General features: G+C 41.0%; 5 protein-coding genes across 8 annotated transcripts; all 5 read right to left on the bottom strand.

Moving 5' to 3' along the window:
* Positions 1 to 1,901: 1,901 nt before the first annotated feature.
* Positions 1,902 to 18,240, bottom strand: LOC136016381 (actin, alpha skeletal muscle B-like). 2 transcript variants are annotated; one of them, XM_065683467.1, is made up of 9 exons: positions 17,832 to 18,240; positions 15,670 to 15,816; positions 14,069 to 14,197; positions 10,774 to 10,884; positions 7,865 to 7,949; positions 6,424 to 6,585; positions 5,746 to 5,937; positions 4,227 to 4,408; positions 1,902 to 2,853 (listed from the first exon to the last, which is right to left on the bottom strand). In XM_065683467.1, the coding sequence occupies exons 2-9, from the start codon at positions 15,796 to 15,798 to the stop codon at positions 2,710 to 2,712; spliced, it is 1,134 nt and encodes a 377-aa protein (XP_065539539.1). In that variant the 5' UTR covers positions 15,799 to 15,816; positions 17,832 to 18,240; the 3' UTR covers positions 1,902 to 2,709. The 2 variants fall into 2 exon arrangements, with proteins under 2 accessions (XP_065539539.1, XP_065539538.1); XM_065683466.1 differs by lacking the exon at positions 17,832 to 18,240 and adding an exon at positions 17,677 to 17,699.
* Positions 18,241 to 19,457: 1,217 nt separating this feature from the next.
* Positions 19,458 to 64,653, bottom strand: LOC136016382 (golgin subfamily B member 1-like). Its single transcript, XM_065683468.1, has 30 exons — positions 64,586 to 64,653; positions 60,694 to 60,751; positions 59,898 to 60,041; positions 58,687 to 58,833; positions 57,466 to 57,588; positions 56,702 to 56,869; positions 56,167 to 56,352; positions 54,591 to 54,713; positions 54,294 to 54,407; positions 52,150 to 52,471; positions 51,681 to 51,790; positions 51,218 to 51,335; positions 50,418 to 50,509; positions 49,371 to 49,521; positions 45,503 to 45,657; positions 44,175 to 44,298; positions 42,552 to 42,682; positions 41,712 to 41,759; positions 40,927 to 41,036; positions 40,484 to 40,652; positions 40,040 to 40,144; positions 28,973 to 39,772; positions 28,549 to 28,700; positions 26,939 to 27,098; positions 25,300 to 25,452; positions 23,711 to 23,878; positions 22,388 to 22,485; positions 21,909 to 22,043; positions 20,973 to 21,087; positions 19,458 to 20,166 (listed from the first exon to the last, which is right to left on the bottom strand). The coding sequence occupies exons 2-30, from the start codon at positions 60,736 to 60,738 to the stop codon at positions 20,008 to 20,010; spliced, it is 14,625 nt and encodes a 4,874-aa protein (XP_065539540.1). The 5' UTR covers positions 60,739 to 60,751; positions 64,586 to 64,653; the 3' UTR covers positions 19,458 to 20,007.
* Positions 64,654 to 72,514: 7,861 nt separating this feature from the next.
* On the bottom strand, positions 72,515 to 80,236 carry CD59 (CD59 molecule (CD59 blood group)). 3 transcript variants are annotated; one of them, XM_065684319.1, is made up of 4 exons: positions 79,271 to 80,236; positions 74,667 to 74,739; positions 73,925 to 74,026; positions 72,515 to 72,773 (listed from the first exon to the last, which is right to left on the bottom strand). In XM_065684319.1, exons 2-4 carry the CDS (start codon positions 74,728 to 74,730, stop codon positions 72,580 to 72,582), a joined length of 360 nt encoding a protein of 119 aa, XP_065540391.1. In that variant the 5' UTR covers positions 74,731 to 74,739; positions 79,271 to 80,236; the 3' UTR covers positions 72,515 to 72,579. The 3 variants fall into 3 exon arrangements, with proteins under 3 accessions (XP_065540391.1, XP_065540390.1, XP_065540389.1); XM_065684318.1 differs by lacking the exon at positions 79,271 to 80,236 and adding an exon at positions 77,087 to 77,190; XM_065684317.1 differs by lacking the exon at positions 79,271 to 80,236 and adding an exon at positions 76,443 to 76,567.
* Positions 80,237 to 80,340: 104 nt separating this feature from the next.
* Positions 80,341 to 96,889, bottom strand: FBXO3 (F-box protein 3). Its single transcript, XM_065684316.1, has 11 exons — positions 96,733 to 96,889; positions 93,398 to 93,487; positions 91,965 to 92,128; positions 90,861 to 90,975; positions 87,872 to 88,076; positions 86,763 to 86,808; positions 84,555 to 84,639; positions 83,992 to 84,114; positions 83,439 to 83,554; positions 82,855 to 83,045; positions 80,341 to 81,422 (listed from the first exon to the last, which is right to left on the bottom strand). The coding sequence occupies exons 1-11, from the start codon at positions 96,837 to 96,839 to the stop codon at positions 81,297 to 81,299; spliced, it is 1,368 nt and encodes a 455-aa protein (XP_065540388.1). The 5' UTR covers positions 96,840 to 96,889; the 3' UTR covers positions 80,341 to 81,296.
* Positions 96,890 to 110,176: 13,287 nt separating this feature from the next.
* Positions 110,177 to 117,314, bottom strand: LMO2 (LIM domain only 2). The gene is made up of 4 exons (XM_065685475.1): positions 117,058 to 117,314; positions 116,790 to 116,967; positions 113,122 to 113,337; positions 110,177 to 111,180 (listed from the first exon to the last, which is right to left on the bottom strand). The coding sequence occupies exons 1-4, from the start codon at positions 117,062 to 117,064 to the stop codon at positions 110,961 to 110,963; spliced, it is 621 nt and encodes a 206-aa protein (XP_065541547.1). The 5' UTR covers positions 117,065 to 117,314; the 3' UTR covers positions 110,177 to 110,960.
* Positions 117,315 to 121,896: the final 4,582 nt, after the last annotated feature.

Raw genomic sequence — 121,896 nt, 5'->3', positions numbered from 1 at the left:
TTGTGGTGGACCTCGTCATGTTAGGTTAACAGCTGAGCCTGATGACCTTAAAGGTGTTTTCCAACCTGAACTAGTCTATGATTCCACGTGAAATGCAGAGTTGAAAGGCAGTGTTACAGGAACAGAAGCGTCAGAAAGCATTTGCAAGATGGCACTCACATTTAAGAGCTAGATGGCAAATATTCAGAGAGTTTAATAAATTACATCCACAGAAGCAAGTGAAATGGTAACCAAAGGCTAGTCAGGAACACCAGGAAAGTGTTTGATCTTGTCTATGGGTATTCTCTACTCTCAGTTCCAGCCCCATACAGGAAAGCAGAACTCACATTGTGCCTAAGGCAATTTCCTCTCAGAGAAGCAAAGGCTTGCCAAACCACACAACCAGCTTAACAGTTTTCCTTATTTTTATCTGCATTTGCTCTTAGCACATCATTAATTCTATGTTCAAAATGCATGTGGATTTGAATGAGACTCCACATGCAGATTGTTAGGGAGGTATTCAGAGCATCGCCAGGCTCTTCCACACTGAAAAAGGAGTCAGCTGCAGGATGAGGATTCATATTCTAGCCATGGAGAGCTCATATCTCAGCCCCAGCTGTGGCAGGAGCCAGAGATGCCAAGCAAGGGCTGAAGAGGATTCTGTTGGGGAGAATGAGGGAAGGGAACCTGGGGAAGGGAGAGGAGCAGAAAAGCCCAAAGAACTCCTTCAGTTCAGAACCTTTTCCCTTTATTTTCCTCATTAACAAGCTGTAACTATATCCTGAAAGGATATATTTAAAAAAATAAACTGAAAACCTAAAGAATATCCTTAATTTTTCATACTGAAACAAGGACAAGTAGGTGTTCAAGGCCAGGTTGGATGAAGCCTTGTGTGGGATGGTTTAGTGAGAGGTGTCCCTGTCCATGGCAGGGGGGTTGGAACTGGATGATCTTGAGGTCCTTTCCAGCCCTAACTATTCTATGATTAGCAAATGGGATAGAATTTTGCTTTAATACTACAGGGGACTGCCAATGTAATTTGGTTCCAGGGATCTGAGAACCATCACACCTACAAGAGGTCAAGATTAGAACATAAGTGATGTTGCTCAGGCAGGTGATAAGGCCAGTTAACAGTGCTATTCCTGTACGTAAGGTGATTTATTAGCAGCTTAAGCAGCGAGCAAGCATACAGGTTGAGACCAAGATAATAAACTTGAAGCAGAATTCATTCAGAGGCTGAGAAATTTGCAGCGATTTACATTTGCTTGGGAGGCTGTGGATACCGGCGATTTGGGACTGACTGCTGTTCAACATGGGGAATGAAGGCAAGATCCATGTCTTTTTAATTACAAGGTAGCGCTGGCTACAACAGACCTTGGAAAAAATCCTTCCCTTACAGGTCTTTTCTTTCACCATGAAGAAATCATTTGGATAAGGAAATGGAGTTGGAACTCGCAGTAGTAAGAAGATTCTTTAAAACATCCTCCTAGATGCATTGTCAGAAGTCCATAAACCCAACTCTTATCTTCTCCCCATCTTTGGAAAGAGGATATTGTGTTTACTGGCAGCATCCTGACAGGTTTCATTTAAATCGGGAAATGCACATCAAGCTTGATATCACCTCATTGCAAAGCCAACAGCATCCAGAATCATAAGGAACACAAGTGCCTGGTATCTGAAAGAGAAAAATCTCCAGAGCTGACTCTCATTTCCATACAGAACATTATGAAAATTTATCATCCAGGAAGATTATTTCTTATAATAGACACTGAGGAACAATTCTGCTCTCATTTTGGAATTGTTTAGCTGGAAAACTCAGAGGCAGTGAAACCTTTCCCATAATAAAATTAAAACATAAACTCCTAATTATTATTTTAATAGTTAAACTAGTCACTATGAAATTAACGTAAGCCACAGCAGCCTTCCATGGACAGCTACACTTTTATTGATCCATTAAACCCAGAGTGTTTCAATAACACATTCCAAAGGTTATTATTTACTCTGTAATCATTAGCTTAGCTCAGCATAGCACATCTATAGCACAAGTAAATGAAACATCAGTTGACTGCTTAGGAAGAGAGATGAAGAAAGCAATAACACACCCAATAAATCACTTGGTACATGTATATTCAGAAGTACTGTAGCTTGTTGAAGCTCCTTACTGGTGGGGAGTGATGGTCACAGGGAGACAAAGGTCTCCTGCCAAACAACTGCAGGATACCAGGGAGACATCCATACTGTCACCCATGTGCACACTGGTACCCACATAAACCCACTGTGTCCTCAGTAAAATAAACCCCCTTAGAAGAATCCTGTGTATATAAACTGGATAAACTGCATATAAACAGCCTTCTCCAGTACCTACATCTTGCATTATGCTTGAGTTTGATGAATCGCTTAAGGACATACTTCAGACTTACCACTGATAGCAGAGACTAACACACAGCAGCAGCGTGTGTCACCTCCTGGATGGCAGCAAAACACTGACAAATGTGGGGGAAAGGGAGGTCTATACAAATGTGCAGGATGACTACTGTTATTGATCTTCGAAAACACCCACCACTGAAGTGTTAGTCTCATTTTAGCATCAAATATCAGAAATAATTTGGTAATTCATATGACACCCATACAGTGTGGTTCTTTACCATGTGGAAGAAAGCCAAACCACCCTCAGAGGTGATGTGCAGAGAAACAGCGCTACTTATCACTGACAGTACACAATGGAAGGCCTCAAAAGCACTTGCGGTGGACAATAGAGGGACCAGCTTCCTCATATTCATCTTTGCTGATCCACATTTGCTGAAAAGTGGACAGGGATGCCAGTATTGAACCCCCAATCCACACAGAGTATTTCCGTTCGGGTGGTGCAATCATCTACAAGAGAAGTGCAATCTGTTGTAAACAGTGACAAGCAGATAACACAGTAAACATCTCTCTGGGTGAAATAAGTGGGTGAGAGTCTTTTCGTCAGGGAAGCACAACTCGATGGAGCACAACAGGGAAGTAAACCACCTAAGAGGCAGAAAGGCTGCCATATTTTGTCTTCCACCTCAAATTGGTAAAGACACTATAATGTTACTACGAGCAGACAAATACAGCAGCCCATGAGATCTCTGCAGATAGCCCATAAAACAGCTACCAAAACTTATAAACATATGTGAAAGCTTTGAAATATTAACCTAATTTAACTGCAATTAAAGACCACTGAAGAACACAAGAGAATGGCCTGAGCATTTCTTTTGTTTTTAAGGATAAAGGAATTCTTCAATGTAAAGGAAAAAAAACCTACACAAAACATTGAGACATGGCATTGTGCATCTAGCTGAGCACTGCCTATAGAGCCAAAAGACCCCCTGCTAATTTGTTTCTCCCCTGAGCCACTAAACTTCTAAAACACACTGGATGCATCCCTGCTTCTGCATCCTCCTGTTTCCATTCCTGCCACTCCCTGTCGTGCCCTTTCAACATGCTGGCTGCTGCCTGCTAAAAAGGGTCTCCTTCCCTGCCCATGGCAGGGGGTTGGAACTGGGTGATTTTAAGGTCCTTTCTAACCCAAACCATTCTGTGATTCTATGACTCTATTTCATCATACAGCATCTTGAGTCCAAGCTGAGAAGGTCCTTTCAAGCAGCTAACAAACTGCAGACTTTGCATGCTGCTTGGATTTTGGATTCATTCTTCCACCTTTATCACTAATGACTTGCACTGATCGCTAAGCCTCAAAGCTTGTAATATTCCCAGTATCTTCTCACACTGTTCATGCCTCCTTTAGTGTCTACAACTCCATCTTCTCTAGGTTCATCCCTACCTCTCTTACTGTTCTATGGAGTCTTTCAAGTAGCCCTTTTCTCCCTCTTAGCTCTGTTTCACTGGGAACCCCATGGGACTCTAAAGGTTGAACTTGATGATCTTAAAGGTCTTTTCCGAACTATTTGCTTCTATGAGTCTATGACTCTTTCTCCTCTTTAGGAAAAAAGAGTTCTGTGTTGTTTCACATTGTCTCAAAGTGACCACATCAACTCCCATGACTTTATTCCAGTACGTCGCAAATCCCTCTTTGAATTCTGCTTTGGCTGGTAGGAAGAAAAGAGGCATTAAGTCAGCAGGCTGCCTGAGGCTCTCTTAACATCAGGACTTGGGATGCAAGACCCATGGCAAGAACATTCTCTTAGGGACATTTTGGTTTGTTTTTAAGATCTAACTTTCCACCAAAATCTTGGTTTTTAAGTGCAGGTGTTCAAAATTACCTTGATCTTCATGGTGCTTGGAGCCAAAGCTGTAACCTCTTTCTGCATCCGATCACCAATCCCAGGGTACATCGTGGTTCCTCCAGAGAGGACGTTATTAGCATAGAGATCCTTACGGATGTCGATATCACACTTCATAATACTGTTGTAAGTGGTTTCATGGATACCCGCAGATTCCATCCCTGCGTGGAAAGAAGTTTTAACACGTTATTTCTCTTCGTCCCCTTGTTTCTTACTGTTAAAATGAGAGGAAGGCTCACTAGCCCAAGCTGTCTCCCTTTAGAAAGCTCCAGTTATACAATGCTTAGGAGAGGAAGGACAAAGACAAGACATCCTCCTCACCTTTGTAATCTCAGCATAGTAATTATACAAGCAAAATACACTTGAGGGGAAGGAAGATCCCCATTCTGATTTCATACCGGCTTTGCTACTTCCTCAAGGAAAAAAAAATGATTTAACATTTAAGAACACATTTAAAATAAGGCGTTACTGCCATAGTTTGCCATTTTTATAATGATTTCTGATGCTGTTAGCTGGCAATAGAAGCCCACTTGGCATCTCAGTGAGCTACCTTGCTTTTGACGTGTAGTTGAATTCGAATGCCAGTACAGCAAAGCTAACTTCTGGTACTGCTTTCTCCTAAAGAAAGGAACAGACCAGATACAGTGCTGGGAAAGCAGCTGGAAGAATCAGACCTTTTAACTCGGTTCACACACACATTTTGGCCAAGATCTGTGCTCCAGGAAATCCTCATTTCCATTGCTACGCTTCTGATTGTGACCATTGTTGAAGCCTAACTCATCTCTGATACACTTCTCACAGCCAAATCCCTCCATCTGCTAAAGAGAATTTCTCCTGCTGATGCTCAAATACAGAACTTGGAGCTACACTAATGCTTGAATAGCTCCCTTTCTACACACAAACATAGCTTCACCATTCAGTGTGATGGAAATCATGCCAAAATGCCTGCAGCTATTTCGCACAGTCCTTGAGAGAGGAATTGAAGTGGGAAGTGGGAAATTTGTGAGGGCAGCATGAGTTCCTACAGAACTCCCATGAGTTCCCATGTAAGGTGTCAGTCATCCACTGGAGAGAATGGGAATTTTAACACTAAAGATATAACTACTGGAGAATGATGTATGATCTGATTTTCTATAATTCAATTACAGATTCGTATAACACTAAAAGGAAGCAGTACCTAGATTAAAACCCCCGTAACCGCACTGTGCAGTTATGTACCAGCCAGTCAAGATAAAAAGCATGACCTGACAGTGCTCTAAAACATCATCTTAGAAACTCCACTGCATTTATAGGAGATTGAAACAATTCAATTCAGGTATTTCTAAGCAGCAGTGTCCACAGCTTCTAAAGAACTGATTAAGTCAACAGAAGCTGCATGTTTCTAAGGACATCTCAGAATGAACACCTCAGTTCCTACAGCTAAAGGTTATCTGTACTTCCTAAGAAATCCTTCTTTTCGTTCTCTGTCAAGTCCCTAGAAAGAGCAGTCCTGTCCCACCTATGAAGGATGGCTGGAAGAGAGTTTCTGGGCATCGAAACCGTTCATTCCCAATGGTGATGACTTGTCCATCAGGAAGCTCATAGCTCTTTTCAAGAGAGGAGGAGGAAGCTGCAGTCGCCATTTCATTCTCAAAATCCAGTGCCACATAACAAAGCTTCTCCTTGACGTCTCTCACAATCTCCCGTTCCGCTGCAGACAGGTAACAAGGTTTTAATCAGCCTACAGTGTGATAGATAGGATACGGATTTACTCATGCACATTTCCCTGAGTTCATGATGGTCACAAAGTTAATTGGATTCTCACCTCTCTGTTGTCTCAACAACATCACTTTCCCTTTGCATCACTCGTCAGCGAATAAAAGATGTATTGTGCTACAGAATGCTGTAAAGATTAATATTTACATGTTTATGTCACAAAACCTCAAGGTTTATCCATTACCAGCTACTGACTTTGTTCCTTTGTTTGTGGAAGAGATATGATCAAACACAACAACCAATTATATTTGTCACTGACATAGGATTTCCTAATGAGGTGGCTTCCTCATCCTTGATGCTCAACACACACGCTGAAAGCCAAAGTCATTTTGAAGCATTCTGCCTGGCACACACTTCCTTCATACAAAGACATCTAATAGAACAAACGTAAGCAAAGGGCATCCAAAGCATAGCTCATTACCAGTGGTGACAAAGGAGTAGCCTCTCTCAGTGAGAATCTTCATGAGATAGTCAGTGAGGTCTCTGCCTGCCAGATCGAGCCTCATGATGGCATGAGGCAAGGCATAGCCCTCATAGATAGGCACGTTGTGTGTGACACCGTCCCCAGAATCCAGAACTATTCCTAGGAAGTGAAAGTAAAGGAGAAGCTGGTTATTTTCCACTGATACAGGGTCTCCTCATAGAATCATGGAACCATAGAATGGTTTGGGTTGGAAGTGACCTTAAGCTCTTGCACTTCCAACCCCCCTGCCATGGGCAGGGACATACTCCATATTCTAAACTGAAACACGCAACAACAAAGATGTTCACATGATGATTGCTTCTGTCATTTCTACAACTAAAGAGCTGCTCGCATGAGACAAAGTCATTAGCACAAACTAAGCAGCTTGGGGAAAAAAAGACACGTAACATTCAGCAAATTGATTGTATTGTTCCTGCTGAACAGACACCAGCAATAATGATCTTACACGTATGCAGAGGCTTTCATTTCAGACCACCCTCAGCACTTTACAGACATGAAATAATGTACAAACTGTAAATAACAACCTCTCTATAAGACTAAAAATTGGAATCTGCCACTAAAATAAACCACCCCATTAGGGAAAATGCACCAACGGTTTATCTGTGCACAGCCCATGTTATTCTTGGCTGGGAAATGAAGTCCATGTTTTCCACTCACAAGGAATAAGGCATTTCTGATCCCAAACATGCATACAAATAGTCAAATTTGAAGCAGAAAACCAGTATTTATGACAATCAGAACTCCTGTAATATACAAAATCATATTGTGGCATCAGGCTACAAAGACAGATGGTAGTTTAATTGTTTTCAAAGTATATGAAGACTCAAGGGTTACTAAGAATTTATTGTCTTAATGCTTGATCAGACTCTAAATGGCAATAAGAAAACACCTCCATGCTAATTCAAATGGTCGCTTAACAGCAGACATCGTTATATGACAGAAATTCAACATTTAAATAAAGTATTCTCATCTGGCTACTGAAGGGTTGTTTTTTTCTCCTGTTGGGAATGCAGCTTAACAATGGAGGTAGGTCTAAAGAAAGAAGGAACCATGGGATTGGAACCATCTAGTTAAGATACAGCCTCGTCTCCATGCTGCGCAATTAAGGGCAGTATCAAACTGGATCAAACTGTTCTTACAGTTCAGCTGTAGCCAGTTGAGCTTTTGAAGCAGAAATCCATAAATCTATACCCTTACCTGTCACAAAGTTGAAAACAACAAAGAGGCACTTGCACAGCATGGTGGGAAGTATTCGGTCTCCACAGGGCTATCAGTGCTTCTTAAAACACAGCTGGTGCATCATAATCAACACATATCCACAGGATAGACATCCACAAGAGAGGGACAGGAGGAAAATACAACTCCCACAACGACTCACCAGTTGTTCTTCCAGATGCATACAGAGACAGCACCGCCTGAATTGCTACGTACATGGCTGGCACATTGAACGTCTCAAACATGATCTGGAAGGAAGAATATTAAAACCTTTAGGATCTGCACTTAAGAGTATCTGAAGAGACAGTAAATCTACTATTTTTTGAATGAATACTGCCTGTTACTACTCTGAGTCCCCTCCTGCGAACAGCACACTATGTTTCCTTGAAGATTTCATTAAAAGAACTGAAGATGACACCTTGGGATAACCCTGATGGCAGGACTGCAACAATGCAGCAACCTAAGGTTGATATATAATTTATACACACGTATTAAGAAACACGTGGAAGGCACAGTTGGAAGAAGCCTTGAGGAATAATCCTTCTATTCCCATCTTAAGGAAGAATTTGCCATTCTGACACAGCTTTGGTTCTGTCTCAGAAGTTCCTCAGCTGGAGCATCTACAGATTCCTCTGGCAAACAAATCACAGACTGGTTTCTGTTAGAAGGGACCTTCAGATCATCCAGTTCCAACCCCCTGCCATGGGCAGGGACCCCTTCCACCGGAGCAGCTTGCTCCAAGCCCCTGTGTCCAGCCTGACCTTGAACGCTGCCAGGGATGGGGCAGCCACAGCTTCTCTGGGCACCCTGTGCCAGCGCCTCAGCACCCTCACAGGGAAGAGCTTCTGCCTAAGAGCTCATCTCAATCTCCCCTCTGTCAGTTTAAAGCCATTATTCCTTGTCCTATCACTACAATACAATTTAGCAACACACTATACTTACTACTAGCAGGATTTTCCTGGTGTAGAACCTAACTTGGTGTAGTTTGAACCCATTAAGTCTCATTCTGCCCCCTCAGCAAACACAACAATTTCTTTTCTCTATATGGTGTCCTTAGGCATATTCTCTTGTCTCATCCCCCACCTCCTGTACTCTAACAAGCTTCAGTTCTTTCCATCTCCTGTGTCAGATAAACTGCAATTTTATCCGAGCAGATGGAATAACATTTGTTTCCAGTTGGAATTCCACTGGGGCTTTGCTAAAGGAACCCATTAAGGGCACACACTGAACTAACACACTCTGGACAACGCCAGGCACTGTATCCTTTCTTAAACCAATGCCATCTATCCAGGGCAGTGCTACCCCACCACTAGTGCTGCTGCTGTGAGTATAGAATCATTTAGGTTAGAAAGGACCTTTGGGATCAAGTCCAACTATAAACCTAACACTGCCAAGTCCACCACTAATCCATATCCATAAGCACCATGTCTACATGTCTTTAATATCTCCAGGAATGGTGACTCCACCATCACCATTGTACCCGTCAGAGCCACTGACACCAGGTGGTTAAGCTTTGGATTTCATAACCTAATCCCTTTGCCAAGGAAATCTACTTTTAATGACAAGTATGCTTTCAATTAAACAATACACGAATTACTGGTATTTCATAGCTAATGTAATTAATTTAATGCAATCAAGAATAAACAATAAGCCTTTAAACAATCTTGAAAACAGGATTTATCATTGCAGTATAATGACAGAAAAATAGTCCTAGACACGGCTATTCTATGAACCACACTTTCTGGTTGCTATAAACTAGGCTTTTCTTATGGTCTATTGTTTATTATCTCCCAGTTGTATTATCTCCCAGTGCTGCCAAGCTCACTACTTAACCAGTTTATTTACACTGTTGCTAAATTGATGCATAATCTTCCTAAGATATATATGCCAAAAGCTGGCACAAAGAGAAGTGCAGAGCCACATCTGATTTTCCCAGGTGATTTTATACCTATATCTGTATTTAAATCACATTTACTTCTAGTTACTTCTGAATTTATAATGTGGATACTTCATCAGAAGGCTGCTTGAAAACACAGAAACTTCAGAGGCTGACTTTGGGTTCTGATCCGAGTTTGCTAAATCAGACTGAATATGCCACAGACAGAAATGTTTTGCAAAGCATATTTAAGCTTGAATGCTTCAGACAACTCATTTTCCCAAGCCAGCACAAACATTCCAGGTTTTGAATGCTTCCCCCTGAACCTGAAAGGGTGCTCCAGTGGGGAGCTTCACAAAACCACCTGCATGATGGACTTCAAACCTCTTTATTCAAATCTTCCCCCAAAAAGCACATTTCTGATACAACAACTAGCATCCTGTGTGATGCAGAAGTGTTGGTAAAGTGACAGTCTTCAGGGTAGAAAGCAGGAGCTGGTACAGAATGAGCTGAGGAGTTGAGCTACTAAAGGTTGAGCACTCCTTGTGGCCTGAGGTAGGCACATGAAAGGTGTCATTGATCCAAACCTCACAGAGAAGTGTGATTCAGGGGGTGCACAACCTGTGTTACAGCACTTGCAAACCTCACTTTTAAATACACCAATGACTCATCAGTCCTTCAAAACAAATTACATGACTCCTGGGTTATCTCACGCTGAAACTCAGCATCAGAAGCCACCTTTGCCTCCAGCTTCCCCACTTTCAGAACTGAACACACAGTCTGGTGAACAAAAAGAATTACTTCAAGTTTTAAGAGGTAAGTTGCTTATATATCACTGCCACACACAAGTACAAACCATTTTAGGGCCATCTGGAAACCTGATATTGTGTGAGCAGCAAACTCTTGCTTCTCATCATGGCTTAAGTCTGTGTGCTAACCCACACTAGCCCTAACGGATTATCTCCCATAAGAAGCTGAACACCCAGGACTATTTCTATCTTTCTGTGCTGCCATGCAGCAATGGTCTGTGGCGCTGCATGTTGTGAATGCCCCATCCCTGGCAGTGTTTGGACAGGGCCTTGAGCAACCTGGTCTAGTGGAAGGTGTCCCTCTCCGTGGTAGGCGGTTGGAACTGAATGATCTTAAGACCCTTTCCAACCCAAACCATGCTGGGATTCTCTGATTCAAATGATTACCTGCGTCATTTTTTCACGGTTGGCCTTTGGATTCAAGGGGGCCTCGGTCAGCAGGACAGGGTGCTCCTCTGGTGCAACCCGGAGTTCATTGTAGAAAGAATGATGCCAAATCTACAATGGAAAATCACTTTAGAAAAGTGTTCTGACAATCATTTCTTACGTCCACAGGAACTACCCAGAAAGGTTTTCAAATAGAGGCTGAGTAATTCTTGAGGTTTTTTCCACAGACATATTAAAATTGCATATTAAGAGCAAATCTGCCAAATTCAACTGGTTTAGAACCAAGCCCACTTGGTTTCTACAGTATGTAACAGAATATAACCTACACAATGGAGCCCTTCCAGTTAGATTCCCTAAACAGAGCACAGCTCATCCCCTCGGAGCAGGAGCAGCGGTTAGTTCCCACCTGCACTGCTCTGATACAGAAGCTGAGCCGGGCTCTGAACTGTCAGACCTGGAAAGGCTTCTCCACTTCAAGCTGCTTGGAGACTGATCCAGCTGCAAGCTTTTACCAAAATGGTCTTTAGAAATCTAATTCTTTTCAAAGCAAAAGGCCCCTTTGCCACAGATACTTCATCCTGTAAAACCTGAATCAAGCTCTCACTCACTGTGGAGTAGCTAAATCTCCTAGTCACAGTCTGTAAAGCACTATAGTATGCTTTGCATGTTCGAAGGTGCTACCTGTATCAAATGATGCTGGCTCTCATTGTCTGAGGACTATGATTGTGGGGAACGGAAGGGATTTTTTTCTTGATGCTAGCTCAGAGTGTTTAGTAACAGGATGAAATATTTATCTTCTCATTTAATTCTTTCTTAACCCTTATTTCTTTTTTTCCCTCTTTTTAGCTCAGCTTTGCCTGACCCAATAAGCTTATTTCTGAGCAAAAACCATCACCATCAGGATAGTTTATGGATACATTTATTAGATTAATATTCTAGAAACAAGCATTATTATGCTTCAAAATGAACTTGAGTGGAAAAATATCTCTAAATTTGAAGAACCTATAAAACCAACAGCTGTCCAGAGCTGGAATTACTTATTAAGAAAATCATCAGTCCTCTGCTTCAGCTGTGAGGAACAGCCTGGACTCATAAAGCAGGGCCCTGCCTAAACCTCAGGCAGTTTGCAGGCTCTTCCTCAAAACCAGGCACAATTAGGCACTGTACAGCCCATTAGATTTGACCTAATAACCATAACATTAATGGATAATGATATTCCATAGGGAACAAAACCAGTTAGGTGTTGGATTTTATAAGTTATGAGAATTAAATGCAAGCAGCAAGCACAGCAGCAAAGAGAAATCACTGAGGAAGAATTATTCCAACATTTATATTAAACATTTACAGTCACCAGAGCCACAAAATGCTCCATCCCAACGTTTTTCCTCCCATACGTTGTCAGCTCAGCTGCTGTGAACAAATGAACAGTGATGTACAATGCCCTGTATTATTATCCAGTGGAAAACAGAGCGGTCCCAATTTGAATATTGTGAATTGAAGCACAGAAGAATGCTTCATTTCATCGCCTGCATGGTCTCCTCCTCCATTCACACGGATGTCGGCGCGTCCTGCAGCATCCTCGCTCTGGATTTCTCTTTCACACACACACTCAACCCAATCCTTTGGTGACCCCCCTTTTTGTAACACAGGATGATTGGACACTGCGTTATTATGCTTTTGTCCAATTTTTGGCACGCTACCCAGTAATTCTCTTGTTCCTACATCATTCTGCTTTTAGTAGGGACCCACTTTCATACGTAATTCCTTCATCCATTTAAGTGACAAAGAGAATTCACACTACAAGAACCCACATAGTATCTGAGCACTATTTGAATTACAGCACTGCCTGAAGCCTCCAGCCCATTACACCCTAAAACCAATCAACCTAGCCACGAGTCTGCACTACAGTAAAGCACATGCCACCTTTTTTACCTTCTCCAATTCCTTTTCATAACTAGATTTTAGTGTGCTCTAGCACCCAGCATTACCCAGGGACAGAACACATACACGTGTGTTATCTACAGGACAATTTCCAAATACAGAGACCACTTACTAACGGAAGAACAAAAATTGGTGACCTCCAATTTATGGTTTTAGGGACTTTTTTTCCTGCAGGGAAATGTAATTTCTTCCTAAATGCAGACAGCAGAAAAATTATCAGGAAGAACAAGATAACTGGATGTATGAGGTAGACTTCAGAAAGGAGCAAGGTGTCCTCTCAGCAAGCAGAGCAATAATGAAATCCAAATACTGTGCTTCCATCTAGAGGAGTACATGGGCAATTTATTTCCAAGTATGAACTGAGGAACTCCCATTGCTCCTGTATGGACTTTGGTCTGTTCATCTGGAACACTCTGCACTTACCTGTTTGGGTTCATGGATATGACACAATAATTTACTTTATATATATGTATTATAATTGTATACATCACATCAGGTGTGAGTACAAAACACCACCAGCCCCACGTCTTCCTTTCAGTGGCATTTTCTATGGGAAAACATTACTAGAAGCATTTGCTTGTGGAGTTTCCTTCTTATACCATTTCACCTGGAGACAAGTGACTGAACTGCAATCCTGTCGCTAAGGAAAAGGTACAGGATTTCCACATACAGACTCAGATGCTTCCTGATGAAGCCAGGATATATGGGGTACTAGGGATATTCGGCAGAGTGAGTGCCCTTCAGACCCCTGCTCTCCAGCTTCCCCATGAGCACACCTCATTGTCTGGTCAGGGACATCCTTTAGTGAGCATTTTACTAAAAGGTCTTTGCTCTGGCTGGCAACCTGTCAACTGACAGTGAGAATGTCACATACAATACAAGATGTGGGCATCACCCAATCATCTTTTCATGTAGACAAGCACTGGGGAGAGAAAATCACCCCTTCACCTCCCAGGTTTTGTTCCCAACATCAGTAATGTATCTTTAATATTTCTCTGATTCACCTCTGTTGAATCACAACCTGGTTTTGTTTTACTTTCACTGCATTCTAACACTGTCAAATGTTCTGCCTCAGTAAGTACTTTAAGACTGAAAAGAGTATGTATAAAGCATAAAATACTTTTAGAACATACTTCAACTCTGATGAACAATAAGCATTTACTCTAAATGAAAAGTAACTCTAGAAGTACCAAGACCTCATCAAATCCTGTACTAGCATACTGTATCCCTTTACCTATGCTGTGATGAGAAATTCTGCAAGGATTTTCCCTTTGGTTTGCAAGAAGGTTGATAGCAAATGGTTTGTCTTGGATAAGATGATGCCTCCATCATTACATTAAAAATCAACACCCACCTTTTCCATGTCATCCCAGTTAGTGATGATTCCATGCTCGATGGGGTATTTCAGTGTCAGGATCCCTCTCTTACTTTGTGCTTCATCCCCTACATAGCTGTCTTTTTGACCCATTCCAACCATAACACCCTGCAAAGTATAACATTCTAACATTAGTGCAGTACCTCACACACCTTAGAGACAGAATCATTTTAGATTACAACTTCATGTGAAATACTGTACCTGCTGCTGCTGTTCCAGTACGTACCCCCAAAACATGCAAGGAACTAAAATGTGAATTGATCAGTAACCATCTATTCTGTGCTAACTCCCTCTACAAACCCAGCAGGAAGAGCAAGGCAGCTTCAAAACCCTAAGAAGGCACCTCACACTTGGTGCAGCTAATGCCCATTCAGGTGCATGGCAGCCATCACCACACTCACGGTTCTCCGCAAGTGATGGGCTCTGTCACTGTGCAAAGGAATAAAGAGAAGGAATTGTAGGGGGAAAAGATATAATCTTCCTAGACTTACTTTATATATTAGGCTGCATTTTCTGCTTAAGGCAGTTCCATTATTGCCTTTAAACAGTGAGATTGCCCCTTGCTGGAAGTTAAATGGCTTTGAAAATGATGTTTTGGGAAAAAAACTCTAATTTATATAAAACAGAGGCAGATTTTCTAAAAGAGAACTCACTAAATAATAGTTTTACAATGTTTATCATGTTTGCATTAGGAAGCCTATTGTGACTGCCCCAAATAATATAAATACATATGAGGTAATACATTACTTATCAGCTAGCATACAAAGAATTAATTTTGACTATTTATCCACGATTACAGCTGCTGAGCAGCTTCACCGTGTACAGTTACATGCCAAAAGACAATGAACAAGGAGAGGTTAAAGAATGGATGTTTTCAACAACTGATATTCAACTGCAGTGATTCATACATGAGTTCAAAATGAACTTCAAAATGCTTAGTATTTTACACCTGTCAAACCAGGCTTTTTTAGCTCAGCAAAAGTCCACAGAGAACCTCAGGAAGGGTTTCTATAGCCCAGAAAATTAAAATCTGACTCAGATATGAATAAAATGAACAAGAATTTGCATTTTCTATTCATAAAGGATCTATTACAAAAGCAGCTAAGCAGAAAGAAGGTCAAGAAAAGCCACATTATTCTTTCTAGTCTTGTTTGAGTTGATCAAGTGATGTGCTAGAGACCTTTTTTCAAAGTTTATTGGGCCATACTTACCAAAATAAGGAAAGGAACTTAACACTATTCTGCTTATCTTTTTTCTTTGTATTGATACAGCAAGTATTAATTCATTTAACAAGTTGGGCTTTTTTTTCCCTATACGACACCTTCATACCATTAAGACACTCATGCTCCTCTTTAGCCAACACCTTATGGCTGAAGAACCCCTTTTCCAAAGGATAAAGTAATTTAATCTCACAGTGATAAATACGTGCAGCTCAATCCTCCAGTTCTTAACATGCTAAACTCCTACAAGGGCCGATAGGAATAAGTCTGATGCTTTCTCACTGCCACGTTTAAAGTCCCCCAAAGCCCTCAAACCAACCCCCCAGACCAGACGGCACTTTCGCTTTGGTACCAACTGACCTGATGTCGAGGTCTTCCAACGATGGATGGAAATACAGCTCTGGGGGCATCATCTCCTGCAAACCCAGCTTTGCAAAGCCCAGAACCATTATCACATACAAGTGCAGTAGTTTCATCGTCATCGCACATAGTGTCTCACAATTTTGGCTGCAAGACAGTGATTTGGAGGGATGGGAGGGAAGCAAATGGAAGGGAATAGGACAGAAGCAACTCTATAATTTAGACAGCAAACTGCTATAACAGGAATAGTCTGGGAAGAGAATAAGCCTAAACAGCAAAGGCTACACTAAAGCCCTAATCTTGCAAAGCATGTTAAGTGTCCACACAAAGTTCAGCTTCAACAGACAAATTAATCATGACATTCAGGTTTTGTTTCCAAAAGGGAAAGCTCTCCTTGAGCCTCAAGGGGTCCTGTGATACTCTTTTAATTGGCCTCACGACCACGGGGTAAGTTCACTTAGAGGACACCCATTCACCTCTACTTGGACTTAAGCATCTCTTCCAAGGCTGTATTATCTTCTGGAAATGTAATTTGTTAAAAATCAATTGATGATATGGACCTACCAGTTCTAATGTTAGTAGTTAGATGGTAAATTAGAATCACCAAACATTTATTACTTCCAAGACCACAGTGGCATGTTTCAATTTGCCTTTTTCTTTGAGGGTCATCATCAGTCTTAACCCACCAACTAAAAATAACCCCCACTCAAAGTTTCAGGGAATCATTTGCTGTGTGTTTTTAAATGGCACCTTCTCTGTGATGTGAAGTGCTCACTACAGGACCTATTCCATATTTGTAAGTGGTAAATACCTTATCGAAGTGGTTATTCTAGGAAACAGGACAAGAGGCAGCCCAAGAACAACTCAACTTCAGCAGTTGGCCAACACATTAGACGAAGTCCCGAACTCACTGGAATTCATGGCAAAACTCCCACTGAGGGAGGGCCTGAATCTCGCCAGGACTTCTGCTTCAGATCCCTTGGTTATTTTAAGGACTGTATCATTGCCTCTTTAGGCAGTTGAGTAGAGGGAAGCTGTTTGATCTTGCTTCTCTGGCAATTTTACTCAGTAAGGAAACATACTTCAGAAAGGAATGACAAACAGTACTTGTTCAACAAAGCTCTTGTCTTTAACAGTGCAAAAAATGTATTAAGCGTCATTTTTGCTGTTAATGCAAAAAGGTGTTTGACTTCTGATGGCATTATAGTTTCACCTAAGCCCTGGGTGCACAGGCATGCCAGAAGTGGTGGCGGAGCAGCCATCAACATTAGCATCTGCCCTGCAACCAAATTAGTGCTTCCTGGTGTCCAATCCTTTCCTATATGCTTTACAAAGCGAGACTGTGACAGGACTGATCCCAACACTTGCAGGTGGAATGGAAGTGTAGTTTGAAAACATGACACTATTTTAAAGAAGAAAAGTAATTCTAATTCTTGTTGATGTGCCTGTGACTGGAAGATTCTTTTTCACATAAGGAAGCACAGTAATTTCATCACTTTAACTTGTTAACAGCTTTAATATAGGACTGTTTAACCATTAATTCTAGCAACCAGTATTTTTGAACATTGATTCCCATTGCCACGAATTGTTACTTTGTTCTAAAACCCACAGGAAAAGGCTTTTAAAATTGCACTAAAACAATCATTTACCAGCAGTATCCAGCATTTCAGAACTGCACGGAGGCTCTGACTCCATCAGTGTAAACCAGACAGAAAATCAGTTCTTAACTATGTCAGAAATTACATCAGATGTGATACTAGAATTTAAGAGTAGAGAATTTTAAAGCAGAGCAGGGCTACAAGGCTCTGAGAGCTTAGTGCTGCTCCTTGGCTGGATAGGACCAAGATGTTTAATCCTCTATGGTAAGAAACAGTATTCCCAGGATAACAGCAAACACTGAAATGTTCTTCCAGGTCTCAAAGAGACCACACTCTACCGATCCTTCCAGCTACAAGGAATGTCTGTACGCTTCCCTGCAACCATGCTGTCAAATCCAAATTACCTTACCCCAGAAGACACTTTGGAATTCCTTCAAAACTTGAGGCAAACAGCATCCAAGCCCAGGAAGAAATGTGTAAATCCTGAAAAGATCCCAGACTAAGTGAAGCAAAGTATTAAAATCCTAAGGTGTAAGATGAGAAAACTCGCAGGGCAATACTTACCCAGGAAATGGTGATGATTTGTAAAAGCCTCCTCATAAATGAATGATCTCACCTTTCATTACATTTATATTAGCTTCTGGAATGGAGTTCATAGAGTATCTACACGTGTCAAGCCATTTTTGGAAACTTTTATCCTCAGTTTGTACTTATCACAGTGACAGCACAAAGGCCTGGATAAATTAGGGCAGAATTTCTAACATCTCTGGATCCTTTCCAACTCCCCCTAACTTGCTCTGCCTCATGACAGAGGGTTGTTTTCTCCCCTGAAGACAAAAATCCCTCACAGTGGATGAGTAAGACTAAGAGGATCTGTAGGTCCACTGTTGTCACTGGGAAACATTCTGCTTTGATATAACACAATTAGCTAAGAATAGCTCACTATCATTCTGTTAACACTCATCTTCAAGCTGGAAAGGGAGAAGTCTTCACATGTACAGTACTTTTACGTTTCAACCGTACCTGGTGTTTGTTTGTGTGGCGCAAAGACCGAAATAGCTGACTTATCTCAGGACTTGGGTGACACTATGGCTGAAAACAGGGACTGAATCAGCAATCAGCCATTCAAAAGAGAGTAGCCATTACCACTCTACAATAAAAAGGACATCAGTTATATTGGAACAGATTGGATTTACATAGAAATTCAGAACTTTGCTAGACTAATATTAAAGAACCATCAAAAGAATAAGATTCACAGGATTTACCTGCAGTGGTAACTATGCCTGGCAGTATCTCCTAAGACACCTGACAAAAACAAGGATGCAGGACATTAGATAGAATCTGGCAAATGTTAACTCTGCAAACATAGATCCCTTTTTCTTACCTGCCACGCGACTGCTCAGACCTCACACACAAGACTCCTTGGACCTTATGCAGATAATTCACTTCACTAGCATTCCTAATGTGCCCATTAGTAAAACTAATGGAATCCTTCCACTTCCATACTCATTAGGTTTTCTCTTCCCACAAGGTTTTCAGGATTTTAGTCTACCGAACTGGAGACCAAACGGCTACTCTCCTTTTGTGAGTCTACTCCCTTAGACGCAGCTTGTTTTGATTTGATCTCCATTTTATACAGATGAGAGCAGAAGCACCAGGGAACAATACTACAAGGGTTAAAAACAACCTTCCAGCTTCCAGCAGCCACAGTCTTCACAAATAAGCTATTTTTTTGAATGAGATAAATAGTTGTGCAGTTTCAGAGAACACTGTAACAAAACTTGGATGTATTAACAGGCAAGACATAACACTATTAGCTGTCTACAGCAACTGAACGTAAATCCTGCTTCTTACAGCCTCCTGGTTGAAAATATACCCTTTATTCATTTGTACCTTGAAGCCTAAACATGTAAAATATGTCAGGCTGAATTTCATGTGTTGAGCAGCTAGGTAATTCTGCCCTAAAGACAGGCAGTAACCAAACCCGCCAAGTTCGAGTGAATTTAAACAAACAAAAAAACACAAGAAAAAATACGGAAACTGAACCATTAACCAACAGTAAAGGAATATAAGAAGTTGAAGACATTTCTTCATGTCATCTCAAATCTGAATCTTTAATCATTCGCTTACGTCCTTATCACACACATATCTGCACACCTTGCCATAGCCATTACAAACTGTACAGCCACAGAACCTTCTTCATTCTTTTATTTTCAGCCAGAAAATAAAACCCCAAACCAAACAACACCCAAACAAAAAGTTTAAATCAAAAATCCAGTAGTTCTTCCTTTATTGCACTCTATAAAACTCCTTGTTATAATCAAGAAGCCGGTGAACAGTACTTGCTGAATATTCCTTTAAAATTTATAGTTTAACTCTTAAAATAAAATTTATATAGAAAAGATATCATTTACAACCCATTCAGTAGTAATCAATCATTATGTACTCACAAACAATATTAAATAACTTGTATGCAGCAGTTTCTTTATAGGGCAGAGGGAAATCTTTTCTCCTTAGCAAATATAATATTCCACTGGTAAAGAGTGATTCAAGTCAACTTTGGAGCAACTGTGATAGACACACATTTCTGTTTAGAAGCTCAAGATTCATGTAGTGTAACAAGAATATATACAGCTGTGTCCAGTGCATAGCTTAACAGCAGCATGTGAAAAGTCTATAATCTTGAATTGGCACACCATTACCTACAGGGAAGTAAGTTACCCAAGAAAATGCAGTGTATTCAGAGAACACCTGTGAGGCACAGTAAAATAACAAGATGTAGTGTAACCAGGTATGTGAGGAATAAATAGCGGGACTTTGCTCTTGAGGTCAGCAGCTTAGAACAGTAAAGACTTCGCCCTCGAAGCCATCTTCGGATGGAAAGGGCTCCTCCTTTCATCTGGTTAGGAAACAAAAAGCATTCAGTAAGTATTCATGAATACAAATGAAAGGAAGCTCCACTGCAACTTGCATTTCTGAGCCACTCTAAACCTTTTGCCTCTGGTGCAACAATGGGTACCACAGCACAGGCTGTAAGCAGAAATGATTTATAGGCCAAAGAAAACAGCATTAATAAAAGGGGAGAGGAATGGATAGAAGGTATTTGTGTATTACGTAATTACATATACACACTAGAGATGAAAATGCATAATTATATGGATACACATTTTATTTAATGGCCACATGTGCATATAAATATGGTTATTCACGTTTTAATTTGGACAGATGTAATATATTCTATGGCATGGATTTGCCTGTATTTGACTCACCATCCACAACTCAAACAGAAAGAAATTTAAGACATTTTTACAGTAAGATGTAGTTTCAGTAGTAGTTTCCTACTCAGAATGGATGCCTCTATGGCCCATCCATCCCCATGATACTAACAGGATAAAAGAGTACTTCACATCTTTTCAGAGACAAGGCAGATTAGGCAAGCAGCTGCTTCATGCCTGTGTTTATGTGTAGAGGACAAGCCAAAATCAGTGGCTTCCAATCACTCAGAAGGGAAATCTGCACTCCCAAGAATGAATGAGAGTTGAAACAAAGGTATAGTGGAGGAAACACAGAAAAAAAAAAGGGGTAGCATGAGGCAGATCATAAGGTGTGCTGTCTTCAATCTAGCCTGCAAATACCAGCATACAATATGCACACCTCTGTTAAGTAGCTTATAACACAGGGGTTTAAAAGCTTTCATTCACTTACCTTTCTCACAACAACATGTTCACTGGGATTGATGATTAAGGCTTCCCTTTCCTCCTCTGCTTCCATCTGAACAGTGTATTCACTAGGTACAGACCTGTAACTGCTTACTTCAAATCTAAAAATAAAGGGAGACAGTGGAGTACTGAATTACCTCCTCTTTTAAAGTACTGAATTCACATCAGAAACATTGTTTTGTATACATACATTACCAGGGGAAGGTCCCCACAAAAAGCAGGAAGACTTAGTTTATGTTGCCAGGTCTTTTCCAGTCTCTATTTACAATCTACTTTCAAGGTGGTTTACTTATTCAGAAGAACCCCCATCACCACTAGCTGATTGAAGAGTGATTTTCAGATGATGGCAGCGATGGACACTTTAAGTAGCCAGGTGGATAACGGTATTTCGACTCTAAACTGTGGTTGTGCTAAAGCTGTTATATTTGAGGCTTTTTTCTAACTGGAAGAAAATAAACACCCCTGACTACTGAGTCCAACAGCTGAGGCCATAGAGTTAAACCTAGCTTTTTAACACAGTCTCCATTGCTTCATGTAGACTCACAAACAGGCTCTATTGGTTGTTTGTTCTATTTGTTCTGTTACTTGCTCAGAAATCTAACGCCTATAGGAAAACCTACCACTAATCTCATTAAAAACAAAAGGCAAACAAAAAATCTGACCCTTCTTTTTTCAGTTTTGAAGTAGGCTTTACATTTACTCCTGACATAGCGTAAATGAAAACCTCATCACGCATTCATCCAAGGGGAAGCAGAGGCTTTGCCTCTCAGAACATGCAAGTTATTTCACACCCACATAAGGCTTTAATGCAGCAATCTAACTGTCACACACTCAAAAGTGTAAGAAAAGAAGTAATTACATTTTACAGACACTCTTCTTTCGGAACGAAAAACCCCATGTTTTACAACCAGGAGTTCTTTACCTGTTACTTCGCTCCTCAGAGAGCCCAAGAGCTTCTTCTGCAGCTTCTCTCCTCCTCTTCTCTTCTGACAGTGTTTCTGTCAGCTGCGTGAGTGCCTGCTGCACTGAATCATACTGTTGCTCAGTCTCTGCAAGCCTGTGACAAAAAGAAACGTGAGATCAGCATGTGATGTACTTAAAGAATTACTTTCTTGTTCTTTTTTTATTAAGGAATGCTCTTTTTTTTGATAAAGACTTAATTATCTTTAAATTAGATATTGAAATAGTCACCAATAAGTGTGTATCTTTACAACACCAAACCACAAATACCAGCAGATTATAACAATTCAAAAGTACAACTATGATTAATTTAATCCACTGTAACTCCACTTCTTTCCCTTTTCCTCCAAAATGTCTTAGAGGGATAGAAAAGCATTACTTTTGCACTCACAACACAGCTGTCAGGAAAACAATATTGCTAATACATGTCTCAGTCCTGACCTTTTTCTGAGTTCATTTAGCTCCATATTGTCTACTTCAACAATAACTGCAGATCTTTCCTGTGGCGCTCCAGGGGGAACTTCTGCTCTGGTTTCATCCTAGGAAATATTAAAGGGGAAAAAAAAAAAAAAAGCCAGTCACCATTTTTCTAGCTGCTAAGAATCTTTGTTTCAATTAAAGAAGCCATAAGCGCCATGAAGCTGTGGAACAAACCCCTCTTTGTGCCATTTAATCTCTTCATTTCTGGAGCTGCAATCTTCCAAATCTGTTTTCTAACTGAAAGCTGATGAAGAATAATGTCTGTGTGTGCTGCAGGACTTGAAGGATACATGTATGCTGCATAACAAAGCAAGCTCTGAAGTGAAAGAAATGCATCTACACATCCAGATAATAATACAGCATTGACTGCGGTTTCATAAGTAATGCAGCTATTCATTTCCAGATTTTCCTCTGACCATCTCCAGATGCTTAGAGGCTCCTCTGCTCTGAAGACAGGCTGAAAGAACTGGGCTTGTTCAGCCTGGAGAAAAGGTGGCTCTGGGGAGACCCTTAGAACAGCTTCTAGTGCCTAAAGGGGCCAACAAGAAAGGTGGAGAGGGGCTTTTTACAAGGGCATGTAGTGACAGGACACAACAGAGAATGGCTTTAAGCTGAAAGAAGGTAAATCTAGATTAGACATTAGGAAGAAGCTCTTCCCTGTGAGGGTGCTGAGGCACTGGCACAGGTTTTCCCAGAGAAGCTGTGGCTGCCCCATTCCTGACAGGGTTCCAGGCTAGGCTGGATGGGGTTTGGAGCAACCTGCTCTAGTGGAAGGTGTCCCTGCAAGTGGCAGGGGGTTGGAGCTGGATGAGCTTTAAGGTCCCTTTCAATCCAAACCACTCTGTGATCTATTTTTCATTTAACAGTTGTTCTTCAGGTTTATTTCTCTTTATGGAAGAGTAAAGGTTATTTTATATATGTATCTATATCATATTTTAGAGTATTATATTGATTGTTACTGAATAACCAAGGCAGTAGACCAATTGAAAAAAGATGGTACTTCAAAACAAAATGAAACAAAAGCTATGTATAAACAGCTTCCTTAAATGAAAACTCAAATAAAACCAGCTTTACAACAATAAAGACGATGTATCTCTAGCACATCATGGTCTTTACAGTCCCTTCCAAGCCAAACTATTCCATGATTCTATGATCACAGACTAACAAAAGTACTGAATTGGTACAACAGAAAGTATTTACTTCATTTTTTAGCATGAAAACAAGAAAAGCATAAGCATAGGAGGAAAAAGAACCAACTAAAACCACTTCCATATATTTGGTTACCTGAACAGTGCCTTGGAAAGATGTCACTTGCATTGTTTGATACTCCCTCTCCAGTCTTAAGTAACGATTTTGCAGGTCAGTGTAACGAAGCTGGTTATCTCTCAGGGTTTGTGAAAGAGTCTTCAGCTGGGCAGACAAGACAGCATTCTCTTCTGTTGACTGCACAACCTGAAAGAAATGAACATTTAAATAGAGAAAATTTAGCAATGATTTCCTCCTAGAAATTACAACAGATTTGAGACCTGCTGATGGACACAACTGTGTACTAGTTTCAAAACTGCATTGACTTCCAGTATCTGAAGGGGGCATACAAGGATGCTGGAGAGGGACTCTTCATCAGGAACTGTAGTGATAAGAGAAGGGGTAATGGGTTCAACTGAACCAGGGGAATTTCAGCCTAGATATAAGGAAAATGTTCCTTACTGTGAGGGTGGTTGAGGCACTGGAACAGATTGCCCAAAGAAGTGGTAAATGCTCCATCTCTGGCAGTGGTTCAAGGCCAGGCTGGACAGAGTCTTGGGTGACATGGTCTAGTGTGAGGTGTCCCTGCCCATGGCAGGGGGGTTGGAACCGGATGATCTTAAGATCCTTTCCAACCCTAACTATTCTGTCATTCTATGATTCTATGACTTTTCAGTAAAATTTACCTCATTACTTTATGGACAGTGGATATAATAAAACCTGAGTATTGATTTCCCCTGTCACCAATACACCCAAAACAAAAACTCGGGATTTTAAACCCTTCCTCCATGTGTTTGCTATGCTACCACCACCTGGCAAAACACAGCATATGTAGTTGCTACTTGAGGATAACACATAAAGCCGTATAAGGCTGATTGCATAAACGCATTCACCAGGCAGTCCAGGAATGCTCAGCAGGGAGTTTTCATCTGTTTTCAAAAACCAGACCATAATATGGGTATCATTATCCAACCACTCATCTTCACTTGTAAGAGCTTGAGATTTCCATACTGTTTCAAAGTTTGGTTAAAATGGTTATTAGGTTTATAAAATGTTTGAGTGAAGGACTGCAACCAGACACAATGACAGATGAAAGGTAAACCTACTTCACTTGGAACACCAGGCTACACAAAGACAGAAACATTAAGGGAATTTCTAAGAACACTTACGAACAAAATGGGACACAAACACATTATGTGCACATGGACACACACACACACTGACTGTCTTAACACCCACAAAAGTGTTCACCAAGAATTTCTAAGGAAAAATTTGGTCTGAGATAGCAAACCTCTTGTTCCAACAAAGACAGACATCTGCTTGTCTATAATGAAAAATCCTCTACTTTGAGCAGAAGTTCAGCATTGCCACATCAATGTCTTCAGAATACAGATTCAAATAAACCTTTCTCAGTCAAAGAACAAGTCAGGAAAGCCTGACAGAAAGACAATACTGACGTTTAGTTTGCAATTTCTAGTCTGAGCCAACAGGGTTGTTTTTGAAGAATCTAAGTTTTAAAGATTAACTTTCAACCATACAGGACACCGTCAGTTTAGCAATGTTTCTATGTTGACACCAGCTAAAATTCATATGAGGTATTCAGGATCACAACTGTTGTTCTAAGTCACCTTTGAATTCATCTGCTGGAAATGCAGATCCTTCTGGTGTATCTCCTGAAGGCAGTGCTGCAGTTCATTCTGGAGCTGATTCTTTTCAGCTAAGATACGTTTGGCTTCCTCCAGCGTATCTGCACTTCCAGCAAGGGAGACGGTTTCTAAAACCTTAAAAAGCATCAGCACATTCAGGCGAAATGGTACAGGAGTTCTCTAAATAATATAAAACTCCAACACTAAATATATAGACTACATAATAATTTCCCATTCACAAGATCATTTCCCTCTCACAATACCACATTTGCAAGAGACTTTATATATATTAAACCCCCCCCACGTTCACCTTTATATAAAACCCTTAGTTTTCAACCTAAATACTTCAACTTATAGAAGAAAAAAAATTTAAATTACCTTGAAATGGAAGCCCAACTTAATTTTTAAATTTGCAAACTGTGTGAAGCACACAAAAAAAAGGTGTGTGTGTGTGTGTGGAACAGAAAGAGACAGATGAATATAAAACACCTTTCAAACTAGTAATATATGGTATTCATGACTCATAGAAGAACAGCTATTTTGTAAATATGAATTTAAAGCCGAAAATCCTTTCTGAAAAGAAAAATAACTTTATCACCGATTCACAGCTTTGGACTTCTTAATCTCTGGCAATTCAATTTATTGATATTACTCTCCAATAAGGGAGGGATGTGTGCAATCTCTAATGCTTTATGAGATCTGTTTTCCTATGCAATCATGAAATAAAGACTTCTACCACCGAGGATGTTCCATAACCCAACATTACTGTTCAATAGCTTTTATTAGAATCATAGAATAGTTAGGGTTGGAAAGGCCCTTAAGATCATCTAGTTCCAACCCCCCTGCCATGGGCAGGGACACCTCACACTAGACCATGTCACCCAAGGCTCTGTCCAACCTGGCCTTGAACACCGCTAGGGATGGAGCATTCACAACTTCATTATTTTAATCACAGAAAATGAGCAGCATCTGAGATACAAACTCAACCAACTCAAATATTTTTAATAAAATAAAAAGGAATATGGTTTACTTCCTTCACTTACGTGTCTCTATCAGCACTCAGTCTGCTGCTGAACCATTTTGTGGGGTTTTTCCCCAACTTCTTCCTATTATATTCTGGATTCAACTCATCTGAGATAGTAACTTACAACGTTACTTAAGTAATCTACTACCAACTCAGCAACAAGTAAATAAAATTACCTTAAAATGTAACCACAGCAAAGTTACTCCTTTTCAACTATGAAACCATTACTGGTTTATGACCTTCACATTTTGCTTCACAACCACCCCATTTCTTTATGAAGGTGCTTTCCATTTTTTTTAACCATTAAAATACACCACATCAGTAAGTTCCCTCTCTTATTTTATCAATGCATGAGAAACTCATTATTTTTCTTTGTTTAAAAGAAGCTGACCAATGTATCAGACTCCATTAAAAACTGGTTTTAATAATTGCAACTCATTTGCTTGGAGTAGTTCCAACTTACTGATTTCAGCCCAGGCAACACTGACATACATTCCATAATTCACTATCAGGCTCTTCTGGGAAGCGGGCTGCAAACTTGATACAATAAATTGATGGAAGTAGATTTGTGCCTCCTGCTACATTTCATTTGTTTACCTGGACTGGATAATTGCTGCCAGCAGAGATTGATTTCTTCACAATCATGTCTTGTTGTAGCTTCTGTAGTTGTGCAATCTGTTGGTCCTTCTCAGCAACTGTGATTTGACATTGATTTCGCAGAGCCTGAGACTCTGAGAGGAGAAGGTTTTTTTCCATTCTGAACATAAAATATTAGACAAAATATTAGATTATTAATTATGATATACATAAAAAACTCAAGGAAAATGATAAAGCTGTACTTACTGTTATTTCTGAAATAAGTAATAGTATTTTCAAACAGTTATATGCAAATATGGAGCAATATATGAACATTCTCAATACATACTTCAATTTAAAGAGATCTGCTGAAAAAAAAGGTTTGAAAATAAAGACTGGAAAGTGATAACATCACATTTTCTTTGTTGGCTTGGAGACAAGAAAAGTTAATTGGCTGCAAAGACACTAATATCTGTTAATGCAATAAATACTTCAGCTAGTTAAAGAATAAGGTTTTTCAACAAAGCAGCTCCAGGTCACAGTTGTGCAGGGCGCTGCTCAAGGCAGCCAGCCGCCCTCATTGCAAGCACACAAGTTTGAAAAGGAATACCCCTCAGCTCAGAACACTGAAACAAACAAGCATACCACGTCTCCAGAATCTGCTGTCATACACGGGCAATGTCTCAAAAGGCATAAAAGCAATTTAAATCCTTTTGTATTCAATTTAAGACAAGCTTCGGAAAAAAAAAGGAAACGGACTACTAATGCCGTTCACTGGTTAAGTCTACATGCTTAGAATGCAGTTTGAATATTTCATGCTAACTTGCTCACATTTGTGAAGGTAAATCTGGGGCTGGCCTTTTGATCTACAGCTCCACCCCTAAAATGTTCTAGCATAAACCAGGTATTATCTACACAGACTTTAATTAGAGATCTAGAAATTACACTACCATTGCAGTAAGGCACTAGGATGCTGCCTACTGGCCTCAAATTCAAAGTATCTTCACTGAACTGATCACAGCATGTTAAAAGCTTGAACAAGGACAAGAGTCTAAACCTCCACTGCGTGCCACTTAAAAATACCTACTGCCTTCTCTGAAGCAGCCCTTATGTGTCATTCACTGAATTAAGGCCAAGCTGTCACATTATTTGTCACAGATGATGCAAGTGCTGAATCTACAAAAATAATGCTCAAATGTGAAATTACTTTCATTCTCAGTATGTTGTTGGGACACATACGCAACACCTCAGACATCTTTTAAAACAGAGAAATTTGGGGGAGGAAATATCCAGCCATGCCAATTGTTACTTTGAGAAGAGAATATGGTACCAAGCATTGAAATAAATTCATAAACTATAGTTCCATGTCACCAACAGAAGAAAAACCATTCAGTTAAGACTGTTTGAAACTTGACATAAACCAGGAGACTATTACATAAAGATACAAGGATAACCACCAACAAACAACCCTGCAGAAATCGAATTTGGAGATTTCACACATTACAGAAATATTTTTATCCTACTTCCTGCTGAACTATACATAATTTGGGGTTTGTATCAGTTTTATGTCAGGTTCTGAAGTCCCTGAAGAATTCTAAACAAGAGCCACATATACTATTTAACGTTTATACCTTAATCCAGCAAGCTCATTCTGGTATGATGCAATCTCTCGCTCAGTTTCTGCTTGGAAGGCTTTTGTCTGATGCAATGCCTTCTCCAAATCATCAACCTTGGTCTTCAGTTTTGATATTTCAACAGCTGCAAGGCTGGCTCCTTCTTTAGCCTATGTTTAATGAACATGATTAGTGAACTGGAACAAAAACTGTCTGGTTGAAGTTTTAGTAGTGCTAGAATTCCAATTACAGAATGATGTTTTTTCACAATTTGCTCCTGTTTAACAGCATAATTACCTAAACTCCCAAAATTGTAAGCATGCCTTTCTAATCCCACAATGTTTTCCTAGCACTCACATAATGTACAAAGCTAAACTTCAGAAACCATGATGTCTCTAAGCATTCTCTGCATAATGAAATACATTACAAAATGAAAACTTACCAACGTTCCCCTATTGTTCTGAGGCATATCCAAATTACTTTTAAGAGAATTTAGCTCACTGATGCTGTTGCAACCAATGGGAAATGAAGCTGTGCCCTGTTTTGTTTCAGAAGTTACCTTCTGATTGCCGAGTTCCTGCAGCAATTTGTCTCGGTCATCCTGAAGACTGGCCATAGCCTTGGAAAACGCTTCAATCTGGTGAACATAACTGCCACACTCAGCTGAGAGCCTGCTAACCTCCATCTCTCGACTGACTAACGTCCTACAGAGCTTTTCAATTTCAGCAGCAATCTGATCAAGTGTAACCTTATCTGCAGCATCAAAAACAGCCCGATTCAGAAGAGAATTTTCTTTGAGCATAGTGACAAAATGTAATTTAAAGCCATCCAATTCAGCTTCAAGTTCATCTCCTTTCTTTTTTTCAGTCTGGAGATCAGATGTGTATTTGCTTTGAAGTACCTTTAAGTCTTCTATTATCCTATCTCTATCATTTTGCAGAGCACTCATTGCTTTCCCAAAGGCCTCGTTTTGGGACCTCAGCTCACTATTTTGAGACTGAACTTCTAGCATCATCTTTGTTGGAAAAGCATCAGGTTCATCTCCGCATTCAAGTGTCGAAAGAGTCTTACTGTATTCCTTATCTGCACCCTTAGTATTTCTGCCTCTTGATTTGTGGAGTTCTTGAAGATTTTCTCCATACTGCCCATCTGATACACATTCTTGATTCTGAACACTATCACTAGTTACCAGCTTCTCTCCAGATTTGGAAACAAGCTTCTCTTTATTTAGTGATGCAATTAAAGATTCTAAATCATTTACTTTAGACACCAATTTCTTATTTTCATGTTCCAAAGATACAGCAGCATCCTTCTGCAGTTCACTGGAAAGCTGCATTTCTTTTATTTGTTTTTGAAGATCATATTTTTCTTGTTCAAGGCTTTTAATACAATCCAATTTCTGCTTAAGCAAGTCTTTCAGCTGATGGTCTTTCAGAGATAAAACTTGGTTAAGATCTTCCCTATACTTTATCAGCTGTGCACTTAGCATTGCATTTTCAGAATGAAGATCATCGATCTGATTAAGAAGCACCCTCAATTCTTCTTTCAAAGCATTATTCTCACTTGCATTGCCAACTATAAGGCTGTCCCTCTGATTCAAGACATCTTGGTGAAGATGTTCCAGCTCTTTGTATTTAGTAAATAGATCATCCCGATCATTCTGAAGAGATGACATTGATTTTTTCAAGGCATCTATTTCACTGGCAATTGCAGCCTTATCTTGACCTGCTTTGTTTGCTTTCACCTGGAGACTTCTCAATTCATTTTCCATTCTCTGACAGGACTCCTCAGATTGTTGCCTCTCCAGCTGCAAAGACTTTAACTGAAGTTCATACTCTTGGAGTTGTTTTCTGTGTTGATCCTGTACCTGACTAAGATAGTCAGAGATTTCATCACCTTTTGAAGAAATAAGTAAGGAAATTTCCTTGTCTTTATTATTTAGCATGACCTTCATTTGCTCAGAAATGGTAATCTGCTTTTGCAATTCAGCATTAAGTTTTTCCTTCTCAGCTAGAAGCTGTTGCAATTCTTGTTCCTGTCTGGTAAAATTACTTTCCAGAGCTTTTATCTCTCTTCCTGCACTTTTACTATTCTCTATAAGATGATTAAGAGAATTATTTTCTTTAAGGAGTGCTTGCAAAGCTGCTTCTTTGGACTGAAGAACACTCTCCAGTTCTTGCTGCCTGTTCAGAAACGCTGTATTTTCTTCCTTTATTCTGCAGAGCTCTTCATGGCGCTGTCTATCAACAGATTTCTGCCTCAAATACAGTTCATCCTTTGCTTCCTCTACCACAGAATATTTGATATTCAGTTCTTGAATCTGAGTGATCTTCTCTTTCAATTCATCTTGTAAGGATATTATTCTTTTATTACTGTCCTCTACCTGTTTCTCTTTCTTTTGGATGATCTCTTTGAACTGCATTTCCCAGGTTTTCATTTCAGTGATCACCCTGTCCCGGTCATCCTGAAGAGAGGACATACACTTTGTAAAAGCAGCTAATCGTGCCAAAGCTGCATTCAGATCTGCTTGAAGTTTCTTGTTTTCAGAGTCCTTCATGCTAATTTCCTCTTGCAAACCATGAATCTCACTAAGTGCCCTATCTTTTTCTCTCTCAAGGGCACCGTGTCTTTCCTCTAGATTCAAAAAGTCTCTTTTGTGAACCAATTTTAATTGCTGAAGATTAAATTCCAATTGTCTCTCATATTCCCTCTTTTGAATCTGTAGTTCATCATCTTTTTTCTTAAGTTCTTTTCTCCAGTTTAGACTCTCGTCTGTGAGCCTGTTCACTTCATTCTTTGACTGATCCAATAAGTTCACCTGAGAGGAAAGCTTTCCCTCAAGATGCTGTATTTCTTCATTGGACTTTGCAAGCTTTTCTGACATATTGCTTAAGTCCTTTTCGAATTTTTCACTTTTTGCCTGTGACAGTTTCACAGATCTTTCCAAATCCAGGATCAGCTCCTGGAACTTTATAGAATCCTTTTGCAAATGGTTGATCTCCTGCTGTTTCTCCTTTAAGAGCTCTTGCAATTCTTTCGTTTTGTTTTTACTTCCATTATTATCCCTCTGAGCACTTTTCACCTTCTCCTCAAATATTTTCACAAGATGTAACTGCTGTTCTTCTTTTTCTCTGATCACATTACACTTCTCTGCCTTTAATTCTTCCAGCTGCTGTAGCAGCAAGTTATTCTGTACTTGTGCCAATTTCATTCTGTCAGTAAGATGATCAACTTTTTTGACATGATTAAGCAATTCTGTCTCCAGAAATTCTCTTTCATTCTTTACTTTGGAAGAACTTTCTTGTACATTTTCTAATTCTTCCTGTAGGAGACATTTGTCATCCTCTAAAATCTTCACTTTTTCATTCAGGCTAACAATTTCTTGTGTAAGCCTTTGACATTCCATGTCCAGCTTTGTTAGACAGTGATCTTTGTGATCCAAAGATCTTTCCGTTTCTTTGGCTTTTTCTGAAATTACATTTCTTTCTTGCTCTAAGACAAACACGTCTTGTTCTTTTTCAGAGAGTTTATCCTGTAACTCATTAATGTCCTTTAATAATGATTCGTTCTCCAATAGCGCCTCACTGATTTTAGATTGCATATCATTCTGGTGCACTTCCATTTGAACTTGGAGCTCTCCCAAAGCTGCTTTAGTTACAGTGATATTGTTCTGAAGGATATAATTTTCATTCTGGATTTTCTCTAAAGCCTGCTTTAAGTTTTCGGAAGTTTGTTTCAGCTGCTCATTTTCCTCCATTAGCTGATGATTCTGTTTGGTGAGCTCATGAAGACGATCTTGGTGCTCTTGCATCCTTGCCTCTTGCTCACGTATCTGCCTTTCTGCTTTACTTTGTAACTCGTCAACTTCCATTTTCTTGGATTCTCCAAGTTGTTTCAGCTGATTCTTAATAACCTCATTTTCGTCAATGAGTTTTTGTAAATGCTTCTCAAGAGCTTCCTTCTCAGATTCTCCTTCCCTCAGTCTTTGAATAGCCTCTTGCTTCTCTTTTCTACTGAGATCAATAACTTGCCTCATATCTGCTATTTTACTACTGATATTCTCATACGCCTGAAGAAGTGATTCATACTCCTGCTTTAATTCACTATGTTTAGCCTTCCAGCCTGTTAATTCAACTGTCTGAGAATCTTTTAAGGTATTCAGTTGGAAAGAAAAGGCCTCTTTTTCCTGAACTATAGTCTCCATGGTGGATTTAAGACTTTCACAAGCTGCAGTGAGGTTTTCATTTTCAGTCAGCAATCTGGCATTTTCAGAAGCAAGGCGCTCCTCTTCAGACAATGAAGAAACAGTACTTGAACTCTGTTTTTCTCTACCAAGCTCTAACAAGTGTTCAAGCATCCCTGCTTTGTTCACCAGTTCTTCTCTTTCCAACATCAGCTTATCAAGCTGGTCTTTTAGACATTTATTTTCTCTCAGGGCTTCTTTACGTGATATTAAAGCTGCCTGTAATTTTCTCTGAAGGAGCTCTCTGGTCTTCTCTTCTGGTACAGTTCTTTGCTCTTGTGGTTTAGAGTCATTTCCATTTGCAGTTTTTGCCAGTGGCTCTTCAATCACCTGCATCTGTTTTCGGATTTGACTTTCTGCTGCTTCTCTCACTTCAGTTTTGCCAGAGCAAGCAGTCTCTGATAGCTGGAAATAGGAGCCTTTACCCTGCAGCTTTCCTTGCTCAGTATCATCAGCTTCCTTCAGCTCTTTGGATGGCACCACAGGTCTGCTCATCTCAGCCTTCTCACGTAGCATGCACAGCTCTGTCAGAAGTTTTTTGTTTTCCTCACTGAAATGTTTTACCTCCTTTTTCATATTAATTAGTTCCAAATCAGACTTTTCTAAACAACTGAGTAGTTTTTCTTTTTCACTCTTCACTTCTTCAAGTGCTGTTTTGTAACGGAGGGTTTCTTCTTGGCCCTCCTGTATAGTTTTGTTTAACAATTCCTTTTCCAGATCAAGTTTATCTTTTAAATCCGTAAGCGAACAACGCAATGCTGCTATTTCCTCATTCTTTTCTCCAACCTCCTTCTTAGCTTCACTTCTCAATTTCTGCAGTTTCTTCTGGCTCATCTTGTAATCCTCTTCACTTTTTTTAATCAGTGCTTCCTTCTCATTATTCACACGTTCAAGCTCTGTCTTAATGTCTACAGCTTCAGCCTCATATGCTTTCAGCTTCTTTTGCAGATGCTTTATGTCCTCCAACAAGCTGCCCTCACATTGCTCCTGCTTCCTTGAAGAGTGCAAGTTGACAGTTTCTTCCCTTGGATCACCAAATTCAATGGGTATTTTTCTCAACTCTTTCCTTAACATTTCTGTTTCCTCCTGAAGTTTTGCATAATTATTTCGCAGTTCTATTAACTCGGTGTCTTTATTTACCACCAAAGTGATGTCTTCTGACTCTTTAAAGGATGCAACCTGAATGCTGCTTGGTTTGTCGGATTCTTCTCCCATCACTGCCTCAGATGAAGCCAGCTCTTTCACTATGGGGTACTCTAACTGGTTCAAGTCAAGTTCTTTACATTTTGTTTGAAGAACTTCCCAGAGTGCTTTATGTTCTAGTTTCAGTTGCTCAAGTTGGGCTTTTTGTTCATCAAAATCTGCTGCAAGTTTAATGTGCTCTTCCCTTTCTTTCTGAAATTTCTTCCTATCTTCTTCCCTGACCAGAAGCTCCCTCTGTAAGGCCTCTTTTTCTTTTTTTAATTCATTCATTACATTAACGTCAATGTTGGCATCCAGGCATTTCTTTCTGTCCCCTGCACTTAAACCAGTCTCTTCTGCACTGGAATCTTTCAAGAATTCTTCCTTCTTAACTTCAGACTTCACCTTTTCAAGAGCTAAGAGCAGCTGAGAACGTTCCTCTTCATACACGCTTGTTTTTTCATCAAGCATAGACTGCATATGAGCAAGCACGCGGTCCTTCTCCTCTAAAGACTTTAGGTTCTGCTCACATGTATTTTGTTTGTCAGCAATGACATCATTTAGTTCTGCAATCTTGTCCTGAAGTTCCTTTAAATAAGAAGCTTTAGAAGACAAAACTTCCGTCAAATCACTTATTTGGGCATCTTTTTCTAAAAGTTGTTGCTTCAAAGTTCTAAGATGAGACTCAAATTCTTTATTTTGTACTTCAACTACTTTCAGCTTCTCTGTTAACTCATTAACTTCCTTCAACAGCTTCTCTGCTTTTTTTTGCTCTTTTTCGATTTCTTCCTGACCACTCTTTTCTAGTTTTCCAACTTTTTGCATTAGATCTCTTCTTATTATCAATGCTGCTTGAAGTTTCTTTTTCAGATTCTCTTTTTCCTTGCCCATTTTCTCAAGATTAAATTGCATCTGCTCTTTTTCAAGCATTAAATCTTTAAGCACAGCTTCTTGACTGTTTAACATAACTTGACTATGTTCCAGTTCTTTCTTACAGTCCTCAAGTTCCTGCAATGCTTGGGTTAGCTCTCCTACAGAACTATTATGGACTGCTTCAAGGTCTTGCAGTTTGGTATTTAACATATTTCTTTCTTCAGAAAAATTCAGCATTTCATTAGACAATGACTCCATGATCTGGGTAACAGAACAGTCCTTTTCTTTCAGTTGCTGGCTTAGGCCAGAAACTAAATCCTTCTGCTGATTTACCTGGGAAGTTAAGTTTTCAATGAGTTGATCTTTTTCTCCCATTTCTTCAAGGAGACTGGCTACTTTTTTACCTTCAATGTGCAGTTTTTCTTGACTGGTTTTTACTATTTCTTCTGATTTATTTATCTTGTCTTGAAGAAATTCAACCTCCTTATTTACTTCTGCAAAAGATTCTTTGCTTTCTTGCAGGAGAGATTGTTGTTTACATAATGCTTCCTTCATTGTGACCATTTCTTTTGATAGACATTCAATTTCAGACTCATATTTGCCCTTCATCTTCTCAATATCATTCTGAAGCAACCCCTTCTGCTTCTCAAGTGACTGTATACTTTTCAATTTCTCTTTCATGGCATCTATCTCTTTCTGTTTTTCTAAAAGCACCAGTTGCAACTGTTCTCCTTCTGTTTCTTTGCTCAAAATAGTGGTTATCAGAGTGGAGAATTTTTCCAACTGAGTTTTACTATCAGTTAGCTGCAGTTCAGAATCCGAAGCCTGTGCTGCCTTTTCTTTACATAAAAGCCTACTACTAAGTAACGGAGATAAGCTTTGAGTTAATTCCTTGTTTATAAGATCCAGCTCTTGCTGCAAAGACTGGATTTTGCTATCCTTTGTTTCCATTTCACTTTCTAAAGTGCTCAATTGCTCAGCAAGATTATTGTTTTGTAAAGTTGCCCTATCAAGTTCAGTCACCCATCTGCTTTCTGACTCAAGTAGACTTTGTTCTAGAGTTTCAAACTTAAGTTCTAGTTTAGAAAGTTCTTCACCCTTCACACTGACCTGCATCTGTAACTTCTCTTTTTCAGTCTTCATCTGCAGTTTGACAGCATCTATCTGCATTCTTGAATAATTCTCACTGGTTTCTAGTTTTTCATTGATTTCTCGGAGCTCTTCCAATTTCTTCTGCAAACCATTTTGAGAGGCAGTAAGTTGTGTGTTTTCGGCCATCAGTTTATTCACATCTTCTTGTAACAGATTTTTCTCTTTCTCTAAAGCCTCTACCTGACACTGCAGACCAGATATAAGAACTGCATTGTCATGGCAGTCCTGGGATGATTTGGAATTTAGATTGTCCAACTCTAACTTCAAACGCGCTATGTTATCTGCCTGTTCAGTGCACTTCACATGCAGAGACTCCAGAGACAATTCTTTCTGCTGTAGTTGTTCTCCCCATGTACTTACTTGGTCTAGTGCTTTTTGGTGTTCATTTTTAAGAGAGTCAAGTTCAGCAGTCAAAGAATCAATTTTCTTCTGATTAATACAAAGTTTTTCACTCTTTTCCTGAATTTCCTCAGTCAGGCTTTTCATGGCTGTATCACTTTTCTCTAGTTTTAATCTGAGAACCTCAATCTCATTAGAAAGAACATTAATGTTGCTATCTGCCAACTGTATACTGGCATCTTTCTCCTTTAAAGAATTAAGCAGTCCAGCAACAACTTCATCTTTCTGGCCAAGAGCTGCATTCAACTCAGTTCTTAGTTCATTCTGTGCTTCAATTTTCTCCTGAAGAGATAAAAAGGCATTTTCTTTCTCATGGATTAGTTCTTTAGATTTTTGTAGTTCTTGTGTTAGTTCATGTACCTGATTTTGGAGCTCAGAAATTGTAACTCTCTTCTCGTCATCTTCCTTTGCTTTCTCCTTCAGAGTTTTGAGGAGATTGTCATTTTCCTTAAGAGATGATTCTTTTTCTGATAATGATTGGTCCCTCTCAATCACTAAATTCTTCTGATGTTGTATTTCTCTTTGTAAAGTCACTTTTGCTTCCTCCAGCTCTACCACCTGTTTCTTTAAAACCTCACATTCATTCTCTTTCCCTTGAAGCTGTGTCTTTAAATTCTCACTGAATAATGAAATATTACTGATGGCTAATTCTTTTTCTGAAACAAGCACTTTCAATTGTTCTGCTTCAGAGGCTATAAGCTTTAACTGCTTCTCCTGCAAAACAGAAGATTCCTGTACTTCAGAAAGCTGGGCTTTTAAACTGATGTATTCATCTAACTTTTGTTTTAAACATTCATCCTTCTGTATAATTGAATCATTCAAGTGGGATGATTTTTCTGTTGCATCTCTAAGCTGACACTGCAGGTCAGAAATAACCTCCATATTCTCAGACAGTTGAACCCTAAGTACATCAGACTCCTCAGATTTATCTTTTAATAATTTTAATTCTTGGCCTTGCCTCTTAAATTCATTTTCTTTTTCCTGCACTGTTTGTCTAAGCTGGTTGGTTTCAGAACCTAGGGCTTGTATTTGGTTTTGCAGATCGGAAATGATTTGCATGTACTGCCCTTCTCCTGCCTGTTTACTATCTTTCATTTGCTGAATCAAAGCCTCCTTTTCAGAAAGGAGAGCTTCTTTTTCTTCAGAGACAATTTTTAAGTTTTCTTTTTCAATCAACAGGCCATCAATTTGGTCCTTCAGCTCTAAAATATTATGACTTTGTTGGGATAAGTGTGAAGTTAAAGCAGCTACTTCATCTGACTTTTTCATGAACATAACATTAACCGTTTCAATGTCTACTTTCAACTTGTCATTTTCTAGAGCTGCTGTTTGTGCTTGTTGCCTTGCTGAAGTAATTTCAGACTGTTGTTGTACCAACTGTGACTGAAGAAATTCACACTCATGTGACTTTGTGCTCAGTAAGCTTGCAAAGTTCTCCTTTTCATGCCTAAGCTGATCTACTTCTTTGCTTAAGAGCTGTAGCTGATTGTTTAATGTTGTACTTTCTTCCATGTTTTCAGAAACTTGCTTGTGCAACTTTTCAAGTTCTGAACCCTGATTTTTCACAGTCAGGTCTCTTTCCTCTACCAAATGTGATAACTTTGTTTTTACATCCTTAAGATTTTTAATTTCATCCTGCAACTCTACAATACACAGCTTACTCTCTTCCATTTCCTTACATAATGAATCATTTTGAAGGGTTTTCTCTTTTAGAGACCTGTTTGCTGTTTCAAAATCCAAAGTTAGGCTTTGAATTTGTTCCTGCAGTAGTAAATTCTTTTCCTTACTATGGCTGAGCTCTTGGATCAGGCTACTGCATTCAGACAATTTATTATTTAATATTTCTTCTGTTTTTATTTCTTTGTCTCTAGCATCCTTCAGCTGAATGAGAAGTGATTGCATTTGCTCCTGTAACTGTTGTGTCTGTTCCTTGCTTTCAAACAACTGATCAGTTAGCATATTACATTCCTTTGTTTTCTCCTGCAGCTGCTCTGCAACTGAATTTTCTTTTTGCTGGGCAAGCACTGAAAGTTGTTCAATCTCTTTTGCCAGAGTGTTTTTATCACAGTTTAGTAGTGAAAGAGATTTTTCGTACTCAGCGGTGCTAACAGACAACTTATTTTCTATTTCTGCCACAGACTGGATTTTCTTTAACAATTCACACTCTTTTACATCCAGGAGTTTGGACAAATCCTCCTTTTCACTGATCAGCTGTTCCTTCTCTTTTTCTACCATATCGATACTTTTTTTCAGGTATTCATTTGCTTTTATTTGCCCTGCCAGTTTTTCCTCTTTCTCTTCAAGATCTGCCTGCAATTGCTTATTAGCTGAAGTTTTCTCCTGTGCCTCCATTTCCAGTTTGTTCATCTGTTTATGTATCTCATTTAATTGGTTATTAAGTTCTTTGCAGCATGTCTCTTTGGCTTTCAGATCTCCAGTTAATTTAAGTTTAGTCTCTTCATTTTGCTGCTCCATAACCCCAAGCTTCTTCTCTAATGAAATAATGAACTCTTGTTTCTCTTGTAGCTCTTTTTGAATTGCTTCCTGATGTTCAGTATGTTCTACAAGCTTCTTAGACAACTCAGTCAATTCTTCATCTTTTTTAGCATTTTCCAACACCAGTTTGCCGTATGAATCTTTAATTGATTTTAACTCATTTTCAAGTGTCTGTGCTTTACTCTCTTTCTCTTTAAGCAAATTGTTCCATTTTTCCTTCAGAGTATTGCTTTCCTCAAGCTGAGATTTCAAATGCTCAGTTTCTTTTCTTTGTTTATTCTCAGTTTCCTGTAGCTTTTCAGATGATTTACTAATCTGCTCTTTCAGCAAAGTAATTTGTGACTCACACTCCGCTAGTTTGTTATGGTATGCGACACTGTTGGCCTTGATTTCGGAACGGAGATCCTTAATTGTAAGGCTGTTCTCACTGCTTTGTCTTATTAATTCCTCATTTTCTTTGGTTTTAGCTTCCTTCTCAACTCTGATTCTTTCGAGCTCTAGTCTCATTATATTACTCTGCTCAGAAAGGGCAGATATCTGCAGGCTTGCATCTCTTACATCAGCTGTTTGTACTTCTTTCAGTAAATGAGTTTCCCTTTCAGCCTTTGATAAAGCTTCTTCCATGCCTCGGATTTCTTCCTCTTTGCATTGCACCTGATGCTTCAGGATGATAACCTGTTCAGAATACTCTGTCATATTCAAAGACAGCATAGACATCTCCCTGTCTTTTTCTGCGAGTGCTTCTTTAAGATTATCAATTTCTCTTTCACATTTCTGGAGATCTTGAATAAGTTGAGATCTTTCCTCTAAGTGGCTTGTGTTCAATTTGTCAAGCTCTTCATTGGTCTGGTCCAGATCCAGCTGCATCGATTCTACCACGCCATCTTGTTTCAAAGTCTAAACATCAAGAGAATAATGTTACAAGAATATTTCAAACTTATGGGAGGGAGAATGGAAGTTACACTCCACATGTGGAATGAGCATTTAAAGTAATCAATCTGTACCTTACTGTATACTCACAAGATAACCATGTTATTCTTTAGGCTGTTTAAGCATACAGAAAGCTTAGTGTATGAAATTTTAAGCAGTTAATGCTGTTACTTTACTGACATTTAAATAGGCTGTGTCAAAAGAACATAACATCTCTTCATGTTAATGAGTTACCTTTTCCTTCAGTGTGGCAACTTTTTCTGTTAGGTCACTGATGATTGTTTTCTGCTCAGTGTTCTCCACTTCATACACACTGCATTTCTTTAAGGCTTCATTCAGCTTAGTGTTAAAAATAAAAGGCAACATGATAGAAATATATAGAACTATATTAAAATAGTGATGTTAGTGTTATAATATTCAGTTTACACAACAGTGAGGTTTATATATTGAAATTAATAAATGAGGGTAACTTACCACCCCAATAAAACATACTTTCATGCAAAGCTCTGTGTTTGGTCTAAGAAATCCTTACACCCAACTTAAAGCAAAGCGATTACATGGACAAAACTGCAAAGAAACTTAGATAGGGAAAACTGCAATATTGCTGCTGGGACACAAGTAGAAAGTTATGCCTAATGCTCGCCAGTTCTAATAATACTATTTAACAATAAAACTTACTTTTTGCTCAGTATGCACAAACTTTTCACCAAGCTCTTTGTTCAAAAGATCCTTTTCTTGAAGCAATTTCCTCAAAGTTTCAATTTGTTCCAGTTTTTCTGTTGTGCTCAACAATTTCAGTTCTTTTTCTCCAAGGGTATTTTCAAGGAAGCTATTCCTGTCGCTTAAGCTAAAAAGAAAATACATACTTAGACATTTTCAAAACCAAGCTGCCTTTAAGCTTTCTAGAATTATTAGCCCCAAACTATTTTCCTAAAAGAATAGTCATTTTTTACATTTTCCACATAAACTTCCAAGTACAAATATAACATTACTGTAATCAGAAGCAGGATTCATGTAACTTTTTCACAGGTGTTTTAAAAGAGCGTACTTCTCATTCCAAGTTTAAGCTTAAAGCAAAGGAAGCTAATCCTGTACAGAGTTGTAAAGATCCTTTATTTTACCCTTTGAGCTGCTCATTCAAGCCAGAGATCAGAAGCTGATGCTTTTCCATATCTTGTTTTTGTTGGTTGCGTATTTGGGTGAGTTGAGTTTGCAAACGTTCATTTTCATTCTGCAACAAAAAATTGAAGAGCATTATCATATACAAACACTCAGAACAGCATGAAATAACTGGAGTCATGTAAATCTGACTCTTCAGGAGATTTACAGCCTTCACAGGGTAAGAGACCATTATTCCAGCACATTAGCAGATATCAGTGCAAAATACAACACTCCTATCAAAAGTTCAGATGTGATATTAGTCAAATAGATGCAACCCACCTTGCAGAAACACCTCCTTTAGTAGGAACTCTAGGATGATTGCTGTATACCCAAAACAACACACACACTCAAGACTGTGTTAAGGCAGCTTACTTATCTTACTGCTTTGAATAAACCACTTGCTTCATTGGTTTGAAGATAGTACCAAACTTGCAATATTTTTTTGCCTATTTTTTCAGGTTGAAGAAATGTAAAATATGAGGAATTACTGAGAAAAGAAAGAGGAAGCAAGCTTCATTCACACAGCTTTTGTTTTTAAACACAATACAAATCTCCTACTCTAACCAGATCCACAACACCAATTCAAAAAGAAAACCACAAACCAAAAAAATCTTACAACAGCAACCAAACAACCCAAACCCAAAAGCACAACACATATCCAGAATCAACAGCAAATAGGACAAACAGGGCAAACTTGTCACCACTAATGAAAATAAGCTAGCCTTCTGGAGGAGGCAGAACACACCTGTACCGCCCTCAATAGCTGCCCTTCTTCATCTACACCAAAGGTTACCTGTATTGAAAGGCTTTGTTATAAGATTCTCAAGGAATAATTAATATAAGGTTGTCTTTCATCTAAGTATCATTAATATGCAATTTAACAGATGAAGATCTATGATAATCTGTAAACTTTATCTGCACTAAGTGACACAACTGATTCCCTACAGCAGGCCTGAAAGAGTTTTATTCAAACACAGAAACTTGTCAGTCAGGCAATATTAAAAATAACTTTTCAGATGAATATTTACTGTACCGTTCCTTTTAGTGCACTCATTGAGTAATTTTACAATATAAATATATATCGATTTGATATCTGGGGTTTAGATTGTATATCAAAATATTGAAATATTATTTTTCTATATTTAAACAGTTTATTTTCTATAAATGCGTGTGTATATATAAATAATAATGCACACATACATTTACAGGAAAGAAATTTGAGGGATGTAAGAAGAGGAAGACTTATGCCAGTAGTAACAAAATCCAATTCTGGACCTTCTGACAAAGGCCCTACATAGGATAAGGAAAATCATGTCACCTTTTACTCTGTTTTGCCAAATAATAATGCTTACTTCCAAATAATTCTTTCCATATGCTGAACAGAAGTGAAAGGCTTCAACTTCAGCGCTTAATACAATAGATGTACACTCTCTGGCAACATAATCATCAAATATAAAGTAGGCTTTAGACATTTTTGCTAGCTGCAAATGGATGGTTTTGTCTAACTGCAGATTAAGACTAAGACTATACAGAGAAGAAAATGATTGTCTTATATCATCAGGTTTTACATACTATAATAGCTCACCTGAAGAGCCTCCATTCTCCCCTGAAGCTGCAATCTATCTTCCAAATCTTGACAACGCTCTTCTAGAAAAAGAATTTGCTCCTGCAGTTGATTTCTTTCCAATTCCAACTCTTCAACCACACTCCGTAAACCTACTCAAGTCAAAGAAGAAGTTATCTCAGGAAAGGTCTACTAAAATTCCTGAAGTCTAGAAATGGTTTCAGCTTCTTAGTTACAATTCTCAGTGGTTTGGGTACAATCGGGTCTCAACCACTTCCAGTGGAAATGCCTGAGGTCTTCTGTTTGCAAAAATGAGATGCCAAAATTACCCTTAACTGATGAAAAAATAAAATAAACTTGCATAGCTTAAAAACTCAGAACCTGGCAGAAATATTCATAGAATCATAAAACAGTTAGGGTTGGAAAGGACCTCAAGATCATCCAGTTCCAACCCCCCTGCCATGGACAGGGACACCTCACACTAAACCATGGCACCCAAGGCCCTGTCCAGCCTGGATTTGAACACCACCAGGGATGGAGCATTCACAACTTCCTTGGCCACCCCATTCCAGTGCCTCACCACCCTCACAGTAAAGAACTTCTTCCTTATAACCAATCTAAACTTCCCCTGTTTAAGTTTGAACCTGTTACCCCTTGTCCTATCACTACAGTCCCTGATGAAGAGTCCCTCCCCAGCATCCTTATAAGCCCCCTTCAGATACTAGGGGGCTGCTATGAGGTCTCCACGCAGCCTTCTCTTCTGCAGGCTGAACAGCCCCAACTTTCTCAGCCTGTCTTCATACGGGAGGTGCTCCAGTCCCCTAATTATCCTCATGGCCTCCTCTGGACTTGTTCCAACAGCTCCATGTCCTTTTTATGTTGAGGACACCAGAACTGCACACAATGCTCCAGGTGAGGTCTCATGAGAGCAGAGTAGAGGGGCAGGATCACCTCCTTCGCCCTGCTGGTCACGCTCCTTTTGATGCAGCCCAGGATACGATTGGCATTCTGGGCTTTGATCACACACTGAAGCCGGCTCATGTTCATTTTCTCATCAACCAACATTATCTAAACAATACTGCAGCTCAATCAATTATGTGGTTCCTGTTCCTTTAATCTCAAGTTAATCATGTAATTACAGATCAAATCTTAAGCAATTATTGATAATCAAACTGGTCTGTATCAAGTGAGTCTATTCCACTTTAATAAGACATATTTGCAGCCTTTATCATCGATACAGTAACATTAGCATTCAAAAAAATATGAATTTGACTTTTAAATTAAAAGCATACAGCAATGGAACACAATTCTGCTTTGCAACACAACTGTGATATGCATTGGAAACACATTCACAGGACAAGACTCATAACTTAAAAAATGTATGATCTTGCCACAGAGGGTATTTCATAGGCACCAAGCTCAACCAATTCCAGTGTGTGGTTGTGTATTCTAATTCTGAACCAAAACTAGGCAGTTCATCCAGCACGCACATGCTTTAAAATGAAAAAGAAAAGGAAAGCCAAAAAAATTCCACAAAGATTAGAATACACCACAAATGGGTTGTTAGTTGAATTTGAAAACAAAAATAGACACAAAATACAGATGCTGTGCATGCTTTAATAAACTGTCTAGTCTCTGTCACACCTGCATTAGGTGAAGTGTACTCTGGCCACCAACCTCCCATGTTTTCTCCTTCAGCTGAATCAGTGCTATCCAAGGTGGCGTTCAATTCTTGAAAGCATTGTTTTCCATCAAAGTTGTATTCTTCCTATGCATGAAACATGAGAATGAAGTTTGAATTAAAGAAGAAAGGAAGCATGGGTAAAACACACATTACAGAATCACAGAATCGTTTGGGTTGGAAAGGACCTTAAGATCATTCATCTTCAACCCCCCTGCCATGTGCAGGAACACCTCACACTAGACCATGTCACCCAAGGCTCTGTCCAGCCTGGCTTTGAACACTGCCAGGTATGAAGCATTTACCACTTCTTTGGGCAATCTGGGCCAGTGCCTCATAACCCTCACAGTAAAGCACATCTTCCTCATATATATAACCTGAACTTCCCCTGTTTCAATTTAAACCTATTACCCCTTGTCCTATCACTAAAGTCCCTGATGAAGAGTCCCTCTCTGGCATCCAGCATATTTAATAACAGAATAATAACATATTCTGTTATTAAAAGCATAGTTTCAATTAAAAGTCCTAAAACTCAGCATGTGAATAAGATGCTTAAAAGCACATGGGATTGCTGTGGACACTGGAGTAACCTGCCCAGCTTCCAGGTTTTATTTCCGGAAAAGCCAAGTCTTCCACAGGTTTTTGTAGTATTTGCCAGGCCTTTGAAGACACCCTCAGGCATCTGAAAGGCCAATGAATAACTATGTCTGCATACCTTTATTAGTCCCCTGATTTCTAATTAATAGGTTGTCTGAATCTCAGAGTAAAGTACTGGAGTTAACTAAACATTAAATTATACTTCCAATGGTATGTTAATGTGATAATGACATCAAGTATTCCTTACAAGAACTATCATCTTTTTGTGCAACTTACATCACCAAGTACCCAGAATTACACCTGAATGAACTGACACTACTCAACAGTTATTCAGTAAAGCTCCACCAACAGAGAGGTTCATAAAGACTGTATCTAAACCAAAGATAGCCTTAACATATTAATCATGCACATAGCTTCAAGCATTGGAGTGAATTACTCCAGAGGGAACCTCATTAGTTTTCAGTGTAAAATTAAGTAGACTCATGGAATGGAGATGTGCGATGCATTGGAATTTCTTACCTTCTTGCTACGTCTGGCTACAATCATTAAATTACCAATGTTTTCAGTTCCATAAATAATCAAAGTCCCTAAGTTCTTAAGTCCTTAGTGTTTTAAGCGTAAAACACCACACAAATAATAGTACTTTCCATATTTTTATTAACATACAGGAAAAATAAACTCTCTTTTAACCCACCTGAAGCTTCCTGCTGGTTTGATTGCTTTTTCTTCTTGCCTGCTGCAGCCTGCCCATTCCTTGAACTGTGGTCAGTTCCTCCTCCAGCTCCTGTTCCCCTGAGACTATGGCTGGATCAGAGCAGCCAGGAAAGAACCAGTCATCCTCAATCAGTTTTGTGCCACAGGAATGCAATTACATTTATATCAGACACTACTACATGAAAAGAGAGGCCAGGGACAGGCTGAAGTCCCTATGAATGAGTGACAGGAACAAGATTAAAGAAACAATTCACTGCATTTACCTTGTGTTTTCTCTAAAACATTACTACATAGAACATAAAACTAAAGTTTGCGTATCTTACTAAGAAGAAGCAAACTGAAGTCTAACCTTACTTGTTTGTCAGCTCTAAATGAAGATTTTATACAGAAGACTAAAAAGGGTGAGGTTATACTGATACTAGAAAAAAATGACAACTAATTCAAATGCTATATTACATCTCATTTCAATTTACCAGGTTAAAATATACCTCATTTGTATGAGAAAGGCATCAGCTGAAACAGCTGTGTTGTTCACAATCTGAACAATGAGTTTTATGGAAATGATGTGTTCCTTTCAACTTTGATTTTAGTATAAGCCACAAAGCCAGACCATCTGAGGAAGTCACAAGCATGTGTTACCCTGCAAACTGGCATCAAACCATCTTATCACAGATTAGTAATACCATTCTTTTTAAGACAAATACAGAAACACTTGTAAATAAACACACTGCATAAATTCAGAATATGAAAGCTTAGGTATGCATCCTGTCCATTGTTAGAAATAACTTTTTCATTTCAAGTACATTCCCATCTGTTTTGTGATATGACAAAACATGTTTGGGGTAACAGACTTGGAAATAGATGTTTCATGCAAAGCAGACAAAACAGAACAGCCAGCAAACAGAAGTGAAAGCAAAGGTGGCTCCATACTTTAATTAAAAGTTAGGTTATTTAGACAGTTACACATTTAGCTTTCAATTTAACCACATCAAGCCACAGTTGTCCTCACAGCATGCAAAATTCCGAGAACTTATGTTGAAGCATCTGTGAGGCTAATACCTGAAATGAGGTGGTTGAGCCCCACTGGGAACACTCAGCTTCCAACTGAGTTGTCCAAGGAGTACTTGGACATATACCATAATGTCGTTAACATGCAGTTCAGTAACACTTCCTAGATTAAAGTTCTTCCTGTAATATTGCTAAATTCCATACTTCACATGTTGTCAGAAGAGATTAGAGGAAAAAAGTTAAACAGAGAAAGAAAATTAATGACCCTTTTAAAGCAGGTCTGCTAAATGGGGGTTTAATTCTCGTTTTAGTTACGCTTTGGCTTCTGGCAATGCCACTTTAGCAGCATTCATGTTACACACCTTTGTTTATCTTCCAGTATAGATTTTACGAGTTTAATTCTTATACATGTTTCTTCAAAGGTGTAAAAATAAGTGCCAAATGTTGATCACAAGCCTCACACCTCTGTTTACAAGAGCTGTCACTGAAATCAGTGATGCAAATCAAGAAGCAGGGAAAGAACTTAATCTTTCCTTTGGAGGGGAAAAGAAATAAAAATAAATTGAATTTCTTGGACACTGAATTTGATGTGGTCTGGGTTTAAGCATAATCAGAATGTATAACACATTGACCTTCAGGAACACAAAAATATTTAGGCTTTCAAGTATTTGATAAGGAAAAAAAGTATTAAATTACCATTATCACGTGAAAAATCAAAGTAGAGAAACCAGAGCTTTACAATTACTTAGAACACCTAAGCAAGCCTTAAAACACTTTCAGTTAAATTTAGCATTAATTTATCAACAATTAGTAAGCAAACACATTTTCTACTGTTTTACAACAGCTCAGGGAGCTTTTCAACTGCAATTTTATGTAGCGCAAAATATGAAAAGCTTCCCAGAACACCTTTCTACGCACATTTAAATTAACTAATGTTGTGTCTCTAGTTCCTATTCACACTAAATATCACAATCTTTAGCGGTCTGCAGAAGAAATAAGCCTGGGTCTGTGAGTGTAATCAGTACTGTCATCGTCTATGCTTTTGCAGCTCCCCACACATTCAACCCGAAAGAGACAATGACCACATACGGCAAATTGTCACAGACTATGATGGAATGAACAGTGGGGTTGTATATTGCTTAAAGGTTAGACTTGCTGATCTTAAAGGTCTTTTCCAACCTTGTTGATTCTATGATTTTAAAATATTGATGCCAAATATGAATGCATGCAAAGTTCAGCAATTTATGGGATGGAATATAACTGTGGTTTTGGGTTTTTGTTAACTACTACCGAATTTCAAGTCCTACTTAGAGTATATAAATGAATTCGCTTCTTACTTAGTCACAACCACTTGTAGAAAGTCAAGAAATTTTTCTCTAGATAAGGTTACAACATAAATATGGAGTCAGCTGTTACTACAAAGGAAAACGAAGATGATTTGGTTAATATAAATGACAAAACAGGTATTGCAAGGCAGGAAAAAAATCAAGTTAAACCCAGCATTTGTTACATGTATTGCTAAAACCCACATACCATCAATGGCAAATCTTATAAGGTACTGTTGGCAATTTCCTCCAAAGAAGCCAAACCAGGAGAAATCAGCAACAGTATATTACAAGTTGCCATTGCTGCAGGAACCTGCATGCACAAAACTGATGGGAAACTGTTCTCACTGGCTGACCAAATCGCAGTGCAGGGTAGGAGTGGAGGGGGAAGGGACGCTGAGGGCTCATCAGGTGTAACGGCAGGAAAAAAGAAACAGAAAGGTCATGCTTATCCCAGGGGAAAGAAAACCATAAAATCAAACATGGACTGACACAGATGAAGTTCTACAACTGGTATCAAAATTGTATGTGGAGCTGCAGTTACTCCAGGTGAGGTAACAGGTTGTTCTAACAAAAGGAGTATTATTCTCTTTCCATTTCAAAGCATTACACATATAAATCCCTCAAAAGGAAGAGATGTGAACCTTAAAGTGTTTCCGTGCTTCCATGCTGAACTTCCAAATTGCTCATGTAAATGAACAATGATACAATCACAAATTAACTAAGTGGATTAATTATGATGGTAGGTTGTGTGCATTCAAATTTTCCATTAATTCCTACACAGTTAACTAAGAGTACAAAAATTACATTATAGTACTAGTTGGCATGGAAAAAGCAGTAAAAACTATCTGAAATTTAACCAGACTTTGGTAAGTTTTAATAGAAGCTGCTTTACTTTCTCATCATTGTTTTATTAATAATTTAGAAAACTATAAAACCTTAGATTACTTATTTTCTGTAGGCAATTTAATATCTTTAGCTCCAAACAACTATCAGTTAATGTTATTTAGGTGACCTATACAAGCGATACTAACAGATTACTAGATACTCTAAGAAAGGTTTCTCATTAATTATATCTAAAGGGAAACTCCATCTCAGGTACATTTTACTAAAGCACCACCTCTACTCATCAAATTCAAGCCAAGCCTATACGGTTCCCCACACCTTAATGGGTTGCTCTAAGCAGGCAGCTTCAATATTTCAGGGGTGAACTTTTTATCACTGACCATTTGTATGCAGACAATAAGCTTCCACAGTAAGTTCAAGCAGTCTTACAAAGCAGCAACTCAGATGGCAAACAGAATGGGCACATCTACTTACAAGAATGATACAAAAAAGATGAATGTATGAAAACCATAGATCCGAGGAAACAGGAAAAAGGAGAAATTGCAAATTTAAGCAATTTCAGTCACTATACAAGTCCTATGACTATAGAACTAAGGTGTGGTGGTTTTCAGTCTGAACTACAGCACACACAAAAAGACTGTAAACTGTACTGTATATAAAACAATTCACCTTCTCTCTCCTCCTCAATCTGAGCCATTCTCAAGGCCATAGCAGATTTCTCTTCCCTGACTTGATCACGCGACTCCTCCGACTCTTGTACATTTTCTTGCCATTCCAAGAGCTGACTCTGCAGCTCATCCACACTACCTGATTCACTGGCCTAAACAACAGAAATTGAGCATGAAAATATATTTACCAAATCCCACTGCAAGCGTAAATAACATTGAAGTTGGCAAACCATTCACAGAGAAAACAATCCATTACAATTCACCACTTTGCATAAAGATCTATGACAGCAATGACAATTGCTATTGTAGGTTATGTAAAAAGCAAGCCTCAGCAATCTGTAAAATATCACATTTTTAAACAAAAATGGCTTTTTTAATCAAATTATTTTTATGGCACATTATCATCTTAGCAATATTTCAAAATAAAGCAATATCCAATTGTCTTTATGAGGGATAACAAATATCGATTAACTTTTTTCCCCTGTGAACAGAATAGATATGTTCCTGCCTTTCCATCAAAATAAGAACTATGTTAAGATTTTTCTGTAAAATTTGGAAAAACACAATTCTTTTTTAAGCGAAATATAAAAACTGTTTCAAACTGGCCCTCTGCTAGGGCTGTACAAACCTACCATAATTAATGTGCACTGTCAATCCATCTAAAGCCCTTAAGCAGTATTTCCTGAGTCTTCTCACTTTCTTCTCCAAGCCTATACATTCATCAACAGGCTACAGCTATTATTTCCTTCTGAAAGCTATTCATATGGTATACAAAACAATGGTTTGATGATATGTGTTACATGTAACTAAATAAACTGCTTAGAAAAAATGCAATTTAAGGTACATGGCAAAGTAAGTAGAAATCATTCATTTTAAGCAATTCAGAACCTGTCACCTTGTTGTCCAACTGAACAGCTACTGACATAGTCAGTTCCATACATCACTAAATTAGTTTTCAGCTCCAAAATCCAGCTCACACACTTCTCAGTGTCTAATTAGCAGTGTTCGAGTGAATCATTACTTCATAGAAATCAATTTTAAAGTTAACCTGTGAAGCTGCCCTCTTTGTAACTTGGTCAAGATCAGCTTGCAGCTTCCTCTGCTGCTCTTCATAGACTTCCAGCTTAGTCAGCAATTCCTCTACAAAAACACATCAGAAATTTGGTTCATTAGCACACAAAAATAATAGATCAATAAAAAATGAAAGATTCAAAATGAAAATTCAGATGATAATTTGTTTGAATTAGATGACCTCTTGGGCTGCATTATGCATCTAGCCATGATATTGTCTTCTTGATTATTAAATATTGATGAGTGCTTTAAAGCTAAGCTGTTAGCAATTTAGATTGGTGATCTGAAAATTCAACCACTTTCCATTTACAGAAAGGACATCAGAGAAAACGCAAGGTGAAACAAAAAAAAATCTCTCTGCGCTCTACTTTAAACCGAGGTTTTAAGCAAAAATTCTCTCTCAAATCCTTACAAAAGAAAATTCTTAATTCACTTGTAACTCACTGCTCTCAGAAGTTTACTGTACATACTCTCATAAATTTTCCAACTGTGTCTGGCCTCATTTTTCCTCCTAAGACGCTTCTGCCACTTTTTGGAAAAGTTTACATCTATTCTGCCTAAGCCTAAATGTAACAAGAATTATGCACATGCAGATTTAGAGAAGGAAAAGCTGAGCTGTAACTCTGACTTAAAACACTCTATGCTTTTGTTCAAAGTTGCATAAAGTTACTTCAGAATCTGTTTCAAAAAAAAAATGTGCTCTGAAAATGAAAATGAGAAAGTTCATTTATCTTTGTCTCTTTACTTTTAATCATCTGCAAAAGATTCTTTTTTTACCATTTTGAGTTCTGATTTCATGTAACGACTGCAGCTTTGTCTGGAGTTCTTCATTTTCCATTTCTAATTCTGAGATACGATTGTTTAAGGCAGACACATCATTATTCTTTGATGAAAACTAAAGGAAAAAAAAGTTATGAGTTTTCAAATGCATCAAACACCAAAATCACAGCAAAATCAACTAGAATAGCTGTTTCCAACATTTGAAATAAACCAGCTAATTTCTAATAAATCTACTTCTGAATGCTGGTTTGACCACCAGTTTATACTAATTTTTGTTGAAACTTCACCCTGTATCAACATTTTAAGTCAATGTAATTTTCATACACTAATTTACATATACAGATACTTCAAATAAATTATTTTAATACTCTATTTACCCCATATTTTACTTTTTCAGTCAAATCTCCAAGCACAGTAGTTTAAAACAGCCATGGAGTATTAACCATAATGTTACACATACGTTTTTTAGTTCATCCTCCAGTTGTTTGATTTTTGATTTAGACCAAGCCTTCATTTTCAGAAACTTTGCTTCAGATTTGCTGGCCTCTTCTGTTTTCAATTTCACTTGTGCTAAGAAACAAGATGGAAAAGAATTATTTAAACCATAAGAAGGTTATTAATACAAAGACCTACGTATAATTTCTTTAGCAACTGGAAGTTATACACTTATATGATACAATTACATTTACAGAAAAACATAACAATAAAAAATGCAGTGAGAAATGTATAGTTCATGTGATTATCTCAGTGTTCCTACAACCCTCAAGATTATAGTATTTGACCAGAGATACCTCTTAATTAGTGTGGCAATATCTCTTCCATTAAATTTAATGTAGCTCTACTTGCAAGTGGCATAAAATTGGCAAACAGTATGTAACAGTTGGGTGCAAAGGACCATTTCATGTGCAATAACTGCTCAAATAGGATACCTTCTAAGTCTTTCATCTTCTCTTTGGTTATAGACTCCAGATCGCCAACTTCTTTTGACTTCGTTTGTCCACTACCACTTAACTCCTCCACTTGTTTCTTAAGCTGAAACAGGGCCTGATCCTTCTCTTGCAGCTCAGATTCATGTTTCTCTTGAATTTCATGCAGTTCAGCATTATATTTCTCCTTAACTTTTGTCATTTCAAGCTCATGTTTCTCCATCATGTCCTTTAACTGGGCTCTCATTACGTGTTTCTCAGCATCCAGTTTAGACTGAAGGTTTTCTTTCTCAGACAGAAGATGTTTCAGGTTTTCATTAATCTCCTGGAAAAAAAAGAAGAAAAACAAAAAACACTTTTATAACATGAATATATTTAGTACCACTGTCAAATATCGTATCTGTATTGCTACAATACAGATATAATCATACATACATAGACAATAATAAGAAATCAGGGCTACTGCTGGTAATCTGGCTTTACTACGAAAGTTCTACTACTCAGCTCTGACTTACCAAGACTGAAGTGGGGACTTCAGCAAAATGGCAGCACTGAGAGCAAACTACATGCAATCACTCCAACAGATGAAAATGGAATAAAAAAGAAGTTTTGTTTCTATGGAATATTTAAAAAAAACCCCAAACAAACCCCGAAGCAGACCTGTAACAGTGAACTCAAAGATTAAGAACGCTCACTATAGGGTGACCCTGGTATTGTCAGCTACATCCATTAAAGTTGGCAAGCTGATCTAGTTCTCCTTTACAATATTTTGTTGCTAAATAGTTTTCTGTTAATGCTTATTCTACTTTTAGTGCCTTTAGATCAGTTATTTTAACACATCAAGAGGTAGAAAAGATCAGTGTAGCAGAGCAGTCCACTCACATTACTCCTGCTGTTCAAAAATCTACCTTCATGATACATAAACCTAGGATTATAAACTGTCCAAGTAGAGAAGCTGTGCAGAACAGCAGAGCAAACATTTCCAAAATACGGTTAAAACTGCTTGGGAAGTTGAAAATTCGGTGGAAATAGCTAAAATGTTGGACCTGGCACCCCAGGCAGGCTGTAACGTGCCTGTTCCAGCAAAGAGTCTCTAGATATCTATCTCGGTGACCGCAAAGTCCTTTTTCTACACTGTTGAACTGGAGCAGCTGCACTCAAAGGCTATAATCAGGGGTCATGCTAGATGCTAAAACACGAAGAATTTTGATTAAGTGTTACTTTTGCAATTAGCAGAAATACAGCAAAAGGAAAGACAAACAAGTAGCAAAACACTCTTTGGGAGGGGGAAAATTAAACCTCACTTTTGGGGCTGCTGCAGTCTCTAGAGAACCTGAAAGCTTTTGACAGTAAAAGTCTTCCCTACATGGCAAGCTCCAAAAATTAATCAAGACAAACTTGGGTGAGAGTTTACAGTTTCATATTTTAGGGGTTTTACTTCCCCTTTACACTGATTTTCTAACTGGAATACATATCTGCTTGCACAGCTATGGTTGTTATTAGCACATGACAAGGCCTCCAAAGAGCTGCCTAAATATTTTATGCAAAACTATCTTTTGTGCACAACCAAACAGCTTTTTGAACTTGTAATTGAACTGATCAGTTTAGTTTTGCACTTATGCTATTGAGACCCCACTTGGAGTACTGTGTATAGTTCCAGTGTCCCCGGCATAAGGGCATGGAACTGTTGAAGCAAGTTCAGGGAAGGCCATGAGCATGATAAGTGGGGTGGAGCACCTCCCATACAGAGACAGGCTGAGAAAGTTGGAGCTGTTCAGCCTGGAGAAGAGAAGGCTCTGGGGAGACCTCACAGCAGCTTCCAATATCTGAAAGGGGCTACAAGGATGCCAAAGAGGGACTCATCATCAGGGGCTGGAGTGTTAGGACAAGAAGGAATGGGTTCAAACTTATGTTAGATATAAGGGAGAAATGCTCAACTGCAAGAGTGGTGAGGCACTGGCTCAAGCTGCCAAAGGAAGTTGTGAATGCTCCATCCCTGGCAGTGCTCGAGGCCAGGTAAGACAGGGCTTGGAGAAACCTGGTCTAGTGGAAGGTGTCCCTGCCTGTGGCAGGGGGTTTGGGATTAGATTAGTTTACAGTCCTTCCCAACCCAAACCATTCTGTGATTTTATGATTCTATTTCTTACTTTCAATTCCTGGTCCTTGGCATCCAATTCTTTCTGCAAGACATCTATCACCTGTGTCCTTCCCAGCATGACTTCTTCCTTTTCATGGAGCTTCTGTTTCAAGGCCTTCAGTAGCTAGCAAAACAAAATAAAATCAAACAATCAACGAAGGAGTTAAAACTTTCAAAGGAAAAAGACTTACCTTTATTTTCCAAAGCAGACATCAGAAATGTGCTGCAGAGATTAGCAATTACGTGATTTCAAATTGCCATGTATAACTAAATCAAAGCAAGCTATTGAGTTTCCAAAGCAACATACCTGTTCTAGGTCAGCACTTGCGTCACATTTAGCAGCCAATTTAAAGAGCTCCTGCTCGTGCTTTTCTCTCTGTGCCTGCAGTTCCTTTTCCTTTTCCTGGATAATATTTTGACACACACGTACCTAAAAACACAGAGAAAATAAATATGGAAACAGTCTATAAAGGGATAGTAAAAGTACGCTGAACTGTCTAACTAAAGGTACAGCAAGATAATGCATTCTAAGTCTGAATTTTGCTTCTAGTTAACTGCAAATATACTGATCTGTCAGTGATTACTGATGTCAGTGGTGCATGCAGATAAACCTCCAGCTTACAGAAAACTTGTCTCAATTCCACAATAATATGCTTCAAATGAGAAGCATGGTACCATTCATTTTTGTTTAATATCATGGATCTCCACCTTTCTTTTTTGGATGCCACTGTCCTCAGACTTCTAATTTCTAAAAGATTACAATGATGATGTTTATTTCTAGCAAGTTACTATTGACTAAGGCAAAACAGCAGTTTTGAAACCTCACTGTCTCCTTTTCAAAACCTGTATTCTACTTCCAACATGTCTTTGTCTATCTTAAAACTTTTATGAGAACTGTATATAACTTTTGGAATCTCACTAATGACATTTTGAGTAAGTTCACGTAAAGTCTTAACCAGATTTATATCTGCGCTCGTGAAATGGCTTTTACCGTGTCAGCTGTTTGTCTTTTTCTCTCTTTCCTGTATTAAAACTTATTTCCTGTGCGCTGCTGAGCAGGTGTGGTCATGTTCAGCATCAGAAATAGGTTCTTTGTTATAGATAAATAAACTCAGACATCAAATGATGTGGAGCATACTGAGGTGAGTAGTTTCATATGTGGTAGAACTCAGATACTAAGGGGTCACATATATCACATTAAAATCCAAGATTTGGCTTCCAAGAGAGCTGGAAGAGCTGGTAACACAAAGGTATGGATAACATGCTCCCTAGTTCCACCTTTTAAGTATTATTTAATAAGTCACTGTTTGTCTTGCCCTATCAATCAGCTGCTAACTTCCAGAGAAAGTTTCCCATTAAGTATACCAGACTTCTTCAGCTCTTTCTCCATCATGAGGAAAACAATTTTTTTTCCCATGATCTCATACCAAGAGGTGTGCCAGACAGCTCCCAGCACCAAGTGAAAGCCATCTGTCAAACAGCCTTTAGTGCCAGGAATGGCTGCAATAATCCAAAACCACTACCAGCCACTGCATGCGTGCATTTTTGCACCTTGAGATATGAGAAAGAGATGCTTGGAGGTTGTTCTACTGGAATTCTGCACAACCCATTTCACTCTGGTACACACAAGGTTCCTCCATGTCCAAACACCACCCACATGCTTAATTTCCTTTCTTGCACAAAACTTTCAAGTTGAATTATCATCAGCACAAACTATCTGCTGCTCATTATTCTCATTTCATCTGAACACCATATCGATCTTCACTCAAAAATCATCCAAAATTAAAAATGGCATTTCTTAACTACTGAGCTAGAAACATTACAGCCAAGATACTACTTCTTCCACCAAAGAATGTAAATATTTTTACAGTGCATTTACTTACATTTTTCATATACGTGGCTTCTTTTCCCTGGAAACACTCTCTTTCTTTGCTCTGCATATTTTTAAGACTCTCAATCTGTTCCTGGAACAGGCTACATTTTTCTTCACTGTCTCCAACCTTCTTGGTAAGGTTCTGAACTAGAATCTGCATGCTTTGTAGTGATGACTCTTTAATAGCCAGCTGATTCTTCAGAATGCAAATCAAAAAACCGTTAGAAGAATGGACCCAGAAAAAAGATAAAGAAGCTAGAAGACAGTTAAAGCAACATTAAACTTAAAATCAAGTTTAGTTTTACTTTGAAAGACCTTTGTCAGCAGATTCCACAGTTGATATTAATATGTATAAATGGTACTGACAGAAGTAGTAAATAAATATATATATTAACATAAATGAAAATAATCAGTAAAGAATTTTTATTCACATGAATAACTGTACAGGATGTGTGCTTCGGAGAAGAATCCACTGCGTAACACATCAGAATTCATTGATTCCTTGAAACATCTACGGAGATCTAATATTTGAGCTGCTAATATACCTTAAATTCTTCACTGAGAAAGAGAATTTCATTGGTAACACCACTTGATCCACAAGCTGTCTGTAAATCAATGATATAAGCATCTCTGTCAGCTAACTTCTTTTCCTTCTCTGCCAGCATGGCATCCATTTCAGCCCCACGACAGCGCTGTGCCTCCAGCTCAAGACTCTGAAAATGAAAACGAGAACAGTTTGCACTATTTCCTTATCGCCTCTATTAGGGTACTGAAAAAATTATAATCAAATTTAGAACCTGGTTCAATTTTAAGGGGAATCTTTAATTATTGGACCATTTCTCTGAAATTCTGCAGCATTCACATTCCTGCCACTTTCCACAGCAAACAGCCATATGTCCACAAAACACATCACTGCAGAGAACAGCTACAAACCTTTACATGAAATCATCCCTTGCCTACATTTCTTCTTGTTATAACTTACTATTGCAACAAGAACTGAAGCAAAACAGCATAAATATAACATTAACCCACAATGTTTGCATTTGTGTTACCTATTCTATTTATTTTCATATGATTATAAAAGCATGCTTGAGGAGTCACTGATAACTGAAGATGCAGTGACAGAATTCTCACTGCCTTTGCTCAGGCAGGTTGCAGTGAATAAACATCTCTGTCTACTCAACAGAAAACTCAAAGTTATCTGTTTAGTAACTTAACACAGAATTAAATATTTAAACAAATATATTGAAACATAATCCTATAGCACAGATGTGAAAAGCCACACACTTGGCATCACCTAAAACACCACCTTTTTTTGTAGCTCCTCATTTTTCTGTGTGATCTGGGATTCTAGTTCTTCAATTCTCCTTCTCAATACTAATATCTTCCCTCGATTTGCTGCTGCATTTTCCGGGTCACCATCTTTTGACACCTGCAAAAACAGGGAGGTTTGTATTCCGTAAGTACGTAACACCTGACTTCTCTACCTCTACCTATTCAGAAAATACTGGTGAGAAAAAGTGTACTTTACTCATGGCTTGTGTTTCAGTTCTCCTACATATTACATATTCCATGTAGAAGTGATGTATCAGGAATGAAATTTGTATCAAACTTGTAAAAATCTTTGTATTTCAATTATCAATGATAGTTATTGCTGCAAAGTGGCCTGGGACATGCAAAAATGGCTTTTATTTCCTCTAGCAATCATAATCCGTATAACCTGCTAAGTGTAGTCCATATAACTCAGAGGGGAAAGAGGATTATTTGGGGGAATAAAGTGTAAATTAAACTGTTCCTAGGCACAGTGCTTCTAATCAGTTTCAGTAGGTATAACTACTGGGTTACAGAAAATATTTGCCATTACAAAAGAAATCAAGTACAGTTGCTAAGAGCATGCTTTATTAGCAAAGTAACAAATAACTACCTCCAGCGTCTCTTTTGAGTACACTTGAAGACTTCAAACTGATCTGTTTCTGTTCCCTTTCAACACACCTTTAAAAGAACAAACCCCCTAGAAATATTAAAGCCTCACTGAAGTTATTTTAGAGGCTGTATGTAGTTAAAACATGCCATGTTAAAGAAATACAAGTCTACTCACACAACTGCACTACTACAAAACACTGGTCATTTAAATGAGACCTTCCAACAAACATTTTGCTACCAAGGACACTTTTGTATTTCCATTTTTATCTTGGACATTACAGGAACAAGATACATTTTGTTTTCATTTCTTCCCACAAACTTATCTTCCTGATTCACATGAGTTAAGATTTTGAGCTGCCGCCAAGATGAAGGTTATTTTACTAAAACAATTTGAAAGGAATGTACAGTTTTCTAAATTTTTGAGGAAAGATATAAGAAGAATGAAATAGAAATACACAGATGGACTGATAGCACCCACAAAGTCAACCCTGATCCTAACCTGACTCAGCTCAAAATCTGAACTTGGGTTCCACATGTGAGTCCAGCACACAAAACTGTCTGCAGCCTTACCTAAACTATGTCTGCTTTAAAACATAAGGACACTTACCTTCTTTTGTTCTGCTTTAGCCTCAGAGCCTCCTGATACTGCTAACTGTTTCTTAAGTTCTTCCAACTGTGAAGTTAACGATGCAACCTTGGCTTTGTTTTGCAGTTTTAACTTGGAAAGTTTGGCATCAGCAGATTCCTTCTCCTCCTACAAATACCAAAGTCATGAAGGACTAAATTAGTTACATGAACAACTGCATCCTTCAACTCTTTCATTAAGAGAGAGACCTAAAGTCTAAAAACTCTTTCCCCTGAAGAGACACATTCTAATGTCACATGCAACAGGTCTGCATACATGAAACAAACCTTCCTTTCACTATTAAAACTTTCTGCACACGTTTATTATTATTGTGTGGGATCCAGATCATTATGATGTTAGAAAACTTCCTATTTTTTTGACAGCAATACAAATTCAGGGCTTGATTTTTTAACAAGAACAATTAATTCATAATATTATAAAAGCATATTTGATTTTGTTTAAAGAGTAAACTTAATTTACAATGAGTTTTAGAAAACTATATTTTAACACTTGCCTGTTTGTGTCCACAGAAGATATTTTTTATAAGTGTAAAACTAAGTCTCCTGCAGGAACAGACCCACCTTAAGACTGTTTAAAGAACAACAGAGTAAAGAATAACAAACCTTCAAATGCCTTCAGGATATTAAATATGAACTCTTTCTAGTTTCATCCTTCCTAATGCCAATCAAAAGCAGAGGGTAATACATAATAGCATGAACAGTAAGATATATGACAAAAAGATACATATTGTGGAAGAAGAAATAAAAAAATAACTACATAAATCCAGTTTTAGGTAAGTTGGCATCTCACTAAATGCCCAGTAATGATTTAGATGGTGGGTTTCCCCATACTTAGCTAAAATGACCATACACCCCTAGCTCTTGGAAAGTCAGCCTGTCCCTTGCAATGATTAAGTCCATCTGTTCATGTAAGGAACACACATTGTAATATAATACTCAAATCCAGTTACAATTTTGAAACAGAAGGCACACTGGCAAAAAGCAGTGATGTTCAGGAACCATAGCAGCTAACTGTGACTAATTTGTCACAGTTGTGTTCCTAGAGTTGTGCTCTTGTGTTCCTAGAGTTGTCATAACTGACTAAAAGCTTGCCTCTATGAAAACAGCTCATGATAAACAGGAACAAAGGGGTTTTGTAAACAGTCTTTTTTGGCAAGAATACATGCAGGGTACCTTTAACTGAAGATCTTTATTTCGAAGCTCAGCATCCTTCTCCCTGACAAGCTCCTTTAGCTGTGTTACCAGCTGTTTAGTACTTGTCAGCTGGTCAGTCAAATCCGTCACTGACATGCTTCCTGCATCTTGTGAGCCTGCAGCCTGCAGACATCAAGTACAGTTTGAGCAAACAAAATGGTGCAGACAACACTGGTCCTGCAAAAAAGTCTGCAGTTGGTGTTGCTTTGGGGGTTTTTAAACATTTAGTAAACGTTATTAGAGTGCAAGAGTAAAAGTTACATGTACTATATGAACCTACACCAAATTTAGCAAGTTTGATAGATGTAAGGTTATAAATCTTAGAAACTGGTTTAGGAATATTACTTTGAAATACAGCAAAACCATCAAAGCTTCCCAGGTATTTAAAACTGGATTTCCTTACTGGATTTGCACTGTAACAACCAGTAGTGTTGCTGAATCTGTCAGCAATAAAATATTGATATTAGATATGCTATACCCAAAAAAATACCCTTGGGATAAAGCTTATGTAATCCCTACAGATATTTTCTTAAAGCAAGATAAGCACAAAGAGGAATAGAGCAGCTGTGTTACACACACGAGATTAAATATCGCGTAAACAGCAAGCAAGAACCCAACCTGACTTTTAGAGCCCTAAAACTGAGTCACAGTAAAACTAGTTAAGCAACTTACTTGTGAAAGAGCAAATACACGCCATTAGTATATCAACAAGTAAAGATTCTCTATGTCAGACATTCTTAAGAAAGTATTATTTTAATAGTAATTTGATACTTACTACTGTTTTGGAAGGAGAATCATCTCCACTACCCCATTTCCACATAGTTTCACGATGGCTATGAAAACATAAACAAAATAATACCACAGTAAGTATCAGTGACTCTCAGACAACTACAATTAACTTGTATTTCTCTCTACATATTTCACTGTGAAATGCTTGAAACTGATTTGTTTGCTTAATTCTGACCACCTCGGACCTCCATCACATTATTAGTTGACGAGAAATGCTGAAATCATGTATAAAACAACTGCTAGTCAGTAAAATGTCAATACTATCAAAAAGAATCCAAAGAAGTCTTTAAAGAGCAAATGCCATAAAGTATTTTCAGCATAGTTGCTTTTTCCACATATAAATAGAAGACACAAACTACATACGGCTTGCTAATATTTAACCTGACCTTACACACTGCCTGCCACTGCAATATAACAGGGGTTTATCAATGCATATTTCTATAAAATCATACATAAAGACTAAAAGCATTGAAAACCAAAGTGCTTTAATTGCTGTGTGACTGCTGCATATCTGAAACCCCTGATGTCACTGATCAGGTATAAAATGCCTCCACCCTAATCCCTAAGTGTTCCTTGCTTCTTTTGCTCCCAATCAAGCACCATAAACATCTAAATGGCACCCAAGTACCAGACATATGTCTACATAATTGCAGTTTCTGACTATGGAAAGTTGCAGCTCCCTGATAAACACAAGTATGGGCTGTGTTTATTAATCCTAAAGATCAAGTAGGTACAAGGCAGCTCAAAGGTTTAGACCTTCACTGAGTAAAAGTGACAAATTTAGTTGAGAAAGACAGGAAAAGTCTATAGAACACCCCATGCAGTAAATTCACATTGTGACTTGGAGGTATAATTTTAAGAACAGACTGAGGTATCTTGCTTGGTTTCTGGATAATATTCCAAATAGCAGGATGAAGACGTTCTGTCATTTTCACTCTCAACTAGCAATATCCAGAGGTAAACACCATCTCCTTTCTAATCTGTATTACAGACTTTTGAAATATGCATACACAGACCAGTCATGGATTTGGGAAGCAGTTTATAATAAACATTAACACATAGCTACAAACATTAACACATACCTTATCTTAAAGTACTGAATTTGGAAAGCAGTTTATAAAACACACTAGCACATAGCTTATCTTATAAATTACACAGAATGATTGCAGAGGCTGCCTTTAAGGCTGTTTATCATTTCAAAGCTAAAAGACTGCAATCTATGGCCTTCATTATTCACAAGGCCAACCTGGATTCTGCTAAGAATCTTGTCTAACATTAAAATCAACAAACAAGCCACAGGGGGAATTACAGATCTTGTACGTAAAAACATCCCCTCATAACTACTCCAAAGCTGTAACATCTAATCTGTTCTTAGTGAAAACCTCATTTCCAGATACATAAGAGTTACCCAGGTACAAAGAGGACAAAATGACTCACTAGATGTAAAGTGCTGGTGCATTTGTATTTCATTTATAACTATTTTAGCTGCTTTCCAGCTCTGATGCAATCACTTCTGCTCATTTCTTGGGCTACCTGAATACCTGAGCTGCTACTTTCTGATATATGTACAGTCTGAACACAGGACCAGTCAACTTGATCCCTTCTCTTTGCAGTACATCTAAACACAATTCAGTTAAGTTTTCCATCCCCATTTCCCTTCCTTGGGCAGCCTGTGTCCCAGACATAGCACTATCAGGCATCAAGCATAGGAAAAGCAGGAAGTCCAAATTATTTTTGGCTACCCTCTCTTAAGTTTTCACAGTGACAGATAATTTGTATTTCCCCTCCAAGTCCAAACTGCTCACTCTCACTTCCAAGGCCTGACGTTGCTTATCACTGCTAGCACATCATCCTGCTCTCCATCCTGCATATTCAACTGTGTTGACAACCATTCTTTGCCATCCACTGCACACTCACTTCTGCTAACATCTTCATCGAAGAACAACAGGCAGGATGGTTGAGTCTTTCACAAAATCCAAGAGATACAAGAGGCCCACTTAGTTTTATGAAATAAGTTTCTTCTGATTCTCCAAGTAAAAGTGAGGTTTTGGTTCTTATCACAACAGGTTTAACAAACAGAAAAGTCCTCCTGGCAACTTTGCCTTCATACTTGTCCATTCTGTTGTCCCAGTAGTAGCTGCAGCCAAATGCGGCTAAAAAAAGCTAACCATGCATTATTCATCTGGGTAGTTTCCAGCCTCCTTACTCCCCTGAGTCAGATATCACAGGACCCAGCACAAGGGGCACTGAGAAGCACATAACAGCAGAGAGGGCAGATTTCAGCAACAGCAGTGAAGAATCACACAGCTGGAGGGTGACCAATGTACATGGTAAAATAACAAACTGTGTTCTTACAAATACAAACTGAGATGACTACCCAGGCAGAGAAACAGTCTGCTGGTGCCACAGAACTCCTCATGTTCCTCTAGCTTTACTGACATCCATTCCAAAATCATTATGATATAAAAAATGGCTTCAAAGAGCACACATCCGAGTTCTCACTATGAAGCTCTTAAGGAACTTTTCTTTTTCCTTTGCAGAAACACAGATTATGAAACAAAAAACTAAGGCAGAACCCCACCCCTTACTACCAAGGAAGGCAGTAGTGCTCCCCTTTTCTCCTCTCTTCCACAGTACTAGAGCAGAAAAACAGAGAATTGCAGGAGTGTGTAAAAACTTCGGTGCTTTATTATTTTAACTCCGTTTCCTACAACAATTTTGTGCTTTAAACACATTGACAGAAAAGCATTTGAATATTATTTTTTTCTTGTACATTTTATTTTATCCTTATTTGATGGCTTGCCAAGATGTTGGTTCTTTTCCTCAATAAGCTAAAGCTGTTTTCAAATGGGCTATGCCACCTACACCAACACATGACATACAACAAAGCACAAACACTGACTGAAGCCACGTTAATCACAGAACTACAGAATGGTTTGAGTTGGAAGGGGCCTTAGAGCTCATCCTGTTCCAACCCCTGCCACAGGCACAGACACCTTCCACTAGATCAGGTTGTTTCAAACCCCTGTGTCCAGCCTGGCCTTGAACACTGCCAGGGATGGGGCAGCCACAGCTTCTCTGGGCACCTTGGGCCAGCGCCTCAGCACCCTCACAGGGAAGAACTTCCTCCTTATATCTAATCTAAATCTCCCCTGTTCCAGTTTGAACCCACCACCCCTTGAGCTATCACTGCAGTCCCTGATGAGTCCCTCTCTGGCATCCTTGTAGACACCCTTCAGACACTGGAAGGCTGCTACGAGGTTTCCATGCACTCTGTAAAGTTAACATGCAATGTATTTGTACAGCTATTATGTTTATCACAAAAATCCTTTCTTAGTAACACTGACCACATTTTCCTCTTAAAATAACATGCAAGAGAAGTAACAGAAGTATTTTGTAACAGGGCACCACTGGAGAATTAAAGGATCAGTGCAGAGGCCCCAGTGAAGCACAGGCGCATGTACACATTAGCTATTTCCACCACAGCAGCCGGATGCAGCTGCTCCTGCAGTACGGTGCTACCAGCAGCCTGGGACGCGAGGTGCACAAACACCCCCAGACCCTTCCTTCTCTGTGGCGAAAGCCCCCAGGACAGCAAGCCCCACCGGGGGGAAGGGGGGGACGGACGGACCACCTTTCCGTCCACTTCAGACGAGGGCAGACGGCAGGGACAGCCCCACATTGAGACAGGGCTGGCCGGGAGTCTCCCTCCTCGGACATGGCTGGCAAAGCCAGCGGCCCAAGGGGCCACGGCCGCCCCCCGGAAGGCGGGGACGCGCCCGTACAGGTGCGGCACCATTCGCCGAGACCCAGCAGAGCCTGCAGGCGGCGGAAAGGGAAGGAAACCCAACGGAGCGGACCCCAGCGGCCCCACTCACCTGCGGGGGAGCGGCGGGGCCGCCGGGCCCTGCGACCTGCAGCCGGGCACCACCACCGCCGCCGCTTCCTCAGCACGGCCCCCTCAGCCTCCGCCACGCCCCGGCGGGAGACCTCGCACGGCGGCGCCAGCGCCCCCTGGCGGCGAGGAGGACCGGCCGGCAGCAGTCTCACTCCCCCGGTCCTCTCCCGGCTCCCTTCCCGATCGCCTTCCCGGTTTCCCCCCCGGCTTCCCCGGTCCGGCTACAGCTCCGGGCCCGGCCCCTCAGAGGTGCTGAAGACCTCTCAGCAAAAGCCTGTGGGTGTTTTAAAGTACAATGGACCACAAACTGCTCAAAATGTCATCTTGGCAAGTGAAGTAAACCAGAAAAAAAGTGTTCCCTGAGGTAAAAAATCATCCCTGAGACAAAAAAATGAGAAATAAAGGTGATTATTCAGTGGAAGCAAACAGAGGAATCGAGGAAAGGCTGGATGAGCCCATATGGATTAAGAATTCCAAAGGAGGAGAAGGGTGACGCTGCAGAAAGGACCAGAACGCATTCCGTGTGTGCGGGGATATGATCGCAACAGACTTACGTCTCAGCAAGGAAGTGAAACATGAGCGAAAAGCAAAGCCCTTTGATACATTTCCTATAGAGAGAAGGGATTTTATTCAGTGGAGGTCTTCAAGGACACTCATGGTCACCCAGGTGCCCACAACGTGACAACTGGCCTGTGACAATGGAGAGAAGCCAGGCAGGAACACAGAAATGCAAGGGTAATGTGTATAATGTTGATGTGTATAAGGTGTCCCCACCAAACTGGGGCACCCCAAATGTGGTTCTACACAGGGTCCTTCTACCCCTCAACTGTTCAAGTACAACAGGATGCTGGCATTATCTTGGTTGTTCAAGGGTGACTTTTATCCTTTGTGGACAGCTTTAAGCTTCCAAGAAGCAAAGTCCTTCTTCCCAGGGCCAGGCTGTCCTTTAGTTTGTTATACTTACACATGAACAATGCCAAAGTCTCCAGTAAAATTCCACTACCTCATTACATTGCAGTGTATACTGTGAACTAATATATAGATTGACAGAGTTAAAACACTTTCATGCTACCCAGGCTGGCTGCTGTGTAGTTAGGGAGGGGAATTTTCATAACAATAGTTATACTGATCTCCCTTTCAGGGAGAGAAATGGATTGAAAATCCTTTTTCTAGACAGAAAAAAGAAACCACCTTCAGCTTTCTATCAGGTAGAATGTACTTGTAAGTAGAAATCAAGCAGCACATTGTGTCTGACAGCAGCAGCTTTTGTATTTTGCCTTCTGTAATAGCTTAGATAGTCCTTATTCTGCGTGCAAACTGCAGCTTTCTAGCAGCATCTGGCACTGTCTGGTTTCTCGTGAGTCCCAGCTACAGCCCCAGCATTTACCAGACACATATCAGTTCATCCTATAGTACATGGAACAGAAAATAAGTCTTAATTTACAGGAGACTGCAACATTAAAATGACTGGGAACAGGAAGGAAGCAGCCCATCAGACTTTAAAACTGATTAGATTTCAAGATGCAGTTATTGTTTTAATCACTTTAATCTTGTCCTGGTGCAATGCTGCAGACTTATCTCCATTCATTTCAGATGTGAGCTAAATGATTGTACTGTATGGTGTGTGTTCTCATCTGTGCCTTCACCATTTCGGAACATGACAGATGATGATGATGGGTGCCTGAAGTCCTCTGGAAGACATTAGCATCTCTGGAAATAAGAGTCTGAAATGAACTACAGCACTGCAAGCTTGAATGCGTCACAGAGCACTCATGAGAATAAAGGTTTCTTTGGGACTCATGCAAATGGTGCACCCTCAAGACACTGTTGGGCAAGATAGTGAGTCAAAAATACTGTGCATTTTAATGAAACCCAAAGGAAACTTAAGCCAATATCCTCATTACTACACTCCCTGATTAGTGCTCCTCAAGCATCCAGCAGAACACAAGGTAGACAGTCACGTTTGATTATTTCTTGCTTCAGTCAATTTAAGTTTGCAGAGGTCTCCAAATACCAGAGTGCATCTGACCACAACCTCCGTCTACTCAGCCTGTAACCTCCATGATTTTAGTCCCATCCTGCAGTATACCCATAGCTTGTTTTGTCTTCCTCCAAACCTGCAGTTTGGAGGTCTAGCACCTCTGCATAGCTGTCAGAAAGGAGAAAATGAAATGAATGCGCTTCACTCTCATCCTCAGCCAGCAAACTGGTGGCTGCTTTAAATTATATGAAGCATCAAACCAGCCCTGTATAGTGAGGAATGGTGAAGTTATTATTCCTGAACAGCAGTGGCATGCCATGAATAACTCGGCTGACTCAGAACGGTGCTGGGATCTGAATTCCAAGAGCTTCCAAACCAGTGCAAGATTCCTAATCACTTAAATAGAACCAACACTGGATCGTGTGTAGAAATATTCATATGCAGGATGGAGGGTTCAGATGCAATAGTCCGTAAGTCTGTCTATATCCAGGTAGTTTTTCCTCCTCCTTCATTTCTGAGCAGAGATTTTTTCTGCAGTGTATCTGCAGTACTGAAATTCTGGTAACAGCTGTTATAGCACAGCTGTCCTCATCCACAGCCAAATAAATACCCAGGTCTTTGAGGTAAAACCAAGAGCAGCAGAAGCAAAAGGTAGATGCAAAAAGACATCAATACAGAAGGCTTACATGTAAAAGATTGGTCTCTGAGTAGAGCCTGCCCTGTGGTCTCTGCAGGAGGCAAGGATTACAGAATTTTTAGCTCTCCTGTATGGGGACGTGCATATAGAGTTGCCTGAGGAAACATGCTGTGTTTAGGTCTCTGTTGCTTCATGTTTACACCTGTATCATCATCTTAACTGACTCTGCAGAATTAGTTTCACCTTTCAGAAAGCTTTCTTTTCTGAAACATTGCTCCAAACATTTTTCTTCATTCATTCCACTAAAGTGAAAGAAATCAAAAACATGTTTCAGCTTTCCCTTTCTTAGGCTCCAAGACAGTTCTTTCTAGGCTGTAAGTTGTCATACGACAATAAGAGATGCAGCATATAAACCCATAGAGATAATGTCATCTGAAGGTCTTTATTTTATGCCAACGTATAAATTATTCTTGGAAAGATGGGAGTGGGAATGACAACCTGCTTCTTCCAGATATACTACAGCCAATTAGATGCTTTCTTCTCCCTCTCTTAAATGCAGAATGTCCTGTTAGTGCAACACTGACATTGTTTTATCAGGCCAGTAAGCAGTGTACTAGTGTCTGCCCAAACAGATGTGGGTCTCTTACAGATAACACTGGCTTGGATGTTTAGGCCCAGACTGCAGTCTAACTTTCCTGCTATGAAGCCAACCCTAGATCCAAGCCCCTTGGAGACACGTAGAGATCCAGACACATTAAACTCTCTTCCAGCTGGAGGAACATTGTTGTTATTAAATGCATTTAATATTTAGGCAACAGCAGTATCCAGATGCCCCAGTTAGTGCAATAGTGAGTTACTTAACATGCAGTTCTCTGTTGGGACTACTTTATTTTGTTAGCAATTCCTCCTTCTTTTGACAAAATAAAAGCTTCTTGCTGGTCAGCCTCCTCATTCCTCTCACTCCAACAAGCAGTGGGAGGAAATTGCTTGCTCTTCTTATCTGTTTTTTCCCATGCATCTGCTTCTTTTCACAATTTCCTGCATCCTGAAATAGCAGAGCCATCCCACCTTAGTTTGATGAGTGAGAAGGTCTTGAGACAGGATAAAGCAAAATCCCTACCAACCAGGTATATCAGCCCTATGTTCCCACCAGTACCACAAGGCTTCCAAGCTCTCCACACCCAAGTTCAAGTCAAAGGACAACCTTGACAGCTACCTGGCAGCTCCCCTGCAGTCACCACCACGCAGAAGCAGAAAGCAGGATGAGAAACTGAAGGAGGAATTAATGGCAAAGACAGATCACAAGAACAAATTTCTGCACATGCTGCTTGCTACTGCAGCTTACATTTGCTGGCTCCATCTTGTTCCTATAGGGAAAAATAACTCCTTTGTTAAATTGCGCGCACACACACACACACTCCTATCCCCAAAAAAAGTGATTCGTGGTTACCAGAGCAATGAATATTGAGAAGCAGATGCAGGGAAGAATAGTCATAGAATCATAAGATCCTTTCCAACACAAACCATTCTAAGATCACGTAGATCCAAGATGATGCCTCACACTTTTAAACCATGTTGCCTAAGTCTCTGTCCAACCTGGCCTTGAATACTGCCAGGGATGGAGCACTTACCGCTTCTTTGGGCAGCATGTTCCAGTGCCTGAGCACCCTCACAGTAAAGAACTTCTTTCTTATATCTAACCTGAACTTCCGCTGTTTAAGCTTAAACCCATTACCCTTTGTCCTATCACTACAGTTCCTGATAAAGAGTCCCTGATGGAGAGTCTTTGCTAATTAGATGGACATTAGTATATAAATTACATGTGTTGGCAAAAAAAGCATGCTCAAAGGTACAGAGCTAAGGATGAGGTTTTAGTCATGCCACTAATTCAAACCAGAGCACATCATTTACATAATTACAAAACAAACTAAAAGCCAAACCCACACAATAGTGGCAAGTTACCCAGCACTCACTGCAGAGAGACAGACACACTTGCATAGCAGTAGTCCACCTTGAAGATATTTCACATTATCCTGTAGCTTGCAGGTCACAGTTAAACCACACAAAATCCCTGGCATGTCTCAGCGAGGATGACCTAAACCTAGGAGTCCCTGAGGTTCAAGCCCCATTTTGTGACACCCACTCCGAAGACTGGGAATGACCCAGGCGGTGGTACATCCTAGGGGCTGACTGGTACATCCTAGGGGCTGACATAGGAAAGCTGCTTTGCAGAAGAGTATCCCGGTGAACATCAAATTAAACATGAGCCTGAAATGTGCCCTTGCTGCAGGGAAGGCAAACAGTATCCTGGGCTGCAGGAAGTAAAGTATTGCCAGTGGGTCGGGGAAAGTGATCCTTCTCCTGAGCTCAGCACTTTGGGATATTCAAAAGCCACCTGGACATGGTCCTGGATAATTGGCTTTAGATCCCCTCCCTGAGAACAGGGATTTGGACCAGATACCTCCAGAGGTCCCTTCCAGCCTCAGCATTCTGAGATTTCCCACCAGTCCTTCAATTTCTTGCAATTAATTGTCACAACCAAAAAAGAGGGAAATTCCAGACCATCCAAAACCAGTGCCATAATTAGGTATAAATAAGAGGCAAGACATTATCATACACATTAGCCCCACTGTTATATAGAGTGAAAAATCACTGATGTCAGGACAGGGACAGATAAGTGAACAATCACAACACTGGACCAAGGCTACACACACAAATGACCAGTTACTTCTACAGGAAAATTTCTAACAACCTAATGAGGGTTGTTTGTAGCTCAGAGCAAAGCTGGAGCTGTCTTTAAAGCATTTGCAAACCTAAAGCAAAGCCACTATTCGCACTGATGTGATACTAATATGTAGACTTGAGCCCTGGTACCCTGTGCTACAGTGTCTTACTGTCACTAAATGGAACTGTGTTTGATCTAAGGTCTTGATGGCTCTGGTTCCCCATCTCTGAAGTCTAGCCATCAAATCTGGATGTAACACAGCAGCCCTGGGAGAAGTGCCAATGTTCAAGCAGCAGTCACTGTTCAACAGCTTTTTTTGCAGGACAGAGCTCACCAGGCAGCCATGCAGGCTCAGGAGACACAAATATACAGCAAACCATGAATCCCTGCATCACCATTCAGCTTGTAAATGGCATGAGATGTGTTTCAGCCTACATAATTAATCTGCCTTTCCCAGGAGAGGGACACAAGGGATATTTTTCTATTTGAAATCTAGTCATTTTTCTTTAGAAATTTTTGCTATCATAGAAGAATTCTTTTCCTTTGTGACATGCATTCTCCCCAGGAGAATTAAACAACATTCCTACTAATCTTTGCAAAAGAAGTGGCCTTCTACAGTGCAAACCACAAGGATTCGTTGCTCAAGCTGCTTCTAGAAGAGAAAGGAAGGAGAAATAGGATAGATTAGACAAGTGTTCAAGGCTATCAAAAAACAAATACCAAAACTATTCAAGCTATTATCAGAGGCAAAATAGAGCTTCTTTTTGCCCTTCTTAAAAAGAAAAAAGAATATTTTACATATGCAATTAAACAGGTTTAAAAGCGCCGACCATCAGAAGAGAGACATTGACTACATAATACAGCAAAAATGGTGCAACTGAGATGGTTTAAACATAAGGAATTTATCAGCTTGTCTAACACAAGATACCTTCTCTGCTACAAACCTCCCCCCAACTCTATATTGAGTCAGTGCTTTAATACCACTTTTTCACCTCAAATGAGCAAGAGGTAGTAACAAATGGTGGTGCCTTAGTGGAAAAAGCCACTGTGCAGAACTTACTGTTTTCTAAGGGTCTGCTTTTGTTAACCAGATGTAACTAAAAAGATGAAAGAACAAAAAGAGTGGGAAATCAGGGACTATTTTCTTCTTTCTGCCTTATATCCAGCCTGCATCTCTCCTCTTTCAGTTTAAAACCATGACCCCTTTTCCCATCATGCAGCTTCTAAAGCAAATAACCACTACCAAAACTGAGCACAGCTGTACTTAGCTGTAAATGCTAACAAATAACCACGCTCTCCACTTTTTTCACATTTTTATTAATCAAAGACAGGATGACTTATGTATTTTGAGTGATCAGAGATAGCCAAGAATACTTTCATAGCTAACAGAAGCTTAACCAAAAGATACATTGCAGAATACATTGTGGATTTGGAGTAACACCCTTGTTATGATGAACTGGTGTTGCAGGCACCCTGCACAGTACAAGCAGGGGTCCTCAGGAAGAGAATATCTCACTGGGAATGAACCACAACTCCTGCAGGGACATGCCAAGAGCTCCAGAAGACAAAAAGGAGAACCTGGCATTGTACCTGACTGAGAGGGTCCCTAAATACCAGAGGAGTATCAAAGCTCTGTCTCTACCTCTAAGGCAGAGCAACGTACAGAGTATTTCAGCTCCAGACCCCTTACACATACAAACTGAGCGGGTTTTATTCATGCTATATAAATACATGTCGAGTTTGCATTGGCATTTATAGTGTTGCATAAAGGTCAAAATAGTTCTGCAAGGTTTTGCTTACTACTCTTAGGTGGGAGCTTGAAGGCTTATGTGTGGGGAAAATAAACTAGATCTGCCACTTCAGTTCCTTAGCATCTTATAAATCATTTTCAGTGTACCAATAAGCATGCAAAGCACACGCTTACTTAAAATCTTAGACATGGATAAAATATAAGGGGGGAAAAAATACTCAAAAAGAAGCTGGCACATGTTGTCTGCACGCTTGCCGAAATAGAAAAAGAGTGTTTCTCACTTACAGCATTATTTTGGTTTTGGTTTAAGAAATGTAGATGCTTTCTCCCAAAATAAACAGTGCTCACAAGGTCGTATCATTGGCTTGTAAAAACATTACAGTGACAGGAACAAAGAGCCTACATCACTTGAAACTAAATATTCCCATCCTCATCATGAAGACTGAAGCAAGTTTATAGTTAATGATCCAACACTTCTTGTGCTGAGGGCAAATCCACTGCAATAATTACAATTTATGGGATGGTAAGAAATAATAGTTTTTCAGCATTAAACTTAAGAGTATTCCTTCCCTCTCACACCACCTGCTGAAGTTTACCAGGGTTCTCCACAAGATAACACTACTTCATAAGCAAGTTATTTCCCCCATGAATAGGGCAGGCCAAAATACCTGAATTCCTTGTAACTGGTAACAAGCTAAATCTCCTTCCCATGAATAACGACAATGATTTAACAGATAGAACCTTAGGAAAGAGCATTTAAAATTAAAAGGGAATGTTTCTGCCCACTGTTAGGAACTGCAAATGTGAGAAGTACAATTCAGAAAAGAGTTAGTGATTTAGTGTAATTTCAGCTTGAAAGTACAGCATAGAAATAAGGTTTGTTACAGGAGCATCCAGAACATGGTCAGTACAGAGGCAATACTGAAGGCTGCTTTGTTAAGCCCAGGAATTGCACTTTCATTGCACAAGTCGTGTTGGCAGCAAAAGAAATCAAAATTATCCAACTGGAAGAATTCAGCAATATCATTCATACTGCACTGGGATGCCTTCCAGCAGGAGGAGGTTCTCAATTTACCTACAAAAGAAATTAAACACATTAAAAGAATATTGAAAGCAATACTGGGTTTGGGACAGAGAATCACTGCCTACAACCCCATGGTTCTGCCTTTCATATAGCTTTTAGCCATAGGTTAAGAAAGATTTCTACCTCAAGCTAACCGGTGCTTCCAATTCAGCCCAAATGACCAGCTGGGTGATACAGGGGGGAGTTTGAGTGATGCCTGCTCTGAAGCTCCTGACAGAGATGGACAGTGCATCATCATCTAGCTCAGCTTGCACTGCTCTTGCATTGTCCTACAGCATGGCCATTCTCCCTCCACAAAGCTCAGTAACTCAAGTTAGTTTTTGTTCTGAAAACAAATCCCTTCGGATCTGAGCAGTGCCATTTCCAGAAGCAATATGTGAAGAGAGAGCTTGAAGAGCAGAAGAGTCCTCCCCCTTTCTCACTCATTTCCCTGGACACCACAAATCAAGCAGCTCATCTTCCATCTCCCCCAGCTTGACACCTCAAGTACACAACTCGTGACTCCAACAACGGACAGGCTGAGTGCTAGAAAAAAGATGGAGCTCATGGGAAACAGCAAAAAGAGAAAATCCCTTAAGGTGCAAGCAGCACGGAGCAGCATCCTAGTCCAGCCACATTAGAAGCTTCCTTCCTCAATGCCAAATCATGAGCTTTGCCAGGGACCATCCAGTGGAATGGAGCAGTCCCATCCCATACGGGATCCCATTGTCTAAAGCCAGCCCAGCATCTTTCTAGAGCAGAGGAAACCAGCTGGGGAAGCAAGAGGTTATTGCACTTGACTTGGTACTTCCATTTTTCCAATGAAACTCCTGTCAGTGGCATTAAAAGAGCTACTGAACTGTTATTTAACAAGAACATTAACTCTATGCCCTGAATATCCTTGACCATCTTCCCCATGGTTTGTTTTGTAGTTTTGTTTTAATTCTGGATATAAAGCTATCCTTGTCTATGCCTGTCCAAGTATAAATCAGCTAAACCCATCATATTATTTATCAGTTGCTTGGATATAAGCATGACCTTCAAAAACATTCCCAACCTTCTTTTGACCAAGGCTAAGAAATGCATGCTAAGGCCAGATTAGAAGCATAGAGGCAATGAAAACTGATATAACCATGCTTATTTTAGGGCTGCAGGATACATACCGAATTTCATCTGCAAGCAAGTATCTTCAGTTGCTAAGCAAGTACTATTGGTCTTGCACAAGGAAGGGCTGTTCTCGCAGTGGTAACACCTTAAGGCATAACCTAAGGAGACAAAGGTTTATCTTTACTGAATAATGAAGGACTGAGACTGCAGCAGCATTAAAAAGGGAAAAAAGAATAATCACTCTCTGCATCTGTCACAAAACGTATGCCTGGTTGTTAAACCCAAGGCTTAAGCTAAAATTCACCAGCTTTCGTCAGTGTACAAATGAGACTGGCAGTTCTGAAAGGAAGATTTTGAAGCCTGCACTTACATCATCTTTAAACTCACTTACCTTCATGTTCCTGCAGAACAATGTATTTGCTTCTTCTATCTAGTCTTACATCCTGCGTTTTCCAAAAGGACAGACAAGAGACACTTCCAGCAGCTTTATTCTATCCCTTTTTTATGCCACCTCATTTCTCTCCTGCCATACACCACATTTCCAACTCACACAACAGGAATTGACCCTTCCAGCTGCAAAACAATGGTCTGCTGCCATATTAAGCAGCGTCATATTCAGCACCTGATTCTCTCTTCTGACCAAAGACACCCAGCAACAGAAACCAAGCCCTACTTTGATGGCTACTGTCATTCCCCAAAGCGGAATTAAATGATCCAGTCTGCCCTGTTTATTTTTGCCATGATTTCCTCAGCCCCTGTGACAACATTACATCAGGAAAGTAGCTCCCTTGTACTCACCAGAGCTACAAAAAGCAATCAGGACAATGCAGGCGGTCACCAGGATGCAGTTCATCTTCGTCATGATTCTTCCCTAATATGAAGGCATAAATAACAGGCATAAAGGCATGGAACAGGCATGGAATAAACAAATATGTAACAATAGAATACGTTACACATTCCATTCAAAAGCCACATGAAACTAGCAAAATACACGGTGAGGAACTGAGGATTAAAGACTTGATTCAGTGGGGAACTGGCCAGGAAAACAAGTGAAAGACAGAAAAGTAACTGCACTTTCTAAGAGAGGGTTTTTATTCTGAGGACAGTATTTTTGTCTCAAGAGCTGAGATTTGAGCCCTGACAGGCTGCAGATGGGTCTCCTTCTCCCTTTGATTACATCATTCAACAGGTCTTTTTATTTCTAAGAGCTACAAATGCACTTAATAACATAAAAGACCATTTAGGTCTCAAATGCTTTTTCCTTTCACAGCAATTCCCATAACCCTGGAGCCAGGCTGGCCTCCTTTCTTCTCTCTCATGGGGTTGCAGGGGATTTGTCTGTACTAAGGGGTGTTTTGCCTCTCCTCTCCCCAAATTTCTCCCTCTCACCGAGGGACCAACACATGCAATAACCCACCAAGTAACTGCAGCCATAGCTCGAGTCCTCCACAATTACTGTCATCGTACTACTAAAATATCTCTGCTGTTGCAAAGAACAGGCTATTCAGACCATGTATAGAGCAGACACAGGAGGCTGGGAGGGCAAGGACCATACTTGTGCTAAAAGGACATGTTTTGATGTTTGTCTTCAAAGCCCTAGTGGGTTTGGAAGTCCAAAAGGATTAAAGACATGCAGGTAACATGTTTCACTTGTAAAACTGCAGTGATATGGCCACATCACTGCTTTGACCCTGTTAGTACCACTTGAAGCTATTTCTACATGCAGTTAGAGTCTGGCATGGCAAACCATAACCATGCTGGCATGGAGCTTTTTCCTCCCAGAAGACTGACTGTGGGCTTAAAAAACAAGGGTTTCATAGTAAAACGATACTGAAATCCTCAACCTTAAGTAGTTAATTCTGTTACCGGCCAAAAAAACAACCCCAAAACAGCAACCCACCCGACAAACAAAACCACTGACGTTTTCCTGTCTGTATGACCTACTGTTGAGCAGGAAAACCAAGAAAAACAAAACCATAATGTGCAGGATGAGATGATTTTTCTGGGGTAAACAACTCTATGAGAAGCCTTTTCCAGACCAGAGGCTCATCCCACAGTGACGTGAATCTGCAGGAGGGCCGTTAGTCTGGTGGTTAAAGCAAGAGCCATCCTGGACTGCAACCAGCATCATGCTGGGAACCTCTCCATCTTTCAGGAGCCCTCAGGCACCCTGTGGTGTCAGCAGATTAAATTGGGTTTGTCTTTTAGCCAAACCAAATCATGACCAGAAAAAACAGAAGGCAGATTAATAAAAAACATCGCAGCCAACACAAGAGCTTTGCCAGGAGTAATTCAACCTATCCATTTCCTGTGGAAATGAGTAATTTTTTTCTTTTAATTCAGAGATGAGACAATGAAATTTGGGCTCTAAAAAAGTGCATATATAGCTAGAGAAACAGTAATTCACAACACAGCTTAAAAGAAACAACACAGAAAACAATTCCTAAACTGAATGTTCTAAATTGCTGGTTTGACTCGAGCATCTGACCAGTCTCTGTAGCAAGAAATAACAACTGCAACAGCGAGGAGGGCTTATTGCCTTGCTTGTGAAGCAGAATTTCTCTGCAGTCCCACCTGGGAGGCAGCAGCCGTTCCAGACCAGGCTGCTGCTTTCATCAGCACCTCCAAGCAGGCAAGGGAAGGACGACCCGGACCAGGAGCCTCGGTCCCGGGGTAGCTCCTGGGGATGCCACCGCTTCTCTTGCCGCTGTACCCCGCAGCCAGCAAGCGCCCCACAAATGCAGCCCGGCTTCCTCACGGCTCTTTTAGAGCCACCTCCCACCACTACCCCAGCCCCGGGGTCCCCCGCAGCGGTCGCGGTCCCGGTCCACGGCCGGAGCCCCGCCGCAGCCCGCCCCTCTTAGCGCACTGCGGTGCTACCGCCGTGACTCAGACCCGAGGGCAGTCCCCTGTATGAAAACCACCACCACCACACCGGTTAATAGGTACAAACGCAGATTTCCACCCAAAACATGCCCCCACCCCTCCCAATTCCAAGGAGAAACTCTACTTCCCTCCCCCCCCCAGCTCATCCCCACTGAGGACTTGTCCTTCTGCTCTCTCGTCTCCCCCGACCCCCGGCCACCGTTTCCCCTTGGTAGGCTCCCGTCGAGATAGGGGCTGGCCCCCAGTCTCCCCGCGCCCCGACAAGGCGAAGGGCACTGGGCTTCCTCCGCTCCTCCGGGACCCGGCCCGGTGCGGAGCCAGCCCATCCTCACCTGCTGCGGGCCAGCACCGCTCTGCTCGCCGGGCACGGGATGCGGGGCGGTCTGCAGCACCCGGCTGGGCCAGCCCCGGGGCGGAGCTGCGGCCTCGGCCCTGCCTGGCGCCGCGGGAGGTGCGGGAGGAGCGGCGCTGCGGGGCTGGAGTCCCCGTTCAGCAAAGTTGGCGGCAGGCAGGCGCACGCCGCAGGGCTGCGGGCAACGGTGCGCGGCATCGGCACCGCTGGTTCTCGTAGAACCGTAGCATCAACCAGGCTGGAAAAGACCTTCAAGGTTACCAAATCCAACCGTTCCCCAGCACTGCCGAGGCCACCCCTAACCCACGGCACTGAGGCCTCGTCTCCACGGTGTGTGAGCACTTGCAGGGCCGGTGCCTGCAGCCCTGCCCTGGGCAGCCTGTTCCAATGCCTGAGCACCCTCTGGGGCAGGAATTGTTCCTCAGCTCCATCTAAACCTGCCCTGGTGCAGCTTGAGGCCGGTTCCTCTTGTCCCATCCCTTGTTCCTTGGGAGCAGAGCCCAGCCCCTCCTGGCTCCATCCTCCTGTCAGGCAGTTGCAGGGAGCGATCAGGTCCCCCCTGAGCCTTCTCCAGACTAAAACCCCAAGGTCCCTCAGCCGTTCCCCATCACACTTGCGCTCACACAAGAGGCACCACAGGGCCTGCCTGCTGGCTCAGAGGTAGGCATAGCTGTTCCTACACTTGATTTCTATGCCAGGGGCTAAACCTGCACCTTGCACCCACTGCACTTCCCTCTGCACACAAACCCCAGAACCACAACAGCCAGTGGGTCCCTGCTCCTGAGGTGGACAGGGCAATGGAGTAGGATAGTGGGACTGATGGGAATCACTCATTACCCTCAACCACTTTTCTTCCCAGTGCAAGATGCGGCCATGGCCATCTCACATCCCCAGATGTGGTTAGATAAGTGAGTTAATAGACAGGGCTAAAGAAAATGATGATGAGTCTTAGAACAAACCAAAGCGAAACATCGGGAATGGAAAGTGGCAGTTTCCTCCGGAGGTCGCTGAATACTTCTAAAACATTCCCAACCTGGAAAATCATTGAAGGAGGGCAACAGAAATGTGACGGAGAACAGCAAAAGTGATTAAGAGATTATAACCAGCACTATTTTGAAAAAGACATTGAGCACAGGCTTGAGTGCAAGATCAAATACCTGTAACTATCAGTTGTACTTAAAGAAGTGTTCTGGGTTTATTTTTGTTACTGCCAGTCCATTCATTAAACCTAAACTAAACCCTAAAACACTGGGGTCTTAAACCACCTTTCCTTGGTGTGTCAAATCACACCCCCTTGGTGTGTCCCAACTGAGTTATCAGTCAGCTCAGTCTCTGATCTTATGTATATCCTTACGGTTTTACCTCTGTTTAAGCCATAAATAAAAGCGAAGGGATGGCAGATGCTTTGGGCTGTTATATGCAACTTATTGAGAATCCACTCAATTAAGACCTGATATTAAAAACACCCATTCATTTATTAGCTCAGTTCGGAAACTTTGTATTGAAGAACTGGGAATGGGGAACTTCAGCCACAGCTGAGCATTCACCTGCTTTCCCTTCCCAAAATCTGGGGTCAGTTCCTCCCAGGCAGGACACATTTATCTCTATCATCACAGATATATGGTATTTCCACCTTACATTCCTTGCATAGATGATGAGAAATTCCTTGAAACAATGACAGGAAAAAAATCCAGCACTGGAATAACTTGCACAGCAACTTTGGGGTTGGTTTTATTTACCACGAGCTCGCACACCACTTGTTTTTCCTCTCGTGTGATGCAGTCACAGCAAGGAAACGGTAGCCAAAAGCTCTTCCCATTAAAGCATCCAGCCAGCAAAAGCCCACAAACCCACTGTTTTCCATGTACAGAAAGAGAACTGGATTAGGTATGAACTTGCGTTGGCTGTGCTAGGGTTTTAACCATATTTTGAGTTCACAGATGTTCAACAAGGCTCATTGTAGCTTGAAACGTCAATTCTTAACCAAGCATCAGTATCACAGTATCAGAGTCAGAAGCCAACAGAACTTCAGGCTGAACCTGAATTTGGCAGCTGAAGGGAATGACATGGATACATCACAGTCTGTGCATACACATATGGCGCAAATCACAGCAAGTGTTCAACGTGTTGGGTACACTGTGGTGGCAATTCACAGCACACCTACCTGCTGCCTGTCTGCTGGGTCAGTGAAGTGCTCTTCTTCCAACACAGGATCTCAAGTCATTTCTCTCCTGCTTTCCCAGTGAAGATTTCCACAGTGCTGGCAGATATAACCGATTCCTTGTTTTCTTCTTGTTTTCTTATCCACTTTTCTTTCATACCAAGCTGGCTTGAGCTTTGGTTTTGGGTGGGATGAGGAGAACCACCAGCCCTACTTTGAACGCACATAATGAAGAGTTCCAAGGCTTGCAGCAGCACTGCAGCTGGTAGCTTTAGGCAATAAGCCATGTGCTAGAACAGCTGCCTGGAGCAACGGAACCACCTTTTTCCTGTTAGAAACACGTTTGGTACGGTAACATTTCATTCCCCTTACACGGTTACCTTCTCATTTGAGACATGCATAGTTGGAAGGAGTCCTGTGACAAGCTGTGCTTGGACCCAGGGCCTTGCACCCACACATCACAGTGCATGCTGAGAGAAAACATTGTCCTGTGTCTTGGCTTCTTCCACAGTAAGCAGTAATTATGGTTCCTCTTTAACATCCCAAGGGAGAACCACTCCCAGAGAAAACTACCAAGAGTCGGGAGTGTTTCTGTAGAGCCTCAGAACTTTCAGCTGATACTACTGAACTAGAACAGATCCTGGTTCAGTACCAAGCAAGCCTCCAACCATGAGAATTATCCGTTCTTAAACACACCCAACAGCACTGGAATGAAGTCTGGTTCCAACTAAATTCTTCTTTCACTGATCCTTTAAACAGATGATGAAAACTCTGAAGAAAAAGCATTATAGCACAAACACATTTTCCCCTCACAGTTAACACTTGTACCACTGCGGAAGATCCAAATGCTGCGTGACACTTAAGATGAGTACATGGAGAATCTAATACCATGACTTGCAAAAACCCCAGGCTTTCTGTATGAGCAGTAACTAGTCAATAATGGAAACATTCACTTGGAACCACAATAAACTGGTTTTCCTCACAGGAGTTACTAATTCTGGATGTCGAGAGGAAGAACTGGCTGGTCACACAATTATTGCTCAAGTCTTGGCAAGAAGAGTCCCATGTAGCACTTCAGAGCAAAGGAGGCAATTAAGTTGTTTATTAATGACAATGAAACAAAATAAAAGGGATAAAGCAAACAGATACTTCTTTAAATAGAAAGTTTCTAATCATCTAGTGTTCCATCAGGTTCCCCTTTTCTTCCTCTTTTCTCATTTTTATTTAGGCGTAGTTATAAAACTCCACAGAGGATTGAGGGAAACATGATAATTCAACATAAATTTGACACCTATGACAAAGTCTGAACAGCAAATATTTTATAAAGAAAAACCTCAAAACATATTTACAAATTCATACTTGTAGTTCACTGAGAAATTCCTTGGGTACCCAGTGGCAGCTTATGCACATACACTACATTCCAAAAAGGCATTATCCAGTCAGAGTCACTCGGCATAAAATGAAGTTGAAAGACAGATTGTCTAAAAATAAGGCCAGTTTCATTCCTCATTTATGTACCTGATGACCAGAATTTTCTGGTACTTCTATGCTAATAAACAAAGAGTGGAACAGCACCTGATCTCAAGAGCAAACTGCAAGTTTTATCCTTAGCAGGAGTTATTAAGAGTAGAAACTCATGTTTTTTGCCATCTTGTCTATTGCTAATTTTAAATGCTTGTATAAAACCAAACCCCCACACCTGTATTTGCAATATGATCATAAATAGGCAACAGTTTAAAAACTTAAGATATGATTACCTCAGATTATCAAGCTATTTTGTACCCTGGGAAAAAAGTGAACAAAGCCCAAACACCTTCTCTGCCTGTCCCTCCCTCCCCATCTTCCCCCTTCCAAACCAGTAGAAGAAATCAAGTTAAACTCTGATGATTAGAACTGGCACCAACATTCATGCTAGTTATCCTGATGTGCAACAGGAAGTCCATTTACAACAGTCAGAAATATTCTTACGCACTAGCCCCAAAGAGTTCAGCTTCTGAAACTAGTTTATTTTGTTCTGTTAAAGAGCCTATCAGGTGTGACGTGGGCAGCGTCCACCAGGAGCAGGAATGTCCAACACCCTGCGGCGATCTTCGTATTCATCAGTGTCTGTGGAATCTTCATCTTCATCCACTGCATATTCATTGTGATTTGTTTCCTACAACAAAACACATCCAGATTTAATTAACATCTTCTCCAGCTAGTCCTAAGGAAGCACTAGCAACTGTTTAGAAAACTCTTGTCTCCGTTATGGTGTCTATTAGAAGTATACATTGTGATCTACATCCTAATCCAGCTCCTAACAATGTTTAATTTGTAATAGAGATAACTCTGCCCAACTTCCTGACCAGTAACTCATGAAATAATGAAGGTTGTTGGCTATTTACTATGTACAATTATGTAAAGCCACAATTCAGTACCAGTTTTCTTGGCAGCTTATATTGTCTTTTCTTAAAAGCAGTTTAAAAAGAAAGGGTCATTACTTGTAGAGCAGAAGAGAAAAGCAGTTATTTACAGCTCACTGAATGGAAGGAGGTTACAACTCCCATAAACAGAAGCATGAATTAAGAGATGCCATTATCTCTGCCCATGCAGGAGGTTGGAACTAGGTGACCTTTCAAGTCTCTTCCAACCTAAACCAGTCTGTGATTCTATGATCTTCTGTTAGAATCACGACATCTGCTGGCACTTACTCTTAAAGCTACTGGTAATGAGTGTCTCAAATCCCTACAAAAATATGAGGAAGTGTATAAGTAGATGCCTACTCCTGAGGAAAGACAGTGCTTGCAGAAAACTTCCAAGTTCTACCTGAATTAGCCTTAATGCACCATAGCAAAGGGAGAAATTATATAGTTAACCTGCAATCTCCACACTGAAATTACATTATAATTAACAGCAAGTTAAACATCTTACTGATTCGAGAAGTCATTAAGTGACTTTATGAAATGCACTTTCAGTGACAGCTAATGAGCATCATAGAGGCTGCTATAATTTTTAGGTTGTCATTAACTGAAACTCTTCTTGCTGAAGAAAGTAGATACATTCTTATGGCTAAAAGAGGCAAAAGCGGTCATACCAAAGTAGAATATTCAAAAGAACTGTGAAATCTAAACAGCTAATGCACTGCCATGTTTCTAAATACAAATTAAGAACTTTGAAATACACTCTGAACACATATACATCCACACACCCCTATATATTTCTGGGCAACTTGAGAGGCTGTTGTGCTCAGACACAGGACAACAGAACAGTCCCATTCTACCTCTGCCAGGAACCCACAAGGCCCCTCATCTCACTGATACAACCAGGTTTGACCTTCACACCAGACAGAGGTGAGGGCTCAGGGAGGAAAACCCAGAGCCACGTAAAGCATCCTATGAAAACTAGGGCTGAGGGTCCTGAATTCAACTGGTAGCATTCCATGTCAAAAGCAACGAGGCTATGTGGCTTTACCAATGTACAAACTGCCTACAGAGATTACTACAGTTGCTAGGCTTAACTGGCACATGTTTTGGAGTTATCAGTATAAATACTGTTCAGTACTGTAATTTTTGTACTAGAAGTGTTTTCACAACTGCACCTCCACTTACCATTCGTGCTGTAGACACCTTGAACATTGGACACACCATATGGAATCTAGGAATTGTGACATTGAAGAATTTGTCCTTGTAGTAGAGGCAGTGAAAGGTGTAATAGCCCTCCATGTATCCAGATGTTGTGGAAAACGTAGTACAGCTGGTATATTCATAGACTTTCCCTGGGCTGATAATGGGAAACTCCCCTGTTGGTAAAATAATAGATCGTGACAGTAAGGACTGAAGTAGAACTTGCACTCCACAACATATTCAGGCAGATCATTTTATATTCCAGTGGATGCATAAATGATTCTCAGCCATTACTGATAATTAACCACCCTTCAGACAGTTTAACATCAGGATGTTCAGATATCCCTTGCAAAACAACTTTAAAGACAAAATGGATACTCCTCTCTCTTTCAAGCAACAAGCTGATTTTGATATAAACCATGCAACTACCACTCTCTGTGTCACCATAATGAGTAACCAGTAATGTAAATTCCCTAATATGTAAATACAGAGTGTATCTAATGTACACTAAGTACACTAAATACAAAACCTCTCTCTCTATTGGGTTAGTAAAGCAATCTATTACTTACCAACTACTCCAGGACCCTGAACTTCATCTACATCACCTTTGGCATTTGTTATTTTCCAGTATCGACTGTCCAGCTGACAAGCCTTTTCAGGAAGAGCATCTTTGGACATTTCAATTCTAGAAGCCAAAATGCATAGTTAATGGTTAGATAACTACTTCTGTACAGTTTAAGAAAGGCTTTAGTGTCCTTGGATCTAAGACTGGGCAAACAAAACCCCACTAAGGTAAAGTATACTAAATCAGTAGTGAAGATCCATCTCCATGCCTCTGCTGCGCTATCTGCTGTTATTTACCCGTTTCTAAATCACAAGAGCTACTTGTAACCTCTTTCCCCCATCCATCACTGTACTTTACCAATTACCAACTTGACTGGTACTCTGCATACCTGACCAGGTAATGATTTAGTATGTTCTTATTAGAAAGTGCAGCATGCTGTGCACACCTTGTTCATTTTAGAACAGTTTTGAATGCTCTGCATAAATTAGCAACAACCAATGCTTTGAGCATTGCATAAGTCCTTGTGTTATAAGAGTTAATTCAGTTGTTATTTTTACCTGATTCTGTAAGTGAAGAAATAATGTGGTGGATGTACAGAACTGAGTTCAGGTAGAAAAGATGTGGACACAGAAACAGTAATATCTTCAGTTGTAGCAACGCATTCTTTATCATGCACATACCTACAGAAAGGAAAATGTTAATGCTGCAAATTGCTCTGTACATTCAGTGCAGAAAACTAAACATGTAAAGTGATTAAGTAATGTAACAAGAGCACTATGGGGCTGAGTAATTCTTAACTCTCCATTTGGCAGTTAAATAGAAGACATGTGTATGCAGTGTCTTCATGATGTGTACCTCCCCATAACCTAAATTCATACAGCTGTGGATCTCTTTGTACCTCCATTAATGCTTGTATTAAGCTATGTGTATGATTTCCTCTGAAGTCAATGAAAATACACTTGTTTAATAAGGATGTGTCATCATGCTGTTTAAAAAACTCCCAAAACTAGAAACTCCTACAGCTTTTGCACCAGCTACTCATAACTACTTCAAAAAAGGTCAGCATTCTAAAAGAAGCACCAAAGCCTTGCACAGAGATTGTAAATCCCAGTCACGATACCTGAAAATCTGGTCTCTGATGATAGGATAACCTCCAGTTACAACTTTGTTTACATAGGATGTAAACCATTCCAAGTAAGATGTACCTAGATGCCAAAGAAGAAGAATATTCATGAGGACAGGCAAATTCACCTCTAAGCAGATTACAATAAATACTTCAAGGAAAAAGTTTACAGCTTTGATTGTTGTTATAATAAACTCTTGGTTTAGATGACTCAGTATTCCAGACCATCTACCAACAAAGACCATTTGGAGAAACCAACCAAGAACTAAAAGTTAAGGCTGCATACTCCAGACATGACACAGCAAACAAAGAATCTCTTAGCTGAGTATGTAACATTATAATCATGGTCTTCAAATGCCGATGAGTCTCACCAGCTCCTTTCCTGCTCATGACTGTTCTGCTATGACTGGGAAAAAGGAGAAGTATAGAGGCCTATACTACTTGTGTAGCAATTTCCAGCTACTCTACTTGCAGAGGAATGCAAGCCTGCTGGTGGATTTATGGACTTGGGTTTGATAACCAAGTTTCCATATGAATAGTTTCCGAGAAACACGCTAGCAAGTTGCAGTATTTCCTTCTCCTTAAAAACAGGGATAAGTCACAGACATCCTCCACACTCCTGTGACAAACCCAGAAGACTAAAACTGCGTGTTATTCTGAAGAAGCTGGGATTTTCATACACTTGCAGCCACTGTCTGAGAACAGCCTTTCATACACCTACAGCTATTCTTTAGGAACAGCTTGATTTCCAAGTAGACAGTCAAACTGTCACATTTAACTCTCGAGTTGGATTTAAGCTGAAGTACTAAGAAATCATTATTCTCACCTTCACTGATGTGTTATCAAGTGCTACCACTCCTGTTAGATTAAGTGTACTTACCACTTCTTCCTTTGAGCAAGAGCTATGTGTACTGTCCTTTGATCTTTTGGAAGTCCAGGTTTATTATCCCACTTTCTACCACTAATCCACAAAATGCAAACCTTGTATAAATGAATCTCTGAATGGAGGAAGTGGACGAATTTACCCTATCACCTTCAAAATGACAAGATAAATGCTGTATATGAAAATTCCCCTCAACCTTGCAGTAAGTCAAGATTGGAATACATTTAAATATGATATTTGATCACCTCACCACTGACTCAATTCCATAAAAGCAGCAGCCTTGAGCTGCAATACCAATATATCATCCTCGGGTGGAGTGAAGCAAGCATCCAAACTCCTGAGCTTTTGCTATGTATTCCTTATGATGGTTCTACAGCACACAATGCATCCTGCAGTAGGTCCTTTGTAAAGCAGGTAAGAACGTTGACTACATCACACTGAAATCAGCTCATACAGTATATCACTACTTAGAAAGGTTTCTTAAAGTTAGCTCGGTTAAGCATTTTATTACCTTCATCCCAAACCAGCACTGCCTAATGTGGTTGCTCACTGTACTATTAGTACGTATATCCTAAGAAATGCCAGGCTCAATTTTAAGTAGGGTACCATTTATTACACATCTGTCTTCCCACTGAGTGAAAGGAATTAAATTTAGACATAGCCACAATTACCAGATTTCAGTAGACTACCAAACAGAAAGAATCAAACCACTGGTGCAGTCAGTGCACATGTCAGACAGATGATCACAACAGATGATTACATAACCAAACAACAATCATGCAGTTTTCCCCTTCCCTCCTTTTGGGGTTTAGACTAGATGACCTTTGAAGGCCCCTTCCAACCCAAACTATTCTATGATTCCTTTATCCTTTGAACAAAGCAATCAGGCTAAAACATCCAGAAAGGCTTTCTTCTGGGTTAATATTTAAATAGATTTCATTAAGGGACACGATGTTTTCAACTCCTAACATGGCTGCAAAAGGTACTGGTCAAAAAACCCAATCTTTTGTCCACACGAGTGTTGCTTTTAACAGCTGCTTATATCACTCCCATGATGGCTAACTTAAAGGTTCGGCTCCCCTTGTAAGACAGGTTAGTGCACTGAATGATTTGTATACAAGGCACACACAGGAACAAGCTTCATTAAAGAGAGCTTGCCTATCAATTCAAGTAGGCACTGATGATTTTAAGCAGCTTAGAGTCTTGCAAGTAGCACAGAAAATTTAGCACTTGCCTTCTTCAAGTCGTACTGACAGGCATTTTCTAAACAGCTAAATAGCACAGTTAAAACATTTTGCACAGTATATTATTTAAAGGCTTACCTGTAATGAACATATCAATAGCAGATGGGTTGCGAGCCATTTGGTCCTAAAAGAGCAAGAAGTGTACGGATATATTAGAAAGAATGCATTAGACTTCTAAAGTTAAAATTCAACACCTGAATATAACATAGGAAACACTTTCCCTATATTCACTAAACAAAATCTGTTTACTACATCATTCTAAGTTTGAATATGTGACTAGGAGTATAAAACACACACGCTTGTCCCCATGAACTCTCATGTGATCACTGAATATACAGCCTGAACATTCCATGAAAGGTCATGCATACAGAATCAGATTCAGTGCATCATTCACGAAATAAGGCCCCCCAAAATACTGCCTTAGAACAGAAGCACAGAACAGCTAAGGTTGGAAGAGACCTCTTGGGATGACCAGTCTAATCCATCTGCTTGAGGCAGAATTAGCTACAGCATGTTGCCCAGGATCATTCCCCATCCCTGGAAGCGTTCAAGGCCAGGTTGGATGGGGCTTCAAGCAATGCAATCTACTGGAAAAGGGGGAGGGAGTCATCAGGGCATAAGGTAATGAGGGCTAAAATCTTGTTACGTTTAATATCCTTAAGCTTCACTAACAACAATATGCGTATCTTAAAATGCTACAGCTAGAATTATGAAGAATACTCAATTATATTCTATAAAGGAGCTGTTCAAAAGCAATTTGTTCTCTCACTAGAGTAAGTTTTCCTTAGAAACCAGGGTTATCATTTACTGTAGGAAGTTTACATCTAAAATATCTAGGGGAGGAGATACATACAGATGCTGATCTTCCTTAAGGAAGAAAAACTTCCATTACAGAAACAGGGACAAAAGTATATACCTGCCATAATTTGAACAAATTAAATTAGTACCTTCCAATAAGGACAAATGTATAGAAATTGTTATAGATATTAACAACCTCATGTAAATTTATTTCACTTATGGGCTTTGATGAAAACCAGATGGCAACTCGAGGGCAAGTACCACACTAATATGATCTTTCACTATTCACTTTTTGCAATGCAAAATACTTCAGGTATCTGGCAACATGCATAGGGACAGCAGCAGTCATTAGCAAAGTACATTCATGAGTATAAACGTATGCTCCTTACAGGACATTGATAGAAGATCTCGTATTTATTTCGGCCCTCTACACTCTCCAGGGCCATGTATTGACTCAGGCCAGTGTGAATGCAGAAAGTAAGAGGAAGACACTGCTTCAGGCCTAGCCTCTGCTGAAAACCTCCAGCTGCTGTGTCGATATCCAGCAAGTCTTCAGAGCGGTAGTGGTTTGACAGTGCCATGCTTCCCATCAAACTGAACAGACAGCAACAAAAAAGGAACGATAAAGAGAAGATACCACTTACAAGGCAAAAACAGCTTTAAAGCTTTTCTAAGTATTGATTCTATGCATATGAGACTTAGATGAACTCCAAGTCTAACACCCAGGTGCTGAACTAGGTTATTAGTTCACAGCATCAACTTCTGCAAAGGGAGGCTTGATGGCTCCAAGATAAACACTTCCTTGTATATATTTTAAGCTGTGTTGGTGATTCCCATCACCACTGCAACTGCTTCGAAGAAGCTGTTCACAGCTGATGCAGCTTCCTATAGTAGCAGAATATATCCTATCTGTATCTTAAGTTTCGTGCAAGTTCATTTCAATACTATCAAAGCATCCATGACTTTTCAACCCACTACAGTAACAGTCATTGATCAAAACTAATGAGCAAGGTTCTCTATGGTGTGGACAAAAGGCTGAGGAGTAAACTAGCTAAACAACCATTGAGTCAAAGAGATTATAATCTCAGTACAAAAACTAAAGGCATAGAGACACAAGTAAACAGACATACAAGGAGAGAACGAGACAATATTCATCAGCAGGACATGGCAAGACCATCAAATGTCTAATTTTTTTCAGCTCTAGCTTTTTGCAATTATCACAGCAACAAATGGGATTTGTTATCTGTTTAGTTTTGACAATAAGGAAGGGACATTGAAGACAGTGAAAGAAACCTCTCACACGCAAGAGAAGCAGTATTAATCTGAAATACGGGACAGAATAGGAACAAGGTAAGTACTGGAAACTAAATTTAACCTTGATATGAATGTTGGGCTAGATGACAGCCAGGGTGAAAATAAACAAGCAATCTACATTCAACGTAATAAAGGGGCAGACAATGTCAGAACGGTAAAAAAGGGGTAACATGATCAAATTAATCAACTAAAAGAGCACACACTACAGCAGCATGCTTAGCAGTAAGAGGAGTACACAAACCTGTCATATACACCTCCCCACCCATACTCCCTACTAATTTGTCTTTCACTGATGTCCTCAGATGTAAACTCCTGCAGATGCTAAAGCTCTTACTGGTGTTATGAAAGCAGTGACTCAGGTGCAAGCTGCCACACGTCAGTGTGATACAAGCTGATCCCGTCCTGGGCAACAGGTTCCATTCCTCTTTTCCCTTACATAGTCTTGCTGGAATTAGCGTGTTGTGCAGTTTAAAGAGTGATGCTAACACGCAAACACAGAAAGCTGAAGCATCCAACAATGACAACTAGTCACAAATCTTCTAGGCACATCATCACACTAGAGGCTTTGTGGGAGTGAAAGAGTAGGAGGAAGATCAGGAAGCACACAAGCTGTATCTGAAGTCTATAGAACTAGGGCACCTATCTCCTCTCTAAAAAAAGATTCTCCTGGAAAAGAAAGGGAACTGGAAGTCATCCTTACGGGTGCATAAAAATGTTCCACATATTCCTTCTGCACATTTGAATCATAGAATAATTTGGGTTGGAAAGTTCCTTAAGATCACCTAGCTCCAACCCCCTTGCCATGGGCAGGGACACCTTACACTAGACCATATCATCCAAGACTCAGTCCAATCTGGCTTCGAACACCGCCAGGGATGAAGCATATACCACTTGTCTGGGCAACCCATTCCAGTGCCTCACCACCCTCACAGTAAAGAACTTCTTCCTTATATCTAACCTGAACTTCCCCCCCTTCAGGTGAAACCCATCACCCCTTGTCCTATCACTGCAGTCCCTAATGAAGAGTCCCTCTCCAGCATCCTTGTAGACCCCCTTCAGATACTGGAAGGCTGCTATGAGGTCTCCACGCAGCCTTCTCTTCTCCAGGCTGAACAGCCCAAACTTTCTCAGCCTATCTTCATACGGGAGGTGCTCCAGTCCCCTGATCATCCTCGTGGCCTCCTCTGGACTTGTTCCAACAGTTTCATGTCCTTCTTATGTTGAGGACACCAGAAATGCACACAGTGCTCCAACGGGGCTCTTCATGAGAGCAGAACAGAGGGCAGGGTCACCTCCTTCAACCTGCTGGTCACATACAACACTGGAATTGGAGAAAGCTGCACTTTCTTTACTTGTGAAGGTTTTGGTAAAGTAACATGAATGCATTGGCCCCTACAGACACTGCAATGATTTGCTGTAGCTTTCAATCTTTAGCTAACACTAGCAGCATTTATCAGGTGCTGACCTGCTAACTCTGCCTATAGCTGCAAGATAGGAAACTATGTTTGGTTATTTACCTTCTAAACATAAGAGGAGTTTTTTAATTGCTGAAACCTCATCAAATTGTATCACATCTTCTACTGAGAAGACTTCATTTGCAGAACTGACATTTTGCTACTACTATGAAATGATTACCTGGTTTGAAAGCCATTCCCTAATCATTTTAATGAAACAAGTTATTAAATAGTGATTCCCAAACAGATCAAGAGGCCAATATACGCATGTAATGCAACACAAAACTTTAGGAGAGCAACTTGCAGTAGTACCATTGAAAGTCCAACAGCTGGAAGTTCTAGTTATTACCAGAAAAGAAACTAAAGCAGGGCTCTCACTAGGAAAAAGGACTGAAGTGCAAGAGTAATTTCAGCAAAACCACACTGTGTTTTCAATTCCTCCCGAGACTAGAAGATAGCCAGTTCTAGAAGTGTCACTTCAAGCCATCACTCAGTTACATTTAAATGCTTCAGTTATCCTGTTCAGAAGACATTCTATCTTGTTAATAAAGGAACTACCCAAGAAATAGAAAAGGAATTAGTAACTTGGTATGTAGCTTTTGCTCCTTACCCAGGAACAACGAGCTTCTGTCCATTATGAATACGAAATGAACACCGATAGTCATCAGGGAGTTTGCAACCTATTTGTGCTTCCACAGCATCCAGATCTTCCTCCCGCACACTCTCTGTGTACAAAACGAGACAGTAAGTGGCAGTTTTGGAGGGGAAATCAAGAACTGCTGCTCCTACTTCTCAAATGTAATGCTGCTCCACTACTCTGTCCCCAGTGCCCAGTGTGCTCCTCCTGACACAGCTGGTATTGGAGGTTGTGTTAAGACCTCTCCTTCAAAATCTTATTTCACATCATTTCAGTAGGGCTGCTGGGCTAAAAATAAGGCAAAAACTTGCTACATTCTAGACATAACAGCATGTTTTCAACTTCCAAAGAGAATGTTAAGTAGCCCCAGCAACCTTAACAGTATGGAAGGTATTTTATGTTATCACAAAAGGAATATTTATTTCCAAGTATTTTGCCATTTATGAGTCAGAGAAAACGAAGTAACAGAACTACAAAAGCAAGATAAAGTCAGATCAACTTTGGGATGCAGGTGTCTACCAGCATGGTCTCAAGCATCTTCCACTGATTAAATTCATGCTAGTGGCCAGAATCACTAAAAATCAAGTACTTCCAATACCAAACATGGAATTTTTAAATGCTCTGATCAAACAAACATGGACTCAAGTCAGTATTTAGTGACTTTATTATGAGCTAGGTGGCACAGAATGAACACTACATACGTTTGAAAGGAAGATGATTACTTAATACAGCACCAATCTCTATCTGATGAAATCTCCACAGGTCTGACTTAAGTAGAAAGTTATTTTCAAAGTGATACGAACCTTTTCCCCCCTCGTATTGTCAGTGAAACACACACATAGGATGAAAGCAGTATCATAGAATCATAGAATGGTTTGGGTTGGAAAGGACCTTAAGATCATCCAGTTCCAACCCCCTTGTCATGGGCAGGGACACCTCACACTAGACCATGTCGCCCAAGGCTCTGTCCAACCTGGCCTTGAACACTGCCAGGGATGGAGCATTTACTACTTCTTTGAGCAACCTGTGCCAGTATGAAAGTTAACAACAGGCAACCTACTAGGTATTACACTGTACCTTTCAAAGAACCAATCATCCGAGGACATCTCTGTCCCAAGTATTTTTCCAGGTCATCCCAGGCTTTTTTCAATGTAGCATAGTATTGGATGTATCTTCCCAGGTCAGAGTAGGTACTGATGAAGATGGCTTTCCAGCTCTGATTTCGTTGGCTTTTTTCCTCTCTAAGTGGATATGAAGAAAAGAAGCTAAAAAAAAAAGTCTAAAAAAGCTTAACTTCTATACCCAAGAAGTTATTTGGCAGCAGCAGTATGCATAATATTAAGCTAGGAACACTTTGAGCCACATGAAGCTACACAAACTCATTTAATTTTGGCATCTATTCAACAGCAACTTGGAACAGAACTAGGAAACATTCAGGGTACTTAGTACCAGGGGAAAAACAGTATTCCTTTAAATAGAGTGCTGCCTATTATTAAATCTTAGAACTGGTGACTGGCGAATTCACATCACATTTCACACACACAAAGACAAGGCTTGAAAAAAAAACCCCACATGTTTTTGATCTACTGCATTAGTCACAAACTCCTTTATTCACCCAATAAAGAAGGATTAAGGAGCAAACCAGAGAGTTAAATGAGAACTCTGGGCATTGATGTGGAAAGTCAATTTCTTAAGGAATTACTGAATATTCAGTTCTCCCCACAGGTACAACAGAAGGCTACAGGAGGACAGGCTGCCAAAAATGTGCTAAAATCTGACAAAGGATGCTTGACTCCAAACTGTAGCAGCCACATGTGGAGCACTGTGTCCAGTTCTATGCTTCCTATTACATGAAAGATACGGACGTACTGGAAAGAGTCCAGTGCAGGGTCTCAAACACGATTATTGGACTGAGAGAACTCTTCTGCATAGAGAAAGTTCAGGGGGATCTTATCAATGTGTACAATTACCTAATGGGAAGGAGTAAAGGCAGAGGCAGACTCTTTTCAGCAGTGCCCATTGATAAGACACTGGACACAGTCCTGGACAATCTGTTCTAGGTGACCCTGAATGAGCAGGGGAGTTGGACTAGAGGACCAGAAAGGTCTCTTCCAACCTCATCTGTTCTGTGATTCCAGTAATGACATAAGAATGCAGTTGTACCCCTTAACATAGCCATCCAGATGTACCCCTCATAATTACAGCACTCGGACTTTTTTTCATAGAATATCTGGTGTCTGATAAGGTTAAGTTGCCCTCTTAATGCCGAGGCTGAAGGAGAAGCTGCACTTCTTCTCTATCCATCCATAAAGCTTTTTAACACTTGTACTTTCATGAAGCTTTTTTAGGAGATGAATATTTCTGATACCTCTAACCTTTCATCAGTTTGGTAAGAAGCTGGTGAATACCAATGCAGTCTTAAGAGTTACTAGAAGTAATGTGAACCAAAACAGCACAGTAAAATAAGCTTAATTTTAATAGAAAAAAAGGCTTAAAACAACCACACTTACTCTGAAATAAGCCAATATTTCTTGCAGTGTCTTTTCCACAACGGATCATGGCTTGATAGCTGATTTAATCTTCGACTTAGACAGCAGCAACTATAAATATAAAATAATTTAAATTTATTACAAAAAAATAGCAAAATAAACAGGGATAAATAGTGACCAGTGTATTACGCACTGCATTCTCTTTAAATGAATGCAGAGGTCAAAAGTTAGTTAGCTGTCCTTTCTAGAGTTGTGCTCACAATGGTTAAAAGTCTCCATTACAGCTGTACAAGTTGTGAACTACTTCACTCCATGCTTTGAGAACTGCCAGCAATTAAGCAATTCTGTAAAGCAGGTCACCCAGCAGGGCTGTGCCATCGTAAACATTGTCTGAAGGATTCCAGTGTGCCTCCACTCCCCTGGCAGCAGGATTCCAGTAGCACAGCATAGTCATGATTTAAATTCCAACTGTATGGTGGGCTGCATCAAAAGGAGTGTGAGCAGCCGGTCAAAGGAGGTGATCCTGCCCTCTACTCCGCTCTCATGAGACCCCATTTGCAGCACTGCGTGCAGTTCTGGTGTCCTCAATGTAAGAACGACATGGAGCTGTTGGAGCAAGTCCAGAGGCCATGAGCATGATCAGGGGACTGGAGCACCTCCTGTATGCAGACAAGGCTGAGAACACTGAGGCCGTGGAGCTCAGAGAACAGAAGCTGCGTGGAGACCTCAGAGCAGCTTCCAGTGTATGAAGGGGGCTACAAGGATGCTGGAGAGGGACTCTTCATTAGGGACTGTAGCAATAGGACAAGGGGAAATGGGCTCAAACTAAAACAGGGGAAGTTCAGGTTAGATATAAGGAAGAAGTTCTTTACTGTGAGGGTGGTGAGGCACTGGAATCGGTTGCCCAGAGAAGTGGTAAATGCTCCATCCCTGGCAGTGTTCTAGGCCAGGCTGGACCGAGCCTTGAGTGACATGGTTTAGTGTGAGGTATCCCTGGGGTTAGAACTGGATAATCTTAATGCCCTTTCCAACCCTAACCATTCTGTGATTCTACGATTCTATGATCCTGGCTCGAGGCAAGGAGATAGCAAAAGCTAACCTATATTCCTGATTCCTAAATTGCTCTTTAAAAGCAGCGAGGGAGGTGCCACCAAATACAGTCTGTTCCCATATTTACTTTTACAAAGCCTTTCCGAAATGTACAACTTGCATCCATAGCAAGACATTTCAACCTATTTATACGAGTAAAAATGGGCAGCACAGCATCAGCAACATGCAGAGCAGTAATACAAGGAATGACTGGGTTATTCAAAGATTCATAGAATTTAAACGAGATTGCCTCATTCAGTCTAACCTGAACACCAGCCAATAAACCTTTTCACTTCTATGTTTGAGCTGAATTATCAGTTATGCTTTAAAGAAACAACCCAAAGATACGACCAATTTAGCTGTGGCAACATCACTTCCTCTGGTAGTTTGTTCTAAGAGTTAAGTGTATTTGAATGGCTTTGATTAACATCTAAGTACCCCAATGAGGTTACCAAACTTAAGCTTCCAGTTACTGCTTTCTGGGGTCTTGTTGGTGTGATTCAGAAACTAGTAAGTAAGACAGACCAACAATGCAAATGGACACAGTTATGTACCGAAGTAAAGATGCTTCTCATGCTTGTCTTTGGTAAGTAAAATCAGCCAAAGTCCAGGGCTGGTCAAAATCTCTTGCACCAAAACTAAGGAATTACTCATATTTAGCTGTTCAATCCTGCCCCCGCGCCCCCCAATATAAGGAAGTGGTAAATGCTCCATCCCTGGCAGTGTTCAAGGCCAAGTTGGACATAGCCTTGGGTGACATGGTTTAGTGTGAGGTGTCCCTGCCCATGGCAAGGGGGTTGGAACTTCATGATCTTAAGGTTCTTTCCAACCCAAACCATTCTGTGATTCTATGAAGTCTATTACACTGGTGATTATTGATGCTTCTGGTAGGAAAGAAGTCACCTACTGCATCACAGGAACGTGTGTCTTCAAACATGACACAGATGCAATTAAAGCCATTCTCAATAATTACATAAATATTTGGTCACTCATCAGCTTTTCTACTATTTAGGGCCACCACCAGCCTAACCAACCTATATAACACCATGGAACTGGTAATGTTTGTGATGGTCCGAGCATATATGTGTCACTAAAACAAATGTAAGCAACCTAGATATGTCCTCAACTAACATAAGCAGTCAGTTCTGCAAAACTGCCAGTACTGACCTTGCAAATAAGAAGCCTACACAATATGTTATTGTCCTTGCACAGCAGAATCCATCTTACTTTGTTAAATACATAACACAAACAGGTAGTGTCTTCATTACACCACTAGGAACTACTACCAAATCATCTGTGCTGGACTTGTAACAGTTGTTCTAGCTTTGCTTATACTTAAAATGTGTTTTTTGCTGTTATAACAGAACTCTTCCACGTATCTCTAGGTTTGTTGACTAGTATTTACAGGGGAAAGAAAAACCCCAAACAAAACTCATTTTGTTAATATTCGATTTCATTCATGCCTATTCCCCCTTCTCTGATTAAGTGTTGTGATTGTACAGCACTGGTGAGGTTTCGGCTGAAAACACACACTCATCTTCACGCTATGACTCAACTCTTGAGACATCCAGCAAAGCGTCCGAGAGCAACCTGCAACTTTCATTCATGGTTTATTTCTGCCTGAAAAGTCACCTTTTGTCCTTCCATTTGGTTTTTGCTCAAATAACTGAAGATATCTACCGGCACCGACTGCCCTTTGTTTGCCCAAGGGTACGCAACAGTTACGTGAGAATTACTGATGTCCAAATTCAGTTACGGGTTCACCTCTGAACTGCGTTACAGCTGCAAACAAAACCAACGTACAACAGGGCAGAGAAAAACCCGGAACGCTGCCTTCTGCCACGAAAGCCCCCAAGAAGGCCGGTGCTCTGCACGGCAGCGGCGCTCTGGGATCAGCCCCGCACACGGCAGCTCTCCAGGACAAGGCAACCCCCACACAAGGAGCGCCCGGAGCCACTTCGCCCGCGCCCCCCCGCCCCGACCCTTGCGACCCGCACACCCAGAAGTTGCGAGGCCCCGGGCCACCGGCAGCCCTCACCCCGCCTCCCACCGCCTCCCCCGCCAGCTCTTCCCGCTGACCCCGCCGCAGGAGCCGGCCTCGGCTCCCCCGGCAAAGACAGACCGGGCCCTCCCGCCTGCCCCCTCAACTCCGCCGTGAGCGGAGCCCCGCTCCCCGCCCCGGCGCTGCCTCCACACCCCCGCCGAGGCCTCGCTCCCCAACCCGCCGGGCAGCGCGGATCCGGCGGAGCCCCGGACCCGGCCCGTACCTCATCAGATCCCGGTAATCGAGGAAGCTGAGGATGAGCAGCAGCGGGTCGGTCGGGAGCAGCTCCAGATTCAGCGCTGACGGCTCCATGTCCAGAGGCGCCGCCATCTTGCGAGACGTCCCACGGCTGCGCCACTCCGTTGGCGGCTGTGGGGGAGCCGGGAGGAGGAGGGGGCGGGAGTCCCGCAGCGCCCCCTGCTGGAGGCGCTCCCCTGCGCCCCCCCCCCGGCTCCTCCTGCGGGCGGCCGCCTCTCCCCGCGGTGTCGCGGCTCACCTCAGCCCTCGCGTTGGGGTCGGGTGCTGGGGTAGGCACCGTTCCGCACGTTAACCCCGCGGAAGTCCCCTGAGTCAGCGGCGGAGCCGGGGCAGAAGTCATACCCAACCCCGCTGTGCCATCTCGGTGGTTAAACGTGTCTCACAACGACGCTTACCTCAGGTGGAGGCCCTGAGGTGGAAGCCCCATGCCGCGAGAGGGGCTCCGTGCCTTGGGGAGTGCAGGCCACCGGGCCTTGATCCTCTGCTCTGGAACCCCACAGGCTTGGCTGGTGTATGGCCATCTGTGAGCCCTGGGCAGATGTCCCCCTTAGCTTAAAGCATTCCAGATGGCGTGGTTTGGCAACAGGCTGGAGCCCATCTTGTCAACTGTTCAGGGAGTCTGGGACTTGGGTGTCAAGCTATGCTTTGGTTTTAAAAACTATTGAGAGATCAAGCTTCTTAATATGCTTTATGCATAACTTGAAGCCTGAATTACCTTGAACGATTAAAACACTTCTGGAATTTTTGAAATAAGATAATTCAGTGGGTGAAAAGGAAGTGAAATAATCAAGGTTTAAGAGCAAAGTAGAAAGTAACAGAAGGAAATAGAGCAAGAATGAAAGGCGTCTTCATGAGTTTGCTGAGGAAGCAGAAAATGCATACAAATCTACAAAGTTACCAGATTTGATAATTTGATAATTTGACAATGAACATTTTCCAGTCAAAAAAGGGGTGATGTGTAACGCTGCCATTCAAAAGGGCAAAAGTGCTCTTAAATCTTTAACTACACCTGCACAAGATGGCCAACGAGCATAAACGCCTCCAAATCTTCACACCACCGAGGTAATAATGGGATTAAAGAGTGGGAAATCATCACGGACATTTTGTGCCAAGAGTGGGGAATCCTTATGGACAGTGTGTGCCAAGAGCGGGGAATCATCATGGGCAGTGTGTGCCAGGCTATGGAAAAAGAGCTGAATGCTTCTGAAGACCTGCAACAGTGCATGGAAAGATGAGAAATGAGGTAAAATCTTTCACTGTGAGACCGTGGGTTTGGCAGGGACTATCAGTGGCAGTAACTGGTGTGCACATGTGTTCAAGGTGAGCATGTACTGGCAAGGCATTAAGTTACTATGGTTTGTAAAGTGCTGCTGGTGCTCTGAAGTACAGCAGTTGCATGCTCATTCTTACCTCCTGGCCTTCCAAAATCAGTGTATTAGCTGAAACTGGGAAGTAGGTTCACATTTCCTCCAACACTAACATGTCAGTGAGTGGATGAGGATGGCTCTTTGTTGCTCTGTTGGAACTTAACAGCCAGTCTATACAGCAGTCAGTGATTGCACTGCATGGAAATGTACACAGTGTGATTGCGCTGTGGGGAAATGTATGCTTGGGAGCCTAGGCAGTGGTGAGGATGGAAATGGAGTTGGCCTATAATTCTGTAGGAGTTAGTAGTAAAAATTACTTAGCTACGCTGGTTAGCTAGCTCCTCAGGGCTGCATTGAAGAGCTGTCATTGTACTTCCCTGATGTATAGCCTAACAATTGCAAAGAATACGTAGTGAAAGGGACCTGTCAGTTCCTGAAGCTGAACAAAAAATGCACAAAAACCAAACAAAAAAGCCCCCCAAAACCTAAAAGCAAATATAAACCCACTTAAAATCGAAGCATTTAAGTGTTTTACCAACTCCAGGCTTTGCATTCTCCATCAACTGACAGCTGCACAAACAGTGGGTGCAGGTAAGTTATGGTGGCATTTTTCCAGCTCTGTCTAGACATAAAGGTTCTTTTCCACTTTAATAACAGAGCCTGGTTTTTCTTCCGTTATCACCAGTCATAGAGCCCAAATGGCTAAATATATCAGAGGTATTCCTCAGGCTGAAAATTTATCAGATTGCTTTGTGCATCCCATGTTTAATCTTCGAGAGATGATGAGGGGTTTAGATTCCTTCCTTTATTTTCACTTATTGAAAATCTGCTGAAATGACACACAGGGGATCTTTGCCACTGGGTACTGAGTGTCTCTTGAAATTCAGCTAATGTGCTGAGATTTTTGGTCAGGGGATGATCCACATTTCACAACATCAGCTTCTTAGTGCTCTAAATGGACAATAATAAATGGGCAAAAGTGAGACTTTGGGGGGAATAGACGGCTTGGGGAATTGGTTGAAAGAAAGAAGCTGAGGTCCAGAAAATTTCCATTGTTATTATACTATTGGGTTTGTTCTTTACTGTAGCAAAGATGCAGTAAGGTCAGGGCCTCATAGGAACAAGCAGGCAATGACCTTTACTTGGAAATCTGATCGTCTAAAATTAACCAGTGCACACTGAGTGGCTGTAATAAAGAGCATGGAAGGAGTAAGGTAAGAAAATTAAAACTAGGAGCTGTAGGATCATGCAGTGACTCCAATGAGTCACATAAACATAAGGAGAGTTCATCAGCCCTTTGAAAGGTGAGGGATTTACATAAGAGCTGATAACCAAATCGCTTTTTCAGGCTTCCCAGGAGTGAATCTCAGATGAGATTTGAAAGATGACAGGGGGGGTAGCTAAAGGGATCAGAGCCAGAATTTCAATGACACGTGTATGTGAATAAACTAAATATTGCATAGGAGCTTGTTGAACATCTTAGTAACAAATGGAATATGTGTCAGAGTGCATCTTCAGGCTGCCTTTGTCAGAATGAAACAATGGTTCCTCATTACTGCCACGTCACCCAGCCAACACTAATGCCTCTTCTGAAACTCTCACACTCTAAATTAGCCTTGACCTCCAAGGTCACATGAAGTCAAAGGAATTGCCAAAGATTCAACCAATGGACTTTATCTAGTGGTTACAAGTAAGACTCAAAGCAGCCATAGCTGCGGTCTGCTCCCAGCATTTATCCTTCTGGACCCTCTAAGACAGTAATCCAGGCAGGTTCCTTAGCATGGAAGGTTGGAAACTGAACTTGAGCCTCATATCCTTCTGCCCCTGGCCTCTGTGGGTCCTGATGTGGAGATGAGCTAAGGGAGGAGCGGTGTAGTAACATACCTGTGGCTGGTCTAGCTGGAGTAGTCAGATACATGGATGCTCTTGCATACATCAATTGCCTAAGGTTGTCAAAAAGCCACCTCTGGTCCTCCCCTCTCCTGTATGGCACAGCTGTGAGTCAAGGTGCTCTGTGACTTCAGACTTGTCTTTTTTCATTTGCAAATCTTTTTGTCTCAGATTCTTAGCTGCAAAATGGATCTGAAATATTTATGGATGTTTGCAGAGTTTGGAATCCCACTTGGAAAGTCATTTTGCCAGACTGGGCTTTATTCTTCAAATGAAAGATTCCATGGTGGCACACACTGACATACCTGAGTTTTATTCTTTCCCAGGGCTGCTTAGCTCAGATTTGGTTTTCCTTTCATATCATCTTCTTTCACATAAATCACATATAAGATACTGGTGCAAATGTAAATATTCATAGAATCATAGAATAGTTAGGGTTGGAAAGGACCTCAAAATCATCTTGTTCCAACCCCCCTGACATGGGCAGGGACACCTCACACTAAACCATCCCACACAAGGCTTCATCCAACCTGGCCTTGAGCACTGCCGGGGATGGAGCACTCACAACCTCCCTGGGCAACCCATTCCAGTGTCTCACCACCCTAACAGGAAAGAATTTCCTCCTTATATCCAATTTAAACTTACCCTGTTTAAGTTTGAACCCATTACCCCTTGTCCTGTCACTACAGTCCCTAATGAAGAGTCCCTCCCCAGCATCCCTATAGGACCCCTTCAGATACTGGAAGGCTGCTATTAGGTCCCCATGCAGCCTTCTCTTCTCCAGGCTGAACAGCCCCAACTTTCTCAGCCTGTCTTCATACGGGACGTGCTCCAGTCCCCTGATCATCCTCGTGGCCTCCTCTGGACTTGTTCCAACAGTTCCATGTCATTTTTATGTTGAGGACACCAGAACTGCACACAATGCTCCAGGTGAGGTCTCACAAGAGCAGAGTAGAGGGGCAGGATCACCTCCTTTGATCTGTTGGTCACGCTCCTTTTGATGCAGCCCAGGATACGGTTGGCTTTCTGGGCTGCGAGCGCACACTGCTGGCTCATGTTCATTTTCTCATTGACCAGCACCCCCCAAGTCCTTCTCTGCTGGGCCACTCTGAATCTCTTCTTCGCCCAATCTGTAGCTGTGCCTGGGATTGCTCCGACCCAGGTGCAGGACCTTGCACTTGTCATGGTTGACCTTCATAAGGTTGGCATCAGCCCACCTCACAAGCGTGTCAAGGTCCCTCTGGATGGCATCCCTTCCCCCAGCATATCAACTGGACCACACAGCTTGGTGTCATCGGCAAACTTGCTGAGGGCGCACTCAATCCCACTGTCCATGTCAGCAACGAAGATGTTAAACAAGACCGGTCCCAACACCAATCCCTGAGGGACCTGTGAAAGTACAAAAAATCAAGCTTTCTTACTTTACAGAGCATGAATAGCACAGAAATGCATGATTCTTGCCTCCAAGAGCTAACACATTAAATGAAGCAGATAGTGTAGAAGAGAAGCTCAGTGCAGTGAATAATCAGTAGACGCCTTCACAGAATCACAGAATCACAGAATCCCAAGGGTTGGAAGGGACCTCAAAAGATCATCTAGTCCAACCCCCCTGCAAGAGCAGGGTAACCTACAGTACATCACACAGGAACTTGTCCAGGCGGGCCTTGAATATCTCCAGTGTAGGAGACTCCACAACCCCCCTGGGCAACCTGTTCCAGTGCTCTGTCACTCTTACAGTAAAGAAGTTCTTCCTGATGTTAACGTGGAACTTCCTATGTTCCAGTTTACACCCATTGCCCCTTGTCCTATCACTGGATATCACTGAAAAAAGCCTAGCTCCATCATCCTGACACCTACCCTTCACATATTTGTAAACATAAACTTCATCACAGGCCAGCAATGCCATTACGTGCTGTCAAGTTTCTGTACATATACAGTTGAATGTGTTGGTTTAATACTGACAGAGTAACACTGATGAAGTTCACAGGAGACCAGGATTGCTAATTTCAAACTTAACTCGATCAAAAAAGGCAGTGATAAAGCCTCAGGAATATTTATCACTTCATGCACTTGAAGCATTTCATTGTGTGTGATTCATGGTGCAATTACATGATTCATGGCCTAAGAGATGTGTGAGAGACCCCACTGAAAGCAAGGATGGGAAGAGCATTTCATGATCTCATGGAAGGTGCTGGGACCCTGCTGGGTTTGAGCGGGAGCTCAGAAAAATGAGGTGCCCCTAGAGAAAATTCTACTGCTATTGAGTCTTTCTTGACCCTAAACCCCCACATCTAAGCGAAACAGCAGCTCAGTCTTTAGCTCTACACACTGTTTATGCTATTAGCTGAGGTTGTTAATGAGGCTGACAGGTACCTGGGGTTGCAATGATAGGGTTTTTGGCTACAAATACCTGTGCAGGAGGAACAAGGCTGAATGCAGCCCTGTACCCCTGTAAATGCATCAGACAATGGCAACGAGAAATGACTGAAGTATTGAGCTGGATTTGAAGAGGTAGCGCAAAGATAAAAGCCCTTTGCAATTCCCTTAGTCATCCATTCCCACCAAGAGCTTCTCTTTTGAAGTTTCCAGGAGGCCTGGTGTGACCTTTGGTTGTCCTTTTGGTCAGAACTCTTATCTGCCCAGTGCAGACCTGGTCTCTTTTTTGCTTGCACTACTCAAAACCAGTTATTACAGGATAAACAAACTGTATTTGCTGATGCACGTTCTCCGTTTGCTTATCAGCTGAACAACACGCTGCTTGTGGTGTGGAGTCAAACTCACTGCTGGTCTAGCTCCAAGAATTCCAGGGCAACTGTGCCACAGCTTATTTGGCACTTGCTTGTACCTACCAACCGCAAAATCCCCATAACCATGTTGTGATGGAGTGTTGTCTTAGGAGCCAATTGAGTATCTCCCAGTGTTGCAAAGCATCCTTAGGGTGATGATTGCAGGTCTTGGATCCGTTTAATCAGATACAACAGGATATCTAAGCACTCTTTTGGGGAGCTGTCAAGATGCTTCAGGATATTGTCAGACTGAAGACTACGTGTCTTAGCAAAGAAGAATTTCTTGTTTATTTTGGTTGTCTCTTTATATATAAGTAAATCATCTGTATCTCAAAACCAGTTCTCAGCTGTTGCAAAATACATTGGTAAAGTTATCTGGTATGAGATGCAGGACACATATCTGAAGAGAGAAGAAAACCAAACCCCTAATCCCAACCTCAAATCAGGGGTCTAAAAAAAGTCAGAAGGCTGAAGACTGAAGTCAAAGTTTTAGGTGTCATGGTTGGGAAGCTACTCCCTCTACTAACCAGCATCCAAATCTGCCATTAGAAGGGAAAGTGCATCTTGCCACTGACATGTTGTGGAAGCTACAAACAGAGAGCTGGAGTCATTAGACAGTATTTCGCTGGTATAAGGATCATCAGTTGGTTACAAATAGAGTCATAGAATCATAGAATAGTTAGGGTTGGAAAGGACCTCAAGATCATCCAGTTCCAACCCCCCTGCCATAGGCAGGGACACCTCACACTAAACCATCCCACACAAGGCTTCATCCAACCTGGCCTTGAACACTGCCGGGGATGGAGCACTCACAACCTCCCTGGGCAACCGATTCCAGTGCCTCACCACCCTAACAGGAAAGAATTTCCTCCTTATATCCAATCTAAACTTCCCCTGTTTAAGTTTTAACCCGTTACCCCTTGTTCTGTCACTACAGTCCCTGACGAAGAGACCCTCCCCAGCATCCTTATAGGCCCCCTTCAGGTACTGGAAGGCTGCTATGAGGTCTCCATGCAGCCTTCTCTTCTCCAGGCTGAACAGCCCCAACTTTCTCAGCCTGTCTTCATACGGGAGGTGCTCCAGTCCCCTGATCATCCTCGTGGCCCTCCTCTGGATTTGTTCCAGCAGTTCCATGTCCTTTTTATGTTGAGGACACCAGAACTGCACGCAATACTCCAGGTGAGGCCTCACAAGAGCAGAGTAGAGGGGCAGGATCACCTCCTTTGATCTGTTGGTCACGCTCCTTTTGATGCAGCCCAGGATACGGTTGGCTTTCTGGGCTGCGAGTGCACACTGAAGCCAGCTCATGTTCATTTTCTCATCAACCAGCACCCCAAGTCCTTCTCAATCAATACCTAAATGTTTGTTAATTTGTTGTACCACTAAACTTCTTAACTCCCAGCTGTTATATCCAGAGGCTTTTGCCTCCTTGGTTGTATCCCTGATGTTCATTTGGTGCTCTGCTGCGCCACTGCTTCCAGATCTTTTTTTGCGCTGAGTAGCCTGGCAAACATTTGTTGTAGCTTTCAAGCAAGAGGAATGCTCTTCCTTTTCTTGTCTGTTAGACAGAGAGCTTCAATGATCAACTAAAGCAAGAAAACAAAATCCTGCCTTGCTTTTCAGTCTTCTTTCATAGCCTTCGTAGTGTCAGCTTGTAACAACCAACCCAAGAAGATAAAGCCCTGAAGAGGAAACGTCTCAGGAATCATGTGAAAGCTGGCACAGAGCTACTGGATTACAAAAGAAGTTAGTTCTCCTGAGTCATGGCTTTAAAAGGTTATTTCTCTCTCAACACTGCAGAGCAACAGCTACTTTCCACCACTCCTGTCATTCCTGTTACAGCATCATGCATTGCTCCTCCTATTTCAGCACCTCCACAGAAATCAAACTTGTTGCAGTCTATTCACCCTTGGTCACAGGCTTCACTGTGTTACGCTGATCTATAAATGTAACCAGAATATGCCAGAGAGAGCAGAGATGATCAGGAAGCATTCAGCAAAAAATAAATTCAACTTTTTCATTAAAAAAGGAAAAATCTCTTCCCTGAAAATCTTAAATGGTTTGTTGTTGGGTTGTTTGTTTTTTTTCACTTGTGATCTGTTTTTTACCCACCAAAAAATCAAATATTAGAAAAATTAATTTTTAATAGACAGTTTAACAGGAGCTTTTTGATCATCCCTTTGCTGTGGGCGAAGAATACAGATAAGGAGGCTTAAAAATGCTTCAGGCTTTGTATGAATATTGCTACAGAGATGAAATGGTGGGTTGCTCTCTGTATGTGAAGATAAGCCATAGATGTCATCAAATGCATTTCTTTTAGCAGAAGTTCATGGTTTTTTACCACCCATATGGCCCAAATGTCTCCCCAGGCTGTTAACTCCTTTGCAGACACAGCTGGGCTTTATATACCATGTTGGCTGTTATGCAGGGAGGGATGTATAGCACTTTCAGGCATACTTCATAGAAAGCATTCATATAAAATGCTGTTTGAGACTGTTCAAAGTGTATTTGAGATCCCCACTGTTGGACAGGTCAGGCCAATGCTGTCCCCGTGCTTTGGCAGTGGTGGCAAAAGTGTCTGTGGTTGAATGGTCTTGCTCAAGCCAGGGGTCTGGTTTAACTTCTGCTCTTGTACAAGTTTGGCTGAATTATTGGATGATTTTTAAGCAGGTTGGATTCATCTTCTGCCTCAGTTTCCACACTTACGGAGCGTGGCTTATAGCTTAAAAAGGGAAAGAGTAATGCATTAACACATCCGTGCTTGCAAGGCACTTGAAAAGCGTTAAACAGAACATGGTGTACTCCTACAAAATACATTGATGAATTCACCATCAGAGATCTGCTGGTTCATTAGGAACCTTTGAGAGATGTGCCTTCTCATTAGCCTGGTACAAACCAACCCACTGCAGGAAGGAACAAGTTGCTTCAAACAGGGTTCAACTTTCTGCCAGTTTAATCTTCATCTCATTGACAGACTTCTGATTCTTCATTTAATTCCAGTTCCTTAAATGTTTGCTGATATCCTATCTCAGTCTCTCTGTTCTATTTCTTTTTATGCTTTCTTTTTTGTCATGGGATAGAGGAATAGATCTTTTTTTTCCCAGTGTCCATTAAAATTCCCTTTGCCTGCAGTGCAGTATGCTCTATAAAAGAGATGAACCTGCTGCAAGTGAAATAAGCTGATGCTGCACTGTCTTTTTAGAGCAACAAAAATCTTTATAGATTGTTTTTCCCAGTGTCATGAATCTCCTTCAAAGTCATAAGTCATTGTTATCAATTAATATACTTAATAGTCTCATTTTCAATTCACATTCAGGCCATGGCAGATGCTTGAAAGCTTTGCCTTTCAGACATAAAATGTTACCTTGTATGTGATGGGGGTGCTAAAGGAGGGGGTGATTCAGGAGCAGGAAGACGTGTTAAAGTGCAGCACCTGAGGCCTTCTTGTTTTCTGAATTTACAGTCTCAGGCTGGCAGTCGTATAAATGAGTGATGCTCTCTGATGTTCTCTTCCAAGCAGGCTATGAAATTGGCAGGGAGTCTTCAGTTTTGTGCTGATGTGTCCAGAATTCAAATAATTTGATTCTTGGGTATAATGACAATTGGAGGCACAGTATTACCTTGAGAAAAGAGATGGGAGAGACAGCTCCTGTATCCTGTATTGAATTAACAACCGATTCCCATTTACTCTCTCCCCTGAAAACTCTATTATGCAGGGCTCTTATTGCCCTTATTCAAGGGCATAGAATTAAAAAAGTGATATCGATGGTAATGCTCTCATCTTCCTACCGTGACATTGAATAATGGGGACAAAGAAGGGAAATCTTGAAGGATGATATGCCTTTTAAAATACTGATGATATTCAAAACATAGAATGGACAATGCATTTGAATATCAGCTGATGAAGACAGATTCAGATTTTTGGGCTTTTTGCTTATGACTTTAAATCATCTTTGCTTTCATTTTAGCCTGTGGTTTTGCAACATTTTATTTTCTTCTTATTCAGGAGAGAGTCCTTACTGTAGGAGGACAGAGGTGAAGTGTTGATTATGCTAATCCCAAGATAAATCTGTTCTTTCCCCTCCTGGATCCAGAGAGAACAAGTTAGGAATCTGATGGGAAAAGTCCACCAACAGACTGGTATAATTACACAGGTAGAGTATACTCTGCTCAAGTGGAGGCTCCTCTTCTGGCACAAGCTGTCATTTTCCAGTTCAGCTTCAGCCCTTTCTGAAGTTACATAGACTGGATAAAACCAACGGTCTTGTAACAAAAGAAGAACATCCACTGTGGACCCTGCAGTATCCTTCCTTTACAGATATATTCATTTAGATTTAAAGACATATTTTCCAGTACAAGTGATACAGAAAATAATAGCTGTATTGCCATTAGAAAGTTTTTACAGAATAAGTGATAATAGCTCCAGTTTATAGGCAGGTAACAGAATAATTAAATACTTTGCCAAAAGTCACACAGGAAATACTTTCTGAGGTGAGACAAGAACATGGATCTCACTTTCATTAGTGCAAAACCGCAGCCTCCGTGAACCATTGACACTAATCCCAACCCAGATGTTAATGAGTCCCTTACACTAAATCTTCAGTCAAACCTCTCTGGGTTGTGGAATCACAGAAATCAGCTCTGCAGCACGCCTGAGTAAGGCTAAAAATTACACTGGAAAGGGTTTAGGAAACAAGTGTTGAAACTCTCACCTGTACTGATACCTGTTGATTGTAGCTATATTGATGCTATCATTATGCTGATGTAACTCTGTGATTGCAGTTATATTATATTCAGTTATACCATCATGGAGTGATCAGGATGTGGCTCAAAACATCTTTATAGCAATTCTGCAAAAGCAAGTTCGCGGCTTACTTTGTCAAAGGGAAGCTCATTTTATCTCCCACTGACCCTCACATGGTCAGAGTTATCAACAGAGGGCTACCTGTCATCTGAAACATGTGCTCTTGGTTCAGAGACCCTTCAGTGGACAGCAGCATGGGGTGGAGCAGAGCTCTTGTCTCCCTATCACTAGTGTGTGACTGCTGCTGCCATCATCTGCAAAATCTTCTTGATATGAAGTAGTAGAAAGAGTCCCTCACTATGAGGTGGGTGAGACACTGGCACAGGTTGCCCAGAGAAGCTGTGGCTACCCCATCCCTGGCAGTGTTCATCCCAGCCAGTGTTACTGGCTGGACGGGGCTTAGAGCAAGCTGGTCTAATGGAAGATGTCCCTGCTCATGGCAGGCAATTGGAACTAGATGATCCTTAAGGTCCTTTCCAAACCGAACCATTCATTCTATGATTCTGTGTTCATGAAGCTGTAAGCACTCCTCTGCCCTGCTTGTACAGTAGTGCTATCAAGGCATATTTTAGTGGGGGAAAGCAGAGGGGGTGAAAGAAAAGGAACTCTCAGAGGAACATCACAATGATATGTCAGGGCATGATGACCTGGAAGGTTTTAAAAGTGTGTGCTATGAAGAGCTCACACAGTGAGCTCTGCACTCACCAACCTGAATAATAATTGTCACTTTCATCCTGTGTTAGCATCCTGGTTACACCCACCAAGCTGTGAAAACTGATGAGGATATTGAGACTTCATTTCTAGCTGGACTAAATATTTGCAAGGAGCCACTGCAGGTGAAGAGCTGTATTGGGTATATAGCTTTCTTGTCTGTGCTGGCAGGGATGTTTTAGGCTAAGAATTATAACCAGATGCCTGTGGCCTCCAGAGGTCAGCATATCACTTGAGAAGAGCTAAATCACTTTTCAAGCATGATCTCATGAAGTATATTTTCCTATATTGTTGGTAATAAGATTTAAAGGTTTGTCCCCAGCACTACTTGTGACATCAAAAGCAAGAAAAGAAATTAGAGTTCTCAGAATATTCAATGTAAAAAGGAAGATGTTGTCACTGGTCAGTACTGCCACTTGGATGGGGGATCCCGTAGGTGACAAAATTGGACAAATATCCGCATGTTTAGGTGCTATTCCTTACATGTTAGTACTGATGGGGTGAGTGGACATGCCAAATGTCTTGAGTGGACTGTCAGACTTTTCAGCTGTGTTAAAAGCTCTATTTTTTAGTACACTTTGAACACAATTTGCAGTTCTAGTGGCACTCTAAAAAAAGCAGAACATAGAACCAGAAAACACACAGAGATGGGAAAGAGATTATCAGAGGCATGAAATGGTTTTCATGCAAGAAGAAACTTGGATTATTCATTTCAGAAAAAACAGGTTGGAAGGAATATGACACAGGTCTTTAAAATCAAGAACAGTTTGGAAAAAATGTGATAGGAAGTGACCATTCATGTCTCTCACAATATGGTGGTCTGTGGTGGGTGTTATTCAGAGGGGTCTGCAGGAAAGCTCTCACAAAGCTCACTGGACCTTCCTACAAGCTCGAAAGGCTTCATGTGGGGTCACTCCCTGCTTGCCTGAACACCTACTACTTGTCTCTGAGGGAGTAATATACCCAATGTTCCCTTTTGCCTGACCAGGTGTACTCCTTGTGTTCTTAGTACTACTGCAGTACTAAGAAACTGCCTTTTGCATAGGAAGCAAGTGACAACAGTCTTTGCAGGGAAGGTTCTGAACTTAATTCGTCTAAATACTAGCAAGTATTGATTTGCTCTAATGATGTTATACTGGATTCAATAATCCAGAGCAAAACCAGAACAGGCTACCTTTCTAAGAGACCTTATCTTACATGATCTTGTCTGTGATGAGATATACTCTGATGTGTATACTCAAATGTATTTCTCTCTGGGCCACCAACCTCAAAACATCCTCATAAACACCAAAGAGCCTCAGTGTCATGCAACACTGTCTCATGCATGCTGGAGAGGGACTCTTCATCAGGGACTGTAGTGATAGGACAAGGGGTGATGGGTTAAAACTTAGACAGGGGAAGTTCAGGTTAGATAGAAGGAAGAAGTTCTTTACTGTGAGGGTGGTGAGGCCCTGAAACAGGCTGACCAAAGAAGTGACAAATGCTCCATCCCTGGCAGTGTTCACGGCCAGGTTGGACAGAGCCTTGGGTGATATGGTCTAGTGTGAGGCATCCCTGCCCATGGCAGGGGGTTGGAACTAGATGATCTTAAGGCCTTTTCCAACCTAAGCCATTCTGTAATTCTATGATCATATGATTTCTCCTACAACACTAATTTATCCTCAGCATGAAGAACTCACCTAGGCTTACTGAGACATTGCTGTTCTCACATTATGTCTTTGAAACACAACCATAAGTGCATCCATCAGGCATCAGCTGTAGACAAGAGTGTGTAAACCTTGCTACAGAACATAAAATAAATAATAGAAACAGAAAATCCAGCCCAACTCCAAAAGAAATAATCACCACCACTCAAATCTTCTGTTATTTTTATTAAAGCTGCAGAGTCTTACTACACACAACAAATATTTTATCGATATAATCTAAGTTAATAAAATAGTTGAACAACTCTTTAGATTTATATTTGTATAGAAATGATCTGTGGAACATCTCATCTTGAAACAGCAGTGCCAAAAAACAACTATTCAGCAGGATTCTTTTAAAGAAGGGTTTGGGACTAGAGGATGCACTGTTCATTCTCAAAGAAAACAAAAACTCCATGCAAAAATAACCCCCACACTCTTCCCTCTCTCTCTTCTACCCAAAGTGTAAGGCCATATAGAAAGACCACAGAAGTGATGGCCCTTTCCTCCCAGTATTCTTCCTCATGTCTAAGATAGGAGCTGTCATCTAAACTCAGTAACTAAAACAAGATGAAAAGAAAGTTCAATTGCACAATCCTAGTCTGCAGGTGACAAAGTCATAACATCTCTTTACAGAAGTCCCTACTCTTTTTCCAGTTAGGAGAATTCATCATTGTGTTGTTTGTTCCCCACCTCTCCCTTTGTGGCTGATGTCAGTTATTGTCCATATGCCTTTGTTAACAGCAGTCAGTCTATCTACTATTGCTTCAGTTTCCCTTCTTCACTTATCTGTAGTTTAGTTTCTATGTAGCACTGCCTGCAAAGAGCCGACTCCGTGGTATTTTCCCCCCATTTTAGACAAAGCCCATAGCTCAGGTGATGATCTCCTCACTGCAGCTACGCATCAGTGTTGCCCACGAGATGGCTTTTGTACACTATGAGGCATGTCTTTGCTAGATCATTCCATTTATCTTAGTCCACTCGTAGATGTCCTGTTCACATACTATGTCCGAGTTGATGAGGAGGTATCTGTCCCCGACACAGAAATGTTTCTGGCAGGCAGCACATTTGAAGCATTCAAGGTGGTACACTTTGTCCTTCACCCGCATGGTCATCTCATAAGCGCGGATTCGCTTGTCGCAGGAGGCGCAGAGGCCGTCTTGGCCAAAGAGCCTGAAACAACAACAGCAGAGAAGTCAGCGGAGTTCCTTTGCTGGGGAGATGGGAAAAAACAAATCAAAACCAGAACACAGCATCAGTGCCTTGGTCCATTAGTCACAGTATTGCCAAGGTAGATGAGGTCACGTGGAAAACTGCTGAGCAGAACTCTAAACTTTGCCATACCAAAAATTGAAGTAGAAAGTCCAAGTTCCTCATCTATTTTCAATATAATTGACTTCTCTAATCCATGACTTTATCATGAATTGCTGAGTAGCTTCAGGAGGAGTAAAGGTTTCCCAGATCAAAGCATAAAGTTGTGCCGTGCCAATACTTCCACTTCTGTGATCATTACAAATTACCTTTCCATTGATAAATTTTGCCTATCTTCAGCTGTTGGTATTGTAGTTTACAGAAAGGAGTTAACACAAACTATGATCTAAGACTCCCTTGTCTCTTGTCACTGCCTCCACACTGGAGGCTCTTTCAAATCCAGACGTTTCTGTAGCCATGAAGTCACTCCTGCTGAATTTCAGAAGGATGCATGCTAAGACTATATACTTATCTATGTGTGAATGCCAGCCTTTCATGCCGTACTGGTTGCACATTTGGTACATCAAATCATTAATAAATAAGCATGAATACATATTTTTTTCTTAAAATGGGGGGGGGGGAGGGGGGGAGAAGTGCTACATCCTACTTGTCCAATGTATAAATGGAAAGAGTTTTTCCACTTCCTACACTTCTCTTACATGTGCTGTGCTCGTATTATATCATCTTCTTAACTGGAAATAGAATGCCTGCTAAATTAAGAGATCTTGAATGGGAAACGACATCATTTCTTTCGTCTACCAGGAGATGGCAGTGTTTACTTCTGCCCAACGAAAGTAAGCCTGAGGTTACACAAAGATTGAGGAATTTTTCCTTGATGAGGGAAGATATGTTGCATTATTAAAGAAGTAAAAACGTTGAATTTCACTGCCAGACATTACCTTCATTGTATTCCCATATTTCGGTTGCTTCCATTTTAACATGAAAAGTACCTGGAAACTGTTGGGTATGCAGGGTATTTACAAGTGGTCCCATTGACAAAACTTAGTTCTTAGTCCCTGCTGAGCAAAATTCCCATCAGTAAAGCTCAGGAATTAGGAACTCCACTGAGATTTCGGCTTAATTTTTATTAGCAGGTAAATCAGCCTTCAGCAGGGGAGCTGAAAAAATGTCAAATACCATTATTCTGTTCCACAGACCTCCTGACACATTGGAGATCCATTAGAATTGGTACACAAGCAGCACAGCAAAGATCAATGCCCTTTAATTGTAATCAAGACTGTAAAGATCCTTTGTTACCCATTTTTGTGAATTATCTTAATCTCAATTTAATCCTTCTCCTTACAAATTCTGGCAGAACAGACAGGAGAGGAGACGTTAATGACAGTACTTGTGACAAGTGTATTTGTAGGATCTGATTCAGGAAATTCTTGTCTGTTCAGGACCAATTCTTTGTCATTAAAAAATGCTTTTTTCCCCCCAATAAGATTTTAAAGATTTAACCTATAAACAACTCTGAGTGACCTCATCACCACAGATAACCTCTGTAATTTACCAAGTAACCTCAGTGCCAATAAAGCATCTCTGCATGAACCCCCGAAATATATGAGCCCATATTGTAAACCTGAACTTGCGGACAGTGCTGTATTACAACCGTGACTGCTGTCGGGCTTTACATTTGAGAGTAATCAAAATGAATTCTTTATGGGCAGGTTCTTGATCAACGTGGTCTAGTGGGAGGTCTCCTTGCCCATGGCAGGGAGGTTGGAACTGGATGATCTTAAGGCCCTTTCTAACCCAAACCATTCTATGATTCTATGGGCCTTTGCTCACTAGCTATACTAATTAAATGAATTAAATGGTAGAAAAGAAGGGGAGTGAGGGTAGAAGGAATGGGTTGTGTACCTGAGATAGTCCCTTCTGCAGAGCTTTCTGCCCAGTTTGTAATACAACCGTCTCCCCACCTCGCCCAGCCTGCAGCCACAGAGGTCGCAGCTGAGGCAGTCTTCGTGCCAGTACTGGTCGATGGCTTTCAGGAAGTAGCGGTCCCCAATGTTCTGTTGGCAACCGCCGCATGTCAGCAGCGAGGGGGGAATTTGGAGGACTTCATCCACCGGCTCCCTGAGGGAATGAAAGAATCATTGGAGAAGGAAAATGTACCCTGAAAGCATCCACATCAAAAGAAGGAGAAGGAAAACCAAAATGAAACACAAGACAGGTCAAGTTAGAACAGGGATTACACCCTCTTTTTTTTTTTTTTCCCAGTGGAATAAATGATTTATCCTTTTCTTTAAAGCAAAAAAGCATCAGCTTAAAATATAAGGAGTTAGTAAGAGTACCCACAAATGTACTAACTTATTTATTTTTCTTCAAAGAATAATGCATAAACCTGACAGTCTCTGTACCACCCCCGTGCATTCATTGCTGTGAAGGCATCTGCTACTTTACTCAGACATGGTTGTCTGTGTAGCTCCATCATTTTTCTTCTACTGGCCAGCACCTGAACCGCTCAGTCATGTTTCTCAATTCATGTAGTTCTTACAAAAGAAATACCTTTCCCATAACATGACTCTTCCATAATTAAGGATTGCCCTTTGCAAAAGTGCAATCAAAAAGCTGCCTGGATTCACCAGTTCATAGCAATGCTGGCTATGACCGATGCCTGCCAACATCCACAAAGTTCTTGCTATGTTCTTCACCTTTCCAAATCATTCTGGTTTGGCAACAACTTATATCAGTGCTCTAATTTCCAACTGTAAGTGACCTGATCAACACAGATAACCTCTGGATTTACCTGTAAGTTACTGAAGAACCCCAGCAGAACAATAAAGTGTTTATGATGAATCAAAAAATACACAAGCCCATATCATAAACCTGAGCTTGCAGGTTTTGGCTGCAGTGCCACTGGAAGCAAAGGGGGTTTCTGCCTCACCAAGGACTAAAAGACTAGAAAAGGCACCTAAGGGATTTTAAGTGCAGTCAAGTTTCCATTGGGAAATGTAAATGTGAAGACTAATTCTGAGGAGGTTATTTCTCTGAACAGCTTGATGCGAATAAATACAGCAGATGAGGCCATTGCCCAATGGGTTTAAGTTTTGCTGCTGTTTTTAATAGAGCTGGAGTTTTACCTCATGTTACTGCAGGACTTCCTTTTTCCCTTCAGCTAAGGACATGAATCCCCTGGGGTGGGTCTATACCAACACAACTATTTGGGATTTACAAATCCCTGAATGAAAAGAGTAACAATCATTGTGATACCAGCACTGACTAGTCACACCTTATTTTTTATCCCTCTCTGAAAAGCTCTGAAATCGAGGATGGTTCTGGTAATACCTGGGGATAAAACAGGAATTTCCTTCAAAGCTACTTCCTTAAGGAATTTTTATCTTTGCCTTTTTGTGTAATTTTACGATTTCTGCCCAAAACCAGAACAGCAAAATACATTTGCAGCAATCTGGTGCTGCCACCAAAAACCTCATCCAAACCCCAGGGAAGTTAATAAACTAGTGGATCAATCCTTTAAGCACTTACTTAGTTTCAGACCTATGGCTAGCAGCAAGGAAGGTGTATGTTGGCACATGAATGCTCTGCTGGATGGTGACTGAGTGCTCAATATGTGGTAGCCAAAGTTCTTCTTGGAGCCCCCAACTTGTCTCATAGGTTATTGGTTTCTCCCTCAGTGCTTTGTCCCTGGTCTGTCCTCCCTTGGGCTGGTGGGGCAGAGTGGACCTGCACTAATGGAGAAGGACGAGGCTGCTCCGAGTTTCCAGCAGGCAACAGGAAAAGATTATATTCCTGCTTCTTATTTACTGGCTCAGTAATTTTCTGGGCAAAAATTACTTCTTTAGCAGGGAAAACCAACCACTGGTCAAGAACTGTGCTGAGAAACTCCTCCTGCTGAGCCCTAAGATATTATCTGATTAGATTCTGTTCTGGTTTTCGCTCCTCTATGTTTAAACTGCTGTACCCTGCAAGTTGTGTCACAACATCCCTCTCCTACCAGCTCTCCACCCTATTATGTTTTGTTAGAATCATGAGGAACTCAGTACATGATTAGGCCCTAGTTTTCCCAAGTTTATTCTTTTGGGCTCCGTCCTCCCTTTCCTATCGTATGGTTTCCACTCTGACAAGTTCAGTGAGCTTTCTAATAGAAGGAAATACACATTATTTTCCTTCATTATCCATATAAACTTCAGATGGACCCTAAAATGTTTCATCTCAGGGGTGTGTAGGAATCACAAGGCCAAGTTTCTGTGAAAGCCCTGAACTCCGGAACAGCCAAGCGGATGTTTATGCAGAACAGAGTTGCTGGTTTATGCATTAGCTTTTTGATGTCCATAGATTTCTAAGCCAGCACTTAAAAGTCACTTGAACACAAAGTAGGTAAATAAATAAAGATTACTAAAACTTTGTAGTTGAAACCTGGACATCATATAGCTGGGAGCTTGGACTATTGTTTCTTAAGAAAACAGCATAGAATAAGAAGAAATATAACATAAAACATCAGATGTGACATGGAATGAATTAATTTAATCCCCCAAAGAAACAGCTTCCATGTGTTCACTCCAGGCTTTAAGCAATGGCATTTCTAGTGGCATTTAGCTCACAGGAAACTAACCACAAATGACTCAAGTTTACTAAGAGCGATGCCTGAAACATTATCTAAAAATGGAGATTTTAGAATGTGTTTTTCTTCTGTTTTATCATAATTCCAGACAAACATAACTTCAGTTATTAGCATGTGAAGAGCTGGAATGGCTCTGGGTTTATGATGTGCTACTGTGGCTCTTGCCACGGTGGGATAGGATGTCTGTGTGTGCCAAAGGGATAGGAGAGCTGCAGAGCGCAGCCCTGAAGCTGGGATTAGGACACAGCACTGGTCCCTTCGCCGAGTGGGAAACCCTAATGAAGGTGAAATTCTCATCTTCTATATCCCTTTGTAGGGATCCTTTCTACGACCAAGTCTTTCTGCATGCCCTTTGCAGAACACGCTGCCCGCAGCAAAGCAATTTATCCAAGCTCTTGAAAGTTGCATTGTAAAAATGTGGAAGTTGGGCACCCACAGATAACAGCTCTGACCTTTCACTGTAATCGGCTGTAATGAGTTGGGGCAGGTCAAAGACAGGGCAGAGAGAGGGTCCCTCCAAACGAAAAACACCTTGAGCTGTGAAAACGCGATGCTCTCCCTTTCCCTGAGCCGTTCCAGTACCCGTGGGGCGGATGAACGGGTGGAAAATGCCCTGCTCGTGGTGGGGGGGGAATTACCGCTTCCCTGCTCCCGGCTTGTCTTTCCCATAAGTTGGGGAGCCGACAATGACCCACACCCCACCGCCAGCCCCCCGCGGGACCGGGGCCGACGGTGCCCTGTACCGGTACCCCCAGGGCGGCTCCAGCGGGGAAGATGCGGCGGGAGCTGGTGCCGAGTCCCCCGCTTCCCGCTGCCGGGCACACAATGCCGGTGGCGGCGGAGCCGGGCAAGTGGCTCCTTCGGGGATGGATTAAGTGGCCAACGAAAGGCTCCCAGGGATAGAGGACAGGGGTGGGGGGCGCGAGGGGAAAAAGGAGCCACTTACTCGGAAGGATCGAGGCTTTTCCTCTCGATGGCAGATGACATTGGCAGGGATTGTTCCTTTGTAGCGTGCCTGTGGTGGGATCTGCCCCCGCTGCCCCCGCAGAGGCTGTCTGCTCTCGAAGCCTTGTCACCAGCTGAGTTCCCCCTCCGCCCCCCAATGACATTCACAGGATTTCCTCCTGCAACACCAGAGAGAGAGAGAGAGAGAGAAATAAGGGCCGGGGCCGGGTCCGCTGCCGGGCCGGGCTCCGCGGCTACCGCGCTCTGACCTCCCATCCCCGCCGCGCTCCGCTGGCGCGCCGGGCGGCGGAGCTGCTCCCGCGGCCGCGGGCGGGGAGCGGCTGCCTCGGCGGCCACCGCGGCCTCAGCCCGGAGCTCCCGGGGCTCCGCTCAGGCTTCCTGCCCGGGCAGCTCTGAACATGCTCCGGAGCCCGGTGGGTGCGCTGCAAATGGGGAGATCAGCATCGCTAGTATTATTATTACTCCGTGGCTCAGCCCCGGGTCTCTGGTTTCATTTCCTTTTTCCTGATCACGATTCAAATACAATAGAAGGAAATCACACTTAAAGAGACAGCTGCCCATTTCTTAACTGGACTCCTGGGGGTTTAGCAATACAAACAGCAGCATCACGACTCGCTGGGTTCCTTAAAGAGACAGAGCTGGGGCTCCCCAGAGCCAGGGCTGGGAGCTGGCCATGCATTTTCACCTTACGAGGGAATTTCATAGCACTTTCTCGGTGCGGAGGGGGTGCTCCGGTAGGTAGGCAACCTGAAAATGATCCCAGCGGCTGGAAAAGAAGTGCCTGGTTCTCTATTACTGGCTTCTGCTCAGCTCCACACAGGTCCAAAGCAACAGTCACCGCCTCTCTCCTCTCCCTCTCTTTCTCTCACATATATAAGCACATACCCCCCCGCACACATGTTTTTGTGCAGTACTTTGAGACCCAGAAGTAAAGCACCCAAGTATTATTTTTCTACCTAGGATTCAAATTGAGCAACTAAATTGTGCCTCATTTATATCCCCAGGGAACATTTACGGGTGTCTGCTTCTAGTTCTTGGCAAGCAATAGAACAAATTTATATCTTGACACCATTTGATGTTAATGAGCTATAAAAGCGGGCAAGTACGAAGTATTGATCTGTAGTTAATCACAGCGAAGCTAAAGATGGGAAAGTCTTGCCTGAATATCTCTTCTTTCCCCTCCCACCCTTCCTCCTCTCCATCAGCACAGCACATCCCGGAAAGGATGGATTTACAGTGCCAGAGTGAAAACTATTACAGAAATGCGAGCATTCCCCAGTCCCTATGGCATTAGATACTGGCTGATGCTGGAGGCAGAGTTCTGCCTGAGTTTGCCCTCTTAATTCCCTTAAAAACAGGAAGAAAATATCTGTAATAAAGCACTAATAGCAGAAATACTTCACTCCTATATTAATTCCCAGAAGAGAAGTGTATTTGATGTCTATTTTTATGACTGCATTCTAAATTTTGCCAGCTAGGGATGTAATATCTGCAATACATTAATGAGCCTGATTCAGAGATTAGTAATGTCAGCAGAAGGACTGTTATTCATTCCAAGAGGCTTTGAACCAAGATCTCCCAATACTTTAGAGCCATCACTGGTCATTAGAACACATCTTTAAAAACATTCTCTCCAATGTATTTTAAGCTATTACAGCATGACAGTCACTCTTATTTCTGTTAAGGGAAGAGGCTCTTTTGGTAGGTTTTTGCAGACAGGACTGAATTATACAATGGCTATAGAATTTCTGACGTATTTACACTGTGATCTGAAAAGTAAAATGTAAATCTTTCCAGAAGATTGAATAACTGAACTATTGCAAGACAACTCCTCCCCACCCCCCCCCCAAAAAAAAAAAAAAATCTGCATTTATTGTGTTGGTTTAAAGAAATCAGAAATTGAATTTAAAGGTGGGTCAAAAACACCCATAAGGACTTGAAAGATGCTTAAAATAGACATTTCTATGAGCTTGGTTTCTCTGGCTCTGTGCCTCAAGGCTTAATAAAGTATAAACTCTGAGTCAAAATTTCCCTTATGATTGGGGTATTCACATTCTGAATAGCTCCTGGTGGAATAATGCGGACAATTCCATAATATGAGGTTGGTTTTGGGGTTTCAGATGACATAGTTGTGCCCACACACTACAGACATACAGGCATGCTGCCTCCTTTCTAGTCATTTCTTCAACATTCACAGGAAATTAATATATTGAAGACCTCTGTCCCTTTGTCTATCTAAAAAGGATCAGCTGGTTCCAAAACTCTGGTAAGAGACAAAAACATTGACATTAGCACACAAGGAATGGCTCAATTCCTTAGAAAAATAATGTAAAGACTTATAATACACCGTGGCCGGTGATTATTGAAAACCCACCTGTATTCCTTGCTTTGGTCAGACTACCTCAAGTCTAGCAGATAAGCTCCCTGAAGCTAATGAGATGTTTCACATATTCAAAGCTGAGTACTTGCATTGCTGGACAGACCAAGAGCACTTCTCTGGAAGATCAGTCTCTCAACCTGCAGAAAGCTTTTCTGTGTAAAACCAGTGGAAAATGGGGAGCTGTTGGAGCAAGTCCAGAAGAAGCCATGAAGATGATCCGGGGGCTGGAGCTTCTCCTGTATGGAGACAGGCTGAGAAAATAGGGGCTGATCAGCCTGGAGAAGAGAAGCTGCGTGGAGACCTCAGAGCAGCTTCCAGTGTCAGAAGGGGACTACAAGAATGCTGGAGAGGGACTCTTCATTAGGGACTGCAGTGGTAGGACAAGGGGGAATGGGTTTAACAGGGGAAGTTCAGGTTAGATGTAAGGAAGAAGTTCTTTACTGTGAGGGTGGTGAGGCACTGGAACAGGATGCCCAGAGAAGTGATAGATGCTCCATCCCTGGCAGTGTTCAAGGCCACGTTGGATGGGGCTTGGAGTAAGCTGGTCTAGTTTGAGGGGTCCCTGCCCATGGCAGGGAATTGGAACTGGATGATCTTAAGGTGCTTTCCAACCCAAACCATTCTATGATTCTATGATACGAGCATGAAGTAAAGAAGCTGAAGAGGACAATTTGGCTATGTTTTATTGTCTTCCTTTTCAGTCAGATCCAGAACAAATGTTCCTAGACAAAGTCAGCTCTTTAAGCACAGTACTTGTGGTAGTGCTGGGATTGCCCCATGGCCCTGCAGATGCCATGTGTGTCCTCATCTAAAATAATTATAATTCAAACCCCAAGATTATTTCTTGTTTTCTCTCTGTGCTGTTAAGTAGAGATGCTCAATGAAGGTCTGAGCTAAGAAAAGTGAAAAATAGCAATTTGCTGGTACATATATGTTACTCCACTGTGCTTAATGGGGCAGAGCTCAAACTTGGTCTGCTAAGACAAAGAGTAGCCAGAAAATACAGCGTGAGGGTTAAAGTTGTCAGTGTGCTTTGAACAAAGCACACAGCAGAAACACCAGGCAACACCATGCATCAGGTTGGGTTTCAAACTAAACTGAAACATGGCTTTGCAGGAGCTAGTGTGGGATGCAGAAGCTGCCAAGCAACAATGTCCTGGCCTCACGGATGTCTAACAGACTACTGGGGGGGGGTGGTGGTGGGGTGTGTGTGTTCCAGCGGCATTACTAGAAGCACCTTTTGTTCATGTTTCTGTGCTGGCATTTAGTGCCAGTTCCTGCTGAATTTGCAGCAAAAAGCCCCACTAGAAGGTCCTCAGCATGCCAACCAAGAGCTGCATCTTCTAATAGCTTTGAAGGACAAACATACACTTTTTGGGGACAATTCAGTTTTCATTTCTTGTGTTTACATATATTAAACTCTTCCTCTGGACAGTGAAATTTGGCATTTCCATCTGAGGATTCTTGTGTCCCACTGGAGTAGGTGACCAGCAACCAAGAGCAACTTCTTTTTCTCACCTCGAGCAAGTCCCTTAATACCTCTTTGCCTCAACATTCCCATCTACAAATGTTCACTTCCCTCAGCAGAATTAGCTGTTGATTTACTTTTGCCTCCTGCTGAATAATGTTCCCAAAGACAAAGCATTATTCAGCACTACAATTGTTGGTGCCGACGTTTCCTGCACAGGGACAAAAAGACCAGCACTATTTTTAGTGAGGGCTTTTCTTTCCATTGTCCCTTTCTCTGTGAAGCTGTATTTTCCAGTGCTTTTTAGTGCAGCTTTTGTTGTGTACATGGATTGAAAATCCTAAGGGATGAGTTTTGGCTTCAGTTAACTTTTATTAATCAAGATCACGCTATAGCCTAATCTCTCATGGCTGAGATCAAACACACTGTTAGTAACTGCATTTAGCTTTTAGTGCTTGGAATATCATGCCATGAATAAGTTGGCTGGACTTTCCTAGGTATTGCTCTATAAGGACATTTGATCTAAAACTGCATCATTTCTATGAGTGGTGTAATCTAAAGAAATAGCTCAACGTGCCTGTTTCCAAAGAAACCTGCTGTCTTGGACTCAGTATTTTCAGCTTGGTTTTGGAAGACCACTGGTTCATCATCATCATCACCACCACCACTGAGTCTCAGGTTGCTCCTGCCTTTATATCTTTAGTATATCCTAGCTTTATTCTCCCTAGAGCTTATGGATACAATTGAACTATTTCAGGTTACCCTCATTTAGAGGAATCTGTGTTCAGTAAGATTAACTTTGCTGTCCTTAATAGCCAGAAATGCTGGTTGCCTAAACTGCAGTTTATGAAGATTGAAGTCTCTGCATAAATAGAATTAAATCTCAGTGACAGTGGCCTAGATTTTCTGCTAATGCTTTCTGCGGGATAGAAAATTCCAGACCATGACTAAAGGTGAATGGTTAACATGAAAGGTGGCAAAGAGGAATAAGGATTTCTATCGTTTGGGCTGTGTTCTGCTACTGACACACCATTTGATGTTAGAGTATCTCTGCTCCACTCCATTCCTTAATTTACCTATTTGCAAAATGGAAGAATCCTCCTTCCCACTGCACATTGGACTGAAGCTTTGACACTTCAGATGCCAGCCTTTTGGATGATGCTCTAAAGAAGTGGAAAGTTTGGGTCTAGAAATGGATCTAGAAATTTCTTTCTTACCCAGTAATTTCAAGTCTAGACT

This window comes from Lathamus discolor, chromosome 6, assembly GCF_037157495.1.
Source record: "Lathamus discolor isolate bLatDis1 chromosome 6, bLatDis1.hap1, whole genome shotgun sequence".
Classification (NCBI taxonomy): domain Eukaryota; kingdom Metazoa; phylum Chordata; class Aves; order Psittaciformes; family Psittacidae; genus Lathamus; species Lathamus discolor.
Note: the sequence above shows the minus strand (reverse complement) of the source record. Positions and strands in the feature narration are given on the sequence as shown.

What these genes read in the sequence shown, in the direction of transcription:
- CD59 (XM_065684317.1), bottom strand. Translation starts at nt 76,484, where the DNA reads ATGAAAGCAGCAGCCTGGTCTGGAACGGCTGCTGCCTCCCAG. An exon ending in GATTGCTTTTTGTAGCTCTG is followed by an intron (nt 74,027 to 74,666) that starts GTGAGTACAAGG and finishes TTGTCTCCTTAG; the next exon opens with GTTATGCCTTAAGGTGTTAC. An exon ending in TTGCTTGCAGATGAAATTCG is followed by an intron (nt 72,774 to 73,924) that starts GTATGTATCCTG and finishes TTTCTTTTGTAG; the next exon opens with GTAAATTGAGAACCTCCTCC.
- LOC136016381 (XM_065683467.1), bottom strand. Translation starts at nt 15,798, where the DNA reads ATGTGCGATGACGATGAAACTACTGCACTTGTATGTGATAATGGTTCT. An exon ending in CTACTCCTTTGTCACCACTG is followed by an intron (nt 5,938 to 6,423) that starts GTAATGAGCTAT and finishes ACCTGTCTGCAG; the next exon opens with CGGAACGGGAGATTGTGAGA. An exon ending in CTTCCAGCCATCCTTCATAG is followed by an intron (nt 4,409 to 5,745) that starts GTGGGACAGGAC and finishes CTTTCCACGCAG; the next exon opens with GGATGGAATCTGCGGGTATC.
- LOC136016382 (XM_065683468.1), bottom strand. Translation starts at nt 60,738, where the DNA reads ATGTGGAAATGGGGTAGTGGAGATGATTCTCCTTCCAAAACAGTA. An exon ending in CCAAGGACCAGGAATTGAAA is followed by an intron (nt 52,472 to 54,293) that starts GTAAGAAATAGA and finishes TTTTTTTTCCAG; the next exon opens with GAGATTAATGAAAACCTGAA. An exon ending in GAAGATGAAAGACTTAGAAG is followed by an intron (nt 51,791 to 52,149) that starts GTATCCTATTTG and finishes CTTGTTTCTTAG; the next exon opens with CACAAGTGAAATTGAAAACA.
- LMO2 (XM_065685475.1), bottom strand. An exon ending in AAAAGCCTCGATCCTTCCGA is followed by an intron (nt 113,338 to 116,789) that starts GTAAGTGGCTCC and finishes TCATTCCCTCAG; the next exon opens with GGAGCCGGTGGATGAAGTCC. An exon ending in TGCAGAAGGGACTATCTCAG is followed by an intron (nt 111,181 to 113,121) that starts GTACACAACCCA and finishes TTGTTGTTTCAG; the next exon opens with GCTCTTTGGCCAAGACGGCC.
- FBXO3 (XM_065684316.1), bottom strand. Translation starts at nt 96,839, where the DNA reads ATGGCGGCGCCTCTGGACATGGAGCCGTCAGCGCTGAATCTGGAGCTG. An exon ending in ATCAGAGACCAGATTTTCAG is followed by an intron (nt 84,115 to 84,554) that starts GTATCGTGACTG and finishes TCCTTTCTGTAG; the next exon opens with GTATGTGCATGATAAAGAAT. An exon ending in AGGTGTCTACAGCACGAATG is followed by an intron (nt 81,423 to 82,854) that starts GTAAGTGGAGGT and finishes GTTTTGTTGTAG; the next exon opens with GAAACAAATCACAATGAATA.